This window comes from Cibotium barometz, chromosome 19 (assembly GCF_041138505.1).
Source record: "Cibotium barometz isolate CiBa-2024 chromosome 19, ASM4113850v1, whole genome shotgun sequence".
NCBI classification, from domain to species: domain Eukaryota; kingdom Viridiplantae; phylum Streptophyta; class Polypodiopsida; order Cyatheales; family Cibotiaceae; genus Cibotium; species Cibotium barometz.
In genome coordinates this window covers 34,772,724-34,916,902 of record NC_141064.1, presented here as the reverse complement: position 1 = coordinate 34,916,902, position 144,179 = coordinate 34,772,724, and the positions used below count along the sequence as shown (strand labels likewise).

General features: G+C 41.6%; 4 protein-coding genes across 9 annotated transcripts; 2 read left to right on the top strand and 2 right to left on the bottom strand.

Moving 5' to 3' along the window:
* Nucleotides 1-17,400: 17,400 nt before the first annotated feature.
* On the top strand, nucleotides 17,401-20,084 carry LOC147628516 (uncharacterized). Its single transcript, XM_086814182.1, has 2 exons — nucleotides 17,401-17,947; nucleotides 18,235-20,084. Exon 2 carries the CDS (start codon nucleotides 18,402-18,404, stop codon nucleotides 19,671-19,673), a length of 1,272 nt encoding a protein of 423 aa, XP_086670308.1. The 5' UTR covers nucleotides 17,401-17,947; nucleotides 18,235-18,401; the 3' UTR covers nucleotides 19,674-20,084.
* Nucleotides 20,085-52,643: 32,559 nt separating this feature from the next.
* Nucleotides 52,644-111,463, bottom strand: LOC147628513 (chromatin remodeling protein EBS-like). 6 transcript variants are annotated; one of them, XM_086813706.1, is made up of 6 exons: nucleotides 111,124-111,461; nucleotides 110,417-110,759; nucleotides 109,416-109,484; nucleotides 87,171-87,309; nucleotides 74,416-74,492; nucleotides 52,644-53,128 (listed from the first exon to the last, which is right to left on the bottom strand). In XM_086813706.1, exons 1-5 carry the CDS (start codon nucleotides 111,194-111,196, stop codon nucleotides 74,445-74,447), a joined length of 672 nt encoding a protein of 223 aa, XP_086669832.1. In that variant the 5' UTR covers nucleotides 111,197-111,461; the 3' UTR covers nucleotides 52,644-53,128; nucleotides 74,416-74,444. The 6 variants fall into 6 exon arrangements, with proteins under 6 accessions (XP_086669832.1, XP_086669831.1, XP_086669834.1 ...); XM_086813705.1 differs by having other exon boundaries at nucleotides 52,644-53,125; XM_086813708.1 differs by having other exon boundaries at nucleotides 74,416-74,489.
* LOC147628515 (uncharacterized) lies at nucleotides 96,593-97,252 on the bottom strand. Its single transcript, XM_086814066.1, has one exon. The coding sequence runs from the start codon at nucleotides 97,250-97,252 to the stop codon at nucleotides 96,593-96,595; it is 660 nt and encodes a 219-aa protein (XP_086670192.1).
* LOC147628514 (uncharacterized) lies at nucleotides 100,164-100,994 on the top strand. The gene is made up of 2 exons (XM_086814065.1): nucleotides 100,164-100,256; nucleotides 100,434-100,994. Exons 1-2 carry the CDS (start codon nucleotides 100,164-100,166, stop codon nucleotides 100,992-100,994), a joined length of 654 nt encoding a protein of 217 aa, XP_086670191.1.
* Nucleotides 111,464-144,179: the final 32,716 nt, after the last annotated feature.

The window sequence follows — 144,179 nt, the reverse complement described above, 5'->3', positions numbered from 1 at the left end:
TGATTTCTAAAAGTTGTAATCGTTAATCGTTTATGTAGGAGTTGGTCATGAATCGCCTACCAACAAGTAGGCGTGCGAGAAGAGAAGTACGCTCACAAATATGGCCTTGTGGCCTTATTTGAGATGCTTGAAGCAAAAGGAGAGACCATCAATTGGGAGGCATTACCATAATGTAAGTCCTCTAAACTATTAGTATATGATCAATATATTCATGAGTAATGTTTCTTTATCTGAAAAATACAAAAACGAGCATGGTTGTCTTTTGTGCTCTATTTTGGAAAGAATGGTGCTATCTGTTTACTGCTGTTGAGTCCTGTTGACTGCAGCATGTAGCAGGCAACACCATTCTGTCCAAAAAAATTTACTGCTATGGCCGTCGGTATGTGCATCGGTATGGGCGGCGATATGGGCGCCGGTATGGGCGTCCTTATGGGTGCCAGTATGGACATCGATATATATATCGGGTATTACCGACACAGATACTAGTGTTGTGGTTCCAACGTAGATACCGGAGTTTATACCGATGAGACGGGGCTTTTTTAGACCCCGTTTAATGACGTCGGTATAAGCGCCGGTATTAGGCTTTCATGTAGTAGTGAATTCTCTTAAATTCTATGTCTAGATTCTATGAGTATCTGATAAATGAATCATTAAATACTCTAAGAGAGAAATTTCTATCGTTTTATATTCACCCGGGTTGTAAAAAGAAAATTCAGGAGATCTATCGAGATCAAAATATTCAGATAAATGATTAATTTATTTCTCATTGAAATTCGTAATTAGTTTAGAAACCAATTAAGTGAATATTCAAACAAAGAAATTCAGTAAAATAGTAATTGAATTATCAAACCTTTTCGAGAAAGATAGTTCAGGAAAAATCTTATCCGTCTCGAACCTTGAATCAGACTATGTCCAAGACCAAACTCTTGTCAGTTTTGAGGGAAAGAATGGATGTGGATGTATGTGAAAGAATGGATGTGGATGTGTATGTGAAAGAATATATGTCGATGTGAATGTGATGCATGTGAATGAAGGAGATGTGATGTGTTGTGAATCGAGATGTGAATGAATGATATGGGATGTGAATGGACGAGATGTGATGTGATGTGTTGTGAATCGAGATGTGAATGAATGATATGGGTTGTGAATGGATGATATGCGATGTGAATGGATGATATGGGTTGTGAATGGATGATATGTGATGTGAATGAATGTGATGTGATGTGATGTGAAACGAGATAGATGTGAATGGATGAGATGTGATGTGAATGGATGAGATGTGAATGAATGGAAGTGATGAGATGTGGATATGGGTAGATGCGAGTGGATGAGATCTGATGAGGATAAATGAAGAAAGAAGTGATGAGATGAAAAATGATGTGATTGGATGAGAATAGGAATACATATGAAATGAATGCGGATTAAATAATGTGGATCGATGTGGAAAGACGAGAGTTTGTTATAGAAATTGTATTTATAAACTGTTTTTAAATGACTGTTTTATGTTAAGAATACTAGGGAAGCATTTTGACTCTTGTGAATGAGGTCGTGGAGACCTAATCTGATAAAGTTGCAGCAGCTGATGGAGAGTCAACGGAGGACATCTCGCATGGCAAGGTCGACCACAGCCTCGGTTCGATTTAAATGGTGAGCTTCTCCTCGCATGTTGGGTCTCACACTCTTTGCTTTTTTTGAGGAGGGATGTTGAGAAAATCATAGTCCAAGAGTGTGTATTTGTGAGTCTTTATGTGAGAGAGTGCCATGTGTCACTTTGGGAGTTATCCCATAAGCGTATGGTACTTGAGTGTGTGTGTTCACTCTATAACAGCAGTGATGTAATTTCTTGTGTGTCACATCAATCACGTCAAGCTATCTCAAGTGGTCTACATGTAGTACTTGTTCATTGCTTTCATTTCCTTTCATTTTGAGTTGGGGCTATAACTATGCCATAACTCTAGTACTCCAAAGTGGTTGTCACACAACCTTTCATCCACTGGTGGTGGCGGCAAATCAGCCATAATCTCACCAACCATGCCAATGGCATAAGTGTGGAAGCTATTACCCAGGTGGGTCATCAGTGTCCATCGTAGCACTAGTTGAGTTCGATATCTCAACACGTAGCACATACATATTTAAATCTCTCTCTCTCTCTCTCTCTCTCTCTCTCTCTCTCTCTCTCTCTCTCTCTCTCTCTCTCTCCCCACACACACACACACACACACATTTTTTCATGAGATCTCTTTCTATGTCTATCTCATAGCCTTCTACATTGTCCCCTACATGCACGGGTGCACACACCGCAAATCGTCCTTACACGGAGAGAGACAACATGAAAGATGGCATGTCCTTACACAGAGAGAGACAACATGAAAGATGGCATGTACCTTCTAAAAAATGTGGCCAAGCTACTTCTACTACTCTTAGAACACAAAGCGCACACATACACAAACATAAATCATCAAGAGAGAGAGAGACCTAGAGAGAGAGAGAGAGAGAGAGAGGTAATACCTTGCAAGTAGCAGACCCTGTCCTTCTTTGTCTCTTTTTCTCTCAACCAATTTGCTATTGCACAAAACCAAGATGGAAATTCATCCTTGAACAAAACCAGAGAGAGAGAGAGAGAACTTATCGTCAATTTTGTGTGTGTGTGTGTGTGTGTGTGTATGTGTGTGTGTGTGTGTGTGAGAGAGAGAGAGAGAGAGAGAGAGAGAGAGAGAGAAAATACCATGCCAAGCAATGCTCTAGGAACTAGGAATTCCTCCATAAGGTCTCTCTCTCTTATACACACACACACACACACACACACACACACACATACACATAAAATTGACGATAAATTCTCTCTCTCTCTCTCTCTCTCTCTCTCTCTCTCTCTCTCTCTCTCTCCCCCCTTTCAAAACACACACACATCACCATGTTTTCAAAAAAAAAACATAGAATGTGTTTGGGGAGAAATCTGCATGTAGCCCACATGTAGAGAGGAGCATTAATCACAAAATTACAAATTGAAGCCACCTTCATTGAACCTTAACAATGAAGTCATCATCTCAACCTTATAAAATCTAGTAAAATATAAAAAAGTTAAAAGTGCATTAATGTCACGTAGGCTGTAATGCCTGTGAGACCGACGGCAGACCGGATGGCCATGTCCGGGGTTCAGTGGGAGAGGACGCCCATGCGGAGTCATGGGCGGCCAGGCTAGTGTGGACGGCAGGCCACACACTATAATGTCACGTAGGCTGTAATGCCTGTGACCGACGCGGCAGACCGGATGGCCATGTCCGGGGTTCAGTGGGAGAGGATGCCCATGCGGAGTCATGGGCGGCCAGGCTAGTGTGGATGGCAGGCCACACACTATATAGCCTGGGGGATGAGGGGCAATCCTCATTCTTCCTCTATGGCTGGGTGGTGAGCCAGAGGCCGTCCCCTCTTGTGGTAACGCCCGTAGCGGCGTTACGGATATCTAACACTGGTATCAGAGCGTGGTTCGAGGGGATCGTGAGAGTCCGCGCGTGAACGGGGGACCGGAGCCCACTCGATGGTTTTCATCCACAATCTTCTCACCCTTATCTCCACAAGGGAGTGTGTGGAGGGAGGCGACCAAGCCATTTTTGAAGGGAAGAACTCTCTCTCTCTCTCTCACTCTCTCTTTCTCCCCGTCACACACAGCAAGCAGCATCGCAGGGAAGCAAAGCAATTTTTGTTTATTTTTTTTTTCTCTGCGTTGAATGGCTACGAAGGAATCGTTGAATCCTCTATGGAAGGGGGGGCGCAGACCCGAAAGCTTTGAAACACACGACTGTGTGTGGGGGTGGGGCGGCGAAAACCAACTCTAAATTAACTCTGCGTTGTGTGGGGGGGCGAAGACCAGCCCCACGAAACGCCACCAGCAACATGCCGATGTCCGTTGGAGAGCTCGCGTTGTTTGCTGGCCGCTGGACTTGCTGAAATCGATGTTGTGGGGCGAAGCTCTGTGGCGTCGTCGGCAAGCTCCTGTGCTCTGCGGTGAGGCTACTTGAAGGGACGACCTACCTACGCACTACGGTGTGGTCACGGTCGACGTCGAGGAAAAGGTGCACCCTGGACGGCGCACTACGATGGGGAAGTGCAACGCCGATTGCGGCACAAGACGGCAACAATGTAGCAGCTGCTGTGGCTTCGGGTGGCTGCAGCCCCTCCACAGCGTTGGCCTAGGCGGCCAGCCGGCGGCGGCCAGCCAGGCCAGCCGGCGAGCGGCCGCGGCGGCGGCGGCCAGCCGGCGGGCGGCTAGCCAGGCGGCGGCGCCGGCCAGCCAATGGAGACGGTGGCCAAAGCAGCCACCACGGCCAGCCAACCAACCAACAGGCGGCCACCAACGGCCAAAAAAAAAAGAAAAAACCCATTTATTTTGTTTAAAATATATTTTTATTATTCATTTTTATGAAATTAAAAATGAGAAAATTCAAACAAACGCTCTCTCTCGGCTGGGGAGGAAGGATAATCCCCTCAAGAAATAATCCCGGCAAGGCACAGCCTCTCGATCATTTTAATTTTTGTTATGAGTTGTAGGCATTTTTCTCGTGGATTGGAGCATCCCGGAAGCGTCCTTGTAGAGGCTCGCAACGCAACACAAATCGACAGGCAACCGTAAAGGGGGGTGACTATTCTCTCTCCACCGCACTGCTCATTTTTATTAGCATTTTTTTTAGTAATTTTTGAGTTCTCGCATTATTTTTTTGCAAGAATTAAAGATGTCTGCTAGGCGTAGTGTGTCCCCACCGCCTTCTACTTCTCTAGGTTTTTCCAGTCTCTTGTCCTCGGTCGCGGGTTTGACCCCGACCGAATTGTCAGGCCGTACACGCCCGACCGTTGTTCGGTCCGGAGTGCGCTCGTCGATCACGCGTGATCTGCCAGCGCCCTCCTCGTCTATTGACCCCGCCTTAGGACCCAGCGAGCCCGCAGCGACCGCATTGGCTGATGACCCCTTTCTGGTCGATGAGCCAGAGGACATGAACACTGACGTCGCCGAGGGGATCGAGGAGGACCTCTTGGATTATGACGACGACGACTATGACTTATTGGACCCTGCTAATGTCCTGACAGAGACAGAGCTCTCTAGTGGACTGTTTAAATTTCTTAATGCCAAATTGAACACTATGGGTAAAGTCCAGGCTGATTTAGTCACGATGCTACAGAGCATCTCCACACGGTTAGATGCACTGACAGCCGCCTCGGCTAGTACTCCGACTCCTCGAGGTAGCCGAGCTCCTACAGCACGGGTGAGCGTAGCCTCGCCAGTGGTTGCAGGAGTACAGGCCGATGCGCCTGCGGGGCCGTCCGTAGCGACAGCTTCGTTGTTATTAAAAGACTTAAAGCCGCCTAGTTTTGGTGGCGAGGAAAAGGAGAGAAACAAGGACTCAGTCAATATGTTTCTAGCGAAGTGGTCAGATTTACGCGCGCTGCGACAGCAGCCTAGCCGTATACAGCCCGTAGAGGCTAGCCTCTCATTAACCGGCAAAGCATACAAGTGGTGGATGAGTTTGACAACTCGCCCTGCCACTTGGACGAAATTTGAAACAATGTTTCGAAAAGAATTTTTGCCTGTTAATGAGGAGAGAAGCTGGGAGTTATGGGACAAGTGCTCGATGGAGAACAAATCCCTAACTCAGTACATCTCAAACTACAGGGAGATAGTACTACTCAAGCTAAAGGGAATCGATGCATTCCAGACATTGCGAGGCTTTAAGAGAGGCCTCAAAGATGATTACCTTGAGTACGTAGAACCCCTACAGCCTAAAGACTTAGCAGAGGCGATTCAATATGCACAGATATTCGATGACATCAAGCCCCGTAGTGCGCGTGGTGGTTCTAGCAAGGCCGAGGGTAGTGAAAAGAGGAGGTCAGGCCTCAAAAGAAAAGGGTTCCGCAGTGATAAACAAGGGGATAGGACAGACCAGGAAGGACAGGGTGGTCATTGGTCAAAAAAGCCGCGACCATCCAGGAAAAAAAGAGACACCGAAATCCAAAAGAAAGAGTAGTATATTAAAGCGCGAAAGGAAAATCGCTGCTTTAATTGCAATGAAGTAGGGCACACGAAGGCTGAGTGTCCAAAGCCTAAAGCCACCACGAGTGGCAACGAGCCCAAAAAAGATGGTAAATCTTCTAGGCAGTTGCATACAGTGCAGAGACTACCTCTCAGTTCCGCAGAGTTCAGAGAGGTGACAGTGTGTCATTGTGATGAGCATCACGCTTGTTCAGTGACACCAACGATGTGGCAACCTACTGTAGGTCCGCATGACATGGTGCGCATGTATGACACCATAGGTGGCCGTAGAGTCACAATTTTTATTGATGATGGAGCTACCACAACTTCTTGAACTACTCATTAGTCAAGAAGTTGGGGTTGACTGAGACCCGAAGTGATCATGATGCTAATTACTCCATTGACGACGGGTACTTACTCTACAAGGGTAGAATATGTGTACCAACTATTGGTGACTTTCAGGCCCAAATTCTTAAAGAAAGTCATGATAGTCCAAGTGCGGGTCATCCTGGGATTCAGAAGACCTATGCACTAGTAAAAAGACAGTTTTATTGGCCTAGTTTGTTTAAGGACGTCCAAACTTATGTGCTGAAATGCAATAAGTGCTAGGTCAATAAACATGAACGTCTTAAGGTTGGAGGACTACTCCATCCACTGGATATTCCTCAAAGGAAATGGGAAAGCATTTCCATGGATTTCATTACCGGTTTACCCAAGACGAGTCGAGGGAATGACTCGGTGTGGGTGGTAGTGGACAGGTTAACTAAAATGGCAAAGTTTATTGCCACGAAGAAAACTGTTAAAACGCCAGAGTTGGCAAAACTCTTTATTGAACATCTCTACAAGCTATATGGCCTGCCCGCAGATATAGTGTCGGATAGAGATAGAAAGTTCAACAGTCATTTTTGGAGGGAAGTCTTCAAAAAGCTGGACACTACTCTGAGTATGAGTACGGCAGATCATCCGGAGTCTGATGGTCAAACTGAAAGAGTTAACCAAATTCTAGAGGATATGTTGCGTTCTTATGTTAGTAAGAAGCAATCTAATTGGGAAGAGTACTTGCCCTTATTGGAGTTTGCCTATAACAGCTCCAAACACTCAGCGACGACTGGATTTACACCATTCATATTAATGTATGGATTCCAGCCGAGATCTCCAATGGCTGTAGGCCTAGAAAAGGAGAAGATTCAATCTGTCAAGGATTTCCTTGAAGATATGAATGATATGCTCAGAGCCGCACGTGAGAGCATTCGTAGCACTCAGGATCGCGCTAAAACTTATGCAGATAAAGGACGAAGAAAAGTGACCTTTGCAGAAGGTGACTTTGTATTCCTCAAGGTTCCTGCGCAGTCAGAAACCATGAAAACGGGAAAGTGTGATAAACTTTCTCCGAGATATTGTGGTCCTTTTAAAATCCTTAAGAAGATTGGGGACGTAGCATATAAACTTGAGTTACCGGAGAGTTCTCAAGTCCATCCTGTCTTCCATGTCAGTAAACTGAAGAAATCAGTTCACGGGTTAGAGAACGCAGTTTCTCCAGAGATTTTGGTGGACTTGATAGAGCCACCAAAGATACCACATGAACCTGAAAAGATTATACAGTATCGTGATAGACAAACCCGACATAAAGTGTACCAGGAGGTACTTGTTAAATGGACAAATAGGAGTGAGGAGGTAGCTACCTGGGAACGCCGTAGTGCAATTTCTAAAAGGTTTCCCCAGTTGTTTTCGAGGACGAAAACTCTTCTTAAGGGGGGGTAATGTCACGTAGGCTGTAATGCCTGTGACCGACGGCAGACCGGATGGCCATGTCCGGGGTTTAGTGTGGGAGAGGACGCCCATGGGCGGCCAGGCTAGTGTGGACGGCAGGCCACACACTATATAGCCTGGGGGATGAGGGGCAATCCTCATTCTTCCTCTATGGCTGGGTGGTGAGCCCAGAGGCCGTCCCCTCTTGTGGTAACGCCCGTAGCGACGTTACGGATATCTAACAATTAATATGCATTCGCCACGTGTTAAGGATGCATGGGTCATGCACTCTACAAGTTGTCCAAAGTCTCTCTTTCTTTCTCTCTCTCTCCATTAGTATTGAGCAATTTGAACCTCTCTATCTTTCTCCATGAATGAACCTACATTTGTCCTGCAAGTGTCCCTAGCGTCTCTCTCTCTCTCTCTCTCTCTCTCTCTCTCTCTCTCTCTCTCTCTCTCTCTCTCTATTCAAGAAGGAGATGCCTAAAAATTATGCCACATGGCACCTTGAAAAGTCAACCATGTTGTTGCTGTTATATAATATAGTAAGAAGGCATATGCATTGGTAGTTGGCCTTCGTGGGCAAGGTCATGGCTACCCTAGAGAGATCTCACAAGCACCATACCAAATAATGTAGCAGGGCTAACAACATAATCCAATGCCATTGTCCCACTAGTAGGCTGGGAAAGGGAAGCACTGCTCTTCCCTTTCCCTACTCTTCGGTGTTTACATAAAAATTGGGAGTATGACCACATAGATTAAGAGGGTTGCTACTAGCACTCGAAAAAAGGGAGACAAGAGAGAGCTCCCTCTTCTTAGTCTTCTTGGACCCAAAGCAGAAGCGAGCATTTGTGTAACCCAAGGGAGAAGGGTAGTCATAGCCACCACCATGAGAGAGCACAACTAGCCCATTAAAGCAACATAACTATATGTACATAGATTGAAAGCTTCAATTACTACAAATTGAAACTTTCAATATAGCTATACGTAAGTTCCAATTACTACAAATTTTGGCAAGTTATAGAAGAAAAATCTTCAAATTTTGACTAATTTTGATAAGTTATAGAAGAAAAACCTTCAAATTTGGAACTTTTCTTATATATATATATATATATATTTGTATGTATGTATGTATGTATGTATGTATGTATATGTATATACGCACACACATATACATATACGCATACACGTACACATGCATACGCGTGTACACACACAGACACACATATATCTATGCATGTATGCATATATGTATATATATATGTGTGTGTGTCATGTACAGTTCTTTGAGAGGAGTGTGGTTGCACCTATTGAGCTAAGGGCCATAGAGCGGTGTGCTCACTCTTTAGTCTATGTACACCACCTTTCCTATGGGAGGGAGTTGGCCACCCATTTTAGATCTTCCTAGTTTTTAGGAACCTTGTAGTAGTATGTGTGTGTGTGTGTGTATATATATATATATGTGAAATTACAATTTTACACTTTCATTGTTTATATATATTTTTAATCGACAGTGCCCTCACTAAGGAGCTGCTGGGCACGAACACGATGATGAGTATAGCAGCCAATTGAGGGTGGCCAATTGGCAAGGTCACGTGGTCAGGGGATCGCCTTTCCAATTTTGGCCCGGGCCCGTGACTTATTAGTAGCAGTCTGACACACAAATCTCGATCTGAAAGTCCAAGTCCGCCGTTTGCTTTGGAAAATGGGGGGGGGGGGGGGGACCATTTGATACATATGCATATGCCAATCATGTGGATGATTATGCATATACATATATATATATTATGCATATGCCAATCATGTGGATGATTGATGACCATCCCTATCAACGATCATCATGTACGCTGTAGATCATCCGCGTATAACTCATTTTTATCTCTTTCTTTAGCTTATCTCATGGGGCCTGCTGCTTGTCCTTATCCCAGATCAGGGCATCTGTACGTTGCTTTCCAGTGCCCGCTGGCCAGCAAGATCTATCAGCTTGCTCGACTCGCATATTATTAACACACATTTATAATATACTTCTAGATAGCCTTTGAAGTGGTGGTCCTGCCGCCTGCCTTGCTTTGTTCTTTCCTGATTTGGCCCCCCTCTTTCTTTGTTCTTTCCTGATTTGGCCCCCCTCTGTTGGAACTTGGGCACCACCCTTTGATTTGGCAGCTATTATGGTGGGCACCACCCCTTGTTCTTTCTTGATTTGGATAATGGCCAATTTGCATTGCACTATGTTGGGCACCACCACCCCTCACCATGCGCATGGCTCCACATTGCCTTCAAAATCATGCACCAAGGGCTCCACTCATAAGTTCCAACATCTAGGTTAGCTTATAGCTCTTGCTTGTTGTGTAGGTTTAATACCCCCAAGTTCCAACAAATAAAAATTCTCAGTAACCGTTGTGAACTTGAAGGAGTTGCAAATGAGTGACAACCACAAAAATCCCCTAGTCAATTTTTCGTTTTGTAATTATTAGACTAAAAATCTAAAATCAATTATCCGTTTATTCTTCGCATGCAACTAGGACTTAGACATTCACTTGATAGCAACCAAGCCTTAAACATTCACTTGACACTTGGATTTGGGATTGACTGAAAGTGCACTCCATTTTACTTGTAAATCTTATTTTCACAATTCCAAAAGTAAGGTATTTTAGTTATAAATTTTCTCCAATTTTGAAAAACATTATTGACATGTATAAATTTGAAGTTGTAAGTTTTATGATTTGTTATGTAAATTGCTTTCCATGAACACTAATTGAACTATTAATGCTATAGTTAAATGTTGACTTAGGGCGTGCTCATGTAGGAGGGTTGGAGCAACATTGGCCATGGGTTATGACATATTTATTGGAGCAGTTTGTAGCCCCCATCTTACAACGAGTCCATTTTCACTCCAACTCTCCGGAATAAATGGAGGGCCTCTAGTTTAGAAACTCCATGTGGGCGTAGCATTGATACTACAGAGTGTTGTCAGGAGTAGTCAGAGGTGCTCAGATACCTTAATTGCATGAAAGTTCTCTTAGTGTCATTGATGGACGTGCAACATTTCCCATTTAGACCTTTGGAATAGTCACCCATGATCATTCTTTTGACAACCTTAGGTTGAATTCTTGCCTTGTGAACCTTTTGATTTGAGACCCCACTAATAAAATAGGGAATGGACACATTGGTGGCCATGGGTTGTGACATATTTATTGGAGCATTTTGTAACCCCATGTTTATAACCAACCATTTTCACTCCAACTCTATGGGATAAATGGAGGGCCTCTAGTTTAAAAACTCATATGGGTGTAGCTTTGATGCAAAGTGTTGTCAGGAGTAGTCAGAGGTGCTCAGATACCTTAATTGCATAAATGTGCTCTTAATGTCTTTGATGGACATGCAACATTGCCCATCTACACATTTGGAATAGTCACCCAACCATGATCATTCGTTTCACAACCTTAGGTTGAATTCTTGCCTTATGAACCTTTTGATTTAAGACCCCACTAATAAAATGGGGAATGAAGTTTCTAGACACTTTCTAGGGAGTTCACAACAAAATTCAAAAGTCTCAACTCCAAGTATCAAGAAGTTACAGTGAAACAAACAATATAAACTCCGAAAAAGAATTGGTTGGAAAAGGTTGATTTTTTTGGAAATGATAAATTATCTACACAAATTTATAGCAATACATTGATTAAAGGGGCATGTTAGCATGATTCATCAACAAAGTAAATATATTACCTATGATCAAGGCTATTTTCTAGAAATTCATAACCTAAGACACCCTCTTCTATTTGAGCTTGTGCAACAAAAAAATGGAATATTTTGAGCAGACAATAATGGACTGATCACTTATAAAGTCTTGATTAAGTCAACCTTTTCTATAGAGCCTTTGTTGAGCATTATATGTGGCCATTGAAGCCTTTTAATTTTGAAAGAGTTCGCTCTAAAGTTTTTTAAAAGCCTCAATTTCAAGTATCATCAAACATGTTCTCATTATTTCTAGAGTTACAAACCTTACAAATTCCCAAAACAAAAACTTTCAAGAGACAAATAATTTAAAGAGGCACTTTTAAGTAAATTTGTAATGTGACATTGATTAATGGCATGCCAATTAGCAAATGAGTTGTTGCCTATGCTTGGGGTTGTTTATGACCTCCTTCACAAAATTTGTAATCTAAGCTACCATGCTGGGACTTAGCAGTTTTATAAGATGCCATGTGCATGCATGAGATCCCTTGAGAAATAGGTCCTTGTAATTTAACATATTTAAAGTTTCTATACTCTCTTATGTGCAGGAAAAACACATAATATGCCACCCCACATGTTATACATGCATTAGATAAGCGAATTCTCCTTAGTACTATCCAACCAAAAGATCCTTCTCCTCTATTTCTTGCATGTGTAACTCTACTACTTCTATCTTCCTATTCACTTTATGTATTCATATATTAGCTACTTGCTATTTGGATCTTGCTATTTGGATAGAGTAAGCTAACAATGTCATGCTTTCTCTATAAGACGTTCAAGAGAATTTATAATTTGATTAAACCAAGAAAAAATGTGATATATGATGCTCATAGAGCTCCTCTTGCCAATTCATGTGTTTGAATATTTTAGAAAGGAGACATGAAATTTATGCCCAACTATCATGAGCCCATCATGTAGGGTTGAAAATGTTCTTCATCTCACCATACTTATAGGAGGCATCCCTTGTGGAGGATCAAAGACTTGAGAGTACTAGGTTGTTACATTTTGCAATGAGACTTGCTACTCTTCTTAAGTATGGGACCTTAAACAAGAGCTTCTTAAAAGTATCAAAGTCTTGATGCGTTAATGGTGTTCCTAAAAAAACAAAGAATGGGATCTTTTGATGCTAAGGTTCCAATTTAAGATGTAGCAAAGGGATGTACAAATCTCTACACAAGTTGAAATGTGTGTGTGTGTGTGTGTGTGTGTGTGTGTGTGTGTGTGTGTGTGTGTGTGTGTGTGTGTGTGACTACGAGAAATAGTGGGTATAGCCACGTTTCTAGCCTTGTAGAAATGAAAGGATTTAGAGATTTAAAAAAACATGTTTTGCAATTTTAAATGCGGTTGGTAATGTAACTACAGGTTTGCGGTTGGGGCTATGTTTAAACCATGATTATAAGTGCATTTTAACTTCCAAATTTAAAAAATCACCAAAAATTAGGAAAATTAATCATCCATTCTGTCCCATTTTTTGTTAAAAAGTTTAAGCACATCATTAAGAGCAAGAGCACATTATGTAAATAAAGATCTCATAACATTTAAGAGCATGGAAAGACATTACATTTAAATCCAAAATACTAAAAGTACATTTATGATATATACGATATATACAATAAAAGGAATCATATCCTTAGTAGCCATGTGTTACACAACAATAAAACTATCCTAGATTACCTTATTTGTCTTAATCCTCGTCGTCATTATCATCATCATGCTCCTCATTACATTATCATCGTAAGAAAGAAATTACATAGAGAACTATATTGTTATTAGAAAATATAAAAGAGAATACTAAAGAATATTAAATTCACCTCAATAGAAGTTTCCTTTTCAAGAAGACATTTCCATGTTCCTTTCTCATTACGTCTTCGATGATTGGTGAGCAATTAATTTGTGCTTTCTAGGGAAAAAAATCATGTTAAGCAATTATATACATAATATGAAGAGATGAGGTGAAAACAATGTAATAATACTTACAAATTTTGCATAAAAGTTGGCTTTCCCACCCAAAATGTAGTGTGAGGGACCCACCATACCAATTTGCACTGAGCTGCTACCTTTTGTTGTGTGCATGGCCTTGTGGGTCCTCTCTCTAAATAACATCTTTGCAATTCTCTACTCCTTGCTTGCATAATGGATAGGATAGAGGCCACCGTGCTTTACTCGTCAGTGTATTGCAAACCTCCTACTCGAGAGGGGCCAGCGTGCTTTACTCGTCAGTGTATTGTAGACCTCCTACTAGAGAGATGCAAAATTTTTCAATGATCTTTGGCATAACCTTCATCAAAGCACTTTCCTGTGGGATTTGGAAACTAGGGACAAGAAGTACATCTATTATGTACTACTTGTCCCTAGTCTTTTGCTTGGTCCACTCTATGTATGCATAGAGAGCTATATACATGCATAGAGCGCTCTATGCATGCATAAGGACCCCTATACATGCATAGAGATCATAGAGCATACAGCACTCTATCCATGCATAAGGTAGAGCCTTATGTAAATGCATGGATCTCCACGCATAAGGTAGGAGCCAAATGCATAGAACTCATTTGCATGAGAGAGTTATCATGCATGTGAAAAAAAAACACTCCCATAGCACTTGGGTGTGCAACATTAAAAAAAGAGTTTTAGGTTTAGAGCTTACCATTAGAGAATGGAGAGATGGCAAATGAAGACCTAACCAAAGAGAGTAATGACCTACAAGAATAAAAGAACAACATGTAACAAGAAAATGTTATTTGCATAATCTTCAAAGTGAGGCATATGCATAAGATAGGGCCCTTATGCAAATGCATAGAGTTCTATGCATTGCCATAAGGGCTCTACCTTATGCATGATCTCCATGGATAAGGTAAGAGCCCTTATGCAAATACTAGAGTTCTGAAAAATGAGATTTCTAATGCATTTGAAAAAAAAAATCCCACATATAAGAGCTCTCATGCTCTATGCATAATCTCTCATTATGCATAGCTTATGAGAGCTCATACATGGCTCTCATATGCATAAGAGATCTTATAAGAGCTCTCTTTTATGCATAGCTCATAAGAGCTCTCTTTTATGCATAGCTCATGCATTAAAGAGTTCTCTTTATACTCTATGTATGCAATATACTCTATGTATAATGAAAATAATAGAGCATTATACTCTACGCATAGAGTATAGAGAAGAGAGATCTCATGTGCATAAAGTATTGTGCAAACATGTGTGCATACCTAAACCCTAAACATAGAATGAAAAATAAATAAAACCATAAAACATATGGATTGGGTTTAGGATTGGAGCTAACCTCAAGAGCTCGCGAGTTGCCTAAAGAGAGCATGCCCTAAAGAGTCTTTACATTAACACAAAACCATCCACACAAAAAAAGACTATACACATAGTAAAACAATCACATTGATAGGAAAATAGCCATGTGTATAGGAGGAAAATATCCATGTCACGATTGGTTGCACCTTTATCACTACTTACACCACTCTCTCACTACTTTCTCTCACTATTGCATGGATACCTTTCACGACTATGCCTCCATTCTCTTTTTGTGTGTGTGTGTGTGTGTTGTGTGTGTGTGTGTGTGTGTGTGTGTGTGTGTGAGAGAGAGAGAGAGAGAGAGTATTAAAGATAATGTGTATAGCTCATTAAATTCCTTTGAGAGTGAGGCTCTTTGAGCTGACTTTACATGTTTATGACTCTAATGATTTTCAAATTGAACATGCTTTCCTAAAGAAGTTTATGATATGTAAAATTGTGCATGCTCCATAATTCAATTGTTAACAATTCTTAGAATAATATAAATAATTACTTTGAGTTGATCCTCAATCTTGAGTTTTGTATAATAACCAATGGCTCAAGCTTGTCTAAAATACTTTTGAAGTCATTACCAATAGTCACGATGGTAGCTTTTTCAAACACATAGCTTACACAAAAAGTTATGAACTTTTAGGTCATTAAACATTTTAGCCTACTCATTTATGTGTGCAAATTAATTTTTTCTTAGTAATTTCTAGTATATTTGAAGTAACATTTGTCTTAGCTTATTGCCATCCTTTGTGTAAATCCCATTTTAAAGGTTTTTTTCAATGTATATCTTTATATACACACTCTAAAAGAAAGAATTGGACAATCTTTGACATATTTAGAGTGTTACAATTTGTAGTGGTTGTATATTTTATCTATTGTTTGTGTTATAAGAACACAATGACGAGGTATTATCTTGTCAAAATACAAGGGAGCATTATGCTACACTAGAAAGGTCTCGTGTTGCAATATGCACACAACACTCACACCCCCTTATTTGCATGATTCATGCCCAGCTCTCTCTCTCTCTCTCTCTCTCTCTCTCTCTCTCTCTCTCTCTCTCTCTCTCTCTCTCACATGCTTGCACATACATACATAGACACATGCACGCACGCACACACACACACACACACACACTTCATTGAGTTTATGGCATTTGAATGTGGAAGAGGATGTACCACTTTTCCAAATGTCCATGATGGCCTCCTAGGCTATAGCGTAGTGGTATAATGGCACGCGCCACTCCTCGTGGCATCTATAATTCAGTACCCTCTCTTGTAAATATCGACAATTAGAAATAGTGCCGTAAAGTATATCTATTGATTTTCACATCTCCACATTAAATTCAAGAGAGGTTTAAAGATTGGATTTGTTGATTATCAAAGCAATTAAGAAAAGCACCTATTACTAAAAACAATCAAATTGATTTTGCATGCATTTTAGTTTAACCATAATGTGTAAATACTTTTGCGCTCTTACGACAATAAATTTGCAAAAAGAGAATGGATGTAGAGGGGGGCAAAGGCTCAAAAAGAAATGTTGGGTGGGGGAATATATTCAAAACATGAACCAAGCGGAGCTTTCACACTTTGACAACCATTGTTTTGAAGATGGAGGTGATGATGACATGGGTGGAAATTAGTTTTCTTTTTGTCAAAAATGTCCCGGCCCAAAGTGTTTCCAATTGTTGGCCATGAACAAGTGGGTAAAGTCCTTGGGAGTAGGTCCTTTTCACCATGGACACCCATTTTTTAATGAGAGAATCCGGCAAGTGGAATGAGATTTCACACAGTAGTACTACGATCCTAGGAGGTGGTGGGAATAGTTAGAGAGAGAGAGAGAGTGTTCAAAGTAGAGATGGAGGGTAGCCAAGAAAAGCTCCCTCCACCGAGCTCCCTCGGTGACCATCCCCTTGCAAGTGTGTCTAGCGTCTCTCTCTCTCTCTCTCTCTCTCTCTCTCTCTCTCTCTCTCTCTCCATAATATTGAACCTCCAACACCTCTCTCTTTTTATTCACATACAATGCTTGGTCAAGTACTTAAAATAGAGATTTATCTCCAAAATTTGGCAAAGTTGTAGCAAAATGATGTAATCACCGATTGTAAGGAGAAAATCTAAATTGACAATGTACCGAGGTGGTAAAGAGGTTATTTTCAAGGCTTTGGAGTTTCTATCAGACCTTACTAGAGGCACGTGGTAGACTTCAGAGGGCACGTGAAGATCTAGGGTGGTGGACTCCACGTGGAGGAAATGTTGTCGAGTGCGAAAGTGAAAGCGTATTGAAATTGGGGGCGTCTCTATAAATAAGCACAGGAGAGTCCAATATAATATAGGGCAAAAGTTGAAAGGTGGTCACACCGTGACAGCTCCAGAGGCCATTAAGGTACAGAAGCACGGGACAAAATGCAAAACTTAGAAGGAAAAAACAACTAGGGTTTAGGGTAATTAAGGTAATTAGGATCTGACGGCGTTAGTGACGGTCCCGTCAGAATCGGACGGAGGTCAGCGTCATGGCCGTCTGTGCGAGGGGATAGGGTAGCACGTGGTGTACTGTCTCCTCGCACCCTTCCCTGTATAGCCTAGGTTTTCCTTTTGCCCACTAGCCCCTTTGAGCTCCTGTTTGCTTGTATGACCAGTTAACTGCCAACCCTCCACATCCATCCCTTGCTGCTGATGTCCTCTCTTCTGCTTTCTTCCTTACTTTCTCTGCAGTATATATATTGCTAGATAGCTTAAGAATTCCGCCAGAAATGGCAATAATCGTTAGTTTAGTGTTGTAGCGCCAATATAAAATATTGCAGCACCTTAATGTAGTAGTAAGTAGCAAATATATGTTGCAGTAATATATTATCTTAGTAAGACGTAATAGCAAGAGCATGCATGTGTGTAGCTTGCCCACGGCTCACATTTTTGCTCTCTCTCTCTCACTCTCTCACACTCTCTCTCTCTCTCTCTCTCTCTCCACACACACACACACACACACACACACACATCCAGTCAATCCCTTTTAAATTGCCCACCCCTTGGTCGCTTCTTTCACCTTCAGCTTCCCTTTATACTCCTCATCTAGCCCCTTCCCAATTCAAACACTATATTAAACTTTATTTTATGCTTCCTGGGTAATCGTCTTGTCAATTAGACCCCAAAGGTATAGGTCTCCTCAGTTTCTGCTGCAGGGTCTTCTAATTATATTTAACTAGCTTTTGTCTATTCTTGTGTACATACTACACTCTGATAAAGATATGCATTGTTGGAGTTTAGTCCACTGCAGTAATCAAATCATCTGAGAGACAACTAATATTTTGGGGCTAGGTCATAGAGTAGCTTGCTTGTTTAATTGAAAATTAGTCCAAAGTACGTAGTGCTAATACTGGGTTGAGCTAAGTTTTAATTTGTTCAGCTTGATTTGACGTGTGTTATGTGTGTGCACAACAGGTTTCCGAATGTAACAACTTTGTGGGAGGTGCCACATTTCTACAACAAAATGTGCCATATTCTTTTGTTAGCACCAAGCGACTTCTCTTTCAACACTTGACAGTTCTTGGCCCAAGATCAACGGTCTCAATTGTGGGCAGGATTGGCTCTCTAATTGTAATCTAACAATGGGGTCTGCAATCACAAATAGTGAGAATGATAACTTTGCCTTCTTCCATAATCCGATTGCCTCTTGGGTGTCGTCTGCCTTGCCATGCATGCAAGCCAAGGGAAATGGAGACAATTGTCAAGCTCGAGAGCTTGCCGAGGTGTTGAGAGGGATCTTGGATGTGCAAACTCATGAATCTTGCCATCTGCATGATCATTTCCATGCAGCTCCGAGCACAGGTGAGAGCAGTGTTTTCTCCCCTCTTTCAGTGCTTGAGCATGAGTATGTAAATCATCCATCTATGTTGGAAACCAACCATGATGAAGACATACTGTTACAAGACCCATTCATTGATGCAGAGGCTGCATCAATGACTGCCAGTGAAGGGAGCAATTCTGAGCATATTCCCTCACTTTTTGACAATTTTGGAGCAATGCCAGCTTTTGGGTCCATGCTTGATAGGAGTATGGATGAGATCAGGAGCTGCAGCTACTCTACATGCAGCATGCAGTGTGATGATCAGCAGTTGGAACCATTAATGAATGAAATTGATGCAGCTAAGGAAGGAAGCATAGATGATTTGAATATTAAGGTTAGAGGAGGGGAATTATCTGGGGGATTAACTGTAATGGGAAATCCATGCATACTGCAAGGGGTAGATATTGCAGGGGCTAATGCGGTATGCTGTAGTGGGAGGGGATCCACAAGTGTTAGCGATTCAAATGCAAATGACGGCAATAATAAACCCACAAGCAATGGTAATTATGTCGGGGCCAAAGTGGGCGATGGCAGCAGTACATGCAGTGGCGGTTTTGGGGTCAAAGTGGTGCATGGTAACACGACATGCAATGGAGATAATTGTGCAGGCAAGCTGCTGAATTACGGGAATAACGAAGAGATTGCTGATTCTTATCGGGCGAGCATGAGGGAGGTGGTGTATGCTGCGGCGGCGCTGCAGCCGCTGGACTGGGAGAGCATAATGGAGGCGACCGCCGGCAGCCGCCCAAAACGCCGCAACGTTCGAATCTCCAAGGACCCCCAGAGTGTAAGTGCCCGCCGCCGCCGAGAGCGTATTGGCGACCGCATACGTGTCCTCCAACGGTTGGTCCCTGGTGGCACTAAGATGGACACCGCCTCCATGCTTGACGAGGCCATCCACTACCTCAAATTCCTCAAATCCCAAGTCCAAGCTCTAGAGTGGCTCGAGAGATCATCATCACCATCATCGCCATACTACTACCCCTATTTCACCACCCTTCCTCCAATCAAGCTTGATTTACCAATTTTTTAGAGGTGGTGCAGGAATATACTAAGTGGTGAGATGTGTTTTTTTTGGGCATGGTCCCATCATTTTGAAGGAGCCACTCGACGCCCTCAAAAAACCAACCCTATTGAACTTACATTAAGTAGCTTTCCACACCATGTCTTCTTCCCCAATGCCCCTCCTAACATAGGGCAATCACTTGTCCTCCTTGACCAGGCTCATGGCCCTCTCGTTCACTGCAAATACAACGCCTAGGCTCATGGCCACCTCTTGCTATCCCACAAATCGAACTCCTAGGTCTTGATGGGCTAGATTCATGGCCCTCTCGCTCCCCCACCTGTGAAATGGGCTAGTCTCATGCCCCCACATCTCAATAAAAAGCACATCATCATGTAATAATGGGGATTCACAATATGTAATTGTACATATTTTCTTTATGTCTTATGTCTTTTATTTATATTTAGGAGTCCCCTTCATTAAGTAGATCATGATTGTTTCAGTTTAGTAATATGTTTGAATATGTGAGTATTCATAACTCAGGTAATCATTGCTGCTAGCATGTAATTGGTGGCATAGTGCCATTAGTTTTGTTCCTTAAGTGGTGTAGAAGTAGCTCGTACATCTTTTAACGACACTATCAAACAAAGCTATGTGCACCAAAGCAAAACGTCTTCACAATGCTACAAGACCAACAACTCGGGGGGAGGGAGGAGTTCACTTAAAAATATGTAAGATAGCACATGAGTTCAACAAAAGGGTTTTTTTCTCTTGTGGTGTTACATAAAAGCTACATACATATTGAGGGTTTTAATTGAAATGGTGAAAGTTTTGGTACATAAGGTCTTGACGAGCTAGGTTCATGACCCTCTCGCTCCCCCACCACTGAAATGGGCTAGTCTTATGCCCCCACATCTCAATAAAAAGCACATCATGTAATAATGGGGATTCACAATATGGAATTGTACATATTTTCTTTATGTATATGTCTTTTATTTATATTAGGGAACCCCCTTCATTAAGTAGATCATGATTGTTTCACTTTAGTAATATGTTTGAATATGTGAGTATTCATAACTCAGGTAATCATTGTTGCTAACATCTAATTGGTGGCATAGTGCCATTGAGTTTTGTTCCTTAAGTGGTGTAGAAGTAGCTCCTACATCTTTTAACGATACTATCAAACGTCCTAACAATGCTAAAGACCAACAACTCGGGAGGGGGGGTTACCTAAAAATACGTAAGATAGTACATGAGTTCGACAGAAGCAATTTTTCTCTTGTGGTGTTACATAAAAATTACATACATATGGGGATTTTAATTGAAATGGTGAAAATTTTGGTACATAAGGTCTTGATGGCCTAGATTCATGGCCCTCTCTCGCCCCACCAGTGAAATGGGCTAGTCTCATTCCCCTACATCTCAATAAAAAGCACATCATCATGTAATAATGGGGGTTCATATTATGTAATTGTACATATTTTCTTTATGTCTCTGTCTTTTATTTATATTAGAGAGACCCCTTCATTAAGTAGATCATGATTATTTCACTTTAGTAATATGTTTAAATATGTGAGTATTCATAACTTAGGTAGTCATTATTACTAGCATCTAATTGGTGGCATAGTGTCATTGAGTTTTGTTCCTTAAGTGGTAAAGAAGTAGCTCGTACATCTTTTAACAACACTATCAAACAAAGCTATGTGCACCAAAGTACAACTTCATCACAATGATATAAGACCAACAAAGCATAAGTTGCATCATAAAGTACCACTAACTCCTACTCTTTTTCTCCTAGAAGCAAACCAAACAAAAATAATAATAAGTATTTTTTACATGCTAAAATATAATCACATGCTACCTAGAACATTTAGATTCAAAAATGCAATTTAGAATGTCAAGATCTAATAAACATTGCCACTCAATCTCTATTATTAATACTATAAAAAATTAAACTAACTCCATGAATTTTTTGAGTTTCCTTTTTGTGGGAAATAATGTGACTTGTCTTTTGTAAGGTTGAGAATACTCATACATATGGCAACATGTACTCTTTTCTCTTTCTTGTGTATGTGTAAGCAAGTTGTGTGCATTTTAGTGATAATAAAGCTTTGTGTTTTTTTTTGTGGTAATCGCCTTATGTTTTCATTATCATTGTCATTTTAGTGGGTGATTAGTAAATACATAGTGGTTCTCTATGTGTGTGAGCTCTCACTCTTCATTCATGATAGGTAAAGAGCTAAATCCGTGTCTTCCTTTGGGTTGGTATCAAATATTCCTTCCATGGGTACTCTTGATCATTTGTTGAGTGAGGGTATCTTTAGGAGTGGGTAATGTGTAATTGTCATCTTTGTGAGAACTTCTCATAGTTAAGTGGCACATCTTTATGATGGGCACTACTTCTTGTGGTTGAGCGGCACATTTTTTTTCAAGGAATATTCATTGCTTTGTGAGAATCCTTATCACTAGGCTAACGTGTGATTTTGTTAGCACATGGGAGAGAAAGAAAGAGCTTTCTTGTGAGCTATGTGACTTGGAGTTTGAGAGTTCCCTTATTCTTCATTCATAAGTTGCTATTGAGTGGTACTGAGGGAGGGCTTCAAATCTTTGTGTTATCTCATAAATCACTTTGATTAGTGGCACATCATTAGATAGAAAATATGCTTGCACGCATCATTTTTGGTGTTGTTAAACATTTCTATGTGGGAGAAGAGAGAGAGAGAGAGAGAGAGAGAGAGAGAGAGAGAGAGAGAGAGAGAGAGAGAGAGAGAGAGAGAGAGAGGGGGGGGGGGAGGGAGATTGCATTATCATTTTATGTGAGTAGAGGGGGTGTGAAACTCTACATTTCTATGTGAATAAGAGAGGGAGATACTCCTCTCTATTCGATTCCATCTAGGCGAAGGGAGCTCTCCCCTCACCCTATTGGCAACAAGGACCATTCTGGTGTGATAATGGAGTGAGGATAAACATACAACAAATGAATGAGCTAATGCACACACATTAAGAAGTTACGACTGTAGCTCTAAGGCAAGGCCTAATGAAACATTCGAATAGGCTGCTAAGGTAAGTAAGCTCTTAACTTGAACAAGCTCAGAAGACAACATTGGGTGGTAAAACAACCATCTTCTTTACACAATTTGATGACCTCAAGCACTTTTTCTTGAAGAGGTTTTGGAGGGATAAGACCATCACATGAAAGTGATGGAGAAGATGCAAAGATTGTCCTAAAAGAAGAGGCCCACTGAAGACTATGCATCAAAGTTTAGATCACACTAAATGAGATTAGATCAAGCCAATAAACCATAGCTTTGAGCCAATGAGATTGGATCACTGAGCCGAAAGACCATAGCTTTGAGCCAATGGTTTGTTGGAGGATTATGGACAACACTTCAGATACCAGTGGCCTTGTCAGACCTGGAAAGCCTCACATTTGAGTAAGTGGTAAAAGCAGCAACGAGAGTAGAAAAGAATTCTATGAAAAAGCAAGAAAGAGCCTAAGAAGAAGAAGAAGTTCCAAGAATGAAAGGAGAAGGAACATGAGTCTTCAATGTCGAAGTCTAGTGAACGCACTTCTCACTCTGACTTTAGTTTGAATTTGGATGCCCATGAAGAGCGAAAGCCTCAAAAGAAGAACGGCACAAATCGAACACTAGACATTCAAGAAGAACTGAAGGCCTCCCTAGCCAAGACGTTCATAGACATGCAAGAAAGAATGCTTTCGGACTGAGACCTGAAGTCTAGTGTACACGAAGTATAAGAACCATGGTCACACTAAGAAGGAGGGCCAACTCCCTTATGCTGAGTTGTGTGCCACCTACAGCAAAACCTACTAAAATAATAGGAATAAGAATCCCAAAATATTAGAGAGACATCAACGTCAACTAAACAACCACATGCCATTAATCAAGTAGCCATCATACCTCTAATACCAAGTGACAAAGATGTCCCCATGCTATCACAGGAGCAAGAAGATCAAACACAATTGGAAAACTGACTGGATCACCATCACAGGAAGGCAAAAGGACAGTCAAAGTGTTAATGGCAACCAAGGATAAGTTAAACCCAACGAGTTGACCTCTTCATGCAGAAGGATTAAACTACTTATTGTGGTGGAAGAAGTAAAGGATGATGAGGAAGAGTAGAATCTCCTAAGGGAAAACTCAAACTTGCTCTCATTATTTGAAGTGGACGTGGAATGAATCGTCTTGAGATATGATCCAAAAATCCTGACAGTATGGAAAAAACAACCAAAGAGAAGAATAAAAGGCATTGCAGGATGGCATGAGGAGCTATCAAAGTAGTACAAAACCATTCTTGCATTCAAACAATAGGAAGAAAATGTGAAAATGCAATGTTAAAGTGCAAGAAGATGCACTGACATAAATCCATTTGGGTGATGTTTAGGAGCCATGCATAGTCAGAGTCAATCCCAAACTAAGTTGACTTTCAAGGAAATTCTATAAAATTTGTTGACTTCATGTAAGGATGTGTTTTCATGGAGTTACACACGCATGAAAGAAATTGACCCAAGCATTTATTAGCACAAGATCAATTTGGAAGAAGATGCATGTAGAAAGTTACAATTTCTATTATGCAAAGTAGATATGGGATGAATCCGGTCTATGTGAAGCAGGTCAAGGAAGAAATATACAAGTTTCTAAAACGTCGATTCATCTATCCTCCTATGGAAAAAGAAAAATGGCTATCACCAATAGTCTTTGTCCCAAAAAATGAGATCTCAGTCTACATTGACTACAGAAAATCAATGCAGCTACCATTTGTTAGATATCTGTAACGCCGCTCTACGGGCGTTACCACGAGAGGGGATGGCCTCTGGCTTACCACCCAGCCATAGAGGAAGAATGAGGATTGCCCCTCATCCCCCAGGCTATATAGTGTGTGGCCTGCCGTCCACACTAGCCTGGCCGCCCATGACTCCGCATGGGCGTCCTCTCCCACTGAACCCCGGATATGGCCATCCGGTCTGCCGTCGGTCACAGGCATTACAGCCTACATGACATTACCCCCCCTTAAGAAGAGTTTTCGTCCTCGAAAACAAACTGGGGAAACCTTTTGGAAACTGCACTACGGCGTTCCCAGGTTGCTACCTCCTCATCCCTATCTGTCCATTTAACAAGTACCTCTTGGTACACTTTATGTCGGGTTTGTCTATCACGATACTGTAGAATCTTTTCAGGTTCATGTGGTATCTTTGGTGGCTCTATCAAGTCCACCAAAATCTCTGGAGAAACTGCGTTCTCTAACCCATGAACTGATTTCTTCAGTTTACTGACATGGAAGACAGGATGGACTTGAGAACTCTCCGGTAACTCAAGTTTATATGCTACGTCCCCAATCTTCTTAAGGATTTTAAAAGGACCACAATATCTCGGAGAAAGTTTATCACACTTTCCCGTTTTCATGGTTTCTGACTGCGCAGGAACCTTGAGGAATACAAAGTCACCTTCTGCAAAGGTCACCTTTCTTCGTCCTTTATCCGCATAAGTTTTAGCGCGATCCCGAGCGCTACGAATGCTCTCACGTGCGGCTCTGAGCATATCATTCATATCTTCAAGGAAATCCTTGACAGATTGAATCTTCTCCTTTTCTAGGCCTACAGCCATCGGAGATCTCGGCTGGAATCCATACATTAACATGAATGGTGTAAATCCAGTCGCTGAGTGTTTGGAGCTGTTATAGGCAAACTCCAATAAGGGCAAGTACTCTTCCCAATTAGATTGCTTCTTACTAACATAAGAACGCAACATATCCTCTAGAATTTGGTTAACTCTTTCAGGTTGACCATCAGACTCCGGATGATCTGCCGTACTCATACTCAGAGTAGTATCCAACTTTTTGAAGACTTCCCTCCAAAAATGACTGTTGAACTTTCTATCTCTATCCGACACTATATCTGCGGCGGCGGGGAGGCCATATAGCTTGTAGAGATGTTCAATAAAGAGTTTTGCCAACTCTGGCGTTTTTACAGTTTTCTTCGTGGCAATAAACTTTGCCATTTTAGTTAACCTGTCCACTACCACCCACACCGAGTCATTCCCTCGACTCGTCTTGGGTAAACCAGTAATGAAATCCATGGAAATGCTTTCCCATTTCCCTTGAGGAATCTCCAGCGGATGGAGTAGTCCTCCAACCTTAAGACGTTCATGTTTATTGACTTGGCACTTACTGCATTTCAGCACATAAGCCTGGACGTCCCTAAACAAACTAGGCCAATAAAACTGTCTTTTTACTAGTGCATAGGTCTTCTGAATCCCAGGATGACCCGCACTTGGACTATCATGACTTTCTTTAAGAATTTAGGCCCGAAAGTCACCAATAGTTGGTACACATATTCTACCCTTGTAGAGTAAGTACCCGTCGTCAATGGAGTAATTAGCATATTTCTCCCCCGACGAAGTTTATCACTCCCCTTTGAAGCCGTGGCAGTTAAAGGTGATGAAGGGCCTACGTCAGAACTCTCCGGTTCCAAACTATACCCAGAAGACACGGCTAGTCTCTCCGGACTAACTCTCGCTTCCCTTCTCGTTGCACCTTCGGCCAGTCTCTCCGGACTAGCAATACGTGCCAACGAGGGAGGTGGTCGCGTCTGTGAAGAAGTGCGTACGCGTACAGCGCGCCAGACCTCTGTAAAAGATGGATCGTGCTCACATAAACCACGTAGGGACTCCAAGAAATCATTCTTGAAGACTGTGAAACTAAGTTCATTTATCTGTGGCATGCGACTAAGTGCATCTGCCACCACGTTATACTTACCTTTCTGGTAACGTATCTGAAGGTCAAACTCCTGTAGAATCTCCGCCCACCGAGCTTTCTACCCTTCAGTTCATTTTGACTTGAAAGCCATTTCAGACTTTCATGGTCCGTCCGGACCTCAAAAGTGGCACCATATAAATAGTGTCTCCACTTTTTCAGTGCATGAATTATCGCTAGTAACTCTCACTCGTAAGCCGAGTAGTTACGCTGCGCACGATCTAACTTTTTACTTTCAAATGCAATTGGGCATCCCCTTTGCATTAGTACGGCCCCAATGGCCTCATTACTAGCATCTGTTTCCAAAACAAACGGCTCATTTGGATCGACAATTGTCAAAACAGGTGCAGCTGCTACGGTCACCTTGAGCTTGTCAAAGCTCTTCTGTTGGGCATCCCCCCAACTAATGTTTTTTGTTTTTGACCGTAACTGGTCAGTCTCAACGGGACTGCGATCTTCGCGTAGTCCTTCACATACTGTCGGTAGAACCCCGACATGCCAAGAAAAATCTGCACTTCCTCGAGATTCTTCGGCGCTGGCCATTTAAGAAGAGCCTCTACTTTTTCTGGCTCCATCCGCATACCATCGGCGGATATAATATGGCCAAGATAGTGAATTTTTGTTTCAAAAAATTCACATTTGCTCTTCTTCGCAAATAATTTGTGCTCTCGCAGCAACTCGAACACTAGACGCAAATGCTCTATGTGTTCTTTCTATGTCTTACTGTACACAAGAATATCATCTAGGAAAACTACTACGAATTTTCCCAGATATGGACGTAAAATACTGTCCATCAGTGTAATAAACGTCGCTGGAGCATTGGTTAGCCCAAATGGCATAACCAAAAACTCAAAATGCCCGAAACGGGTCCTAAATGCTATCTTCGCAACATCTTCTGCTTTTATTCTAACCTGATGATACCCAGATCTCAGGTCTATTTTTGTGAAGTATCTCGATCCATAGAGTTGATCAAACAACTCATCCATGCGTGGCATCGGATACTTGTTCTTAATCGTTATCTGATTAAGAGCCCTATAGTCTATGCACATCCGCATAAATCCGTCTTTCTTCTTTACCAGAAGAATAGGCGATGCCCACGGACTTGAACTAGGCCGAATAAAGCCTTTGTTCAAATATTCCGTTAATTGTTTTTCCACCTCCTGTGCCTCGGAGTGGCTTAATCTATAAGCAGGTTTGCTTATAGGTTTTGATCCTGGCATAACTTCGATGCCATGGTCTACTTCTCTAGATGGTGGTAAACCATCTGGTAAATCATCAGGAAAAACATCCTGAAATTCCTCTAATAAATTCGTTAAAGTATCTACGTACTTTTTCTTTAATGTCTCATTCACCTTGGATTTTTTCTTGTTTGAATCACATGCATGCCAAACAGGGTTTTCAAACAATGGGTCTCATCCAAGGTTATTTTGTTTTTCTTGTTTGTCTACGCAAACATCATTTATCGTTTCATCTACGGAAACAGAATTTAAAAGAGGATAACAAGCATATACCTCTGCTATCTGGTCTCTGCGGACCGCTGTACACAGCTCCATGGAGGAAATAAGTGGTGTGGCAGGGACAGTACGGTCGCCCTGCAGGGTGATGACTCTACCTCCGTGCTCAAAACATAGCGTATTATGTAAGTAATTCCGAGCTAGACTAGGGCCCAAGCCATACAGCCACTCCCTGCCTAGATATACGTCTGCTCTGGCTAAGTGCATGACTTGAAAGTCAAGCGGAGCCTCATAGTCCTGCATAGATAATGGGACCCCCAATACTACGGTATTCCATACCGTTGTCATATTCGTTGGCTAGGCCAACAGTATACTCATGATCACTCCGGGTCTCAGTCAATCCCAACTTCTTGACCAACGAGTAGTTCAAGAAGTTGTGGCTAGCTCCATCATCAATAAAAACTGTGACTCTACGGCCACCTATGGTACCATACATGCGCACCATGTCATGCGGACCTACAGTAGGCTGCCACATCGCTGGTGTCACTGAACAAGCGTGATGCTCATCACAATGACACACTGTCACCTCTCTGAACTCTGCGGAACTGAGAGGGAGTCTCTGCACTGTATGCAACTACCTAGAAGATTTACCATCTTTTTTGGGCTCGTGCCACTCGTGCTGGCTTTAGGCTTTGGACACTCAGCCTTCGTGTGTCCTACTTCATTGCAATTAAAGCAGCGATTTTCCTTTCGCGCTTTAATATATTGCTCTTTCTTTTGGTTTTCGGTGTCTCTTTTCTTTCTGGATGGTCGCGGTTTCTTAGACCAATGACCACCCTGTCCTTCCTGGTCCGTCCTATCCCCTTGTTTCTCACTGCGGAACCCTTTTCTTTTGAGGCCTGACCTCCTCTTTTCACTACCGTCGGCCCTGCTAGAACCACCACGCGCACTACGGCGCTTGATGTCATCGAATATTTGTGCATATTGAATTGCCTCTGCTAAGTCTTTAGGCTGTAGGGGTTCTACGTACTCAAGGTAATCATCTTTGAGGCCTCTCTTAAAGCCTCGCAATGTCTGGAATGCATCGATTCCCTTTAGCTTGAGTACTATCTCCCTGTAGTTTGAGATGTACTGAGTTAGGGATTTGTTCTCCATCGAGCACTTGTCCCATAACTCCCAGCTTCTCTCTACCTCATTAACAGGCAAAAATTCTTTTTGAAACATTGTTTCAAATTCCGTCCAAGTGGCAGGGCGAGTTGTCAAACTCATCCACCACTTGTACGCTTTGCCGGTTAAAGAGAGGCTAGCCTCTACGGGCTGTATACGGCTAGGCTGCTGTCGCAGCCCGTGAAAATCTGACCACTTCGCTAGAAACATATTGACTGAGTCCTTGTTTCTCTCCTTTTCCTCGCCACCAAAACTAGGCGGCTTTAAGTCTTTTAACAACGACGAAGCTGTCGCTACGGACGGCCCCGCAGGCGCATCAGCCTGTACTCCTGCAACCACTAGCGAGGCTACACTCACCCGTGCTGTAGGAGCTCGGCTACCACGAGGAGTCGGAGTACTAGCCGAGGCGGCTGTCAGTGCATCTAACCGTGTGGAGATGCTCTGTAGCATCGTGACTAAATTAGCCTGGACTTTACCCATAGTGTTCAATTTGGCATTAAGATATTTAAACACTCCACTAGAGAGTTCCGTCTCTGTCAAAACATCAGCAGGGTCCAATAGGTCATAGTCGTCGTCGTCATAATCCAAGAGGTCTTCCTCGGTCCCCTCGACGACGTCAGTATTCATGTCCTCTGGCTCATCGGCCAGAAAGGGGTCATCAGCCAATGCGGTCGCTGCGGGCTCGCTGGGTCCTAAGACGGGGTCAATAGACGAGGAGGGCACTGGCGGATCACGAGTGATCGATAAGCGCGCTCCAGACCGAACAACAGTCGGGCGTGTACGGCCTGACAATTCGGTCGGGGTCAAACCCGCGACGACTGAGGACAAGAGACTGGAAAAACCTAGAGAAGTAGAAGGCGGTGGGGACACACTACGCCTAGCAGACATTTTTAATTCTTGCAAAAAATAATGCGAGAACTCAGAAATTACTAAAAAAAAACGCTAATAAAAATGAGCAGTGGTGGAGAAAGAATAATAGTCACCCCCCTTTACGGTCGCCTGTCGAATTGTTATGCGTTGCGGGCCTCTACAAGGATGCTTCCAGGATGCTCCGATCCACGAGAAAAATGCCTGCAACTCATAACAAGAATTTAAATGATCGAGAGGTGCCATGCCGGGATTATTTCTTGCGAGAGGTGCCTTGCCGAGAGAGAGGGTTTCCTTGAATTTTCTCATTTTTAATTTCATAAAAAGGAATAATGAAAATTAATTTATTTTTTTTAAAATAAATGATTCTCTTTTTTTTTTCTCTCTGGCCGTTTTTTGGTGGCCGCCTGCTGGTTGCTGGCCGTCTGTCCGCCGGCTGTTTAGTGGCCGACGCCGCCGCCTGCTGGCCGTTGGGCCGCCGCCGCCCCGCTGGCCGGCCTCGCTGGTGGCTGGCCGCCGCCGGCCTGGCTGGCTGGGTCACATAGGCACACGTCTGACGGATTGTCCCCGCAAGGTCAGGTTGAAGACGGCGCTGGCGAACGAGGCGCCGCTGTACCCGCGATAATGTGTGTACCCGTCGTCGCGGCTACGCAGGTAGCGTGGGGCTGGCTGGTCTTCGCCCCCCCACCCCTACGCACATTATTGCGTTTTAGCCATCATTTCAGCTACGTGTTTTCGCCGCCCCACCCCCACACACAGCGTGTGTTTCCCAGGCTTGCACCCCCCCCTTCCACACAAATTGAACAATTTGTTCGCAAGCCATTCAACGCAGAATTTTTCGCAGCCATTCAACGCAGAAAACAAAAAAAAAACAAACAAAAATTTTGCTTACGTGCGATGCTGCTTCCTGTGTGTGACGGGGAGAGAGAGTGAGAGAGAGAGAGAGAAAGAGTTCTTCCCTTCAAAACGTGTGTTTTTGCCTCCCTCCACACACTTCCTTGTGGAGATAAGGGTGAGAAGATTGTGGATGAAAACCATCGAGTGGGCTCCGGTCCCCCGTTCGCGTGCGGACTCTCACGATCCCCTCGAACCACGCTCTGATACCAGTGTTAGATATCCATAACGCCGCTACGGGCGTTACCACGAGGGGACGGCCTCTGGCTCACCACCCAGCCATAGAGGAAGAATGAGGATTGCCCCTCATCCCCCAGGCTATATAGTGTGTGGCCTGCCGTCCACACTAGCCTGGCCGTCCATGACTCCGCATGGGCGTCCTCTCCCACTGAACCCCGGATATGGCCATCCGGTCTGCCGTCGGTCATCACAGGCATTACAGCCTACATGACACCATTATTGGTCCATTGTCTATTCCTTATGAATTTCTTGCTATATGCAATGGTGGGAAGGAAATGAGATATACTCATTTCCACATGGATTCAGTGGGTATAATAGGTATAATCAAGTCTGGATAGCCACAAAGAGGACAAAGAAAAAATAGCCTTTTGATAGAGTGAGTAGAATTTGCTTCAAATGTGATGACATTTGGGCTAAACAATGCACCAACCACATTCCAAAGGATGGTTCATGAAATTTTCTACGAGTATTTGATCACCTTCATGAGGATCTTTGTGGATGATTTTAGTGCACTTGGAAAAAAGGAAGACCACCCTCATGAAGGAATACCACCTTCGTGAGGGTCTTTGTGGATGATTTTAGTGCACCTGAAAAAAAGGTAGACCACCTTCATCACCTAATGCTATGCCTAGAGAAATTCTTAGAGACTAGGCTCAGTTTGAATCCAGCTAAGTGTGCTTTTACAATCACTAGTGGATCTCTGCTGGGATCCTTTTGTTAACACATAGTGCCGGCAAAAGGATTGGCTGAGAATCCAGCCAAGATAGAAGTCATTAGAAAGCTGCAAGCACCCAAAAAATGCCACAAAATTAGCTAGATTTCCTAGAGTAGAGATCAAGTGGCATAGTAGATTCTTAAGGTTTTTGGGGCTAATGTGGCTAAACCCTTGTATTTTTTTATTGCAAAGGACACAGGGCATGTTTAGTCTCTGAAGGATGTTAGAAAGCGTTCTCAAATCTAAAGAAAATTTTGGTCTCTACACCCATCTTCGATAGCCCAAGTTTGATAATATTCCATGTCTTTTTAGATGCTTCAGATGTAGCGATAGGAAGTGCCCTAATGAAGGAGGCACAAGAAGGATGGTTCTGACCAATATACAATGCACAAGAAGGATGGTTCTGACCAATATACAATGCACAAGAAGAAGGCTATCCAAAGCAGAAGGAATTACTCTACCAAAGTAGAAGGCTATCTAAAGCAAAAGGAATTACTCTACCACAAAAAAATAATGATCTACTCCATTAAAAAATATAGGCATTATTGTTGGGGAATGTTTTTTATTTCTATGTGGATCACAGGCACTCCTATATTTTATAAATAAGCCAAACCTCAAAGAAAAGCTAGCAAGGTGAATTTTATTTCTACAAGAGTTTAACTTAACCTTCACCCCGTGTAACCATCATGCAATAGAAAATTTACTATCTAGAATGGAGTCGGAGAGAAGCTAAAATGGGGGTGGAATATGAGCTTTCAGATTCACGACTATTTGTAGTGGATGGTGAAAAACAAAACTGGTATGAAGAGATGTTGCCTGATCTATCCGTCCCAAATTACGTTTCAAGGGACCAAAAGAAAAAGTTGACCCTCCAAAGTCATGGTGATAGCTAGACAACTTTATAAGATGGGCATTGATTAAATACTAAGAAGATGTGTCCTAGAGCATGAGCGGCAAGTTGTGTTGGTAGAAGAAGGTAGATGAGATTTTCTAGGAGAAAGAACAAGTAGAAAAGTGTTCAACACAAGACTATGGTGGTGGCCAATAAAAATTAAGGATGCTCACACCTTTGCAAAAATATTAGGACATGTGTTAAAAGGATAGGACAACCAAATTCTTCAAACAAGATGCCATACAATTCGGTAATTCTCTTGAGCTATTCTAGAAATGAGAACTAGGTTTTTTGGGTCCAATCAAATGAGCAACCAAAAGGATAGGTACCACATATATCTTGGTGGAAAAAAAAACTATTACACCGAATGGGTAGATGCAAAGGTGATGAAAGAGTGCAAGGCATCATCTAGCTAAATTTATGTATGAAGAGTACATGACAATATTCGGATGTCTGATCAAACTTATAAGTGACCAAGAGACTCATTTTTCAAATGAGGTGATCAAGAAGATGACAGAACAACACATGGTAATACACAAGAAGTCAACAATGTACTACCCACAAGCCAATGGTCAAGCAAAGTCCACTAATTAGATCTTAAAGGAAATTTTGGTCCAGATTGTGAATGAAAATTAGATAGATTGGGACATGAAGTTACACTCTGCATTATTGGCATTCAGAACAACTTACAAGAACACCATAGGATTGACACCCTTCACTATAGTGTATGGGTTGGAGGCAGTAGGTGGTGCCAATGGAATTCTTAGTGCTGCCAAGTCTTAATATTTCTATAGTAGAGAGGCTGAATTTAGAAGAATCTGAGATTCAGCATAGAATCAAACATTTCCTGAAGTTGGATAAAGGGAGATTGTTTGGTGCATGGATAATCGAATTGGTTCAAAAGAGAACAAAGCTTTAGGTGGATAAAAACTCTAAGTTCAAGATCTTTAAAGCAGGTGATGTGGTCAACTCGAAGATGGGAACATAGCTGGAAAAGATTAAGATGAGATGGGCAGGTTCATAATTTTTTTAAAGAAGCTAGGAACAATAACATTTGAGTTAGCAAGTCTTGATGATAAAAGACCACTGAAACCAGTGGAATGGGTATCTGATGAAGCCAAATTACAATAAGATTTTATGTCATATAACTAGAAGCACACACTAGATTAGGAAGAAGAAAAAGTGGATCCAAAAGGAAATGAAGTGTGCTTGTGCATGGTGTCAACATACAAAGTAGAAGAAAAGACAGGTAGCAATTAAACCATAGTATACCAATAAAACAAAAATAATACCCCTAGCTAGGCCGCATGGAAAAAGGGTCACATCTTTCTACACCCGCACCCCATCATTATATCTTTCATTGTCTGTGCATTCAAACACTAAGGAGATGAGTCAATGTAGGACGTTGAGAAAACATGGAGGAGTCGAGCATTCATGGCCATACTATCTAGAAACATGCATCACGTGTGCCAATGGACTATTACACGCCCAAAACCCGAATTGTTATTACAGGTATATATTTATCATATTTTTAATGCATAATAATCGTAGGAAAATATGCTTTATTAACTGTGTGTTGAAACCAGCTTAATAAATGGTTGTACGAATGTGCACAAGGTTATTATATGTGAAAGTGTGCACAAGGTTATTTTATGAGTTATTTTTGTTGGCCACATGCCAAATGTTTGTATAAATTATTTATGCATACTTGTGCATGGCATTGCTATATTCCTAGCAAATATGTTAGAACAGTTTTGATTATTTACACTTAGTGTGTGAACAAGCTCTATTGATTGAGATATTTTTGTAAAAGTGAAAAAGCAAGCCCAATTTTTTATACACAACTATTAATAGTTCCTTGGGCTATATGTTGAATACAATTCTCAAAATACTCATGTCGTGGAAGTGGAGCTACACGCATGAGGGGGGAGACTGCACCCAATTTAGTGTCTTGATGGTAATGTTCTATTTCTCTTGTTTTATGCTAGATGCTATGCTCTATCATATCAATTTGGTTCAAGTCTATGTTTTAATCTTTGATGTATTTGTGAGTTTTTAATTATTTCTTCAAGAAGTACATGAGGTCCAATGAGAGAGTGGTATTAGAGCTATGGGTACTTGTACTTGAAGAAAAGAAAATGAGAATAAGATATTTACAAAAATCAAGGTTTAGAGAAAGGAGGTATGTTTTGAATTTTAATAAAGCTTTGAAATTTTTATATGTTACATGCACGAGAGGAAGGACACTTTGCAGCACTGCAAGAGAAGAGTACTAGTTTGATTTTAAAGCAAAGAGTTGAGTTTGATTTTTAAGGTAAAATTTTAAGTTTGGATACCTTAGTTTAAAGGAAAAAAATTAAGTTTGGATACGTGAGTTTAAAGAAAGACTTTTTTTTTTTCCAATGGACAAACTATTTACTCACCAACCTCTACAAAACCTTTTTTCAATTTTCAAAAACCACCTTTGTGGGAAAAACCATCTTCTCCTACTCTTCATCTTCTCCAAAGCAGGTTTCACAGATCTGAAGAGAAAGAGGAGGAAAGGCATCAAGAATTCCTTTTACTTTATCTCCACCTCTTAATCAGAGGGGCAAGTAGCGTTTGCGAGAGGGCGGCTTGTTTTCTCTTTTTGTTTTTTCTCACAGTTTTCACTTCGCAGCTCTAAAGAAACTTTTTTTTTTTTACACTAAGAATCCGGCTGTTAAACTTTGTATTTTCTTCTTTTTTTCCCCAATTACACCGCTGCCCTATTCACTTTATCTCTCCTCAATTTTCATGGCCTTCTCTTTTTCTCTCTCTATTACGACTGATCTCCACCCTGTGCACTGGTCGATTTTAAGGCCAAGCTATATAAATCTTATTAAGCTTTTCCCTTTTTCAAGCCTCAAAACCTTACTACAAAAGCATTAATAACAAAATCTTAAATGTTAAAAGTTTTATTATTATTATTATTATTATTATTCTCTCTCTCCCTCTTCAGCTTGCATATGGCAATTCTTCTTTATTATTGTTTTAATTCTTCTCTTTTCTTGAGCTGGCCACCGTGTTCCCCTTTTCCCTCTTTCCACAAAGATTTAAGATTTAATCACTAAAGCTTTGTAATAAAGCCTTATATTATAAGTACACTTATAATATAAGCCTATATAGTAAAGCTTATAAGTTTTATATAGTTTACTTTTTCTTAATAATTTGGGACAACTAAAGACTTTGGTAAAATCAAGCAAGTTTTCTTCATCCCCCCACCCTCTAACACTCTCATACTCCTAGATTTTGGGTCTTTAATAATTTATATTCTTGTGTCAATCATCACTGGCTTCAAAGATTACGTTTTCATCGACTTAAAGCGGCACGACAAGCTTCTTTCCAACAAACAACAATTAGATAAGTTTGTTACTTTTGTAATTTTTTAAAATTACCGTTCTCAAATTATTTTGCAAAACAGAGCTACTAAAATTCGATGACAAAGAAGAAGACTTCTACTACGACGAGTACTCCGACTCTTGAGGTAACATATTCGCTTCATTTCATTATTTTTACATTAAATTTTATTTAAGACTTTTTGTAAATTTCAAGGAGAGATTTTATGCATCAAAAGTAGAACTTCTTGGAGGAACTGGCCCTTTCGTCTTGAACTATATTTTATGAATTTTTCACTATGTATTAGTCTTGTGGTATGGGACACAAGATTAATTCTGTGTGAACGATTCCGATGCATACTTATTTCTAGATTTATGTGGGATAATTTTTGGTGGTAAGGAGCACTTTGAAAATGCCAATGATGACAATAAATTTGAAGATGAGAGGGAGCTTCCTTTTGATCCGCATGGGTGAAAGAAGGGAATTATTGATTATGATAATGGATTTCCCCTATGTATGTGTGCTCATGATGAAAAATACTATGTGGCTACTTTGTGCAATTTATCTAGCGATGCCTATGTTGGATGCAAAGATGCATGTACATTGAGGCTCAAGGCATGAATTAATAGAAGAGTAGCACATACTTTGGTTGATAGTGGGAGTACACATAGCTTGAGAGGGAGAGAGACGAGACAAGAGACACCACATACGCTCCACAAGAATGAATTCTTTGTCATCCCTATGAGTTCTCTTGCCAAAACGGATACCTGCACTAGTGGTAACATATGCGTATCCCCACTATGAGTGCATCCACATCAAATGAATAACAAGATCTACCACTAGCCTGACATGACCTCATGTGAGAGGGCCTATGCCGCAACCCATCTTCAGGACTAGACGACCTCTCGGAACACATAGCAAACTCAAAATCTAGTGTGCCCCTAGCACCTTGAAGTGGTGCACTCGTAGATGAGAGGCCATGAGTCCACTGCACCTCTAACATGTAGTGGGTCCACATGTCATCGCTACTCACACACGATGCATCTCAAATAGGGAAAGGCTCTCGGCCATGAATATGGGCGGTGTGGCTCCACTACTGTGACATGCAAACACCAACATAGAAGTATGAAGCTACACAAGAGTAGACACTTCATGTAGTAACACTAAAATCTATTCTAATAGAAACCATTTTCAATAATAGAATGAAGTGGATGTACGTACCGGCATGTCCTCCCCATAATGTTTAACAAAGCCATACTATTTCTTGTCAAACACCACCATTCTTCTCATCACGTGGAGGTCCTGGACTTTGATGTACCTCTCGATCCATGTCAAGCAAGGGCATGGCAACGTAGCATAGTATTTAAGATCATCATATAAACCAAGAAAAGAGGCATACACTTATCAATTAGCATATGAATATCCTCCATTACCTGCAATGGGAAAAAGCTATTAGAAGTCATCTCCTATCTTTATGTTAACACTAGGGACTTTGTTGTGGGTGTGCCCGCCCTTATTAGGTGTTTTCTCATTTTTCCCCACTCTCCATATTTTTTCCCACATTTTTTCCATTTTTTCTGTGGCTTGGGAGGCAGCCCTGAGATGGCAGGATGTCCTTGTCTATTAGCTGACTGTAGCTGTATGCATTAGTCTACTTGCTAGAGGTGGTCGACTATGTATGACAGGTTGTGGACCTCACAGCTGGCCAACTGGTGTTGTTGCTGATCGTGGAGATATACAAGTCCTGTCGGCTGCCCCATGAGCAGGTCGACTGCATGCTTGGGGCCATATAAAATGGCCCCATAGCCCCTTGCCAAGTATTGTATCATTTCGGGATTCTTCTTGTGTATATAGAGCAGAGTTACACGCCTCTATCTCTCTCTCTCTCTCTCTCTCTCTCTCTCTTGTGCTGTTATTTTTTGCATTGCGTTTTGCTCTTGTGCTCCCAAATCTGGTCATCATCTCCGCTGCGTATTCTGACATGGTATCAGAGCCTAGGCTCTAGATAGTTCTTGGGATTTGTGTAAGAGGGGTACTATTGTGTTGCTGATTGGTGGACTGTTTGGGAAGAGGAGAAGCAAGAGACGATGGGATGATTTGCTGGACAGCCACTTGCAAGTGTAAGTTCTTCTTTGTTCCCACCCACCCACCCTTTTTCAGAGTACATCCCTGCAATGGCAGATCTGTTAGAGATGGCCGAGAGGCATGTGAAGATCTCGACACTCCCTACGTTCCCGGTGGATCGTCAGTTGGATGGGAACAACTATGGCATATGGAAGGTTATGATGGAATCTGTTCTGGAGTCTTACGACCTCGTTAATTTCGTCGTTTGTTGGGGTTCCACGGTCGGAAGTAGAGGAAGGGGAGTTACCGTCGATCCGAAGGGACCGGGAGGCACAGGCACAAATGTGGGATCGTGTCAATGCCAGGGTCCATTCGTTTATCTTCCTCAACTACACACCGTAGGTAATCAATCATGTAAAGCATATGATGCTGGCTAGAGGTATATGGTAGCATTTGGCCTTAGCATTTGCTTTTTGCAAGAGTAAATATTTCCTTAGAATCTCAAAAACTTTTTGCACATGTCTAAAACTTTTTGCACATGTTTCTCACGATCGGCAACGTTTTTAGAATAGACTAAAATGTCTTCAAAGAATACTAGGACAAAACTATTAAGGTGCCCTTTAAAAATTCATGCATGAGCCGATTGAAAGTCGAAAGTCATAAGAGAATTTGTGAGACCAAAGGGCACTACGTAAACTCAAAATTTTTCATACCTTGTGTTGAATGGCAACTTTGGTAATCCTTCTCCTCAATACTAATTTGGTAATATCTTGATTTTCAATTTATGTTTGTGAACAATTATGTACCATTCAATCAGTCCAAAATTTCATCTATCCTGGGTATGGGGTACTTGTTCTTGATGGTCAACTAATTCAAGCCTCTATAATTGATGCACAATCTAAGGGTCTCATCGACCACCTTTGTCCCTCACTCCTATCATTCTTAGAGCATACCCAACATCCGACCAAAATGAGGTCTTGGATGACTATCTTTGTGGTGTGATTCACCACTCAGGTGACATCCCCATAGTGAATCTCTCACCTACGTGGATCCTTCATAGGTGTTCCATAAGAAAACAAGCAATGAATACAATGTTTAAATATGTAAGACAAGATCCACACAATCCATACATCATACGTGCAGAATTGAGACTAGGTAAATCATCGCAAGTTCAACGAGATGTTCTCTACTCTCATTGTCTTGAAAATTTGAATGATGATGTCTGTTTACTTAATCTCATTAAGTCCTTTGCTTGGATTTAGATTTCAAGCCCTTCCTTCTCTTAACTTAGTTGCACATAGCCATTAATTCTAGCTCTCTAAGGGGTCATATTCAACTTAGAATCTTTGTTAACTTTAATTTCTTCTCTAAGGCCATAAGTCGTCCAAGATTCTACTATTGGGATACTATAAACTCTATTTCTTAGCATTTTAAATTGATCCTAAAGTAGACACATTTCATTGGGTCTATACTAAAGTATTTAAATAATTCTTCTTTAAGATTAAGATTAATTAAGGTCATATCCTTAATCTTGTACCAAGGATCTAATTAAAGTCATGATGATTCTAGGGATGATAAATCTCGAATCAATTTCTTGACTCAAGGCAAGACCTGACATTCTTAAAGGTTCTTATTCAAGTTAAGATACAACTTGGAAGATAGTAAGAGAATGAGTATTCTTCTCCTTTCTCTCACTATGCTTACTCTTGATCGTCTTTAGACTTTGTCATTTTTTAATAATCCAATTCTTCTTGACATTACACAGAGTAAACACACCTCTTCTTGGAGTGATCCACTAATACTTTTACATGTGGTGCAACACACATTAATTTAATGTAGGCCCTAATTTAATCTGAGAGACTCTAACCCTATGATTTATGTGGGTCCTTTAGTCTACATTCATCTAAAGAACATGGGAAAAATTCCATGCCTCAAAATTGGTACATTTGCATCCCTTTATGGATCATAATTGTGTAAATCTAAGTGCATTTTTTAGGTGCACGTTTGGGTGCATCTCACATAGGTTAGCCTTACACTCATGGAAAACTAAGAGAATCTACTCAAAAACTCACCTCCACCTTCCTGTAATCTCTAGAATGGGCATTTTTTGCCTAAATTATGCTTTTTAACCTAAGGTCCAAAAGTTAATATTTTAATACTAGGGCGTAACCGTTTCTCTATGCCAAGTGGATAAAATTGAGGATTCTTTTATCAATCCTACTCTTCAAAAATTCACACTTTAGACTTTAAAAATTAATCTTGCCCACCACCACTAAGGTTTCTTGTAACATGGACACACATGCCTTATACATAATTGTATGGACCAAAAGCCATGGTCAAGTATAAATAGTCAGTAATAATGTAGTGTGAAAAGGGGCCCAAGTATATAGGCCCATGGACGTATTTTATTTACTAACTTTTGGAATATATAATCTTGTCTTAATGCTTATTGCTCAAGGATCCATGCCTTGTGTGTATTCCATGTGATGGGTGCTAAGATGTGTGTACTCCATCCCTATATTGAGGACATATTTAGTAACTTTTGGAATATACAATCTTCTCTTGAAGCTTATTGCTCAAGGATTCATGGTGGTTTGTCTACCCTTGTGTGTATTGCATGTGATGAGTGCTAGGATGTGTGTACTCCATCCCTATTGAATGCAATCCTCTTGTCTTTGATCCTAGTAATTTTAGCATCATTTTCATGTTCATGCAAAAGGTTCTTGATTTTTCCTCATATTTTCTTGAAAATCTTGATTCAAACATGGAAATACTTCAACCTGAGATGCTAGGGCCTATAGAAGCTTTGATTTAGGTAGCATTCATGTCCATAGGGATCTTGGAAACAAACCGAGCATCAAGTGGGCAAGATTTAAGCCAAATATCAGCAAAATTTTCATCATTTTGGGTACCTTGGACATGGAAAAATGGGTTTGGACTGGTTTTGATCAAAGTGAATTTGAAAAGGAATTCAAACAATGGTGAAAAATACATGAAACGATTAGATTGCTAGAGTTTTTGAAGTATTTTGGAGGCATTTACTAGTATTGAGGGCAAGGGAACTTGAAGCAAGAAGTGGGAGGCTTATTCTATAAGCTTTTTCTTCATGCAGGGAGTAAAAATGGTGCCTACTGATAGCTATCATTGATCATTTTTAAGGTCCCAATGCTCATCATTTCTTCGTTTAACTTGTTTCTTTCTTGCTTAATGCCTCATACAAGGAATGGATGATTCTTTTCTTCAACCTCCATGCATTTCTTGCTTCTTGGAACAAGATAAGTTGAACTTAGGTTAATGTTATTAATCCCATGCTAATATTCATAAATCTCTTCCAAGATTTCATCAAGAATCATCTAAATACATGAAAGGCAGCCTTTCCTTTGTTTTCCTCTTTAATTTTATGCCACCAAAAACAATAGAAGCTTTCTTAATCATAAATAGAAGCTTTCCTTCATAAATGGAAGCTTTCTTGATCATAAATAGAAGCTTTCCTTCATAAATGCATGACTAAATGATACATGAAAGATAGCCTTTCCTTTGTTTTTCCTTTCAATTTCATGCTATCAAGAACCATAGAAGCTTTACTTCATAAATAGAAGCTTTCCTTGATAAACACATGACTAAAAGATACTCTTTCAATAAATTGATGCTAATGACATCCTAATTGCATGATTAGTCTTCACTATTCGTGCCAATAAATGACCTAGAAGCTTCATTATGCACAAATTAAACCATGTAGTGAATCTTTTCACCAAGATTGGCATTTTTCTTAATCTTTTACATGGTATCTTGAAGCTTTTCATGTACAAATCTATCAAGAATTGCATGATTCTCTTTTCTTTGACCAATCAAGTGACATGCATTTGATACTTATGCATACCATGGGATCAAAGATTTGACTTAGGTGTAGGAACTTCATCCATGCATGCACATTTCTTGATCTTGGACATTTAAGGGATTCATTGTTGAGGGCCACAATCATTAGATGATCAACATAGAAGTACGTAGAGCCATGTGGAGGACCATTGAACCAAACTAACTTCATCATCAACATTAACTCTTGTTTTGGAATGGAATGTATTGGCATGCAATTATAAGTGCCGTGATTATAAGTGGTTTGACTCTCATCAAATTCTAGTATTCATCTATTTCTTGTACAAGTGTTGAAGCTAGATATGTAGTAAGATTACCTTGGCAAAAAGGAGAAGAGGCCAAGGAGAGAGTTTTCTTGAATCTATCTATCTGTATTGCCTTGGAAAAGTGGATCGATAGAGGATTAGGTACATGGAGGTAAAGAATTGGCCCCAAACTTTCCCTTAGATCTAAACTTGATAAAGGGGTGGAAAGACTTAGCTAAGAGATCGGCAAGCACAAAGCACTTCATTGACAACAATCAAATTTCCTTTACAAGCACTTAGGCTTGTTTCATTCGCTCTTTCTTTTACAAGCACTTAGGCTTGTTTCATTCGCTCTTTCCCCAACATAGGGTTGGGGTAATCTTTGAGTTTCTTTGAAAGGTTTGCACAGTGAATGGGTTTCTTCTCTTTGGGAAGAGCTGGTTTAGCGGAAGATCACCCATTGTCTCTCGAGAGGGAGATAGCTTTGGAGCCACCATCTGAACCACTTTCAATGTTCATGACCTCGTTGTATCCCCTTGATAATTGATAATGAATTATGTTTTCGCATGCTCTTTAAGGGTTTTCTTCTTTTGGACCTTTGGTTCCAGTCCTTTGATCTTTTCAAGGGCTCTTGCATACTTTGGGGCTTGTACCTCAAGCTCTTTGGTGTGGCTGCCTTCGAGGTTGAGTTTCTTGCTTCTTAACTACCTTGGATGGTTCCTTGGAAACTACCCTCGACTTGGATTGGATCCTTCTAATATCATAAAGAGGGACTATAGGAATAAGCCCACCTTCCACCTTTGTAAACTTAACAAGTTAAGGCTCGTCCAAGTGGTTGATGTTCGGCCACCACTAAGGTGACTAACTAAGTCCACCTTCAACCTTATACACTTAATAAGTTAACGATCATCCAAGTGGCTGATGCTCTATCCACTGGGTGAAAATAGAGTAGAGAAAAACACAAGAGACACACCTAATGATTTATTGCTCACATTCCATCGACACACATCAAGTAGAGAAGCTCCATGGATTTCCTTCATTGTACTCCACAAAAAACAGCACACTACATAATGATAAGTTTACACTAAAATAAACCTAATGCTAATGTCCACACACTTGGCGAGTTGACACAACCATTATTTTCCACACACGCACTGCTAGGCTAGTGTCCATACGCTAATGCTATCCACCAATTTTCCTGATGAGCTTACATTCTCAACACTACCCCTCAAGCAGCTCACCATGCCTATCTCATGTACTCTAAGTCTGTCTCTGAAGTACTCATGCTTCTCTTTACCAAGCGGTTTGGTAAAGATATCTACAACCTGCCCTTCAGTATTCAGTACTCATACTTCTCTTTACCAAGTGGTTTGGTTAAAGATATCTACAACCTTCCCTTTAGTCTTCACATATGTCAAATCTATTTGACCATCCACCACTTTCTCCCCCGAATGAAATGATAGTAGACCTCTATGTGTTTGGTTCTCGCATGATAAACCGGATTACTAGCCGACTGAATATTGCTTATGTTGTCATAGTGTATGACAACAGCTCCATCATGATGATGTCCAAAATACCAAATAACTTTTTCAACTATACCACCTCACATGCAGTCATAGTTTCTCCTCTATACTTTGCCTCTGTGCTAGATAAAGCAACTATAGGTTACTAGTTTCTGCTCCAACTCATTACATCACTTCCCATGCTAAATGCATACCCACTAGTAGACCTCCTATCTCATAAACACTGTATTAAAAATCTACATCTATGTAGCCATACACCATCACATTCTTTCCATGCTCATAGAATAAACCATGAAGTGGTCTTCACATATCTCATGATCTTCTTGATAGCATCCAAATGTAGCTTCTTAGGACTCTACACTAACTGGCTAACTAGTCCCATTGTATAACATAAATCCGGTTTGGTAATGGTCAAGTAAATCAAGCTTTCGACCATTTTCCTATACATAGTAACATCATCCAACTCATCACCAAGATTATCCCTTAGCTTTATGTTATTCTCCCATGGTGTTGCCATAGGCTTGCATCCAGTCATGCCATACTTTGCCAACATATCCAAGGCATATTGCCTTTGCACCAACCAAATACCATCATGTGCTATTCTGATAACCTCAATTCCAAGAAAGAATCTCCTCTCCCAAATCTTTCATGTTGAATTGACTGTTGAATGCTACCTTCACATTGGCAATGTCATTCCCATAATCACCTATGACTATCAAGTCATCCACATAAATGACAATCACAACCATACCATTCTTTATCTTCTTTACATATAGTGAAGAATCTGAATTTTCCACACAAAATCTAGTGCTCAAATGATACCTACTAATCTAGTGCTCAAATGATACCTACTAATCCTATCACTCCATGCCTATGGTGCTTGCTTCAGCCCATATAATGTTTTCTTCAATCTACATACATATGTGGGAAACTTTGGGTGTACATAATGCTCTAGCCATTCCATAAACACTTCCTCTTGCAACTCTCCATTTAAGAATGCATTCTTAATATTCATTTGATGCAATTCCCAATCTTTAGATGAAGTCAATGAAATCATAGTTCTTACTATAGCCATTTTAGCCACTAGGCTAAATGTCTCATCATAATCAAGGCCATGTGTTTGTGCATAAGCTTTAGCAACCAACCTTTCCTTATTCCTTTCCACGGATTCTTCTGGCATGCATTTGACTTTGTAAATCCATTTATATCCAATCACATTCTTTTCTTTTGGTAACTCAACCAAATCCCATGTATCATTACGTGCCAAAGCATTCATCTCCTCATCCATAGCTTTTCCCCATGCTTCTTTACCAATAGCCTCATCAAAACAAGAAGGCTCCACATGCTTAACCATAGATGTCATATATGCATAATGCATAGTACATACGTGTCATTCCTTAAACCTAAAGTTCTTACCATTGGCTTATCATCAAGACTCTCTAAACAAGATGAGTCATAAACTGCATTCCCAATACCAATGCCTTCAAGTTTGTTTCTATCCTTGTCCAATTGACTACTCTCAGTGCTCACCTCATGTCTCAATCTTCATGACCATGGACTTACATTGTCACTACTAGATGTCTCATGTGGGCCAGACATGCTAGTAAACTCCTCCAAAGGTAAATGTATATCCTCATTTGCATCAATGTTATCAATTCACGACACTCTCACTTTGCTTATACCAACTAGCCATCTCTCAAATATCACATCTCTATTAATGAATCTGTTTTGTCTTGGTTGTGGCATTTGTATGCTTTTCGATCTTCTGCACTTCTGCATACCCAATGAACATACATTTTTCAGCTTTTGGATCTAACTTCCTCCTCTTCTCATCTAGAACATGAACATAAGCAATGCCTCCAAAAAAATTCAAATGTCCAATGTCAAGCCTAAAACATGTCATCCTTATGTGCATATCATACACTTTCACAATAAGCTTATTCACATGTAGATACATGCATACATCATATGTGCATACCATACACTTCACTTGACATTGCATCACATACATCCCATTCTCAAAATTATCCAAGAGTAATACTCTCTATTTTGGTGTTTACTGATTTGCAACACCTCCAAGCTTTCAATCATCAAATACAATCTCCACACATGTCACCTATCATCATACAATATGCCCACCACTTGAAGTGATCACAAACAGTCAAAAAACACCTCATTATGCTACATTGGTAGGTTTAGAGTCACAACTTGGGTTGTTTTGCACACCTACAGCTCCTAGCTACTTGGTCATGCTAATTATCTTGAGTTTTAGCTAATTAGTAGGTGTACATAGCTCAAATTAATTTTACTCTGCACTGGAGCTCCCCTACAATTCTTTGCTAACCTATAATGCTCCAATTCTAGCTCATTTTTGCATGTTTTAGCTTCCACAATCTTGCCACAACTCAATGGGCACTTTAGCTATAGTATTTGACCTCTACTGATGATGTTTAGTAGGTCAATCATCTTTTATAAGCTCTGTTGAACATTGTCTTCTAAAGAGATTTGCCCTAACTTCTAGGCTCCCAGATGTTGCTATTTTGTTGATATTGGGGTCACACTTGCTTAATAGCTTCAAGGTGTATTGCTTAGAACTTCCAAATGTTGTCAACAATGGCCGAATGCAATGCATTCCACACATTTCATGCATACATATCCATGGTGATATTACCCTCTTGTTAAGCTCTAACTTTTTGATTTTTTCTTCCCACAAATGATTAGAATGATTAGTTTATTGCTAGAGTCATAGATTTGAGCTCTCAATCAGTTGCTAATAAGATATGCTTCCCAATATCGAGCTCACACTGCCATACAATCACATTCGCATCTTCATAACTTCCATGAAGAGCTTCAAATTATTTATTTTTTCTTACATGGGGCAGCCACCTCTTGGGTTCAATCTTCTTAAAATCATTTGAAATCTACAAAAGAAGAGATAGTACCACTCACCAGTAGGGCTAGGCTCTCAAATCTGATTGATTTAGTGTGCTCCACAGCATCTAGCTTCTCTCGACTTAGCTTCTTGCTCCTTTGTAGCTACTTCTACCCTCTTTCTTACAAACCCTAATGAGAGTAACCTAAGCTCTGATACCATGAAAAGAGAGTAGAGGGAAACACAAGAGACACACCTAATGATTCATTTCTCTCATTCCATCAACACACACCAAGTAGAGAAGCTCCATAGCTTTCCTTCATTGTATTCAACAAAACACAACACACTACATAATGATAAGTTCATAGTGAAATAAACCTAATGCTAATGTCCACACACTTGGCCAATTAGACGTGACCATTATTGTCCACGCACTTATTGCCTAGGCTAGTGTCCACACACTAATGTTATCCACACCAATTCTCGATGAGCTTGCATTCTCAACGCTAGTGTGACTATCAATCTATGTAAACAAGCCCATCTTTGTATACTGAACAAGTTAAGGCTCATCCAAGTGGTTGATGCTCTAGCCACACTATAAATGATTGTCACTCTATTGAGGAAAATCCTTGAAAGCATGTTCAAATCCACACTTGTAACAAGCACCTCCGTATGGAATGACATTGGGATTTAGCACTCGATTTGGGGATGGAGTTGGGGTACTTGGTGTGCAGCTCTATGAGGACACTCATCAACAATATGGTGTGGGTCCTTTACAATGGAAACATTGAAGAGCTGGCCCTTAGAATAGAAACAGTGAAGAGGTGGTAACATGTCATTAAAGTCTCTTGCCCTTTGTTACACCCCATAGCTTTGAGAACAAGGAGACATAATCAATGGCTGGGTTTGTTGTAGATATCCATATGAATTGTATTTGCTCATATAGCTCATAAGTCTCCTATTCTGGGACTCTTGGAGTGTCTACTAGCAACATTATCGAGTACTGTTGTACTCATGCAGTTCCAGGAGAAGCTGATTGAGGTTGTAATATCAAAGAAGGGTATGACAATGGTGGTAGTATATACATACCTTTTAGCATAGGGTTCCAAGATAATGGTGGTAGTATACATACCTTTTAGCTGATTGAGGTTGTAATATCAGAGAAGGGTATGACAATGGTGGTAGTATATACATACCTTTTAGCATAGGGTTCCAAGATAATGCTCCAGTTGAGAAGCATTTGGTATGGGCGGTAGGGCTAGTGGTAGCTTTGGCCTTAGGAGCATGGGTTGTGGTGCCAGGTTTCCCTAGTACCAATAATGGGTTGTATTGTCATGATGGTAGTTTTGGAATTGAGAGTTACGGTGTTGGGTTTCCCTACTAGTACCAACAATGGGTTGTATCTTCATGGTTCCCATGGCACAAGTGTTGGGCACAATACTCTTGTTGTCTAGACATTAGCAGTGGACAATCCATGCTTGCATGGTTTTGGCAGCAATTGCACACCAAACCATATGTCTTCATGGAAGTAAATGTGGGTAACCTACTCGAGAAACTAGTTTGGGACTAGCTTTGGGGTTGCCTTTGGGCCAGGCCCTACTACTGCTACTCTCTAAACAATTGAGAATATTTTTTGCCAACTCGTCCATGCTCATGTCCTTGACTAGGACTCTAACTAGTGTTATTTGGGAACCCTTGGCCATTAAGGCTTTAGATGATACGTCTCCTATCTTTTGGTTCGGGAGGGATGATTTCTATATCCCTAGCTTGTAGATTTTTGACTTAGGTCTATTGCCTCGTGGGACAACCCCCCCGTTTGCAAATGTAGTATCTAGAAATATAGAGATGGTCATGAAGCCTCTTACTCTTGAGATCGATCATAAATCAATCAATGAGCGATAAATCATCTAGTCTCTCACACGGGGGCTACATCTCCTGTGGAGATACTTGGTTCTAGTAATATAGTCCTACATTTTTTCACTACCCCCTTGCTTGAGGTTATAAATATGTGTGACAGGTCTCCATCTAGCTCCGCTAGTGGTGAGAATCCCACAATGAATGTGTGTCTCAAGATCTCCTAGCAGGCCTTTTCATTTGGTTTTACAGACCTAAATCACTTACTTGCTTTTCCTCAACAAAGCTTGAACGAAAAGCAAGCGAGTGGTTTAGGTTTGTAAAACCACTCGCTTGCTTTTCCTTCCCATGGCCTCACAAAATTGATTGGACTTCTCTAGATACTAAATGGGATCTCCAATTTCATCAAATTTGGTCATTATCCTTAAGATGTGGATTGGCTTTGTTTTACCCAACTCTAAGTCTCTAGATATTATGGTTGTGGCGACCTCCCTTCCCATTTTAAATGCCATCCTAAGTATATCTTCTACATATTCATGTGGTAGTGTAAGGTTAAGGGAGTAGTTAAAACCCTTTATTTCACGGTTAGGGATTTCATATCCCATGAGGTTGGTATGTGTGGTTTCCAATGACACTTGTCTTATAATGTCTCGTGGCTTAGCTTTGAGGCAACAGGCATGCTGCCTCTAAGGACACATTATGTGAATGCTATCATGGATCCCTTTGTGTTGAGGTAGCCCCAAACATTGGCTCTTTACCCTTCCCCATGTTTCTTGGTCCTCATTCGAACAAAGAAGAACTAGAGCTTTGTTACGTGGTGAAGAAGCTTCGATAATAAGCTCCTCCAGAAAGTGGAACTCTTGCTCGTATTGTGTGTACTTGCTATTATGTGAGTTTTGAGGAACACTCATCCCTAAACAAAGGCGACATGTCCCGACAATTGACGTCACTTTGATTGTTGGAATCCTTGTTGTTAGTCATGGGTCAGCTGGTGGGGATAGAGCCAGTTGGTGAATCAGCAACTCAAATTATGATGGCGTCTCCTATTTCTAGGTGTTCCGATTTTCCTTAGCTCACTTCCACGTTTCATTGGCTCATTTCTTCCCTAAGCTCCTCTTTGGAGGTGGATCGAAAGCAGTTTTGCTTCTTCAAAAGAAAGCGCTCTGTTGAGTGTTGGTTTGGTGGGACCGAAGGTTGGTGGCTTTGAGGAAGTGTCGTTTGATGCACTATAGTTGACTGTATTATCATTTCTAATAATTAGTCCAGATTAGGTTCGTATCAAAGGCTTCAATCTGGTGAAACAAGTCTCTAGTGCAACCTTGAAACATGTATGTATTTCTCAAACTACAAAAAAAAAGTCACATTTTAAATAAAAAAACTAAGTTTTTTTGGTTTTTTGACCTTTTTCTAATGGGATCGCGTCTCTAGGTTCACGCTACTACACTCACGTGTCCAAGCAAACGTCTACAGGTTCACATGCCAGGCTCACGTCTTCAAGGTCATACCTACAAACTCACATATGTAGGCTCACATGAACTAGGCTCACGTACTTTATTTTTATGAAGTAAGACTAGTTGGGATACATACATTTGTGTAATAGGCCTATGACAGAGTAGGTGTGTAATTATTGGGCAATAATTATACTTTAATGTCCCAATAATTACAAAGTACAAGAATTTTCATTGAAAATTATAGCTAATACATATTGTATAACAAGAAAATCCTTAAAGGACATGAGTAAGTATGTCCTTACAAGTCTTTAAGGTAGTAAAACTTGATTGGTATAATATTAGATATACCTATCTCTAGATTCACGTCTCGTTGACACATTTGTTTACTCACAATTCCAGGATCACGGTTCACTTCTCTAAGCGCATGGCTTACATTTCCAGCCTCACATGTATTGACTCGTTTTTTTTTACAAGACTTGGTTTGTGTGTGTGTGTGTGTAGCCAGGTGAAATTCCCCCGTGTGACTAGAAATGGAATAAGACCTCATGGGAAAAAAAACATTATTTGGAAAAAGGCATTTCAAGCATCCACTAACAAGAATTTATTATAGTGCTAAGCCAAATCTATACTTCAACTTTTAATAGAGAAGTTTGGAGCTTAGGTGATCACTAACACAAGCATACTTCGTGTGGACATGCTAGATTGGTACTCGATTCAAACTCATAAAGCTTAATATTGAGATGAATATGATACACTACCTAACATAGTAACACCACACCTTGCAGGCAAGTAGAAAAGAAAAAAAAAAGACAGAACACCTAAAAATTTAGGGATATAATCTATTACAAGTGAAAATTTGAATGGAAACTCATAATGTCCTACAAGCTAACGATCTAGATTCCAAGTCTTCAATGAATGTGGATGAGGATGATTTCTTCCCCAGCAAAATTCCCATAAATAATGAGAAGCTCTTGATGCAAATAATAGCAATCAAAGAAGATGAGGAGAACCTAGAGCTCCTTTAAGACAAAGCTAAGCGTACCGTGGCATGCGAGGAGCTAGATCACATCATGCTTTATGGGAGCTCTTGATGCAAATTATAGCAATCAAAGAAGATAAGGAGAAACTAGAGCTTCAATATGACAAAGCTAAGCATACCGTGGCTTGAGAGGATCTAGATCACATCATGCCTAAGAACCTAGAAGACTAGAAGGCAACATAAGAGTCTAGTTAAGAAGCTGATTGACCACAAGCCAGAGTCTTGGCATCATCTTCATTAAAGTCATCAACGTCAAGCTTGGACATGTTCCCAAGCTTCTTCTTTTTTGAAGGTTATGTTACAACAACTCTTCCACAAGGGGTCTTTGTAGGATGACCTTCTGAAGACAAAGGAAAATAACCTTGTTGGCATGGGCCCAAACTTGTGCACTTAAAACGCCTTACTCATGGGATTTGGGGATTGTTTTACCTTAAGATACAATAACATAAAGGGAGGCCCACCAAACATGTGCACTTAAAGGCCTTACTCATGGGATTTAGGGATTGTTTTACCTTGAGTTACAAGGACATAAAGGGAGCCCCACCAAACATGTGCACTTAAAGACCTTACTCATGGGGTTTAGGGATTGTTTTACTTTGAGTTACAAGAACCTAAAGGGAGCCCCACCAAATACCTTGATGCATACAATACCTTTCCGAATGCTAGTAGCATGTGGACAAGTTCTCTACACAATCCACCATTAACTTTCTTTCATGATAATTTTCTTAATGGCTTTCTCATCTTCCTCATAATGACCCCCTATCTTGGTGGGCGATTATGGACTTTGGTCCACTTCAAGGGCTTACTCGATGCTTCTTAACTTCTCAATGGGCCATTAGTTCCAATAGATCCACCAATGCGATGATACACTTGTGCTCGAAAAGAAGCCAAGTGTGCCACCAAAGCCACTAGTGATACCAGTCCATGAAGAGCATCTTTTGCATGGATTGAAGAACATGAAAAATTCTTTCAAAATTAAAGGAACCTTCATTTGTGTAAACCTCACAAGTTACCCAATGCATCTACAACTATGTAATCTTTGGATGGTATATTTCTTTGCAACTTGTAATCCAAAACTACACTTGTGCATATATATGTGAGAAAAGATCGTGTGTAAATGAAAAAGGTCAGATTTTTTTGTTGTGTGTTCCTTTTCATCAATATAACGAAATAAGACTCGAACACGCAGTTGGAGGAGCTTCCAAAATCTAGAAATACAACGCAAAACCATAAAACATACACAATCTACACAACAATGGATTGACTAAGCATACTTGGGAAATAACACGTGTTGATATTAGCAATGATATCTGTGTCTTAAAAACTAGTAGCTAATCTATTTGTAGAGGTTTGGCCTCTTGGGTTAGTTCCAATTGTTCCGTTGTTGAATGGTGTGTCAAGCTAACACACACACACACACACACACACACACATATATATACATACATATATATATAGAAAAAACAGACCACGCACTTTGAAGGCAAGTTCAAGCACAAGCTCGCAGATGCAACATCTGACTTAGAGCCCACGAACAGCCCAGCAGAATACCATTGGTCTTTTTGTTCCTAGAGCAAACTGACGCATGAAACATACCCCTTATGAGACTCCACATGCCACTGCTTGTAAGAGCATAAGTGCACAGTGTATCACAATTCACAAACCATTTTGCATTACCATCAGCGCAGCACTTCCAGATAATATGAAGAGAACACCAGACAGTTACTCCTTAAGCTTGCTGGCTTCCCTTTTGAATATATTACAGTCATTCATGCTACGAAAGCTATACATCATTCAGCTTGGATTGCCCCAACATGGAGGGTTTAAAAACTATGGCACAACTTTTTTGACCTACTTCTAGATTTCTGAAGTACACCTCCCTAAAAACTCTACACAGATCCATGATGTGATGTTTCCTCAATAGAACAACCAACTGAAGTTCACACAAAGGAAAGCTCCCCTACAGTTTTGACCTCGATAAATAAAAATTCTGTACGCATAGTACACTTATAATTCCATGGTAGGAGTAACACTCACAAAGCGCAGCTTCAATTCTTTGAATTCATTTGAGGGAACCAACACACTTGCTTTTCTTACATCAGGCGCACACTGAAGTATTATGTATTCTTTCCGCAAAAATGTAGCCATCAACTTCAAAACTGGTCTGCACTTGATCACCTCCGACGCCGCTTTGCCTCTGGCTGCTGCTGGATATATAACGAAGTAACATTAAGAACTTATGGCCAAGCATGACATAGAGAACCTAGACATCCATACAGCCTTTCTTTTTCTAACATCAGCACAGTGCATGAACTCTCCTATCCATTGCTTGCATTGATAGAAAGGCCACACAAGCTCCATCTTCATCCTAAGGATCAGGGATTGTGTCCTTCTAGTCACAAAGTATTCCAGCTAATAACAGTTCATCTTCTACCTTTAATCAATCCTCTCTCTCTCTCTCTCTCTCTCTCTCTCTCTCTCCTTAATGAACCGCATAATGCAAGATAGAAAGGATGCAAGATTTATCAACTGTATGTGTGCTGTGAGTGCATGCACCAAACACCACACTTGGGACTGAATATGGGATAGCAATGTCACATGTGGAAGAACTGCCTGTCTTAAGAACTGTGCAAAAAGGTAAAAATGAACAGAGAGAAGAGAGATTGCTATAACAGCACTCTCAATATGCACGTATATCCTAACCAACATGGCCTCCAAAAGGAAAACACATATGCCTAAGACCTGTCCCACTTATCAGGGATCAGATAGTTGCAAAAGGGAATGAACTTGCCTATTTATAGGCTCTTCAATACAACTATGCTGCAGTTGGCCAGATGGACTGTTCTCTGGATATATAAATGCCAAACTGCCAAGTTCTGTCCTCCAGCAGCTTCTGACTGCCTTGGGTAAAATACATACCTTTAATCCTGGCTGTTTACTGCCCCAAAAAGGTGCCTAACAACAGCCTAAAACTGGGGATTAACCATGTCCACATGTTGTGCATGTGACAATGTCATCTGCAAAGTTGCAAAATCTCAGCCAAGAAGCTCCTTTTGGAACCTGATGGGGAGACGAAGGCCCCGAAGTACAGTGCCTTGTGCGGACAAGAAGTTGCTCATCGCCTCAACCATTAGCAGGAAGACGAAGAGGAAAGGCGCGAGAGAGCATCCCTGACGTACTGATCTCAAGATCGGAAACCTATCCCCTCTAGGCCCCTGGATGAGGACCTTGGCTGTGGGCCACGGAGTACAATGCGGAAACACCTCTAATCTAGCGAGCAGGGAACCCCATCCGAACCATAGTGCCCTCCAAGAAAGTCTAGTCAACTCTGTCACAAACTTTCTCGAAATCCAGGAGAAAAGCTGCCATGTCCTCCCACCAGCGAACTGTGGCGGTTGCCGCTTCCCAAAATGTAATATACAGCGGAAGTCTTGTATTGGAAGGATCCTGTCACACAAATACTCACACCGTCTGCTATATCCTAAGTTTCGTGAGTTTAGCAATCCACTTTAATACTTCAAACTTTAAAGAGATACGAGAGAGATATAAGAGAACTGTACACCATATTGGGTCCCGAATTACCCACTGAAGGGCCCCCTATCCCGATAACGAAATAGTATTTGCTTTATTACTTTAGAGAGAGTGACTGTGGACTGTAGATAGGCCAAACGCAAGATTTCGGAGGATCGGAAGCCTAGCTGAACTGTACACAGCGGTAGAAACACCTCAATGAACTGATCTCGAGCCAATGCACTCTTCCCAAGGGCATGACGAAGGGCTGCAAGAAGACACCAACTACCAAGGAGCAGGAGTTCAATCTAGGCTAAAGGCAAGGGTACTCCTAGGGCTGAGGAAAGCTCTTAGCCATCTTGTCACCATGCACTGAGTGCAAAGTGCATGTGACATTCCCTCCTGCTTAGCTTGGCGGCAGGTTCATGGCTTCCAAGTAGTCCGCCAACAACTGGAGGTACTCCTGGAAGAACTCCTCGTCTAGCCATACGGCTTCGTGGGTACCTCAATCTCGGAATTTCGTATAGAACTGACGTATCCGTCGACCGGAACCATGCTTCCATCGATGAAGAAGGATCTGCTCGGCCTCAATAACTTCTGCTTCATCTACCACGTCTCGCTGCTGTTCATCTGAAACATCAAACACTTCTGGACCAACATATGGTTTTAGCCAAGAAACATGGAAAACATCATGCATTATCCAACTGGTAGGCAATTTTAACTTCATGGAGACATTACTTAACTTCTTAACTATTGGAAAAGGATCAAAACTACGGAATGAAAGCTTGGGACAATGTTTGCCCACTTGTTTCAATCTTTGTTTCATGATGCACTGAGAGACCCAATCCCCTTCCTTGAAGTGGATGTCTCGTCTAAACTTACATGCCTGTCTATGAAATGAATAATGGCCAGGCTCAAAATTGAGGACCAAACTGAGTTGAGTACCAAACTCTGCGAAATCGACATGCTAATCTTCTATGCTTGCTAAGTCTTTTCCAGTGATGTTGAGAATGGTAGACTCCTAACTGGTCTGGATGCTGGTCTTTCTACTAAGAACATCTGCTATTGGGTTATGCTGACCAGGGATGTACTTAATCATTCCTCCAACTTGTTGGAAGAGCTGACCCTGTCTAGTGTGCTGAGCACTCCACTGGGCACTTGGCATCATCGGGAACCACTTAAGTGCTTGGGCTGTGGTGACTGTGAAAATGTGTCCATAAGGAACATGTTTCAAATGTTTGAGAATTGACTGCTATTCTAGCTTGCCCTTGAAAGTCTTTGAAAGACAATTGGCAATAGGTTCATACTAACGAAACCACTGGATTTCTAAGATCATGTCACATCCCAAAAGAGGAGAGACAATGAAATCTCGTCGGAGAGACCCAATCCCCTTCCTTGAAGTGGATGTCTCGTCTAAACTTACATGCCTGTCTATGAAATGAATAATGGCCAGGCTCAAAATTGAGGACCAAACTGAGTTGAGTACCAAACTCTGCGGAATCGACATACTGATCTTCTATGCTTGCTAAGTCTTTTCCAGTGATGTCGAGAATGGTAGACTCCTAACTGGTCTGGATGCTGGTCTTTCTACTAAGAACATCTGCTATTGGGTTATGCTGACCAGGGATGTACTTAATCATTCCTCCAACTTGTTGGAAGAGCTGACCCTGTCTAGTGTGCTGAGCACTCCACTGGGCACTTGGCATCATCGGGAGCCACTTAAGTGCTTGGGCTGTGGTGACTGTGAAAATGTGTCCATAAGGAACATGTTTCAAATGTTTGAGAATTGACTGCTATTCTAGCTTGCCCTTGAAAGTCTTGGAAAGACAATTGGCAATAGGTTCATACTAACGAAACCACTGGATTTCTAAGATCATGTCACATCCCAAAAGAGGAGAGACAATGAAATCTCGCCGGAATGAGGCCTTTTGAACTTGAAAAGAAATCTGCTATGCCTGTTGAGATATGTGGGTGCGGAGACAAGGTGTAAACCCGTCTACCTCCAAATGATAGGGCACTAAGGTACAGCTCATGTTGGTAGCCATCTGGGGAGAGATGGCGTCCTGAGAACTGCCCATGTCAAAAAGGATTATGAACTGTCGGCCCTTGGCAGAGCCATAAGCTCGGCTCAGGCTTTTCTTTGTGGTTGTTGCCTCACCCTCCTGCTTAGCATCAAGAACCACGGATGGCATGGAATGCATAGAAGGTAAGATCTGAACCGCATTGGTGGTAGCAAGCAGGTCTGGAGGAGCGAAGGATACTGCGGCAACTGTGGCAGAAGGCTCTTTGAAGGCTTGCTCCGCTTGCCTTTTTGGACAATCCTTCTTACTATGACCAATGGTATGACAGAAAAAATATCGGTTTTGTGACTGATATTGTCTTTGCTCCTCTGGAGGAAGATAGCCTCCAGTGATGCGTGCTTGAGCCTTTTTCTCAAGGGTCTTCTTAGGCTTAGATTCCTAGGACTGGTGTCTGTCTTAGTGCTTTAGAAGACGAATTACCCTTCCCCTGTTGGGGTTTGGTACTCGACTGTGATGACTACTTGTGCTTGCCTCCGTTCATCTTCATTTCTTCATTTTGAGCGAGAGTCAAAGCCCGGTCATATGTACTAGGTTTGAAGTTACGAACTGTGAACCGAATGTTATGATCCAATCCACGAATGAATTGCTCTATCTTGGCCTGCGCAAATAGCCCTAACTGATGTGCTAAAGTAATAACCTTTCCGAAAAACTGAAGCACTGGGGATCCGTTCTGTCTGAGTCCATAGAACTCATCTTTCAAACCAGTCATGTACTGGGACGAGAGAAATCCGGTCTTCAGGTCATGGACAAAGATGTCCCAGTTAAAGGCTGTGACACTTGTGACCTGGTCTGTATGAATACTAGACCAATGCTGCCACACCAAGTGACTGCCTCACCAGTGAGATGGGGAGCCACTAAGTGGACTTTATCTTGTGGGTCTCTGATCCTGGCTAGTGGAAAATGAGCATTAAACTGATGAATAAATAGATTAACTGATAAATGATCGCACTTACCATCATACTTACTGAAGTTTGGTTGACTGCGAATGACGGTGGTTAATGCTGCTACGGACTGCGGGCTGGTGACACCTATGACTGGGGAGACTGAGGAGAGCTACTGATACCTCAAGTGTATGGCCTCCTTTTCCCGTTGGTGCTCGAGTCACATACGTTCTCGATCAAGCTCACGTTGGTGGTCTCGAGCGGCCAGTTCAGCCTCACGCCGGTCTTCGTTGATCCTGCGTTGGGCTTTCTCTCAGTCCCGTCTTTCTGCTTTTTCTTCTTTCCTTCGCGCCTCATCCTCTCTCCTTTGTTGTTCCATCTGAAAGAAGAGGGAGATGTAGTCGGGTGCTGTTGGAGGCGGAGAAGGACGTGCTGCTGCTGCCACCAAGAGTTGGAGACGCTCCATGAGCAGCTGGTTTTGAGCTCTCAGAACAGCTATGGTGTGTCTGCTGTAGGCGGAAGAACATGGTCTCCTTTGGGGGAGACGTCTTCCGGCGGCTGATGAGTACTCTCTTCTGTAGACATGATGCTGAAGTCGGTGGTCATGCCGGAACGCAATCTAACCATCCAAGGATGCCCCCACGCTAGGATACGGTGTGTGTGGACAAGCTCAATCTGATACCAATGTGATATGCAGCGGAAGTCCTGTATTGGAAGGATCACTTTAATACTTCAAACTTTAAAGAGAGATGAGAGAGAGATATGAGAACTGTACACCAAATTGGGTCCCGAATTACCCATTGAAGTGTCCCCTATACCGATAACGAGATAGTATTTGCTTTATTACTTTAGAGAGAATGACTGTGGACTGTAGATAAGCCAAACGCAAGATTTCGGAGGATCGGAAGCCTGGCTGAACTGTACACTGCTGTAAAAACACCTCAATGAACTGATCTCGAGCCTATGCACTCTTCCCAAGGGCATGAAGAAGGGCTACAAGAAGACACCAACTACCAAGGAGCAGGAAATCAATCTAGGCTGAAGGCAAGGGTACTCCTAGGGCTGAGGAGGAAAGCTCTTAGCACACTGAAGACTGAATGTTGAAATAAGCCGTATGCAAGCCTATTTATACTAACTAGGGCTGGTCAAGTTGGCTGGTCATTTATTTAATAAAGCTTATATTTATAAATGACATTAAATGCTAAATAAATACCATAACATATGGAAAAAATACCAGATAAATCCTAGTAAATTCCCTAAGGCCTTAAGGATGTTCTAAATGATGCACAAGCGTATGAATGCATATTATGCAGGATGCAAAGTGCTTTCTAATGCAAACCCTAAGGCTTCTACTGACTCTAGCCTGTCATCTCCAAGAACTCTCTAGTGACCATGTTCCTGCCCGTGTCTAGAAAGGCTCAAGCATGGTACCTAAAATCCACCCTTCTCTCCTCAATCGATTAGTTCTGTGCGGGCCGTCTCCATGTGGGACTCCACCCATGGGCTCTCGGGATCTGTTCCTAGAGGCGCTGAAGGGAAGCAAGACTCCTACGAAGACTCCGGTCCTACTCCCAGGCCGAGAGGACCTGGTCCGCCCTCTACAAGAAAGAGCTAATCTCTCGAAAGGCTAAGGTCGAGGTCTGAGCCCTCCCTAAAAGTGAGAGCTCCCCATATCTCCTAAATCTACTAGCCAATCTCGAGATCCTGGATCAGGCTCTTTGGGATAAAGACACTCTGCAACCTCTCTGATCGCCATAAATCCGCTTAAGTACAGGAGAACTCGGGCATGGTTTCAGAGAGTGGTGCCTGCAAGACTACCAATCTTGGAGGCACTAAAGGGAAGCAAGACTGCTCCGCTCCTACTCTCGGACGGAGATGAGCCGGTCTTGGGCTGCCCCCTACAAGAAAGAGATAATCTCTCGTAGGCCAAGGTCAAGGTCTGAGCCTCGCCTGAAAGTGAGAAGCTCCCCATATCTCCTAAATCTGCTATCCAATCTCAGGATCTAGGATCAAGCTCTGTGGGATACGGACTCTCCAACCTCTCTGATCACCATAGACCCTCAAGTATAGGAGAATTGGGGCATGATTTGAGAGAGTGGTGCCAATCATGCCCCTGCGCGACTGCCAGCCCACTCATCCACATAGAAGCTATCAATGTGGGAAACGTTCAGTCCCTACATCCTCATGTCGGATCTAGAAAAATGGAGGCTCCCGGGTGTGTGACCAAGCTAAGGGAGGTGCAAAAGGTCTTGCCCTCTCATGGTGAGAATAAACTCCTCCCTTGAACTCAAGAATGAATCGGGGGTAGACCGACAGATAGCCGAAGCTATCACCTATAGATCTTCTATCGGGACTTGCTAGAAAAAGTTTGCAAATCGCGCACACTCATGAGAAATGACAATAGTATTCTCTCTCTCTCTCTCTCTCTCTCTCTCTCTCTCTCTCTCTCTCTCTCTCTCTCATACTCATCAGCCCCATGCTTGACATTTTGGAGAGTGGTATACTATCTACTCGGAGCTGATGTTGCTCCCATGTTTTTTACGTCTTAGTATTCCATGATGAGTTTCCATGGACAGTTTTGTATCACCCCAGTGAGATAGCTATGTTTATGTTTTCTTTCTATTTTTATTTTCCATTCCATGATGAGATATGCCATGGACATTATTGAATCACTTTGGTCTCATAGGCCCATTGGGTCTTTAGTAGACGCTTAATCTTTGAGACTGGCAGAGCAGCACGGATCCCCCGAGAGGAGAGGGTATGCAGATTGTGCAGAGAGGAGGTGGAGAGTGAGGAGCATTATGTATGCAGATGCAGAGCATATACAGCCATCAGAGAGAGATATCCCATTTTATTCAGAGAGCCACATTCCCTACGCCAGATCTTTGAGACGGCAGACCAGCGCATACTGGGGAGATACATTCTAGACATACAGCGCCACAGAGAGACATTATTACAGGCTCAGACAGCTCCAGAGGGGGGGCGACAGACACAGATTACTACATTTTTTCAGAGATCCATACCCCTCCCAGCCCCTACACGGCAGGGAATTACTCTCCAGAGAGCAGAGACACTTAGAGCCCGCAGGAGACAGAGGACACCTGGCTTTCGGACACCACGCCTATACCAGAGAGAGATGACAGAGATCAGAGCTCAGTTTCACAGAGAGGGTGCAGAGCGACTGGCTCGCTTCAGAGCACACCCAGGCATGTTCTTCAGGGAGCTGTGGACACCCCCTTCACTGATGTATACCATTTTATACCCCCAGTATGGTACAGGATGGAGCTAGCTAGGTTGCATATCATGATTGTATACTCCATGCATATAGCTTTGCATTCTCCTAGTAATACAGCTCCATCCCCTGCACACCCAGATTCAGCTTTTTTATTCAGTACTTTTTCATTTTGTTGGGATGACAGAGGATACCCCATACAGGTACTCCGATTTGTCTCATAGGCCGAGTTCGGTCTTTTGGAAGACGTTAATAAAATCTTTCTTTCTTTCTTTCTTTCTTTCTCCCTCCACATGTGCGCCCTCTACTCGCTTCACGCCTGTGCCCGCCCAATGTTGCTTCGTTGCCCGTGAGGTTTCACGTCACACTGGAGAGATGTATACACATTGCAGTATGTTACTTTTAACCTCGGAAGTCTCCATATGCTATTCTGGGGAGGGATAGCAGTTTTATCCCCTCCATGCAGAAATCATTGAGTTCTCACGCTTGGGTGAAGTTCTCCTTTTAGGAGACTTTAACGCCAGGACTCGGAGTGCGCAGGCATCTGTATATGTTCAAGAGGAGCCACCCATGCATGAGATAGAGTGAGAGGAGGTTGGCATTCAATGAGCATCATAGGACAGAGGAGACAGTACAGCATCAAGGAGAGAGTTCGTCATGCTAGGGGCATCTTCAACGGGATGTCCCGTTGGCCTTCTTACAGACCTATCACATGCTTCCCAAATGGTGGAGGCTCGAATACAGTGGATTACCTAATGGAATCTCCGGCACTAGCCACATCCATATATAACTTCGCCATTCCCACCCGCCCACTTGGAGCCAACCATGCCTCTCTCTCCTACAACCTCAGCTGTTCCCGACCATCCTCACTGTCACCATTTGGCCACCCAATCAGTCCACCCGTGCTTTCTCATCATGTATATACATTGGACTAGTAACCATGGCAGTTGTATATCCCAGCAATTGATGCCACTCATGTGATACTGTGGAATTGGCTTTCCGTTGGGAATCGTGCCTCTATGTACTTGCCCGGAAATGCCTAGTGGATTGATGTTCCATTGGGTCTGGTACCCTAGTACTTTGTATGTGGTCCAATGCGGACACCATCCATAGGGGGCATCTTTATTTCGTCACATTCATTGATGACTACTCCGGGTTTACCCCTTGAAAGCGAAAGCAGAGGTGTTTACATGCTTTCGACACTTTGTAGCAATGGCTGAAAATATGTGTGGATGTAAAGTCCAAACACTCCGCTCATATAGAGGTGGAGAATACATGTCAAATGCATTTAAGGATTATATGCTTTAAAAGGGCATCAAACACCAATGTATTGTGCGCTATACACCGCAGAAAAATGGTGTAGCAGAAAGAAAGAAAAAATAGATCTCTCGTGGAGATGGCAAGATGCATGGTGAAAGCACAAAAGTTGCCTCACAATTTTTGGATGGAAGCTATAATGTGTGCAACTCATGTGTTGAACAAGTGTCCAACAAAAGCTTTGAAAACCATAACACCATTTGAGGCTTGGTATAGCCGAAAGCCAACAGTGGATTATATGCGTACATTTGGGTGTTTGGCATATGCACATGTGCCAGAACAACTCCGAAAAAAGCTAGATGACAAAGCAATGAAATGCATTTTTGTGGGCTACAGCAATGAGAACAAAGAATAACGTCTTAATAATCCAACAACACGCAGGATTTTTGTCAGTAGAGATGTGGTATTTGCTGAAAATTCAGAACAGCCCATGTACAGCTTGTATAAAAGTAATGATACAGGCATACACAACATGTTTGATGGGCTATTACCCATTGCAATTAGGGGGGATTCAGATCAACCAGCCCCTACACAAGAAAATCCTCATGTAGAACATGTGGAACAGCCAGCCATTCAGCCCCCTTCTATGGAAGAAGCGCAAGATCTTGTCAGGGAAGAGCAAACAGCCATAGACACAGCCAAGTCCGTGCCAAGATGGTTGCTGAAAACTTTGCAAGAAAGCAAACTTGCAGCTCCACTCCCAGGTAGAACACGGGCTAGTTCCAGCCATGCTTTGAATATGCATCATGGGGAGTCTGCATTAGCCATGGGTGGTCTCTTTGATTCAGAAGAGCCTTCTTCTTATGAAGAAGCACATGAGAATGAGCATTGGGTGCAAGCTATGCAAGATGAAATCTCTTCTATCATGAAGAACGATAATTGGGATCTTGTGGAATTGCCGAAAGGCAAGCATGTCATTGGAACAAAGTGGGTGTACAAAGTCAAAAGGAAGTTTGATGGTACTATTGATAGGTACAAAGCAGGACTTGTGGCTAAAGGCTACTCCCAGAAAAAGGGAATAGATTATGAGGAGACTTTTGCTCCCACTTCCAGGATGACTACAATAAGATCAGTGATTGCATTGCCTGCACATAAAAGGATGGAAAGTGCATCAATTGGACATCAAAACTACATTCTTAAATGGGGATTTACAAGAGGAAGTATATGTAAATCAGCCCATTAATTTTGTAGTTCCTAGTGAGGAACATAAAGTATGCAGGTTACACAAAGCATTGTATGGGTTAAAGCAAGCTCCAAGAGCTTGGTATGATAAAATACATGCTCATCTAACCAGCCAAGGTTATGTGAATAGTCCAGCTGAAAGCACATTGTATGTGAAGAAAACCGGTGCCGATATTCTCAGTCATCTTGTATGTAGATGACATGCTCATTACAGATACTAGCAAAGCACAAAGTTCAGATTTCAAAGCTAATCTCAAAGCTGAATTTGATATGTCAGATTTGGGGCCCTTACACTACTATCTTGGCATACAGTTTATGCATACAGATGATGGCATTGTTATGCAGCAAACTAAGTACATAAAAAGTTTGCTAAAAAGGTTTCACATGGATGAATGTAAGCCCATTTCTACTCCAGTAGAACCAGGTGTACGGCTTACTATGCATGATATTGGAGAGCCTTTTGAGGCCGGCATTTACAACCAGGCAGTGGGATGCCTCATTTACTTGTGTAACACGAGGCTTGACATATCTTTTGGGGTGTCTTTGTTGAGCAAATTCATGCACAGCCCAGGCACAAAGCATTGGCAAGCAATCAAACGCATTTTTCGTTATCATCAAGGTACCCTGGATCTTGGTTTGTTCTATCCCGGGGGGGCAGCTTGCAGCTTTATGCATACAGTGATTCAGATTGGACTGGTGATTATGATACCAAGCAATCCACCAGTGGGAATTGTTTTTTTCTTGGCAGTTCATGCATATCTTGGTTAAGCAAAAAGCAACCCACTGTTGCCACACATCTACTTGCGAGGCTTAGTACAGGGCAGCTCTCCTAGCTACAGTAGATTGTGTATGGTTGAGGAGATTATTGGCTGATCTTCGTCAGTGTCAACGGACACCCACCACCATTCTCACTGATAGCCAGAGTGCTATGGCCGTGGCACGTCAATTTATCTTACTGCCCTACACAGGATAATGTTGTAGATCTATTCACAAAGGCTTTACCTTGAGAAAAGCTTGAAGCTTTCCACAAAGCTTTGGGCTTACTCTCATACAGAGAGTGATCTGCTACCTTGTACAGGTTCACACCTTCACTACAGGGGGGATTTGTAGGCATATGTTCACTTATGGTAGTGCTATCGCCATCACCTATGTATCACATATTACACCCCCATTATGGTACTGGTTGGAGCTAGACAGATCTGCATTGTATTCTTGTGTACCCTACGCATATAGGTTGCATACGGAGCCTCTAGCAGTAGTGCTCCATCCATCACACCCCCCCACTAGCTCAGTACTTTCATACTTTATTTCATGTTCATTTTGTCCTTTTTTTTTTCTGGACATCCAGAAGACATTGACAGTTGTACATTGATTTGTCTCATAGGTCGAGTTCGGTCTCTAGTAGATGTTAATACAGCTTTCTTTCTTTCTCACTCATTTCTATGTGAGCTTCTTCTTCCTGCACCTAACCCTAATGTGCAGGTTTCTCTGTGTGCGAGTGTGTGAGTCCAACACCAACAATTTAAGCCCTTCTTTGGTCCTATTCTCTATTTCTTCTCCAACAAAGAAATTCTTCGTCTTTTACAGGTCGTCTGAACTGCTGAAAGTCATGGTACTCTTCTGATGTCATGGACTTGGTTTCATGATAAATAGATTGACAGTCTTAGGTCGCATTTTGAGGTCCTGTATTGGCCTCATAGTTTTTCCTTTCATTAGGCCCTTGGTCTCCCTCTCCTCTCGACATGGCTCTGTCACCCCAAGAAAGTTTCTTCTAGAGAAATCCTACTCTAATACCACTGTAAGCCCAGCAGAGCGTGCTATGACACACTCAACCACGTGTCCAAGAGATAGATATATATATATAGAGAGAGAGAGAGGGGCGAGAGAGAAGGGAACAGGGATCTTAGACAGTAAACCACATTGAGCGGGGAATAGGGTGATACAGTAAGGATCATAGGTGCTTGGGCATGTACTTGATGAAGCTTGGACGACAAAGGGATGTAGAGCTCAGGTAGCATGCTGAGAGACAGCCCCGGCTCCAACAGGACACCTCACGAAGAGCCACAAAAGATTTCTTTGTGGTAGACATCCACATCGGAATCCACTGCACACGACAATTCCTCTACTATCACATGAGAGCCCACCACTCGTACCCATGCTCCAGCTCCACGCCCCAAATGAGTTATTAGCGAGAGAACTCAATCCATCCTACGAGCCAGGGGTCCCTGACCCAGAGCATCAAGTCCCTCCACCACACAAAGAAAGATTCGTGAGGTTCTCCACCGACATGACACGCTCCCATCACAGAGGCCTGACATTCACTTCACCATCAGATCAGTTCTCGCCGAGGCGGGTATCGTCATTAGTTGATCACAACATATCTCACTTTACACTGAATCATCTGTTGATCCCAATGCACATGTAATGTGAGATGTTTTTATTTTACTTTTTCTTTCTGTTTTCCATGGCTCAGTATATCCATGGTACCATTGTATTACTTTTGGTCTCATAGTTCTATCTATCTATCAGATGTTTTTATTTTATTTTTTGTTTCAATTTTCCATGGCTCAGTATATCCATGGTACCATTGTATTACTATTGGTCTCATAGGCCCTTGGAGTCTTCCGTAGACGTTAATATAACTTTCTTTCTTTCTTTCTACACAATTTGCACTCAGGTAATCCGCTCAAAAAGACTTGATATTATTTCAATGAAAGAAGTTATAGTACATCCGATTAACAAACTCTTAACAATTGTGATACCACAACCAACCAACCAACCAACAAACTTACAAAGTTTACAAGGTTTATATACTTTTCTAAGATCGTCACAACCCACTGCATGCCTAACACTTGTCACCCTATGGTTGTTTACAATTATTAAGCAAAGGATCTCATCCCCGATCACTCCTACTACTTCCATCCCAGTTTGTGCTTCTTTTGTGTTTCTCGGTGTGTTTGTTGTGTTAGTTGAATGTGCTTCCTCTTGATCTTCACCCGACTTCCTGGCCTTTACATTCTCAAGTCCACTTCAGTCTGCAAATTATGCGAGTAGACTTGGCTTGGTGGTCTTGATCTCCTCGCCACCATGACCTCTTGCAAACACATTTTGGTCATCCCCATCCACCCTACTCGCTCTGCCGACTCTTGAGTCTTTATTCTAAACTCGAGCTTGAAACAACGCTTCATTTTCCCAAGTCAGGCTTACACACAATATCTTCCCCAACCCTTATGAGCCGGTCTCTACCCTGCACAATGGTACAAAAGTCCAATATTGATGGAAGCAATTGCTTGCTGATTGAGATGCACATGCCCCCCTAGTTCCCTTCAAGGGCCAAAAGCCGGTGTGACTCCGTCTCGTCAAGACTTTCCCACATCAACGAGTATGTCCTACTAAGAGATGACGTCCTTGAAGGAAAAGAATATCCACGAAGCCTCTAGTGTAACTTCTCGGGGGAGGGGGGAGGGAGGGGGGTGGTTCACAAAGAACACTTGACCATTAATGCAATTAAACACTGACATTGGCCACAACCTTAATAATAAGCCACTTAATCCACGAAACTGGAAAATAGAGACTTGCACAACTGACACGGCATAGAGGCCGAAATGGGCCACCCCCTCCCAGCCCCCACCCGCTTGGAGTATTTTATTTCCCAAGGAGAAAAACATCATGTACAAGCTTTCAAGGCCTTACTCTCCCCGCAAGAGATGCCGGATTATCCAAATACAAATGCCATAGCACAACCCAAAACGAGGCAACCATAAAATTCAGCTAGTACACAAGTTGTAGAAATGCCAAGCCAACAATATAATCCATATACCTCCGTGTGGGTACTGATTCTTTCCCAAAAACCACGGGTCTTCATGCAATAGAGCTGGTACAACAAGTTCAGCTCTTCATTCGGCCACTAGAGCAAGTACAATAGCTGGTACAGTAAGTACAGTGGCCGGTACAACAAATAGAGTGGCTGAAAATCATAATAAAATGATTAAAAATCCGTGCCTTCAGTATTTCTTCGCAATGGAAGCCTCCAAAACAGTCCCCAACAGTCGGTATACTTCATGGGAAGCCTTCAACAGAGAGAAAGAGGGTGTCATCATTAGGGTAGCCTATAACAATGGTAGAGGGTAGTGTGTAGTAAGAGAGCCCTCCCAAATGAAGAGAAAGCACTCCAATTTAAAGATTTGGGCCTCCCATGAGCTAAAATGGCAAGAGAAGCCTATATTGACAAGTGGAGAGCCACACAATAGCTAAAGTAACAAATGTGAGGCCAATTGTCTCACTTTGATCCACTTTCTAACAAGTGTAAAGCCGCTTGTCTTACTTTGGTCTACTTTCTTGCCACATGTCCCAATCTAAGAGATGGATCCTTCCATAAACTTTGTCTCTAAAAATATCCCAACTAGTAGCCCATTTGTCATAGGTACTCTGGCAACTCTTGGTATTTGCTCAATTCCAGACGTAATGACGCGAACAAAATTTCCATCAGAGTTGGGCCAAAAATAGTAACTCTCCTAAATTTTAGGAGTGTAATTCTTTGTATTCGAGGATAATCTCCCATTCCCAAAGCTTGTACTTTCCGAATATTTAGACATCCTATAGTCCACCAAACCCCTTTCATACTGGGAAATGTCCAAGCTGTAAGTTGTCCGCAACTTTAAGCTTCAAGCCATATATCCAAGAAATAATCATGTCCCATCAAGGGAGCAAGACGAGACAGTCTCAAAAATCCAACATAACTAAGAAAACCCAAGTCCCAAGTAAATGGGCGAGAATAAGTAAGTCTTCATAATACCAATATCAAAATCATGTCCCAAAATAAATGGGCGAGACAAAAGTCCAAATCATAATCATGTCCCAAGTAAATGGACGAGACAAAACAGTCCCATAAGTAATCATGACCCAAAATAAACGGGTGATACAAAACAGTCCCATAAGTCCAGATATCATAATCATGACCCAAAATAAATGGCCGAGACAAAACAGTCCCATAAGTCCAGATATCATAATCATCACCCAAAATAAATGGACGAGACAAAACAGTTCTATAAGTCCAGATATCGTAATCATGACCCAAAATTAATGGGCAAGACTAAACAGTCCCATAAGTCCAAATATCATAATCATGTCCCAAAACAAATCGGCAGGACAAAGCAAGTCTCCTGGCAACAAGGCATCAGTCCACATGACCTTTGCCGTAGACAGAAGTCCCATGCCAACCAAGTGTCATGTACACTCTTACCACTTGCACTCCGTGTTGGTACTCTGGCCACACACCTTGGATGAGAGATGGGCTCCAGTAATAAGAAAAAACAATAACTCACAGTCTACAGGCATAGATAGCCTACTGTTCCATATGCATTTCGACTACACATAGTTTATAGGCATTTCCGCCACCAACTCACACTACTCTCTCAAGTGCCCATGTTTCCTTCCATCTCCTCTATATTGTTCCACCCACACATTGTAGAAACACTCTTCAGGAGAGCACGTAGGACAAGAGAACACTCTTCAGGAGAGCACGTAGGACAAAGAGCACGTAGGACAAGAGAACACTCTTCAAGAGAGCACGCAGGACAAGAGAACACTACACACGATATGTTGAATCTTCAAGAGAGCACGGAAGACAAGAGAACACTACACAAGGTATGTGAACCATGAGTTCCGAAAATCCAATGCATCCCAAATAAAGGAAGCCATAAACAATGTTTCCATGCAACCATCTCAAGGCGAACAACAACACCTTTCTCCTTGCATGAAAATACAAGGGTTAGTGAACATCAAAAACACTTCAAAGTAAATAGCAAAAGCACCAACTTTGCAAACTCAAAGTATACTTAGCTTTTCTTTGCCACGTTGGTCATGAGGCCAAAAGAAATATCTCCTCACCACTTCCTTAAGATATCCCAAGATATATCTCCATATAGCTTGTATGTAAGCTTGATAATAACATCCACAATATCCACAGGACCACATGAAAAGAGTACTAAACACGTACACATACTGCCAACTCTATACTTCAAACATAAATTTTGTGAATTTATAGATCCTTAGACCAAGTTGTCTACTACCCATGCTCTTGCTTCAAAGGCTATGAAGCGCTTAATAGCAATGATGGTAACTGTGGTCCCCACTTGAGATCTTTTCTCTTCCTCGTTGATAGAGAGAAGCCTCCGCTTACCAATGTAACTACCGGAGAGGGCCCAAGGTGTCGCAAAACACATGACCATTAATGCAATTTAACACTGAAATTAGCCACAACCTTAAATATATGTCACTTAATCTACATGATATTTTTTTCCTTGGGTAATAAAATACTCCAAGAGGGGGATCGGCCCATTCTGGTCTCTATGCGGTGTCAGCTATGCACATATCTCTTTTCCAGTTTTGTGGCAAGCTTTGAGGGCCTTACTCTCCCCATGGAGATGCCATTGCCATAACACAACCCAACACAAGGCAATCATAAAGTTCAACCGGTACACAGGCTGTAGAAATGCCAAGCCAGCAATATAAGCCATATACCTCCATGTGGATACTGATTGTTCCCCAAAAACCACGAGTCTTCATGCAATAGAACTCGCACAACACGTTCAGCTCTCCATTCAGCCGGTCAAGCAAGTACAATGGCTAGTACAGTGGGTACAATGGCTGGTACAGTAAGTACAATGGTTGGTTCAATAAGTACAGTGATTGGTCCAGTAAGTACAATGGCCAGAAATCATAATAAAACTTGCCTGGTATTTCTTCGCAATGGAAGCCTCCAAAACAATCCCCAACAGGTGGTATACTTCATGGGAAGCCTTCAAGAGAGAGAGAAAGAGAGTAGCCATCATTAGGGCAGCCTCTAACGGTGGTAGAGGCTAGTGTGTAGCAAGAGAGCCTCCCCAAATGAAGAGAGAGGGCTCCAATTTATAGATTTGGACCTCCTATGAGCTAAACTGGCAAGTGAAGCCTACATTGACAAGTGGACAGCCACACAATAGCCAAAGTGAGTGGAGAACCACACAATAGATGAAGTGACAAGTGTGAGGTCACTTGTCTTACTTTGATCCACGAGTGCCAAGCCACTTGTCTCACTTTGGTCTACTTTCTTGCCACATGTCCCAATCCAAGAGATGGATCCTTCTATAAACTTTATCTCTAAAAATATCCCAACAACTGGTAGGTAACTCTTGGTATTTTCTCAATTCTAGACGTAATGACGCGAACAAAATTTCCATCAGAGTTGGGCCAATAATAGTAACTCTCCTAAATTTTAGGAGTGTAATCCTTTGTATTCGAGGATAATCCCCCATTCCCAAAGCTTGTACTTTCCAAATATTTAGATGTCCTAGAGTCCACCAGGCCCCTTTCATACTCGGAAATGTCCACGCTGGTGACATCTAGTCACGGCTCTCTATAGCTCCTGACGAAGGGTCCCCCTTCGAATATGAAAGCAAGGGCCACCCACCCGTGACTGTTCCAAGAGATGATATGCATGGTTGGGGCTAGGCTGAGTGAGGTATGCTCAGTGCACCCTCAACTCCAAGGGTTTTTGGGAACGGTTTGCAGGTGGAGTAATCGCACTCTTTCTGGGGCCTCAGTCAAGCTCCTTGTTCCTCCTAGCTCCATGCGAGCCAGCTATGAAAAGTGAGACAGTATCAACAAGGTGCCCGTCTCCAATGTGGTGTGGGGTCTACTCGGTGCACCCTCAACTCCAAGGGTTTTTGGGGACAGTTTGGAGGTGGAGTAATCACACTCTGTCCGGGGCCTAAGGCGAGCTCCATGATCCTCCTAGCTCCATGTGAGCCAGCGATGAAAACTAAGCCAGTATCAACAAGGTGCCGTCTCCAATGTGGTGTGAGAGAGTAACTGCCTGAGAATGCACAACAGAGGACACTGACTCACAATCCCACTTCAGTGCCAAAGGTGACACTGAGGGGGGGCGAGAAGACCACTGCACCGCCATCAAGGATGGCGGAACAAGCATAGAAAGTCACATAGACTCAGAGTGGGACCACAGTTTCTGAGAACTTGCTCGCATCCACTGCCAAACACCTAAAGAAACCATAATCCACTGGCTCCCCCATGACAAGGGGCTGGCTGCTAAGCGATTCTAGGGGTAGGGCCACTAAAAAAAACAGCGATCATCGCCACAAGGACAGAGAATCGAGGAATCAAGTTGTGCATTGGACCGGACTGCTGGCGTTGGGGGGCAGCGGGCATGAGGCAGAGTGGCAAGAAGGGAGAGAAGGGAAGCAGGGGAGAGGCGACTGACAGGGTGGGGGAGGGAGGGAGAAGGGGAAGGCTTGGGGCGGGGATGGAGATGGGGATGGGGATGGGGGCAAGGAGTAGAATAAAAAAATACCGGAGGGGGAGCAAGCTCCAAAACCAGAGGGAAGATGGAAGGGGGGGGGGGGGGGGGGGGGGGGGGCGCGCGCTCACCCACTCAAGATCCTCGACAATCAGAATATGAGCAGAGGAAATTGGGACCTCTTGCAAGATGCGAGGGGCAGCCATGCCAATAGGATCATGGTCCTCTATTAAATGCTCATAATAGTTACCAGTAGGTGCGTTGCTTCTAGGGGCCCAACTACTTGGCTCTCTGTCTGACAGCGCCCTTGTGAAGATGGCACCAATGACACAGCCGCTCGACTGGTTGCTCTAGTGGCCAACGTCTCATCATGCTGAGCCTATTGTTGTGGCGACGGATGGTGGGTTGCATGGTCAAGTCGACCAATCACTCGCACACCATGCTAGGGAGAGGGATAGAGCCGACCGCTCTCCTCTCGAGGAGAATCTCAAGGCTGATCTAGGCAGGGCTGGAGGGTGTCCTTTGTGGGCTTGACGTCAAGGACAACCTCTAGCCAAGTGTCCCATCTGTCTACACATGAAGCATTGTCCACGGAGATGGAGGCCTCAATACTCAACCCGTTGCATAATAGGGTCTCCCTCACGGCTAAGGAGCACAATGAATTGGTGCAAAGCCCAGAGAGACAATGCAAAACCCGAATTGAGGGGATCCCTATTGCACTGGCTATCAAGGAAACGGCAGCCTCGGGGGTCTCCAGCACATGTCCAATCGATTCGCCAATGGATCAAATGAGGGGGAGATACTTGCGGATGAGGTAAGAAAGAGCCAATTCTCTTGGCATGATACCAATCCCCTTTGACATGGTTTCAAATAGTGTCAACCATAGATTCGGCCTTCTTGGTCTCCACATACCTCGATCCACATCCAAAGCATGTGCCCCTTTGAAATTGGGCACTTCCTCATCCCTTGCTCAGATGTCCATAGTGTAAAGTGCACTATTTATGGAATGTCCAAGCCCACAAGATCCTTTTCCCCTAAGGAGAGGGAAACAATCATGCTCAAATACCATGTACTTCACCCAGACGGTGTGAACACTCTTGGGCACATTTGGTAAATAGTATAACATTTAATCACCGCACTTTAATGGAGCAACACAAGTACAAAGCATGAAAATGAAATTACACAAGGCACTTGGCTCGCTCAACCAACAATGAGATCGGAAAGCGCTGGTAGCGAGCCAACGATGAGATCGGAAAGCACTGGTTCTCCGTGGTACTAGCACCGGAGTCCACTTCAGAGCACAAAAAAAGCTCTCGGCTAATTTGCAACCAACCAAGATGTTGATATGAATTGAACTATGATCAGATTTTGCAGTTCAACAGGTGCAGCCAGCACAGATGATGAAATCAGCAATGCACAACTGAAGTACAGTCACCTGTGAAGATTACCATCAGCAAGAACAGCTTGGGGAACAATTTGCACACCAGTCCCATAGTACACAGTAAGTATAACAGTTCATAAAGATGGGTATGACAAGTCACACATGTGAAGGAGTAGTTGATGTACGGCAATTTCAAATATTCAGTATTAAATCTCGAATTATGTTTAATAATGCTTAATTAAGCTAGAAGCTTAACAATGGTATCATAGCAAACAAGCTCCAACCTATAGTATGTCTACTACAACAAAACCCTAACCGTAAAATCAGAAAACACTAACCCTAAAAAATCAACCAGCCCTAACCCTAAAATCAGCTTTAGTAGGGTTTGTATGGAAGAAAGCGAGAGAATGCCGCTGCCAATTTCTACCGCTTTGCCCAATTTTTTATGATTTGTCCATTTCCCCCAAAAGTTAGAGAGCTTTGATGTTCCCAGCATTATGGAGACCACCATAAGCATGTCTCCACCTCTCTTGGGCATTGTGCTGAGCAAATCATGTCCTTTATGGGCTGAATCATCGTCTTCTCCAATCGTCATCCTTAACAATGAAACGCCACGATTTTGATGTTTTTATTACATGTCTTAAAAATATTAAGGCTTACACCACCTTAGCCTTATAATATCTCCAAGGCTTTAATGCTTTAAGCCATGAGGTAGCTCCACCCACAAAGAAAGAAAACGGTGAAGGGCAAGCAACCTATGTCGAAACCACAAGCGGATGGCCAGAGCAAGCCTCTACACATTTTTTTTTTAACGACCAGCTATGCAACAGCCAACAGTGCGCACACAAACAAACAAAAAAGGAAGGTGACGATCTACACAATAACTCCCTTCTCCTCGAACAAGTAAACCGTCATCCTCTCTGCGGCACGTCATCCCCATGCCCCTCTCCTCTAACACAGATGGCAAGTTGCAACAAGTGTGATTTTTTCCATAAGCTCTTTAATGGTTCAAATGTTAAAAAGGTGAACTGTTTATACAGGAGAAACCCGCAACTCTGGATGTGACCAACCTCACAATCCTTGTTCTACAATAGCGATGTCTTCTTGTGAACAACAAAAAACCAAATTGTGCACAATTTATCATGGCAAACATACCCAATGCTACAAATAATTCAACTTCAGAAGACTGCTAAGATAATTCAAAAGGAAAACATGCAGTAGCTCATGCACTTTATGTTAGTACTAGCCTTGCTTCAATAATTCTTCAAAGAACACATACTGACAAGGAACAGGTTTGTGGGACTAAAACTCACTCTCCTAACTTTGACACATCTATGCCAAACTTTATTTAGTCACTTGATGACAACACTGAGGATTCTTCCGGCATGACTTCTGAACAACAACATGATTTTGAAAAGCCCATGGATTCTTTATCTCAAAATGATGAGTCATCAATGGTAAACTCTTTTGAAGATGCCGAGACTACCAAAGTGGATATAACGCTTGTTTCAACTTTATGCACATAGGATGAAAAAGTTGACACCAAGCAAGAGGATAATGTTTTCAACATTGCAGAGAATTTCACACATTCTTCTAACAACTTGGATGAGTACTCACTACTTTCAAGCCGAAGACTTCAGCAAATCCTATCCAGGTGTCATCAAGAGAAATCTTGCTTGAACCTCCAAATTCTTCTACATCGCAACATAACCAAGTCAACTTCAAGCCCAACAGTTGGAAGCCGACAAAGATGAAGACATAAAAGAATGATTCCACAACTTGGGATTTAGCATTCAAACCATGGAACAAGACAATAGAGGAAACAATATTTCTGAGTGTGAGCTTCATCACAAGCATAAAAGACCTAATGATAAAACTCGACTCTGACATGGTGAAACCACGAAGATCTTCAACATCTACCAATATTTCTAGAACTCTTTCAACATCAAGATTCAAAAGTCTCTTATTTAGCCGGAGTCCTATTTTAAGTAGAAGGGAATGTCACATTTGTGAGTAACTCTCTTAATTTCTCAATAACCCCTCATTAACTAATAGGACACCATGGGTTCAAAACACCCCTTGGTGCTTCCTCGACGGCATCGCCTATGGGTGGATAAATAAGCACCTACAGGTGGTTGTCTACGGACGGTGAAATTTGGTAACTATGGGAGGATCTTGGACCAAAGGCCAGTTGAAAAAAAAAAAAACTACTAGGACACCAATATATACCCTATCACATGGGTCACCTATGAAGAGACATGACTTTTTCAAAAGACATAACGATTCATTCAAGAGTCACACCCTTTCATCAGAGATGTGCCTCTTCCATTTCAAGCTCTATTTAAGAAGGCCTTGTGGCTTAATTTAAACAACACAGCTTTCTAGAGTCTTATTTTAGGTGGGAAGGAATGTCAAGTGTGTAAGTAACTCTCTTAATCTCCCAATAATCCCTCATTAAGTGTAAGGACACCACTGAAGGGTCATACCCTGTCAAATTAAGAGACATGCCTTATTCAAAAAACATAACTATTCATTCAAGAGTCACATGCTTTCGTCAGGGATGTGCCTCTTCACTTTCCAAGCTCTATTTAAGAAGGCCTTGTGTCTTAATGTAAACAACATAGTTTTTCGCTCTTTGCCTCGTTTACTCAAGTATTTAAGTATAAAGATTTTAACTATGTTTAATTAAGAAAAATGCTTACCAGTGGTATCCGAGCGAACAAGTTCCAACATGTAGTATGCCCCAACAAAACCCTAACTCTAAAATCAAAAAACCTTTACCCTAAAAAATCCGCCAGCCCTAACCTTCAAATCAGCTTCAGCATTGGTTTATATGGAAGAAAGGGAGAGAATGCCCCTGCAAATTTTTACCCATTTGCCCAATTTTGCCTGTTTTTCAATTTTCCTCAAATACACAATAGGCTATTCTACACAAATGAAAAAAATGTTGGAGAGCTTTGATGCTACGTGTTGGGGTAAAGGCACTATGCCCACCCTTATAGTGTGTACAAGCCCATAAGTTATAGTACATAGTACACTTAGTACTTTTAATGTACTAAGTGCACTATGTGTACTAGTGCAATATACATGTGTGATAGGGGAGTCACACACTCATGCCTCATGAGTTGACTTATCCCCACAACTCTCTCTCTCTCTCTCTCTCTCTTGTTCTTCTCTGTGTATGTCTCCCACATGACCTAACCCTAATTCCTAATACTCCCACATCAACTGGTATCAGAGCCATAACCAGCTGCACTTATTGAAGGCGGTGCTATTCATCTCTTTCTCTGCTCGAATAGGGTTTCTTGCATTGATGGCTTTTACGGGCAGCCAGTCTTTGCATTTGGGAATCCAGCAGGAGTAGCTGTGGTGCATGAGCAAAGCACTCAAGCGACCAGCTAGTCAGGCAGCGCAGCAGGTAGCAAACCACGAACCAGAACCAGGCGTGAGCGATTACGCGTAGTGAAAGGTGAAGTCGTCGGCTGGCGCTAGGCGAAACTGAAGCGAAAGCAGCGCCAGGCGTAAGTGGTATGCGAAGGCGGGCGTTGAATCACACGCATGCGGATAGGCGAAGGCGTAAACGCTGGCCGCTATCGCTTGACGTAGGCAAGTGAACGCAAGGCGAAGGCGATTTGGTCGACGGCCAGCTACGTGAGCGAGTACGTGTAGCGCTGGATCCGACGGAGCTGTCCCGAGCAAGTCCAACGGAGCAAAGATTCTTAGCACGAGCACCTGTAGCGCGAAGGGGAGGCGGAGGCAAGCGAGCAAGAAGGAAGAGCAGTGGCGCCTCTCCACCCTCTTCGTCCATATCCGTTGCGCAGGCATTTGGCAAGCAGTCCATCGACGGAGCCTTTTGATGCTGCTGGGGACCTGGTTCGCCCTCTGCAACTAGCAGCAAGGAGCTCCCGCCTGAGGAACAGCTGCCTGCATTATTACAGCTGCTCTTTCAATATCTGCACATAAATTCAGAAGCAGCATCAGCAAACCCCTCTTTCCTGCAACAAAATTCAGCCTGCAAATTGAAGAAAAAATCAAAAAATTACAAGGTATTTTCCTCAATTTTTTTTTTGGGATTTGCAATTGAGCAAGTACAATCAACAATTGAGCAGATACAGGTGTCGAATTGCTCAATTTTGAGCAAAATTGGCAAAATTGGGTGACATTGGTCACAATCAGGATCAATTTGCAGGACATTGGTCACAATCAGGATCAATTTGCAGGAAATTGGATGTCGAAATTTGGGGATTTTGATGTAATTGTGCAATTAAGCACTCATACATGCTGTATGATGTGAAAAATCGCACATTTGGGCAAAATTGCAACAAATTGCAGCAAATTGCAGTGCAAATCAAGGGGCTTTTGTGCCGATTTGGTTGATTTGCATGCAGGCAATCGCATTTGATGCTGTGGATAATGTGTTGATGCCTTACAAGCACTCAATGTGCCTGTAAATCAAGGGGCTTTCATGTATTTGATGTATATGTGGCCAGGGGGAAGCATCGTGAACACTCTGGATGCCTTCATGTGCGTCAATGTACCATGTATGATCAGAAATCGATCTTAAATCAAGGGGCTTTTCAAGTTCATATGCTTGTTGAGCTTGGCAAAGCAGCAGGCAAGACATTTATGCCTTGAATCCTCAAAAGTTAGCTTGCAGTCAAGGGGCTTTTGCCCAATTTCTGTTCGGGACTGTTGTATGCAGTGTACAGGACTGTAAAAGTCTGATTTTCACTCATTTGGACAGCCAGGAGAGCATTTATTGCTATTGTACCTGTTGGTACAGATTTGGCACAGCTTTGTGCAAGTTTTGGCATGGCTGTACACTGTTTTGAGTGACCAAAAGGTTCAATTTCAGCTGCTGTACTTGCCGGTACAGGTTTGGTACATCATTGGTGAGCACTTGGTACTGCTGTACAGTACTTTGGAAGGGCAACAGAGCACATTTAAGGTGCTGTCCAAAATCTGCAGCAACCAGATTTTGGTGATTTCATCACATAAAGTGGGAGAAAAGCTGCATTTGTGCTTCCGCAGTGGGAGATAAAGCTTGGGAGAACAATTGTGAGCACTTTGTGTGCTTTTGGTGCAGTGTTTGCACACTTGCAGGGAGTCAGGCATTGACAGGTTGCATATTGCTATGGCAACCACAGGTGAGAGCTCTTCATTGCTTCACATCAAGAAGCTTGAAGGCTCGCATAATTATGATATTTGGCAAACCCAGTGCTACAATGTGTTGCTCCAGAAAAAGCAGCACAAGCCTATCAAAGAAAGGGGTGTAATGCCCGCTTCTCTTACTGCTGAAGAGTGGGAAGATATGGATGAGCTGGCAAGATCTACTATCATGTTGTCTGTGTTAGACTCATTACTTTTCAGCATTCGTGAAGAGAAGACAGCTTGGGGAATGTGGCAAAGATTGCAGGACTTGTATGCCCAGCAAAGTGCCTCAAGCAAAGTGTATTGGTTGAAGAAACTCATAGGCCTTCAGATGAAGGAAGGGGCGTCTATGACAGCCCATCTAAATGAGTTTAATGGTATTGTCAGCCAAGTTATAAATCAAAAGTTGGCGATGGACGATGAGTTCAAAGCCACTTTTCTGTTATGCACTTTGCCAGAGAGTTGGGACACATTCAGGACAGCCACTAGCAATTCGCATGCTATGCTGTCATATGCAGATGTTGAGGGTGCTCTTCTTCAAGAAGAGATGAACAGGAAAAACAACTCTGTTGGAAAGTCCAATGCAATGAATGCACGTGGGAGATCCCAGCAAAGGGGGAAAAGCCAAGAAAGGGGAAGGAGCAAGTCTCGCTCCAAAAAGGATTTGGAATGCCATTATTGTGGCAAGAAGGGACACATTAAAAAGCAATGCTACAAATGGAAAAATGATCAAAAAGAAAAGGGAAAAGGCAAAGACCAAGACAAGGATGAAGCCAAAGATGTAAAGCCAAAGGGCAAAAAGCGTTAATGGAAAGGTACCATATCAATCACAAGAAGTCTTCAACCTATTACCCACAATGCAACAGCCAAGTGAAATCTACCAACAAGGTTCTGACCAAAATTTTAAAGAAGATCATAAATGCCAACAAAAATGATTGGGACCAGAAGCTAGATGCTTCCCTATGGGCATTCCGCACATCTTACAAAGACTCAACGGAGCAAACACCATTCAAACTAGTTTATGGCCTGGAGGCAATAATGCCCACGAAATTTGTGGTGCCCAATTTGAGAGTGGTCATCCAAGAGAAGCTACCAATGGAGGAATCTCAAGAACACAGAATACAGGAGCTCCTAGCTTTAGAAGAAGAAAGACAACTCAGCTCTCTACAGGTAGAGATAGTGCAGCGAAACGTACGTGCACATACGCAGGGAAATGCGCACCAAACTTGATCCTAAGTCTCACAAATGCGTATTCCTAGGATATGGTGACAGAGGTGAAATGGGGTATAGACTTTGGGATCCCATGAATAGAAAGATCATACGCAGCAATGATGTCATTTTTGATGAAACATGCATGTATAAGGAGCCTGCAAGGCAACAGGAGCCTGGCAGAGTCATCTTTGATGATGATGGACATCATGGACAACAACAAAGGGCTGTAAATCAGCCATTACAGCAGGAAAACCAGCCCTTAAATGGTGCTGAAAATGGTCCAAATGGACAGCCAGAGATGGCAGAAGATATCCCTATGGATATACCACAGTTAGAGGAGATACCGGGCATGATTTTTCAGCCTTATGGCATGGAACAGGAGCCACCAATGGGTGATATGCAGGCTGGACAGCAACCTGCAAATGATGGTCATTGGGTACGGAGGTCCACAAGACCCTCCAGAGCCCCTGACAGGTTTGTTCCAGGGGTTGACTACTTGATGCTCACTGACTGTGGGGAGCCCTCATGTTATAAAGAGGCTTTACAGAGGGCAGACAAGGCTCTATGGGAGCGTGCCATGAAGTCAGAGATGGATTCTCTGCATAAAAATGGAACTTGGAAGTTGGTGCTGCTTTCCCTAATCCCAGTGCTCACTTATATAGTGATTATAACCCATCCAAGCTTGCTTTCCCTAATAACACAAGACTCACTTATATAGTGTTTATTCTTGCTATAAATAACAATGCACATCATAAATAGAAATCAACCATGGATTTATTAATATTAAACCTTAGCCACCCATCCAAGCCTGCTTTCCCTAGTCCCATGACTCCCCTAACCCTGCTCGATTAGTCCCTAACCCCTAGGGTTATTACGAGGTACATAAGATTCCTCCCCACGACTTAGGACATTTCCACACATGGAAATAAATGAAGGAGAATCTAGCTACCTCCATCAACCTTCTCAAGTCCTTGAAGAACATAACCCATCCTTCAATCCTCCAAGTCCTCATGGAATTGGAAACCTAAAATCGCCAAGACAAATATCTGCTAGCTGTAACATAAAACCCATCCTCTCCAAGATCTAGTAAATCCTCGTACCTATAGGATATCATACCTCCCTCTCAGAGACTTCTAACTATCAGGCACCACAACTGTGTATCCTTCAAGCTATCAAAGTCGGAGAGAAACTGGGTTTTAGTCCAACTCTTACCAAATATATTCTAGCTATTGCGAGAACCATATGCTCAGTAGTACCGTAGGCAAACTCGACCATAGGGATGTATCTCTCCTGACCAAATGGTCCCCTGGAGTCGTACGCACAAAGCATAACCTCCACAACCTGATCCCACCCCCTCTATCTGCCCATCAGACTAAGGATGATCAAAAAAACACGTCTGTCAAATCTCCAGATGACCTTCTATAGGAGAGTCATCACAATCATAAGAGATTCTCCCCTAACCTCAACACAATCCAGCACACAGACTCTACCATCTTGGAACAACAACTCGTTCCGAATATAGTACTGACTACCTTCCACTCTAACAGGTGGAATGATCCCTAAGTCCAGGTCTAAATCAATGGAGCTCCCCGCCCTAGACCTACTACCATACCCAATGAAATGCCCATCGGCCCGACATAGCCCTCTCAGGGAATCAAGTCAGCACAAAATTGGGTAAAAGATTCAACCACCCAATCCTAGGATAGGACATAGCAAGGTAAGAAAATATAGACACGCCTAGAAATTCTACATGCTACAGATCCTAGCGTCGCATACCACTTATAAAATTTCCTTGAGACTTATAAAGCCAGATCACAGTGATCAAATCCTTTCCCAACTAAGTCTTGGTGCACTACACGTCCACCCCATGTCGTGGTCCATCCTAGCAGTAAAACTCTTGGAATCAATGGTGAAATAAATCACCCAAGTTCACACATCCCACAGTTCTCGTCCTAATCAAGTTCCTCCACGAGAATAACTTGTAATCTGTCACAAACTTGAGATATTAAATCTCATCCTCGCCCAACTAGCTCATCCTGTAGGGTGTAACACTCACAAGCTGAGACCCTGGTATCCAAACAATCCTATGATCAACCAACCGTCCAACTGGAAGACCACATCCTAGCTCAACAGAGAAAACATCTACGAAACCTCGCACCAATGCTTTCTAGTCTTGTGTCTCCGAACATCTAGCTTAATCGTTATTACCCACAATCATTATCAAATGAAAGAAAAAACACATTAAAACACTTCATAACAAAATATTATATTACGAAGTCCTGCTGAATTTACAAAATAGAGGGTGGGACCGCAAAATCACCCTCCAAACATACTAGAGCATCTTCCATTACAAAGAACACAATATGACCCTTCCAATCTACATGGACATGGTTATAAAACCATTCTTTTCCTAGTATAACGTCGACCCTATCTAGATTCATAAATCAAAAAATCTAGAGACTTTGTATAACTTTGAATAGATATCAGTAATTGAGACACGCGCCTATCCCAGATCTGTCCATGTCCCGTTGATACACGTGATCACTCAGTCACATCTTCACTCCAAGCTTCAGCACAAGTTTAGCATTAATGAAGTCATGAGTGCCATGAGGGTCAAAAAGGATGTGCACAGTCTCCCCTAACACCGATCCGTACATACGTATTAGGTTGTTAGGCCGAAAACTACCATATTAAAAGCACATTCGATGCAAGCATTCTGACATAAAATACTAGTATCAACAGAAGCAATTTGAGGGCTACCTGTTACTTCAATCAAATGATCTCCCTTGCTCTTGGCCTTCGGGCAATTTGCCTTCAAATGGCCTTTCTGACAGCATGAGAAACACCTTCGCTCCCTAATGTTCTGAAGGGTTTGTTGGTGCTTCAGTTCCTTCTTCAGATTGGGTTCACCCGAAATCAGGGTTTGGTGTAGTACCCCCTTGCAAAGAAGAGTTCAATTCTCACTTCATTGGTGATTCTAGCTCTAACTCTTTTAGGGGGAGCCACTCAAGGGTGACCCTCTCCATCACCTCAGTTCATCACATCTGCTTGCGCATCAGATGAAAACAAGGTTGCAGACGGTGACTACTGTTTTGGGGAAAACAATGATTTCTGCTCATCCCCTTCAAATTAGAATGCAAGGAGACAACCCTGAGGTTTTTCAAGGGTGCTGAACACGCTCATAACGCTAGTTTTATCGAAATCGTCTCTGTGACCGCAGTGCACTGTTATTTGAGGATATTAGCTGCTAAAATGTGTTTTCCCTCATATCAGTGCTTGGGGCAATCAACCCTACCAAGGGGAAGAGCTATATGCAGTTTGCTTCATTCATTTTGCCTCTTAAATCTTGACATTGTATTTTTCCCAAATCAGCAAGTTTTTGCTAATCCCTGATTATCTAGTGATTAACATCACTAATCTCAGCGATTGACTGCTAAAAGCTGTGTTACTTACTGCTAGTCAATGTTAAAAACTCTTTGTAAGCTAATTATAAGCTTGCTTGAAGCATTTGATGCTACAAGAAAGGCAATTTATATACAAAGGAAAAGAAGGAGAAATAAGAGTTTGCCTCTACAATGTCTTCCTCATGTAAGTCAACCAACAAAAATTATATCCAAGAAGAAAATCAAGAAACAATATCCAAAGCAATCTTTAGACCCTATTATTTTGCATATGCTATGCGATTTCGATTATCAGGATTTTTTTTCTTAACATGCATATGTTTAGTGAGGGTAACTCTGAGTTTAAGTAAAATCACTTTGTAAAGGGATTAGACGCTACCTTTTCAAAGTTAAGACCTTCCCTCATGGTTACTCATATCAAGATAGATAAATTCGAAGGAAATAACTTTCATACATGGCAAGCAAAGATAAAGTTCTCACTAATGAAGAAAGGTTTGTGGAACACTGCCAATGGCAAGGAAAAGCAACCCTCAACCAAAGATGTTGAGCCTATATGGTTACCAAAAGATGAGAAGGCACTTGCCCCATCATAGCATTGGGGTTAAGTGACAATTATATCCATCACATTGATGAGAAAGAGACCTCATTTAAAGCTTGGGAAGAGTAAGCCAAACTTTTAGGTGCCCAAGCAAAGAGCTCTAAGATTAGTCTCCTCATCAAGTGCTTTGAACTAAAAATGAACCAAGGAGACTCTCTTCCTACACATTTAAATTATATGAAAAGCTTAACTACCTAACTTGCAGGTATTAAAGTGGATATTGAAGAAGACATTAACATTGCAGTTCTACTAAAGAGTCTTCCACAAGAAGATTATGGCACTGTGGTTACAACTCTCACCAATTTGCCTTTACCAAAGCTTGTGGACATTGAAGCTTCTCTTCTACAGAAAGAGAGAAAGATCAAGCAAAGACATGGAGACTACATCATGGATGGAGCCCTCTACACCAAAGACATTCAAGGGATCATCATCAAAGGTCAACTTCAAGCATAGTTACCACGGAACGGGAACGTTCCGGGAACGTCGGATGCTGGAACAGGAGCGGGAACGGGAACGGGAGCGGATCGGGAACGTCGCGGAACGCCACGTCATATGACATGTCAGCATTTAGGACTAAAATGACAAAACATTTAAAATATCCAAGATTAAACTTTAAAGTCTTAAACATTAAAAATTTGAAGAGTCCAGACTCCAAATAGAAACTGAAAAGAAAGTACATCGCATGTGGATATATAGAAACTGAAAAAGAAAGTACATCGCATGACAAGTACAAAACTAGCCTCAAGGGCCAAGGTAACTGGTGAGTCAAAGACTAGTCATCAGCAAGTGGGATCTCATCCTCCTGTCCAGGCTGTCCCTCAATCTGCTCATCCTCATGCTGCTCCACATCATCCTCTCCCTCTGGCTGATCCTCACCATCATTGTCATCAAGATCAAGGCAAAATCCAATAAATGGCTCTGGAGTACACTCAGCCCTGAACTTGTTAAGCAAACGCAAGTTTGCATTAACAAATACAAGGTCATTTGCCTTCTGGACACCAAGCCTATTCCTCTTCTTGCTTGCAATGTTCCCAAAACTGCTCCATAAGCGCTCACATGGCGAGGAGCTAGCACCCTGGCTAAGCACTCGAATGGCCAATCTTTGCAGCAATGGTGTATCTGCCCCATAATCCTCCCACCACCGTGCACTGGATATCTTGAACCTATCATTCTGTGCATCCTGCAAAGCGAAGAGACCTCTCTTTTGTCGATAGAAGGAAAGGTCTTCACGAACCCCCCTCCTATCATCTGCACTGGGTACAAGCTTCCTCAAGATATCCTCCCAACCCTGCACAACCTCTGCATCTGTCTCTTGTCCTTTGCCTTGAAATTCTGGATCCACCACAAATGCAGCAGCCTCTAATGCAGAGTGATACTCTGTCCACCTGCCTGTCGCAAGACGAGATAGCTCCTGTCTCCTACCCCCATCCAAAGTCTGTAGAGATAGGATTCTCTCAATCATCCTGTCCATCCCCTCATACACCTTGCCAATGCAAGGCTCATCTCCATCAAGAAGCCTCAACATAAGAATGATTGGCCACACAACCTACAACAATACCTCAACAGTGTCCCAAAAAGTGTCATCAAGAACAATGGACTTGCATCGAATACCTGCCACTGAGGTGCGCTCTCGCCATGCATCCCACTCCTCACAAACTACAAGCTGCCTCGAATGATTCTTCACTTCAAAAAGACGCTTTAGCATAAGGAAATTATATGCAAAGCGTGTATCTGAATACTTTAAGAGATCCTTTGGGGATCTCTGTCGATATACAGCCAAAATGTAGTGGTGGCGAGTGATAAATGAAACAATGTGATTGCCCATTTCAATAGAAGGCTCCACCCACTGCATCTTACCAATATCTTTGAGGAGATTGTTGAGCCCATGTGACATGCAAGGAGTGAAGCAAATATGTGGATACCTATCCTCAATGATCCTCCCTGCTGCCCTGTTTGAGTTCTCTCCATCAGAAACAAACTGGATGACATTATTGGGACCCACGTACTCAATGGCTTCACTCCAAATATTTGCCAATCTCTCTGCAGTTTTGCCCGCCTCTGAATTGTCAACAGCTTTAATAAAAAAGCTACATCCTCTGGAGTAGGCAAGGATACCCTGAATGGAGCGGCTCCTGGTGTCACTCCAACCATCACCCATAATAGTGACGCCACATCTACGCCATACATCCTGAATGGGTCCCAAGGCATCCTCTATGGCCGTCCTCTCTGTGGCTAGAAGTGTAGTGCGCAATGCCTCGGATGAAGGTGGAGCATAGCCAGGTCCGAAAGAAGCAATCTCCTTCACCATATCTGCAAAGTATGGGTTGCGGGCCTTTACCAAAGGAACATCTGCAGCATAAAAAAACCGTGCACTGATGCATCTACTTGTGCCCTCCTCCCAGGGTGCCATGATGCCACAAGACTAGCCTGCACTGGACCTCGTGAAGCCTGGGTCTGGGAAGCATTTGTTCCATGTGCGGATGGCTGTGGAGTAGCCCCAAATAATGCGGTAGATGCACTCGCTGAAGATGCCACGCCTGCAGGTGTAGCTGATGATGATGTACCTCGAGGATCAAGAACAGAGGGCCGACTCCCTGCTGCATCAAGTCTATCTGCAAGTGCCTGCAATCGTATGATATCTGCTCCTGACACTGTAGGGCAAACAGAAATGCCTTTGCCTCTAACCCCCAACAAATGGGCTCGCACACGATCCGTGCCTCCAGTCTTAATGCATCCACAAAAGTGGCACTTCCACTTGCGTGACCCTCCTCCTCTTGCACTATCATATCTGGACACAAGATCCACCTCATTCCACCAAGGGGATCTGTTTTCTGCATCTATGCCACGAGGAGGTGCCATTGAAATTGATAAATGGCTGAAAATTAAAAAAACATGCAAAATGCCCTTGCATGAGACATAAGTAAAGTGTCCACAAAGTGGAAAAAAACGCAGCAAACTAGAATCTCCAAAATCCAATGTTCATTGCGTAAATTTTAAATCTTACCTGCTGAGTGCTCGAGACTCGAGTCACGAGTGCCACCCGAGCAAAAGAAGGGGCCAACTTGCCAAGGCCCAAGAGCCTAGAGGAGGGGCCAAGAGGAGGTAGGGAGAGTGTGCACTGTGGGGCAGCCAAGGCTCAAGGTAGGGAGAGTGTGGGGAAGCCAAGAGGAAGGGTGGGATAGTAGGTGGAATGGAGAGTGTGGGGCAGCCAAGGGGGCAGCGTGGAGTGGTAGGGAGAGCACACAAGCAGCAGGCGCAGCCAACGAAGCAGGCGCAGAAGCGAAAAAGAGCCGTACGCTGGAAAAAAACGGCCGCCAGCGACTTAGCGAAAGTACACTTTTCCGGAACGCCCGGAACGTGCGTTTCGCCCTAGCGTTCCGGCGTTCCGACACGCGTTCCGCCACGTTCCCCGGCAAGTGCCCCGTTCCGGCTCCCGTTTCCACGTTCCGGGCACGCCTTGCGCTTCGGAGCGGCGTTCCGGCGTTCCAGGAAGGCGGAACGCCGTTCCGCGGTAACTATGACTTCAAGGCCAAGGACAACAGCAAATGCTGTAACCGATAAGACCCAGACTACAAGAGGGGGTTAGGCACTCCTTCACTATCTACAAAGTTCAACATCAAGCTTTCACCTCTTGACTGAATCTTTTTTTTTTTTTTTTGAGATTTGGTTCTGATCGGCTCTTTATTACGCACACACAAGGCAGGCCCTCCTCCCACCTCCTTAACAAGGGCAACACACAGCTGTAGCCAGGCAGGGTTTGAACCTGTGCCTTTGCATTAAGACCCGAAAGCCCTAGCCACCCGCCTACATGCTGATTCCCAATCTTAAAAGGTACTAAACATAACATATGCCTATCATAAGACTGTATCATACAGGGAGGTTAAGCAGGAGTACAGAATCTACTGTGGTTTAAAGCTAAACAACCCCTTACTCCTCAAAAACCTTTTAACGTTTTGATTGATGGACACAAAGATTGTACAATGGTCGTGTGAAGAAACAATCCTGCAAACCTTTGATTCAACAGCCATATCTCGTCCATTACTTAAAATTCTTTTGTCTCCGTCTGCTTCATTCGTACAATCGGAGCAAAAGAAATGCTCCAACTTCTTCACTTGCTCTGGAGTAAGATTCATGCATGAAGGATGGAACCTGCATTTTAAAACATATTTAATAAGCAAATCCATGTACTCAAATTCTCTCATTACTGGAAAAGAAAATATAATAATATCAACAAGGCAGCTTGAGTGAGATCCTGACAGCATATTATCTTAGAATCCTAGTTATTCAAAGCTCAACGACTTTCATTTGTAAGCAATGACTTGTATTCTAAAACATATGAGATAGGAGAAGAGGGGCCTGATAGAGGGGGGGGAGGGATTTCAGTGGCACAGGCTCACGAGTCATATTTGGCCTTAGTGCAGAGATATGTGATTACAACATTGCATACATGTGGTGCATAGCATGCACTGTACTTTCATTTGTAAGCAATGACTTGTATTCTAAAACATATGAAATAGGAGAAGAGGGGCCTGAGAGAGAGAGAGAGGGGGGGGGGGGGGGGGGAGGGATTTCAGTGGCACAGGCTCAAGAGTCATATTTGCATACATGTGGTGCATAGCATGCATTGTACTTGCTATTTCATGTAATATGTGGGTGTGCACAGGGTGTTGTATTTTTATGATCTTCGAATATTAAATGGTTTAATTTCTTGATATTAATTGGTTTGATGTGAACCCTTCTACTAGCATAAAGCACCCTGGAGACCCTGCTTTACTTGGAAAGCAGAAATGGTAATCCCTTTCTAGATGACTTCAAAAGGCAAGATTCCTTTGGAGTTGATAGTGTTAGCACATTCATCCCCAGTTTCTGCCCATATTAGGTGTCCCTTTTGGTCCCTTTCCATGGCCCTTGATTGTGGGCTGGCCACCCCTTTTATTGTATATTTTTCTGGGATTTTTCCCAGCCTGGATGTATTTTACCCAGTCGGCCAGCTGGCTGCTGCACTGTACCTAGTCGGCCAGCTGGCTGCTGCACTGTACCTAGTGGGCCAGTTCACCATGTCCAGTCAGCCAGCCCCTCTTTACCTATAGCATAGGTGGGCTGGCCTCTCACTTTTTCATCTTGCCTAGTCTTTCTTTTGCTCCCTCACTTATGAGACACTTTCTGTCTCTTGCTTGGGACTCTTATCATTTCAGTATATTCAGCATCGTTGCTCCATATCTCTCTCTCTTGCACTCTCTGCTCAGCACACTCTAGTACTTATTTGCTTCCGCTCTGTGCAATCATTCATGGTATCATCGCTCCCCGTTCAGGGATTCTCTCTGCTACCCCAGATTGTGCCCTATCTACAGCCCCTTCACCTCTGCGTTTTTTTCAGATTTGCAGCCCTCTGGATGCTGCATTTTCTGGACAGTTGCTGCTGATTGCTTTCCCTTCACTTTGGCTTCATCACTTACAGCCTGAAGGTACTTTCTCATCAGCGTTTTCTCCCTTCTTGGAGTTTGGAACTAGGCAGCCTGTTTTTTCAGGACTCCAGCCCCTCTTTGGCTGCATTTTCCTCTCCACTGGACATTCCCTTTTGCAGAGGGGGTCTTGTGGTGGTTCTGGCAAACCTTGGTACCTGTGGTGGACACTCCTTCCGAGATTGTGCATATTTCTCAGATTGAGCCCAAGCTTTTGTGATGGTTGCCCCAACTACACTTCATATGTTCTCTGAGTCTGAGTCTGCAAAGTAGGATGGTTCCAACTACACTTTGTGGAAGGTGAAGCTGAAATAAGCCTTGCCTGGCGTGGATCTCTGGGATTGGCTTGTTACACCTACCAATGCCACCCCTCCCACCCTCGCTTCCAGTGGTGTGACTCAAGCACAGATTGATATTTGGCAAGCAAATAATCGTCGTGTTTTCTCCTTTCTGATGTTGAATTGTCAGGATTCTGTTCTCTCTCATGTGCGTACAGCATATGCTGTACATGAAGTTTGGAAGGCATTTGCAAATCTCTACGAGATTAAGTCTCTGGGTCAGATTTTGGCGTTGGAAAAGCAACTTATGAACTTGTGAGTTTCTGCCTTTCAATCTTTATCTGCTTTCATCTCGAAGATAAAAGATCTCCGGAACGAGCTTGCTGTTTGTGGCAAGGAAATCTCTACAAAGGATATGGCTATTCGGCTTCTCTCCAAGCTTCCAGAGAGGTTTGATGCTTATTTTCAGTCTCTTGTTTCTTCTCCTCGTCCTGTTCTAGTTACTTGGGAGGAAGCTCTCTCCTTCATTATGCAGATTGAGTCTCGCTTTGAGGCGCGGACTGGCACCTCTGGTGGTTCTGATGGAGCTTTGGCTACATGAGATAAAGGAAAGAATCAACAGAAGAAAGGGAAAGGGGGTTCTGACAAGAACTCCAAGGATAACGACAAGGATAAAGACAAAGCCAAAAGCAGATCTTCTCAAAACAAGGACATTGAGTGTCATTATTGTGGCAAGAAGGGTCATAAATTGCCCCAATGTCACAAGAAGAGGCGGGATGAAGAAGCAAAGACCTCTTCCTCTACAGCGGTGTCTCGGACCAAGAAGGATGATGGTATTCTTCTATCAGCAGGTACTCGTCGTATACTTGCTCTTGTGACTTCTTAGTCGTGGTCGTGGATTGTGGATAGCGGTGCTACTGCTCACATGACACCCCACAAAGATTGGTTCGAGGACTTCACTACCAGGACAGGCTTTGGGTGATTCTTCTTCCGTGCCAGTGCATGGACATGGCACAATCCCCATCCTCCGCTCCTCCGAGGACAAGAGGTACTTCTCTAACGTTCTATACATTCCAGATTTGGCATTTAACCTTTTTGTCAGTGAGTGCCCTTACAGCTCAGGGTGCGGAGGTGATCTTCTCTCGTTATGCGATTACCTTTCGTGATAAGGAGACTAGTAGCATCTTGGCTTAAGGAGTCCAAGATAGTGGTCTGTACAAGTTGACCGCTTTGCTTTCTTCTGGTTCTTCTTCTGCTCTTTGGCATGCTTGATTTGGCCATTTGAGCTATCAACTTCTACAGCGAGCTTTGAAGGATGGGATGATTGAGGGTTTACCGACCATCAAGGTTCCATCTTCTGTTTGTTCCTCTTGTTTACAAGGGAAGCAACACAGAGCCACCTTTCCAAAGGAGGCGATACACAGATCTTCGACATCACTTGCTCTTGTTCATGCAAACTTATGTGGTCCTATGCCTACCGCGTCTTTGAGTAAGGCGTTGTACATGCTCGTGATGGTGGATGACTTCTCCACAGATACTTGGGTCTTCTTTCTCAAGTCCAAGGATGAGGCTTTTCAACACTTTTGTGATTGGAGAGTTCAGGTGGAAAAAGAGACCGGTTCCTCGGTCAAGGCTCTCAGGACTGACAGAGGGGGTGAGTTTACATCCTGGAATATTGCAAGAATCATGGCATTCAGAGACAGCTTACTACAGCATATACTCCATCACAGAATGGAGTTGCAGAGGAAGAATAGGTCCATTATGGAGATGGCGTGTGCTATGCTTGAGCAGTCTTTATTACCTCGATGTTTGTGGGCCGAGGCGGCTTCTACTGCTGTCTACATTCAGAACAGGTCTCCTACTGCTGCTCTTCTAAATAAAACTCCATATGAGGCTTTCCATGGTGAAGCCCTCTATTGTTCATTTCCGGATATTTGGTTGTTCGGCATAAGTACATGTGCCTAAGGAGCAGTAACATATGGATGTGCTTGGACTAGCAATCCGCAGTTGAGGCCAATTGCAATATAAGAGGGAGGGAATGTAACTGTTTGGCCCTCCTAGCTCTTCTTCACATGATGAAACCCATGCCCGGACACCAGACAGGTGGAAGAAGACATGGGGACAGGGTCCATAAGGTTTGATTAAGAAAAAGCACCATTCTTGGTCAAAAGTAAAAAGTCAAACAGGGTTGACCGCGAGCCAAGGGCACCATTGGAAAGAAGAGACTGAGTCGGACCAAAAAGCTAAAAGGCGCTTTCTCAAAAAGCAGCTCTAAGGCCAAAAAAGCAAGGCCTTAAAGCCAAAAAAGCAAAGCACCAAAAGTTGAGTAATATTTTATTAATAAAAGTAAAAAAAGCAAAAGCAAAGGCAAAAAGGGAAAAGCAAAGCATAATAAGACAAAGCAAGGCTTTTTGGCAAAAAGCAAAGCCCTCCCTAAGTATAAAAGAAGCTAGAGCCCTCTTGTTTTGGACATTAAGCTTGTGGAGAGCAAAGAGACCCTTATCTTCTTCCACCTGCCGCCGCCTCCGCCTGGCTGTCGCTCAGCTCAGCTATCTAAGAGCTGCTGCCACCCAGCTCAGCCACTCCAGAGCCGCCACCGCCCAGCTTTGGAAGCTTGAACTTGGGTATATAGCTTAAGCATGAAGCACGGAACTTGGATATATAGCTTGGGCATGAAGCATGAAACTTGGATATATAGCTTGGGCATGAAGTTTGGGAATGAAACATGGAACTCAAACATGAAACTTGACATTGGACTGGAATCTGGACCTGGACCTGGACCTCGATTTGGATTCATTGGACTTAGATTCATTGGATTTGGATTTGGATATTAGATTTGGTACTAGCCTGGTGAGAGATACTTGCGGGTCATCCCCGTGGTGTGCTGGGTATCACAGATCTCATGCCTCGACATCGACATCGACATCGACTTGGATATCTATTTGTTTGTTTTGTATTCAACAATGAGCATGTAGTAGAGAGACCCATTCAAGGAGGGGGTTGGGGATTGCCCACTCAAGTCGAAGTGAATCAACTTGAGGATACCCCGAGCATGATGAGTAGCATGATGTGGAAACGGTAAACGATGCGGCTTTCCCATTTGACATGGTTGGTAGACATCGTTTGTCAGTTTGAGGCTGGGTATGCCTTCAACCAACTGGTCTCGAGACAACTCATAGTTTGTGTCATAGGACCGATGACCATACCAAAAGTGCCATTGTCATTCAGTGTCCGAAGGGGGCACTGAAAGATCATCAAGTAACTAACAAATCTGAACGAGTGCAGACCATAGTCACAGGGAATGGTTATTTTTAGACTTGGGAATGTTGGAAATGGCAGCATCTTCCCATTCCCATTCCCGTCCCATGTCACTCTATAGTCACATGGAATGGCCATTCTCAATCTTTTCCGTCCCCGTTTCCCCATTCCCATTTCGCGTCCCATGTGACTATGGGGCAGACACTTTCACTGTAAGCCCAGCGGGGCGTGCAATGACAGACTCAACCATGTGTCCAAGAGATAAAGATATAGAGCGAGAGAGAGAGGAGAGAGAGAAGGGAATAGGGATCTTGCACAGTACACCACATTGAGTGGGGAACAGGCCCCGCCCCCTTTCAAGAATTTATTCAGGAACAATCCACGGGCATGTTGGCCACGATCAATACAATCAATGAGATTATTCGAGGTACATGTGGATGTCTTTCCTAAAGCATAAATCAGATGCCTTCCAATACTTTTCCACATGGGTTTGGTTAGTCACTAATCAAATGGGCGTCTCGATTGGGATTGCTCGTAGTGACAATGGTGGTGAGTTATCTCCCATCAATTTACTAAGTTCTTGCAAGAACGGGGCATACTCACCTCCACCAACTCCCCATCACAAAATGGAGTGGTCGAGCGCAAGAACCGAACTGTGATAGATATGGCACGCTGCTTGATCGCCTTTGGTCAGAATCAATCAACACTGTAGTGTACCTTCTGATCCGTTGTCCCATGGTCGTCGTTCCTCATAGGATCCCGTTTGAGGCATTTTATGGCGAAAAACCGACTGTTTCCATTTCCGTGTCTTTGGGTGTGTCATGCGTACACTCACCCTTCGAATGACACGAGGGGCAACCTTGAGCCAAGGAGTGAGTTGCTCATTTTTGTGGGCTACTCTTCTGAATCAAAGGCTTACAAAGTTTTTGATCCAAGATCAAACAAAGTCTTCGTTCGTCGAGACATTGTCTTCGTTGAACGAGATTTACTTCGCCTTCCGCTGCCCATACCATCCGAACAAGAATCTCCGACTGTGCCACACAAACCCAATCAGTCAACTATTACTCCACCTCTTGAGGAGCCATCCTGTTCCCAACAGCCACCTAGGGACCCGCTGGTACCAACAGACCATGCATGATTTTGGCATGCTTCCCCATGATACCCCTTTGGACGGTCCTCATCGGTCCACTAGGCTCACTCCTCGTGCCTCATTTACCTCTGTTTCCTCCACGGACTATGTGGTGCATGATGAGCCAACATCGTGGAAAGATACTATCCAACAGCCAGCCTGGAAACGGGCTATGGAACAAGAACTCCAAAGCATTGATCGTAATGGCACCTGGTCCCTTGTGGATCACCCTCGTCATAAGGTCATCGGAACCAAATGGATCTTTCGCACCAAATTTAAAGCCAATGGTACCTTGGACAAATACAAAGCCCGGCTTGTCGTGCAAGGTTTTCGCCAAAAAGAAGGCATTGACTTCAACGAGACCTTCTCACCTACCGCTCGAATGACGACAATCCGTCTTACTCAATCTAGCCACCCACCATACATGGCCAGTCTATCAGATGGATGTCAAGAGTGGCTTTCTAAATGGCATTCTCGAGGTAGAGGTCTATGTTGACCAACCTCCGGGTTTCCCACTCCATGGGTATGAAGACAAAGTCTTCCACCTACATAAAGCTCTTTATGGGTTTAAGCAAGGGTATCATCGCATCGACAAACTTTTATGCAGCCAAGGTTTTCAACCATCTCACTGTGATCCCAATATCTATATCCACACAGATCAGGGGATGATTTGCTACCTAGTGTTGTATGTTGATAACCTCATCATTTCTGGTTCAAATCAAGCCGAAGTGGCTGATATCATGGCACAGTTGAGACGAACTTTTGAGATGATTGATCTCGGTCTTCTCAAATATTTCCTTGCCATGGAGGTGGTCCAACATCCCGATGGTATTTTTGTGTCACAATAAAAGTATTGTCTTCAACTCATTCCTTCCTACTTTCCTAATGGTGTTATGCATGTGGCTACCCCATTGGATCCAGCCATCAAACTATCAAAGGAAGAGGACTCACCTCCACATGAAGAGCGAGCCTACCGCCAAGTGGTTGGGAAACTCATATTGCTCACAAATTCTCAACCTGCCATTTCCTATTGCACATCCATTCTAAGTCAGTATTTCAATGCTCGTAAGGGTCCACATTGGAGTTCAGCGATGAAGGTTGTTTGCTATCTGGCAAGAACCTTTATGTTATTGGTGTTTCATTGGGTCTGGTACCTTGTGTACTTACTTGGAGCACATCTATTTTGGTATAGTCTCATGAAAGGGGATTGTCCATACAAATGTTGCATTGCATAGCATCTTTATGTGCTTGCATTGGTGTTCCATTGGGTCTGGTATCTCGTGTACTTACCTCGAGCATGTCTATTTTGGTATAGTCTCATGAACGAGGATTGTCCATACCAATGCTACATTGCATAGCATCTTTATGTGCTTGCTTGCAATTGAAATTGCATGCTGTTTTCATCCTTGCTTGATCAATGTGTAGTTCCGGGTAAGGGGACACCCACCCGCAAACCGTGCATATGAAATTGTCTTTTGATATCGTCATGTGGCATGTGACAGGTGGTAAGTAGTGGTCATAAACCTAGCCTTAGGAGTTGGCACTAATTTATAAGTGTGTGTGTACACACTTCATTAAGTTTTGGGCGACTAACAAAACTCAATGTCTACCGCCTAGACCTTATCCCCTTTGTACAAAGGGAGTAACCAGTCATGTGTCTTTTCTAGCTTGCTCAACAAAGCACCCGCCTGCCACCTAGGATGGACAACTCACCACCTCACTCTTCCCTCTCTCTCTAGAAGTAGGCACCTCCATGAGAGCTTTTGGGTTGTATTTTCTGCACTTTCTCCTTCCCAACTCCATATCCAAGCTTGCTAAGGTGTTTCCCAAGCTTCCAACAGTGTTTCCGGGTGCTATTCACTCTCCTACACACTCCGATGACTGAAATTCAGCAAAACAACTCTCTTTCTTGCTGTAATTTTTAGTCTTTTTGCTGAAAGCCCTAATTTCAACCTTCCTTTCTCAAGTTGAACCATAGGAAAAGCTTTCCCAAGACTCCCTTCATCGTTTTGAAGACTTTTGTCACGAAGGATTGCGACAAAACGAAGATTTCAACACTCCAAGCACTTCCATCGCAAAGACTTCCGCTGTCATCGACTCTACTTACAATTGGTAAGCTTTTCTACTTAAATATGGAAGCAAGTAGCAGGAGGGAGGAACCGGATTACAAGATCACATACCCTATGCAGTGTTCTCTTGTCCTACATGCTCTCTTGTAGATTGTTGCTACCATGTGTTGGTGGAACAATAGAGAGCAGATAGTAAGGAACATGGGCACTCGAGAGGGTAGTGTGAGTTGCAAGTCTACACCGACAACCACTTTGTTTGCAATACTGTATTCATATGCATTGGTATGGAAATCTGGTTAGAAATGTCCATGACACTATGTACTTGATTCTCCCAAGATCAATATACTTTATTTGAGGGAGGGACAGGCCGTTTCGGCTCATTGTGCGTCTATTGTCAAATCAGCAAATTACTTCTTGTATTGAGCATATTGTCCATTACACATATATACCTTCGTAAGGTTAGAAAAATTTGAACTTACGAATTGAGAGATTTGAGAAAGAAATAATAGTAAAGAAGTACAAAGACAAAAACAAAGCATTTGAAAGATCAAAAATAAATCAACTAACAAACCTAGCTACTAAGGAGAGGAAATCAAAAGATAATATCAAACGAAGACTTTTAGTCAAGACATTAGCCAAAAAAAACAAAAAACAAAAAACAAACAAACAAAAAACAAACAAACAAACAAACAAAACAAAAAAAAAACAAAATAACAAAAAACAAAAAACAAAATAGCAAAACAGAGAACTGTAAACTCTAGACCTAAAGCACTAAGAGCTAGAACCAAACATTAAGCTAAACTTTAAAAAAGACTTCGACTCAAAAGTGCAACCATTAACTCCGATGTCTGTCCGAACATGTAGTGTAGGTTCATCAACTCTATCATGCATAGCGTCGACAATAAGCTATGACATCCCTATTCACGTCTTCAATGCCCAAGAGTAGGTGCAGGTTTGTATATGGTTAGTCCAAAAGCACATGCTTTATAAAACTAGCGAACTGAGTTTCTATCACTCTCCGGAGGTGATGAGCATACTCAGCCATGATAGAGACTAGCACTCAAAGTCTGCTCTAAGGTATAACAACAAAGAATCACAAAACATAAGAAAGGACCAAACTAAGTCTATATTAAGCTAGAGCGAGAAAGAAAAGACTAAACAAGGTCTACTCTAAGTTAAAACAAAAAACCCTACTCTAAGCTAGAACAAGCCACTTTTACAAAAAAGAGTATTGAATTATGAATTAAGTGGGCTTTTCAGCTCCCCACTTCTATAAAACTTACTCCTTATCATTTTAAACATTCCAAAAGCTGAAATACCAAAGACAAACTTACTACGATTCATGAAAGAACGAACCTTTCTGAAAATCTTATTGAAACTATAACCTTTTTCGATAAGCAACAAAATAAGATGGCATGATTGAGAGATAAAGGCAAATTTAGTAGAGCAAAGATGAGAGAATCTAAAAAGGTGAGAGCAGATAACACTATACTTAGTTGTATCAGAAATATTGAAAGAAAAGTGTGGCATCCGAATGATCTTTAAGTTAGCATATTCAGGTTGTAAGCATTTGTCATAAATATCTACTATGAAGCCTGAAGATGATTGAGTGATCTTAAGGTCTAAAAAAGCATAACTATCGCTATTTGAGGTGCAGTTAAGTTCGCAAAATTCCTTGGGATAGATCCCTCCACCTAAGGAATTTGGACTGATATACAAAAACTCTTGAAAGGAAGGAATGTCGAGAACAAAGTGATCATCTACAAAACGTCTCACATTACAAAGTTTGTTAAGAAAGACTAGACAAGTATTAGCAGAAATAAGGTGTTCCATAAAATCAAACTCATAAGTAAAAAGATAAAAATTAGCAAGAAAGATGGCACAATTGGTACCCATGGGAATACCAATTGCTTGCTTAAATAAAGAGTCGCCTACGGACATATAAAGGTTATCTAGGAGAAAATCTAACCAAGTACAAATGTCATCTTTGTCTACAATTTTGGTGAATCTTTTCTTTCTCTTATCTACATCTTGGTTTTTACTTTTTAACCAAGAAAAATCAAAATGCAAAGCTGACTTTTCTACTAATAAAGCCTTGCATCTATCCTTTTCTAATCTATAGGTAAAAACTTTCGTCATAAGGGATCTAATCCTTACACGTAAGTCTTCTAAGTCTAGTTTGGTATATAAGGTCGTGAAGTCAAAGGTTTGAAGGCATAAAGGAGACGACTTTTCAGCCAGGGTCCGAGAGGAGTTTAAGAATTTCAAGGCAAGTACTACTCCTATAAAGTCTTTTAAGACCCAACTCGTGTCTGTAGGCACGTCAGCATCTTTAAGAAGATTTTTCCAAAGGTCATGGACACTAGGTAAAATGGCTTTAAAGTAATGACTAAGCCATTTAGAAACATTCGTCAAAGATGTATTGCAAGAAGCAACTATGAACCTGGGCCTTATAGGATTCTTATGAAACTTCCAAACTGTATACAAAAAAGGCAAAGTAGGGTTGCACTTGAAACCAAACGATTTACAAAAATCTTGGTGTTTCAAGATAACGTCTTGAGAAGAAAGTGAACAGCTAGAATAAGTCTGAGAGGAAGAATTCACTTCACTTAACAAACATTCTAAGTAAAACTTTTTACCATAGTGACATGGGACGGGGGGAACGGACCCTAGGGACGGGGAGCGCGTGGGACGGGGACGGGACGTCCGCGGGACGGCAGAACGGGGACGGAAACCTGACGACGAAGTGGAGACACCGGGAACGCGTTTCGGGAACGTTCCAGGAACGCCATTCCCTGTCCGTACGGAGACGGTCAAACAGACTGTTGGCGCCATTTTTGACCGTTGGCGGGGCGCCAACGGCTATCTGTCTTGACCATTTGGCCCTTGCGCCACTCCTCCAAAGCTTCTCTCTCGAGTCTCTCTCTCCCACATGGCTCCCCTCTTCTTCTATATAAGAGACCTCTACCTCCATGCTCTCCTCAAGCCCTCTCCTCTCCAAGCTCTCCCTCTCCAAGACCCAAGGCTCAAGCTCTCCCTCTCCAAGCTCTCCTTCTCCAAGCTCACCCTCTCCAACCTCTCCAAGCTCACCCTCTCCAAGCTCTCCTTCTCCAACATCCAAGCTCTCCCTCTCCAAGCTCACCCTCTTCAAGCTCTCCTTCTCCAACATCCAAGCTCTCCCTCTCCAAGCTCACCCTCTCCATTGTCCAAGCTCTCCTTCTCCAACATCTCCATCCGGATTCTCCGTCTTGACTCTTTCTCAAGCTCTACCATCCATCTCAAGCTCTACTCTATCACTATGACATCCTCTTCTCAAACCCCTTCCTCTCCTCAACCCGGATCCGCCGCCGCCGCCTCCACTTCAACACCCGCTCCATCACAAAGAAGGAGGCCCGCTGTACATCGATGGAGTTGGTGGGATGAGGTAGAGTGCTCGCAATACGGTCAAGGGGGTGGTTCAAGACCATGGGTATGTAAGCTTTGCGGCTACAAGCGAACCGGCGGTGCCCACAAAGTGCGTGCTCACTTCTTGCATGAGCCTGGCAACAAAGTGCAATTTTGCAAGGAGGTTTCGGCCGAGAAGAAGAAGGAGCTCCTTGAAAAGCTTGTGGTTTATGAGGCGGCCGAGTTGGCAAAACGCAATCCTCAAGTGGCCGTCGACCCCACATCCTTTGTGAGGACATCAACGCCGCATGTACCTTGTTCATCAAGAGAGGCATCCGCTTCCCGGGGACGCCAAAGTACTCTTGATGAGAATTGGAACCCTCAATTGAAAGAGGAGGTGGACATGGCGGTGGCACGATTCTTCTTTCATGACCACATAGCATTTCGGGCGGCACGGTAAGTCCTTGGCACTATGCATATGTATTATTATTTAATATTTATACTATTATGTATTAGGCGTTTATACTTTAGGCCGTAGGGTTGCTCATGTACTATTCAAATATCATGCTCTAAAGACTAAAAGACTAAATGATAGTAAAAATCTGAATTTTGTTTGTGTTTTGCATATGGTGTTTTGGATAGATCTCCATACTTTCGGGCCATGTGCAAATTGATAGCGGAGTATGGACCCTCTTATGTTCCCCCCTCTTCGGAGACCATCCGCACCTCTCTCCTTGAGAAGGAGAAGGCAAGCGTGGAGGTGGCGGCCAACCACATGAAAGAGCAATGGGCTGAAAATGGTGTCATCCTCGTCGTTGATGGGTGGAGTGACACTAGAAAGCGCTCCATCCATGGAGTTGTTGCCTACTCACGAGAGGAGACATACTTTGTCGACTCCCATGATGCTTCCGGGACGGGGAAGAGTGCCGAGATACTTGCTGCGGAGTGGGCAACAACACTAGAGACGGTGGGGGCGGAGAATGTCATTGCCATATGTGCAGATGGAGAACCGGCAAATAGGGCGGCGGGGACAATTCTCCAAGCAACTTATCCTCGCATCACCGTGTGCTTTTGCATGGCCCATTGCCTCAACAACCTTATCAAAGACATAGGGGCCTTGGATTGGGTTGCACCTGTCATTGAGGGTGCCAACAAAATAGTGACCTGTGTTCTCAACCATCAAAGGGTGCAGCACAAGTTTTCCAAGAAGTCAAGCCTCTCTCTTCTTAAGTATTCCGAGACGAGATTTGCATTCAACTTTCTCATGCTAGGCCGCTTGTGTACATGTAGCGGGGCATTGAGGGGACTCTTCCTCAGTGATGAGTTTGCACGCACTTCAGAGGCTTCCACGACGGTCGGCAAATTTTGTAGGGAAAGGGCGAACGATGCGGCATGGTGGGAGGAGGCCAAGGCGCGTGTGGAGATGGTGCAACCGATTATTGATCTCCTTAGGGTAGTGGATTCCACTCAACCATGCATTGGCAAAGTGTACGAGGCAATGGATCGCATGACAAAGAAGCTAAAAGCAATGTTCAAAGTCAAGCCTCACTATAAACAGGTCAAATCCCTATGTTTGAAAAGGTGGCAAGCCTACCACTCTCCCCTCCATGCTGCTGCCTACATTGTTGATCCTAAGTTTCAAGGCAAAGGACAACACAAGGACAAAGAGGTGAGCAAAGGCCTTTGACAAACCTTGGATCGCCTTTACACTAGTGAGGAGGATCGCCGCACAATCAAGGACCAATTGCAGATTTATAGAGAGAAGCGGGGGGCTTTGGGTTTGGCAGATGCACACGCGGACCGCTTCAAGATAGGGTCTGCACTTTGGTGGGAGGATTATGGTGCGGAAACTCCAAAGTTGCAGGAATTTGCTGTGCGCGTACTCTCGCAGGCTTGCAGTAGCAGTTGCCTAGAGCAACTCTGGTCAGTTTATAGCCACATTGCCTCTAAGAAGAGGAACCGCCTTGGTGTACAGCGTGCAAATGATTTGGTATTTGTCAGTGCCAACTTGCGAATGCTTTGCAAGGGCTTGACAAAGAAGGCAGATCCTTTCACCGAATGGGAGCAGGCACAGCATGACCCACATCTCTCTGATCAGCAGAGGGCCGAGATTTTAGAGGAGCTTGAGGTTGTGCCCGAGGCATTGTCCCCCCCACCTCCCCCTCCCCCTCCCCCTCCACTTGAGGACCAGCCTATGGAGGACTTCACTGAGGAGGTCACGATTGATCTTCACCCTTTTCAGCCTCTTGCCTAGTCTCTTGAGTCTAGAGTCTCGAGTCTCGGCTCTTGCCCCACTTTTTTGCTAGCAATCTTGTATCTTGGCACTTAGTCATTTTGCCTTGAGTGTACACCCTCCTTGGGCCTTTCATTATGCCATTTGGCATTTTTGTTTAGATTGTACACTCACTTTTGTTTATCACGCCATCGGCGCCCCATTATAGTTTTTTGCTAATACGACTATGCATTTCTCCTCTTTTTGGTGCAATTTTGTGCTTAATGTCTTGGTTTCTAAGTGTAAATCAAGTGTGTTAAAAAAATTTGCAAAAAAACAATCGTTTTCAAATTGCCGTTTTTTTCACCGTCCCCGGGACGGCCTTTTGCCCCGTCCCCGTCCCCGTCCCGTTCCCCGTTCCATGTTTCTATGCTTTTTACAAGTAAAAACTAAATTGTTAGAACACTTGTCTACGTAGGAAATAACAAAATCTCGATGAAATTTCTTGAGAGCAACTCAATCGCTAGAAGATAAAGAATTGCTAACAGAGGGAGTACTCTTTGAATAGGATTTCGTGAGTTTCTCAAATGCCTTTCTCAAAATAGTAGCTTTCCAATGAGAAAAATGCCTTGAACTCCTGAAGATTCTTCTAGCTTGACTACAAAACTAGATATGCCCTTTTCTATGGCTTTAAGAAGACAAGAGTCAACTGAAGAAGAAAGTCTAAATTTAGTCCCTTTAGAAAAGAGCTCTTTGAGCGAATGAGAAGGAAGAATGGAGCAATTTGCAATGACATGATGTCCTAAAGATTCCTCCACAAACGAAGAGAAGACAGCCTTCCTACAAGGGCATTCAGTTCTAAGAATGGCTGATTTATTGTGCACTTCAAGTTTCTCGACCTAAGGTTTTTACATATTTGAAAGCTACTAAAGGATGATTCCAAACTTTTCTAACACAAGGGGTAAGAGCTTCCATAACCTCAGGGGATTGTAAAATAAAGCTCAATTCTATTTTATCTAGATCAAGAGAGGTAAAGATAGTAATCAACAAATCTTTTCTCAAAACTAAGGAATGGTTGGGGGTAGAGCATTTAGACTTCAAAAACTTGCCTAACAGTAATCTTAATTGGTTACTATGAGAACTACTAATATCCGGATCAATAAAAGAAAAGTTTTCGAGGGTATAAAGGAGTTTAAAAAGAATTTTGACATTATACATGTCAAAAACTCGCAAACAGAACTTAGCCAAACTCATGAGCTTAGCTAAGAACACCAATCTTCATTTATAGTCTCTATAGGCAAAAATTCTATTGTTAGATGAACTAACCTCGTCTATCCTAGAGTTAGAAGTGTTTGCTATTTCTATGCTAGGAGTATTGACTTGTTGTAAGGTTGAAATGCTAGGAAATGTCAAGGAAGGAAAGGGATGAGAAGGTTGCTTAGGATGCCTTTTCCACAACATAGGGGCTTTATGAGAGGCTTTCTTATTTTTTCGTAAAGAAGACTTGCCGTCCAAATTATACCCTTTCGGAAAGAAGGTATGCAAAGTTCTCATCCAAAAAAGCTCTCGAGGCCAAGCTACTTTGTAGAACTCTCTAGAGTTTCTAAAAGAGCCTTCAATAGGCTCAATAGAAAAGCAACGGAAAGATTCAAACCCAAATTTAGCAATGGCTGCATAAAGAGGTTTGACACTCTCAAGTGAAGTGCTTCTATTATGAACTCTTCTACCTTCCCTAACATGTTCTTGAAATCTTGTAAAAGCTGTTCTAAGGTTTGGCCGACATACATTAAGGAACTATCATGGATGTTATAAATAACATATATAACCTGAGAGGTGTAAACAGGGCTTAAAGGACGGTCTGTTGAAAGATGTTTCTTTCTTAAATGTCTTAAACGTTTAAGAGCCTTAGAGGTATTATTAGTAAAGTGTTGAATTTCGCCCAACGAATAGGACCCTCTCCAAAATCATGTTGTCCATTAAATCTTGGTGTATTTAAGTGTATTGATTAGCATTGTGTTCAACCAAGTTACATGTATCTTCGTCACCTTCTTGCAGAGATGCGCATTACCATTGACACCGCTCTTCATCCACAGTCAGAGTGCAATTGCCCTTGCTAGCAAGCCTATTTTTTCTAACGTGGATGGAGCAACCTGAACCTAACCGAATGATACCATGTTGGAGAATGCACAGGCGGAAGCATAAACAAAACTAGAGAGAGTAGAGAGAGCGTAGAGAGAGCGTATGGACAAGATCACCTTTTATAATAGCTTGAAGCTTTACAATGGCAATAGCCAGTAAGAGAATGTTGAACTTGTGCAAGGGAATGGATGAAATACAAGTGAATATGAGAGGCCCTTATATAGTGAGGACAGAAGCTTACTGACTGGCCCAAGACAAATAATCCATGTGAAAACAAATAAAATGCCCAATAAATAAGCAAAGTCCCATAACACTGAGATGCACAATTCTAACACTAGGAACCAACTCTATGCGATGGTTCTCAGGTCTATTGGGTGGGAGATTGGGTGGGAGGTCGTCTCGTAGCATGATGTTGCTGCATTGAGACAAAAGACCAGCCATCTGTTGCGTCATTGTAGGTGCTATTTGAACTACATTAGACTGAGAGCTGACATATAGTAACACACACACTGCTCCTTTTTTGATGGCTCGTTGGGCCTGAACATAGTTGCATTCCGTACCCGTCCTCTCCCAATCAGTACCTTCAGTACTTTCTGTACCACTCCATACGTACCGTACCTCGTACGGATAAGGTCTTTGTACCAAATATGAGGTTCAATGTACAACACTTATTTGGCTCATTTTTTAATTATTTTTGTTAGTGGTCATTGCTCAGTAGTTAATAGATTAGTTTTCATTTCAGTATCACCATTGTCTTTCATGCTATTTTTGTATGGATGCTAGATATTTTTTATTTTATATACATACACACACACACACACACACACACATATATATATATACACACACACACACACACACACACACATACATATATATATATATACACACACACACACACACACACACACACACACACACACACACACATACATATATACACACACACACACACACACACACACACACACACATATATATATATATATATATATATATAGTAAAAAACATGAACGTACTTATCTTGATGCATACTTTACGTACTCGTACCGCACCGCACCGCACTGTACCTAAAGTACTCAACCACTATGGGCCTGAATGTGGGAAATAAGTGGAATTCCAAGAATGCTCTGATCCTTGCGAATCATGATGGACTTAGGAAAACCTTCAACGATAGTGAAAGTGTCCTGCCTCCAATTAGGAATGGGTGCATACTGTCTAAACCACTGGATCCAGAGGATCATGTCACACCCTAAAAGATGCAAACTGCTCCCCGTCTTCTATTCTGCTGTGTGTTTTGCTTCCATAGCTTCTCCGGCTACAGATCAGCATATTCAGTTGCTGCGTTTTACTGCCTTGCTGCGTTTTCTGGTGCAGCCAGCCCTCTTGCTGCTGCCGGCCAACCCAAGAGGCTGTGTTTTGCTCTTCAAAAGCAAGCGTTGGAGTTATTGGCTGCGTTTTCTGTTTTCAGCATTAGTTGTGGTGAGCTTCTTGCGTGTGGAGCTGCCATACAAGTGGCTGTACATCTTCTTCTTCCTCCACGAGTCCCTACCCTTCTGGTAGGAGGTTCCCGGTGGTCTCTTGGATTGTTTTGCTGCTGTCCAGCCTCTGTCTCTTTTAGGTTGGAGAGGGGGCTGATTGGTTCTGGAGCTTTGCTTCGTTGGAAAGCACTTGAGAGGAGTCTTTGAGAGCTGAGATTTGTGTTTCCTGTTGCTGTGGATATGGCTCCCCCCTGTACGAACAATGATGACAAGTTGAAAGGACCCAACTATGCCCATTGGAAGCTTCAAATGCAGATCTAGTTCATCCACAAGGGTTTGTGGGATATTGTTCAGGGCACTGAGAGGAAGCCCAAGCGTCCTCAGAACTCTAGGAGGTAGACTAAACATCAAGAGAATGAATTGGGAGAATCGGGATTCGAAGGCGCATTCAGTGCTTGTGCGGACCATCACAAAGGAGGTCTCACCGGCCATGCAAACTCTCACTAGTGCTCATCAGGTATGGTCTAAATTGGAGGATCTCTTTGCTCGAGATTCATCGATGGAGGCAGTTACCTTGCAAGGGCAGCTCTACGGTTTGTTATTCCCTGAAGGCAGTTCCATGCAGTCATTTCTCATGAAGGCCAAGGTTATCCATGACCAGTTATTACTGGCTATGGGTGCTACTTTGTCCTCTGCTCAACGGACTGCACTTATCCTCACCAAGCTTCCCCCGGACTATGATGTGATTTCTCAATCTTTGTGGTGCTAGGTCACATCCACTCAAACACAGAGTGTATAGCAATTGTGGACAGATTTAGTAAGTTTTGCATGCTCATTCCATGCACGCAAGCAACCACAGACGAGGACAAAGCTCGCTTGTTCCTTCAGTTTCGGTACCCCATTGGTGGTTTGCCACGGACAATCACATCAGATAGAGATCCTAAGGTCACCTCCCATTTTTGGAGAGCATTTTTTTTTGACAATTTTGGGACTAAGTTGCAACTATCCAGTGCATTCCATCTACAAATAGATGGCCAAACAAAAATATCCAAGCAATTGGCCTTTGAAGTTCTTGAATCATACTGCCCTGACAAGCAGTCGAAATGGGAACAATACCTTCCATTGGTTCTGGCAATCCTAAATGATACTCACTCATCGAGAATTGGCCAGACACCGTATGAGGCAGCATTTGGTTGCCAGTTCTCATCTCTTTTGACGACACAGATATCACCATCTCTAGAGGCCAATAAGACAACCGGGACATTCTCGCAAATCATTGAGTCAATTAAAGAACGCCTAACTAAAGCTCAGGAAACATATACCCGGCAAGCCAACAAATCTAGGCAAGATGTCAACTTTAAGGAAGGGGATTGGGTATATCTCCGCATCATGAAACAACGGCTTAAGCAAGTGGGCAAGCGTTGTCCCGAGCTTTCCCGTCATTCAAAAGTTAAGTGATGTCTCTTTAAAGTTAAAGTTGCCGGAAAGTTGGACTATGCACAATGTCTTTCATGTTTCTTGGTTGAAGCCATATGTCTAGCATTGCAGGATATATTAAAAGAGCAACAGCCAGATATGATCGACGAAGCTAGTCAGAGAAAATTCTCCTCCGCAAATGGAAGTATGGTTCCAGTCAAAGAATACGACAGTTTTACACGAAGTTTAAAGACCAAGGAACTCATGAAGCAATATGGCTAGATAAAGAGTTCTTTTAGGACTACCAGCACTTGTTGGCGAAGTACTTGGAAGCCTTGAACTTGTCGCCAAGTTAAGCAGGAAGGAATGTCACGTGCACCCTGCACAAGGGTACACAATGACACTCTCGCATGATTATCAGCGCAACAGTTTGAACAGAAGTAGTACCTTTTATAGGAATATTTGTCATACACTTTGATTCCATTGTGGGCCCTCAGTCCAAGGACAGTCAGGCACAAGCTACGTAGGTCAGTTGAGAATCAATCCTCTTAACCCACTTGGAGAATTCATCAGATAAGTGCATGTAGAGTCAACCTTAGTAGTTGGTATGCATCAGTAAGCATCGCACTGCCTATGGGCTAGCCAATGGGCCAGCCCATGGCTTCAAGAGCCTGTCCAAGGGCTGTTCACAGCCCTAGACAGCATATAGGGCCAGCCGACAGACATTAGAGCATTCATACACCAGTCTGCCAGCATTTACAGCAGGCCGACAGCCTTATGATAGTTAGTTTCTAGTTAGCCAGGTTTGGAGCAATCGGGCAGCATAGAAAAGGCAATCAATTTCATGCACAGCATTTTTATAGCATTTAATGCTATTTTGTCCAAACATGCTACTGGCCGACAGCTTCCTCTGGCAGACCAGCACCTTAGAGGCATATAAAAGCATGCGCAGCAGTTCCCATAATTCATTCATCATTCAGCAAAGTTCAGCAACAGAATCAAGCAGCAACTAGTCATCCTATTCTCTCCAGGCTTACAATGAAGATCCTCTTCAGCATTCAGCCAGCAAATGTGCAGTCCTACAGCTATCTGGACTTGCATCAGTGGCCTGAAGAGTCTTCAGTAAAGCCTTGGATTGGTGGATACTAAGCCGACGTACGGTCTTCCTCATGCTTGCGTTGGGCATTCATATCGCTTGTTTCTCAAGCATTGTTCAGCATTCTCCAAAGAAAAATACAAGCAAATACTCCTACTTGCAAGGAGGAGGGGGGGAGCCTTCAATGGGTATTTGGGACCAATAAGGTGTCGTCTACTTCACTCTCTCATTCTCTTCTCTCTCTGATCTGTGAATTTCTATGCTAAAGAATTCTCACCACATAAAGGTATAAAGAACGCCCTGTTGTGTGTTACCACAATCAACCTCAGTGCATGTAAGAGACTCCAATCCATACCAACATAACCTCGCCCTGGATGACGTTTTCGCCATGCAAAGGGCTCATCTCTCAGCATGCCCTATATTTTGATGATCCAATGAAAAACATCAACTATAGCATGTGCTTTTTCTTACCAACAAAAAGGACAAACATTGCTCTATTTTGGATCCTCTTCTACACACAAAATTAAGAGGGATGAGCTCCTGCACATGTGATCCAATTGAGCTCTACAGACAAGCGTGGTTGACAGCTGTACAGGTGGGACCCTCAGGTGTCTCAAGCTGCAACCACCACCTTGACAGCCAATTGGTGTGGCTCAGAAGGGCTGAGTGAAAAAAAGCACTGTAAAGGCATTTTGTGGCTAAGAATTATGGTCTGTGTCATCACTCAAGAGCCGCTGTTGAGAGCAGCTTTGTCCTGCAGAAGCGTTTATTGGAGAACTTCTGACGGCAAGGACACAAAGCGACATCAATGATTATAAATAAGGCGGCCTCCTTTTCAAATGTCTCAAAACTCTCACCTTCTCTTTTCTGGACAAAGAATACCAAAACATTATTTGGGCAGCTGCCCACACTGTCGGTCTAGCCTCAGGTTCCGGAGTGCTCACTAAAAGAGCTGTGGCTGGGAGGTAAGCTAGCTCTCGTGACAAGGTCCTAAGTTCGAACTTGAGTGGGATTTGCAGGCCGAAGCTGGGTGGGAGATCCTTGTAGAGCACTCTACATACGTCGTACATGTATGTAGCTCCAAACCTCTGTGTGCCAATTTCACCTCCAATAAAATGTGAAGTTTGGGCAAAGATTTAATGGTTCTAAGCTTCTATCAATGCATCCATTTCCCAATGAAAGCACTCTAGGTACATGTATGTAGCCCCAACCCTTTGTGTGCCAATTTCACCTCCAATAATATGTGAAGTTTGGGTAAAGATTCAGTGGTTCTAAGTTATATCAATCCATCCATTTCCCAATCTCGGGAACTACATTCCAAGTCTATCACCAAGAACTCCCTTTTCTTCTCACTAATGTGGAGCTTGGTTCTAGTAGGCCAATCACAGCAATGCTCCATTGCAGACTTCAATTACACCAGATCATCATTGAAAAAAGTGCTCAAGTTACGGCTTTCAAAGTCCTTTAACATTTGTCCACATTTTGATAGAGATGAGCAGAACTTTTTGATTCAATCAAAACCACCTATAACCTGTAAGACTGGAGTTATTCCACAGTGCAAGATGTTTCAAAATAGCGTTAGATAAAAAGACTAGTGTTGGAAATTTAGATGCAAATGTGACCATATGTCAGTGCTTTTAGAGAAAGTTAGATATGCTTACTAAACAAGAAAAGAGACTAAACTCTGTCTTGATGGATGTACTAACTGAATTGAAATGCATAGTGTGAATTAACAGGTTAAACCATGTTTTTTTTTACATATGATGTAAAATATATTGATATTACAATTTCTAATACTCAATACATATATAACACAATAGGCTCATTGTCCATGGGAACAACCAGACACCCGATATGCATGGGGCCCAATGCAAGCCTGAAGATGCCTAACATGCAGAGGGCTGCTTCACAAAAAGCACCCAGTGATGCTGGTTGCATCAAACAATGGCCCAATACTTGGGAAGCAGCACCCCAATGGGGGTCACCGGTGTGGGAATTGTCCACCAGCACCCCATTTGACACTCAGCACCCAATCTAGAGGTGCCACATTACCCTGGCTCTGTGGGTGGCGTTTGTGAAGCACTCCTAAATAAGAGAGAAAAAAAGCAACAAAGTGAGGTCCATCATAGAAAACGTCATCGCCACTTTTGGAATATTCATCAAGTAACTGAAAACAAAAGAGAGAAATTCTACTTCTGCAACTAATAAGCTGCTCATCATGTTAGAACACCAATATTTAAAGAACTTCTCTGTACACAGTACATCTGCATTTCGTGTTAAATGCAGCTACTATGTTGATACTTTTGCTTTTAACCCTGGCTAGAGCCTTACCAGTCCTTGCATTCCTCACACTGAACCATTAAATCATCCGGATTGTACGGCATCTCGCATTTACAGTACCTGCACCCCATCCCAACGATCATTTCAAATGTCACCCATGAAATTAATTTGTATTGTACGGCAACTCACATGCACAAACAATCACTTGAAAAGGCAAACAAATTCTGTCTTCCCAACACCAGTACTCAAATATCGAATCAATATAGACACAAGGACGTGTGTGTTGTACAGCATCACTTTTATCGAAGATTATGCAGCATCCCTAGATTGCAAGTTTACTCGACAGTTGTGCATCAACCACTCAAAAAATACCTACATTTTGAAACACCCCTGTGTAGATATGTGGCACTAACCTGCATCCACAGCACCAACACACAGAGACATAAAGAACCCAAGGAACACAGTTGACTGGACTCACCAACCCCACCTTATACCAGACTCTCCAGACCACCCCCACATGTCGCAGAGCTAGACAATAAATACACCTGAGTGCAAGGCCTCAGGATCATAGACAACCTTGCCACAGCAGATGACTACCAACTGTGTCCCATACCACGTCTGACACCCTGAGGGGGTTCGCAGGCCCTATTAACAAGCCTGCTTTATGGGATTATCAATTGACTCTCCAATAGCCAACTGCTAAACCATACTACACCTTGCATGACCCATGGAGTATTGACCCAATCCCTTAGCAGGCCCATGCCAAGATGAAAACCATCCCAAACTAAAAATCACTTAAATTCAACATGCACAAGATCAAATATGAATTCTGTAGCATCTGCCATCTGTACCCCATCCGGAACATGTACTTAACCATGGACAGGATGTGAATATTACGGCAGTCGTGTGTACTTAATCCAACACGACATTCACGAAAACAGGGTGCATGATGTGATTACCACTGCATCTAGCATATCTTGCAATTTGCTGAAATTCAACATACAAGACTACATGTAGCAGTGAGGACTATACAAAAACCCTATTTTGCTTACACGGCAACTCTGTCCGGGGTAAATGCTCCAGTGGCTGCCTTGTATTCAAATCGACAGAAATAGTCATCCGAGTCCACGTTCTCAAGTTTGGTGTAGCTTTTAAAGGTATGCACAATGCATTTGCCTTCGATGGTATCAGCACTCTGTGTGTCTGTGTGGTCGGACAGGAAAACCTCTTTTGCACCATGAAACTGCCTGCGGCCCCCTATAGATTCCTCTGGTCTGTAGTACCAACGGACCTCCACTTTCACATTGTTCCGGACGTCTGCCCACATTTTCTCTAGCCTGGCCACATAGGGGGGCTTGTCTGGCTCTTGGTTACGCATCAGAACAGTGTCCCCAACTGCACGGAGCTCAAAATTTGTCAAAAACTTAGGGCAAAAAGGAGGTTCAAAGGAGCTCAGATCTTATCAAACACAGCAAGTTAGGGCACAAAGGAGCCCCTATATACTGAAAATTAGGGAACATGGCAGCTTCATGAGCTCAAATGCAGCAAACTAGGGCAAAAGGAGACTTCAACGGAGATCACATGCAGAAGATTAGGCCAACAGGCAGCTTCCACGGAGCTAAAACTATATCAAATGCAGCAGATAAGGGGAAACAGAAAAGCTCTGCGAATCGGAGGCTTCGGCGGAATTCAATCTGTCTAACGCAGAAAATTAGGGTCTCTGAAAAGAAATCTGCTAAATATAGCAACAGAGACTTACCTTTCACAACTTTGCTGGTGCCTTTGATGGTGTAGGTCTCGACGTTCTTCTTGGGAATTTTCGTCTTGGCCATAGCGACGACGATGCGGAGGGAGGAAAGCGGATGTTTTCTAACTAAGGCGGGCGGAAAAGCTACACGGTGAAACAGAGGGAGGAGTAGAGAGAGAGCTTCATCGAAAGAACTATGGTGCAATAGAAGCTGATGAGAAGAAGGGTAAATTCATGGCTATCAAGCTTGGGGTCACCTGGCTATGCAGGTCGAGAAAACCTGGCAATGACGCTTCGCACAAAACCCTCAAATATGCCCTTTTTCGAAAGATTGTTTGGCTCTGTGTTGCATTCGAAGACAACCCTTAATCCTGATTATATCCTTCTGCTTGCTAATTGATAGATTAATTATCCAAAATACTTCCAATTGTAAATGCACAAATTAATTAGCATTCCTCAACCCTTAATCTTGATTATTATATCCTCTTAATTGCTAATTGATGGATTATCCAAAATACTTCCAATTGTAAGTGCACAAATTAATTCACATTCCTCAACCCTTAATACTTATATTATTACAAATGCTTGTGAGAAACGATCACCTCAATTTTACCTACTTCAATTTCAAGGGGAATAATAAGAAAGGAGATAAAGATATAGACAAAACACTCACTCACACATATAATTGCACATGTGTGTGCGTGTGCATCGTGTGTGTGTGTGTGTGTGTGTGTGTGTGTGAGAGAGAGAGAGAGAGAGAGAAGTTTAATATCTAGGAAATGCATGTGAGACCAAAAAAGTGCATTGTGTACATAGTTTCTAATGGGGAGATGCCTACCCTAAAGGCTATTGCGTCAAAGAAAGTAACTTGGTAGATATTTTCTCGTAGCTTGGTAAATATTTAGAAAATATAAGAAAGTACTCGTGGATTTTGACGAAATGCTCATTTGCTAAGGCTTTAAAGCTCGCTCCTTATTATAAATATTGTATTACAAAGCTAGTGAAGAATCTCATCTAATGAGAATTGGTGAACCCACCATCATATCACAACCCCTGTGTGCCCTGGCTTGTTGCATGGTTGGTGCCTCCATGAGAGAGAGAGAGGATAGTGACACATTTTTCTCAATTTTTATAGTTTACTATAAAGTGCTAAATCCTTCTTTTTTCAAAGGCAAGCCACAAAACAACCACTTTTACACACTAACATTATCAGGTGTCACAAAAAAAACATTTGTTTTGTTTATTAGAAAGTCAAAGAAACTGTCATCATGTTACTATTTTTTAAGCCATCATGGTTTGACTTGTGTGTTGCACAAACGAAGTTATAAAACAATGAACCTTTGGGTCTTTTTTTCCATTGGAACTTTTCGTTTGATTAAGGAAGATATACCCCTCAAAGAGAGCTTGATTGATTAAGATATACCCCCCCCCCCCCCCCGCAAAGAGAGCTTGATTGATTATACCCTTCAAATAGAACTTGCAACATTTCAACTAAAGAACTTAAACCTTAAACGATATAGAACATTAAACACACTAGATCTGAAACTAGAATACATATTAAATATCTCTTCGTTGTGCCAATTGCCAAGAAAATGCTTACATCAATACAAAAACATGGAAAGCCATCTCGATTCTAAGTAAGAATCAATAGTGAGATTTCAAATTGTTAACCTTGCTTTTTAGTGAGATTTCAAATTGTTATCCTTGCTTGTTGGTGTTTTTTCCCCCCAAAAAAGATACTTTTAACTCATTTCTTGATGTGTTTATGCACTAGCTTGTAAGAAGTATCAACTAAAAAGTTTGACTTCACACTGCTTTATAAGCTCAAAGCGATATTCTTATCAACTTTCCACTTTTAAACTTATATTCATTCATCTCCTTTTATCCTAAAAGTCATTTAGATAGATAACTAGAAACTCTAAGTTCGTTGGTTTTATATGCAAATTATGGAAATAAAGACCAAGCATGCTAGTAACCCATCCACAAAAAAATGTGTTAAGAAATCTATTGAATGCATCTAGGTTCTCTCCCAATTGTGTATAATTCTTCAAAAATGAGTTCTACATGTTATCTGCTTTCATTTAATTCTATATGTTATCTACTTTCATTTAATTCTACATGTTATCTACTTTCATTTAATTCTACATGTTATCTACTTTCATTTAATTCTACATGCTACCTACTTTCGTTTAATTCTATATGTTATCTACTTTCATTTGATGATATATGTTATCTACTTTCATTTGATGCTTAACTTACATGAGTATTATGACTCCATGTTTATGTTAAACTTCAACAACTTTTCTTATTTAGCATATGCATCTCAAATCCTTTTGTTTGGATGCAAACATGAATTATACAGTGGATTACATTATTAAAAGCATGGTTCATTAACGTTTCTAATTGTGTGCATCTCTTTCCCTGCATGTAAAATAAAGGTATGATCATATTCATAATTGCAACTTAGATAACCTAATCATAACTACCCATATATAAGACATAAGTATTCTACAATAGTTGTTGTGATGATGTACTATTGTTGTGAATTCAACTTGTAATAATGGATATAAAAAGTCAAGAAAAAGTTATGCTATACGAAGGCCATGCTAGCCTTTTTTTTATGATATAGCTACATTTTTAATATGGTGTGCTATTCGCTTTTATATGTCTAGAGTCGTTGGAGTGCCACATTGATACCTTAATATTCTTTCAAAATCCAATGGAGACAAAGGGGAAAATCCGATTGGGAAAAAGAGAGTGTTGAAAACTACTTGTGTTACAGTAATAAATTTATTATTGGATGATCCAATAAGTGAAAAGAATATCTTGGGTGACCCAAGTGTGATTAATTTGGTTGTGAGTGAATCCAATCAACTCTTTTGAATTAATTCTTGATGAGCGTGACTCTAGTTGGTTGTCGGTGAATCCAACCAGCTATGACACGTATGAAACGTGTGGTCTACTTTGTGAATACGTATGAAACGTGTGGTCTACTTTGTGAATACGTGTGACGCGTATGAAAACATTGTGAGTGAATCCAATGTACGAGTTTGATTGTAAGTGACTCTGATCAACTCAAGACACGTGTGACGCGTGTAAAGGTTCTGTGAGTTTGATCGTGAGTGAATCCAATCAACTTTAAGACACGTGTTGATGCGTGTGAGGACATTAGGAGTGAATCTAATATGGGAACGATTAATGTGTTTAATCACTCATGTGTGCTGATAGTTACAACCGAGGACGGTTGTCTTCACAAATGGGAGGACTATCATGGTGGGAGCGAGATTTTCAGAATATTTTATCATGGGAGTAAATCCAAATAATTATGTGTGATGCATGGTTCATGTGTGACGCATGGTAGTGAATGATTTTCGTTTGTTAAAATTATTTTTGTGAGTGATTCCAAAGTAATTGTGATCTAGCATTGTGGACTATGTTGAGTATAGATCATGAGTTTGGAACAACCAAGGTGGACATTGGATGAGATTATCTAGCCAAGCACATATGTGTTAAATATTTGATTTTGTATGGTTTGGCCCATTGTACATATGTCGGGCAAGGTTTATTTTTTATGAGATGCTTTAAAAACATTAGACTCTGGTTCAATTTTGTAAAAGCCCAATTTTGGAAAAGCTATGCTATTTATGGCTCCAAGGGCTAAATTTATGAATATGATTTAAATACTGCGTGTGGAAGTGTGTACCATGGTCCTGTAACAACTTGCAACTTAAAACTCTTAATATTCTTTAAACACTTGTCAACACAAATTACGTGTATGTGCAAGCACGCTTACACACATACGCATGCACACAAACATGTTTATGTGTATGTTATGTCATATGTTAACTCTTATATGCTACTAAATATTTTTACGCATGTTTCTTGAATTATTTTTAATCTCTTCATTTTATTGCAAAATAATCTGAGAACTACGTGACTCATTTTCATATTATGTGGTACTAGACTTATGAGAACATGAGACCTTTGTTTATATCAACTGCACCTAGTATAGGAAACTAGTTAAGTAATAGTTGCCAAAGCATGAGACTCAACGATGTTGTTGGAAACACATTGTCCAAGATTAGTTCCATGTGCCCTCCTCCCATGCTTCTATATTAACCATGCATGGCATTGACATGTCTTACCACACAATCCCACCCACCTTCATGAGTCGATATGATTATTGCACTCCTGTTCTAGTTTAATAATGTTAGTGGCTCCATGGATGTTGAGAAAATTATCTTCATGGATAATCCTTCCCACATATGCTTTATTGATGCGCACTTCAACCATGCTAAAGATATTAATGAAGGTTTGGAAGATCGTGAGACAATGGCAAGTTTAGTTCTAGAAGTAACCCCATAAACATATCTAATGATGAGGACATTCCTATAAATGAAGACCGCTTTGGAACATTTGTTTTTCTATAGCAAAAGATAACAAATACCTGTAATGCTATTTTGAATGGTGTGTAAGAAAATACAACTTGCACAAAATGTTCACAAGACAAAGAACTTGATGCAAGAGAAATGGAGAATCGTACTAAACAACCAAAGCTATAAACTGCCCATTTGTGCACTCTAACAAGGAGCTTTAATGGTGATCTAATTAGCCTTTGGGACAGAGGAGGATGTACTATCAAGGGTGCACACAATGCAATGGAGATAGATCTTTGATGATCATGATATGACTAAGGAGGTTGCCCAGACTATCTATATATAGTAACAAGGGTGTTGCTCAACCTGTCTATATATAATACTAAGGGTTGGTCATATCGTAGGTTGGTCCATGTCAGCCACCATGGTCTAGAAGGACCAAGCTTACCACATCACTCAACTAGACCCATATTAGACTCAATAGGAGGAAAGGGGGGAAACTTCTGGTGCAGCTTTTCCAAGCCATCTGCTGAGGTCATCTAGTTGTTCGCTTGTTGGGCCATTCAACTCAAGGACTAGGTGTCCCAAGAAGATCTCCTTTTACACAAGGGCACGGTTAATCAACCTACACTTATATGCATCGTACTTGGCATGGGGCCAAGTCTACATAAGTCGTTTCCTAACCATCCGGTCACGTATGGTTAACCAACATCTAAATTAGGGACTGTCATGTACGGTTAGCCGGTGGGCACTCGAGTGCTTAACATAATAGCTACTCCTCATATAGGGGACTTTACAAAACGGAGCAATCCATCACTTGTACAATGATAAGGATGAGTGTGGAGCATTGATTTCCAGCACCCCTCTCAATATCCACCCATAGGTGAACTATCTATTTGGTCTAATGTCAAGTTGATGAAGCAAATCTTTCCCCAAAAGCCTTTACGAAGATATTTGCACAATTCTTAGTTGTCGAGTCGTAGACAATAGACCAGCTCAACCTCTCCATCCATGATCAAATCATATTTGATAATGTATCTCAATGTGCTTCATGCAATTGTGGAACACCGGGTTCTAATTGCCATGAAACTTTGATTGTCACACAACTCCTCAGTCAGTTGCCCTTTAGCAAAGGTTTATGAATACCCATTGTATTATCTCCATCTTGACCTTCATACATATCCATGCATTTAGTAAACAATGGTTTGCACTGTGAATTCCTTCATGAGCTTGACTTGGTGCTTGCACAAGTTTCCTTTTTGTGCCCATTCACATGTACCACATGCCCAATCACAATCTACATTGAAGACTGTATATGTAAAAGAAAAGTTTGACATACTTCTAACCTTTGCAATTTCACAACCATTATTGACTTCAAAATGCACACTCTCATCCGACCGAAATCCCGTGTGCTCTCTCCAAGGAATTTTGAGTAGTGTCTCAATGATGTGGTTTCTCTTAAAACCACTCTTTTTTATCTCAGCTTGATACCAATAGTATGTTAAGTCATTGGAGATAAGTCGATATATGAGCCAATCCACTCTTCGACCCACCAACCTTTTTCTTCCATATAAGAACTTGGATTTTAATATGGCATGATAAGACTCAATAGAACCATTGATTTCTTGGTTGGCATGTGGTAAATTCCTCAATGCTCGCACCCATGTTTCTTTAAAAGCATATATTAAGATGGAGATCAGGTATTAGCATATTTACAATTGACTTATAATATCTTATCAATTAATGAAGAATATCAATACGTGCTTCTCAAAAGGTAGAAAAATAATCCATGAATTTGTCTTCATGTGAAAAGTCAGACTTAAAGTCAATGACCATTTGTTGACATTCTCCCGTTGTTTTGGTATATGATGTACCACCAATGCTTCGCATGTTCATGATGATAACACCAAGGTGTCATAACATGGAAGCTCTTTGGACTAATCCTTAACCTTTTTAATGAGATGCTTGAGCTAGTTTCATCTAGCGTGCCAAATAAAAAGGTAAATTAGCACATAAAATACTTCTCTACAAAAGAAACGAAGGAGTCATGTTTACATGAATTCATATACTATCCAAGGGGTAAAAATAAATAAGCATTTTATTTTTTGGTTCTAGTATAAACCTAATGGCTTGATGCTTGGTTGATGCATCATCAACTAGGAATGCATTGGACTCCTAGTAGGAGAGCGATTATAATCAAGAATGCGATTATGGATTGCTTTCAACCATTGCGTACTTGTTTGGATATCAGTTGTTGATGTGATAACTAATGCGATAGGAACTTCATTGCGATGTGTATCGAAGACAATCAATATAAATAAATGATACTAAAATAACATGTCATGAATACAAGCTTGCATCAAGAAAATTAATGTCCCCCAACTAGATAGCTTCACATGAAGAATAACAAGCTACCTTGTATTCAGCCTTTGTAGACTACAAGCTACTAATCTAGGAGGTAACTCCAATCCCAAGTGAAAAGCAAAAAACCAAAAATTGATTTTTTGCTATCATAATCTCCTACCAAATCTAAGTCACAATATCCAATCAAGATCTGTACGTGATATCTCAATACTCCAATGTACCTTGATGGATGTATGTCAACACATGCATCCCTACCTTCTAGGGCTAATTTGAGAACCTACTCACAATACGTGTCTTCTCTAGACAACTTTGCATCAACTTCATATAAGGGTCCCAATTGACTGCAACTTGGTCATACCAAATGCCTTGAGTATTTATCATGCATACTTATATTGAGAAATGCAAAATAAAACTACATAAGCTCGAGGTCTATTAATTATGAACTCAGTATCTCCTTCATCTATTGGATGTTCTCCTAATTGTTCCACATCAAAGGTATTCCACATAAAGGACTATAATCATGCGCATGCCGCTCTACTTGAATAAAATATATAAATTTGTATATGAAGGCTTTTAGAAAGACCAATACTCATAATGCATGTTTTTATCTACTCGTACCAAGCTCAAGGAGGCCATTTTTTAGCCCGCATAATGCCTTCTAAAGTTTGTCCATATAAAGGACTATAATCATGTACATGTCACCCTATTTAAAGAAAATATATGAATTTATATATGAAGGCTTTTAGAAAGACCCTCATAGTATACGTTTTGATCTACTTGTACACCAAGCTCAAGGGGGCTATTTTTTAGCCCGCATAATGGCTTCCAAAGTTTGTCCATACCTTGCCTTCTGAACCAGGAATCACAAAACTTGGTGCTTGCTCTACATACACCTCCTTCTTGAGATGTCAATTTAGAAAGGCGAACTTCATGTCCATCTGCATCGCTAGCCACTTCTCATCGAGAAGCTTAGGTGGTCAATCTCACTATAGGGGTAAATGTCTTCTAATAGACATATGCAAAGCGCTTTTACACAAGTAGTTCCTTATTCTTCTCCCTAATGTACCATCAGATATGTACTTGGCCTTGCCAATGACTTTACATTTCTTTGGACGATTCACAAGATCCTAAGTTGGGTTTCTCATAATGTTGGTTCCTACATCTGTGTTATCTCAACCATCAAAGCCCTATTGACAATGTGTGCATGTGCTCTCTTCTGCTCCTCTATTCTTTTTTATTGATAAACAATTGTTGGCTCGTCATCAAGAGCCGAGGAGAGTTTTCTCATCGAAAAGTTGCTTCAACCACTTTGATATGGCTATCTCATTAGGCTTGCCATCTTTATCTTTAGATTCCACCTTATGGGTGGTAGGGCCTCTCCTTAAAGCGGGAACCTATGGTACTACATTTGGTGGACAATGTCTACTAGGCTACATATTTGTTAATTAATAAAGTGGACAGAACCTCATCCTCCACCTCATGGAGTAGTTCCATAAAAATCATATCTCATGACTAATAATAATCTTCCTTGCCTCAGAGTTGTATAGAAATTTGACATTATAAAAGGTACACTTTCTACTTTTGAATTCCACTTGTGAATTTAAAAGCAAAAATATAACACTAAAGGCTTTTTACCAAAGTAAGTCTGCTAAGAGATTTGGCATCATTCTCAAATTCTATCATAATGGACTCCCCTTGGCTATGGGGAACTATACTAATCCTTTGACTATTCATATGTTGCAATGCTCCACAATTGATGCATCATCCACAAACCATCGATTGTTGTAAAATGCTATGTCTCTTTATATAACTATTTAGTTGTATAAAGAGCTCCAATTCCACTTTGCCGATCAAGAAGAAAAAGAAGAATACGATCAAATACTTCTAATGCGAGGAGCCACATGTAAGCAAAATGTAGGTATCATAGTCCTCCTTCCCCTTACCTTTCTTTGTGCTTGCAAAAAACCAAAATCACCATCATCTTTACTCTTCTCATGCATCTCCGACTCCATGAGCATACCGCTAAACTCTTGAAAAGATAAAGAATAATTCCTCACACCTAAGTATTCAATGAGGTGATTAAGCCATCACACTTTTGGGGCAAGATCCTGATGCCCCCATGTGCCAGATCTTCCCTTGACTTGTTGTTCTCTCAATTGCCACCATCTAATCTCATAGATCCTTGATTCATGTAATGATCTACTCCAGTGGCTTCTCCATTAGCAAAAAGCCTCTTTGAGGCTAGCTAATTTTCAAGTTTCTAGATCCTTATTTGATTCATCGTTTCTAGATCCTTATTTAATTCATAGTTTTATACTAGTTCTAACCCATACATCTATTGTGGTAAAGGTATGCTGAATTAGAGTCATCGCATAACGAGTCATCCCATAACGAGTCATCCCATAACAAGTGATGCTGGTGATGATTTCATAGAGAGCATCTACATTTTTCCTCCTCTAAGCCAAAACAAGAGGTAGATTTGGTAGATTTTTTTATGTTGGTGGATTTGCGGATCCGGAATTAGACCCGACCTCACATCAAGCCTATTGGTGATCTCCCACAACTCATAAGACTCCAAAATCGACCCCAACTTGAATTCTAGAGTGTATAGTTGGTTCCATCCAACTTCGCATTACCGAATGAGCCATTTCTCTAAATCTACTACAAAAGAGCCACTTGCCATACTAGAGCTCGAGCTTTGATACCATGTAAGAAAATATAACTTGCAAAGAACATTTAAGACAAAAGAACCACCATCATAGTATCAAGACATCAAATTGAAAAAATATTGGAGCAAAGAGGGAGGTTGAAAGATTCAACCTATTTGGTACATAGAAAATGGAGGTGCCATGCATATCACTTCTAGACGTAATATGTTCAGCTTCATACAGGTTGTAGATAATGGGAGGAGTGTTTCATGTGCAGATCACTCTTCATATTGTATAAAAGGCATAGGCAAGGTGCTTTTGTCCTTGCTAATGTGGCAGGCAAAATCAAATGAAACATATGCTTCATATGCCAGGCATAAAGAAGAACTTGGTGTCAATGTCTTCTATTACTATGTAAGGTTTGCATGTGGAGTTCAAGGGCGAGAAGTGTCTCATCTCTTCTAATGGGTTTTAGATTATCTCTACTGGTACATTATGCAAAGGATTATATAGGTTGGTGGATACCTATGATTTGTAGGCACATAAAGTATGTTTAGTTGTTGCAAGTGATACTTCCTCTATGCGGGTAGCTCTGAATTGTGGCATGCACGCTCTGGCCATGTTAAATTTGGAAGTTTAATGCTTCTATAGAAGTATAATATGGTTGAATACCTATGATTTGTAGGCACATAAAGTATGTTTAGTTGTTGCAAGTGATACTTCCTCTATGCAGGTAGCTCTGAATCGTGGCATGCACGCTCTGGCCATGTTAAATTTGGAAGTTTAATGCTTCTATAGAAGTATAATATGGTTGAATGTATGCCTCATGTTGAGAGATTCTTGTAGATCATGTATGTGAGGGTTGCATTATGGGCAAAATGCATCAAAATCCGTCCCTCGAGGACATCTGAGGAAGAAGGTCCAACATAGTGCTTTAGCCGAGAGACATGAAACACCTTCATGGGACACCTCGTTAATCTTCTTCATAATGGGAAAAGATTCAAAAACGATAACTTTACCTCCTATCAAGAATTTCACATCCCTTGTGTCTTTGTTGGCTTGCCAAGTATAGGTCTCCTGGTGCTTTGGCCAAGTTGTCCTTCATAAACTCTAAGATCTCTTGGTAAAGCTCTTTCACAATGGGTTAGGGTCAAGAATTGAAGACTTTATCCAAGAAACAAGAAACCACTTTAACTAATGCAAATAACTTCATGACCGCCATGCTTGATAAGGACAAGCACAAGTAGGGTAAAGTGCTAAATGTGTAGGTCACAGTTTTGCGACAGAAACTTCCCCTAAAAGTAGATGTTGAGCAAGCATGCAGACATATAAGTGTGGATGGCAACCCATTCACGAGCCCATTCATTGGTGTGTGTTGTACAAAAAATATGTTGAAAAACAAGTAATCAAGAATGCAACCATTTGGGTATAAAGAGGTAGCATGTAACCTTATAAATCAGAGTTATGGGCAAAATAAAGCAGCCAATCCATATCTCAAGGATTATGACCGAACTTGATGGAATTGGAGATACCATTTAATATTTAGAGAAGTTCAATCTAGTTTTGCGAGGCCATGGGAAGAATTTTACGATCCCACCAAGATCTATTCATTTAGACTTTGCCTTGAAGGCAAAGCAAGCCAATGATTTAGGTCCCTAAAACCACTTGAAAAGACCAACTATGAGGTCTTGGGACACACATTCATTGTATCAAGTGCAACCCCTTGTAATTTACACAAAAATGCATACTATTGTCTTTCTTCTTTGAAAAAAGAATAAGTGTGTCCCATGGAGCCAGATGGAGCGCCATTGCACAAATCCATAACTATTATGCCATAAACCCAAATCCCCAAAACACACTAGAATGCTTTGTACTCACATGGACAATTTGTTAATGGAGATTAGAGTAGAAAGTCTTACCTGTGGGGATGCTCAGTCCATTTAGAGCTTTCCAAGGGAGGCTCTCCAACCATGTAATGCAACTAACAAATGTAGGCCTCTCTACCACCATCACCCAATGTTTTAATAGGCTTGCATTGGACACTATCCCCTTGCAACATAGTTGCCATGGGGTAGAGATAGATAACCCAAAGCCTATGTCACTCATTCACACACTCTCAACCACACAAGAGCAAGAGGATAACAAGAGAATGCAAGAGCTCTCTTGTTGGATGAATGCTTCGCGCGCGCGCGCGTGCGCGCACACACACACGTGGTGACAGACAAGCTTAGAGAGCGAAAGAGACGATGCTCGATGCTAGAAAGTACTCGATGATAATGATATGAAATGAGTGGAGTGAAAGAGAACAAATAGAAGCCCTAGCCCTAGGGCTGATGTGGATAACACATAAGAGTGTGTTCACACGAGGAAAAAACCCTGCTAGCAATAAGGTAAAAGTGCATGTGTGTAGGGATGTTCACACAGGAGGGACTTCCATGCTAACAAACCCCTCTGAAGTGAATGGTGTGAACGTGTACATGGTGCAGAAGACTACCCTAGAAAGAGTTTTGGTGCACCCATCTACTACATTGGCTTATGTAGGCACATAGGTCAAGGCAATCTCTCCTGCATGGAGCCTTTCTTGACATAACGATAATGCACTTGAATGTGCAATGTCCATGCGACTGCATATGCGATTTAACTATTAGTTTCAAAAAAATTTGGTGGCAGAAGACAAATGTCCATTACCAAGATCTGCCAATAGACAGTGAGGCCATACACATTTCACAATAGTTGTGAATGTTGCGCTGTACTTAGCAAAATAGTTACCATTGTTGGACACCTTAGTGTCAAAACATCATGCCCACTAGTTGTCAATGGAGGTAGCACGCATAAAGAAAACACTTTTCTACTTCATTGCATGCTAATTCCAAAGCTGGGGTAAGGCTAAAATCTGCTCAACTATGACACTGCAATCTGCTCAACTATGACACTGCAATCTGAACATAAGACGGGTAGTGCATAGTTAATAAGACATCCAATAGCTCGTTGATAAGGGGCAGCATCAAATGCTTCATTGGAGGTAGCAAGATGCCCCCCTTTGATTGCTATGAACTGGATACTTAAATTATGTAAAAGCCCAATGTGTGAACATCAAATGCATGTTGTAACATCACAAGCAAATCATCAAGGCCAATTTCTATTGAATCTGTTGAATGTCAGCAAGAGCAAAAGGCTGAATGTATGACTGTAACCCAATGATTAGCTTCCAATGTAGTAAGTAGAGAAGGTGGCTCCTCTTGTAACACGGAAGTAATAAGGGTGGAATCAGTAAAAGAAGATGTATGACTAGAGGTAGCGCATGTTCGACTACTGTCGATAGGAGGTCACAATGGTTACATACTCTTCAATGAACACATATCCCATGGCATTAGAGAAATATGGGAAAGTTTGGCTGCTTAATCTAATTAAATGGCCAGCAGAGGACTGATTTAGAGCCAAATCAGGCTCAGTTGAGTCAGCAAGAAACAGATAATGTGAGCACTGCGATCAATAAGAAGAGATAAACTGTCAAGGTCCACTGAATGCCAACTGAAAAAAAGCCTTTGTTAATGGACAAGCCGACAAGGTGGAATCATCAATGGAGTGGGATGATATAACAAATTTGACAAGTGGGGGCGGGGCATACATCCAACTAGACCATGAGAGTGTAAGGCATACATCCAACTAGACCATGAGAGTGTAAGGCATCCTCTCAGCATGGCAATGTAAAAAGGATACGTAATCCCACACAGATTGATGTAAAGAAACCCTGAATTATGCATAGTGACAAGGTAACCAAGCTGAATACAATGTAACAGTATGACTCCATTAGCATCCATGTCAATGAGCTACAAAGCTGAGGTAACTCAAACAAGGAGCTAGTTCAGCATAAGTAAAACATCTTAGCAAGGATTTGGTTTAGCATAAGTAATATATCTCAGCGAGTAAAACATCACTACATACAAGTATGTCTCCAAAGACATAGCACAACTGAGGGACAAATGCACAAGTGACCACAGACATCACCATGAGCAATACACATCATGTGTCCCCCCTTAAATGCAAAAGCCATATAGATAATTCTATTGACAACTACTATAAAGCATGAGAACATATCATCACCATGATCAATGTCAGGCATAATAGCATCATGCAATTCTACATCAGATGAACTAACAACTGAAAATCCTGCATGTGGTGAGTATTCCCACCTTTGATCAGAGTCTGCAATGTCAAGAGCTTGTGCCAGACCTACATAGGTGGCAACTCCTGAATCATAAATTGATGTTGTAACCACATAAGAAAGGTGAAGTTAGGGTGACCAACACGAGCGACGCATAACCAAATCAACAATCTGTAGATTGAAAGCTACAAGCGGAATCGATGGTTGTAGAATCTTCAGGTTAGAATCTACTAACATGTCATCAGGTCGAAAGCTAACGTGGCATCAGCAGGTCAAAAGCTGGTGTGGCATCAGTAGGTTTGTAAGTCGAAAGTTGACATGGCATCAATAGGTCAAAAGTTGACTTGGAATCAGTAGGTCCAAAGCTGAAAGCGGAGTCATCAGGTTAGAATCAACTGATTGACGGATGTGGAACCATTTGATGGGACATATATTGAAGTAGCTAATGGACGAAATCTAAATCAGATCTAACGAACAAATGCTAAATTGACTAATTGAATCAGCTGATGGAAGTGGAAAGTCAAATGCCGCGATGAATCGATTGACTGAATTGGCTCTAACGGAAGCTCAAAGTCAAATGCCGAATATCGAAGGCAGACATCTGAATTTCAGATGCTGAAAGCAAAGTACTAAAGTAAAAGGTGACTATTGTGATGGGTAAACCCAGCCAAGAGAGTAAACCTAGCCAATGGAGTAAACTCGGCCGATTGTTGAATGCCGACAACTTTAGGACTGAAAGCTGTCTATTGACGTAGAAACTACAATCAAATGTTGAACACTGATGGTTGAAAACTAAATGCTGAACATGCCAGTCCCACCACCATTGAGTTATGGCATACTTACCTTGCCACCTCACTCACTTACCGTGTTCACATTATGGACCACATGTACATAGTACTTTAGTACTTATGTTGGATTTTCCCTCTCTCTTTTTCTAGACCTCTATTTGTTGAGAAGAAGAAGAATAAATTTTTAGCCTTTCATCTTGTGTGTTCTAGGGTTTGTGTGAGTGTATGTGTGCTTGCAATAGCCCAATTTCTCTTCCTCCCTGCATCTTTGCAGGGTATTAGAGCCTGGTTCATGCTACGGAGCTGAGCGACAAGCAGGAGAAGGATAGGAAGCAATACGAGGGTAAGATTTTCACCTACTCTCCCCCCTTTGTGTTGGCTACTACACCCTTGTCGGGAGCTCTTTGGCAGGGGGGCACCAACAACGAACTCCGATTGAGGAGCTATTTTTGTGGGAGCGGAGTTGCAGGGCAAATGCTGAGTTCTTTAGATAGAATTTTAGAGATCAAAATCATGTTTTGGGTGTATCTCGACCTCTTTTTTGACTTAGCGGGTGTTTGCGTGCACTACAAGTAACTTTTGATATTCTGCATAACTCTATTTTTTGATCTGCAGGAAGGGAATTTGGTCGTGAAAACATTATGTACTACAAAGAGGTCTTATAGGTGTTATTGGGTGTATGTATATAAATTGAGGTCTTATATGTGTTATTGGGTGTATGTATGTAAATTGAGGTCACTGGTTGTAACAATTTGTGTCAAAATTATGGGGAGTATGCACAATGGAAGCAATAGTTGATGGCAAGATAGAGCAACATATATGAGAGAGAGCAAGAACACAAAATGTATAGAAAGATTTTATATTACCTTTTATTTCAGCCACTCCAAAGTTGGCTTGACCATGAATAGTACTTGAAGACATACAACACTATAACTCTATCTCTTTTGTAAAAGCCTACATTTATAAAGGCTACCTAATCCCATTGAAGGAGGGTCTATTGTTTTGATCTTGTATTGTATCCAATGCTCTGCCATGCTCAATGAGGCATAGTCCCATGGTAGTTATTGAAGGGGGGTGTTGAGAATGAAGCAATACGTGTATGTGGGGTGGAGAGAAGGTGTGTGTGTGTGAACAAGCACTAAGGCTTGCATGTTATAAGGAAACCCTAACTAGGGTTGTTGTGATACCTTAGCCACTGTAAAGGGGAGGTAACCCTAACACACCATTGTGTGGGGTAAGGCATTTCTTTGGCTGAAATCTAAGATCATTATTCTTGGATCCAAACTTGAGTTCTCTCTCTTTCTCCACCTTCTCTACTTGCTCTTTCATGGTATTATTACTCTCACACACTAGCACAATGGTAGTAATCATCTTCCTCATCTATGGTGATGATCATGTGTTGGTCGTGTGCTCAACATCTCCTTGCTACCATAGCTTCTGCTGCTAGCTTTCTCTTTGTTTGGTTGCCATTGTCAATCCTTTCATAGTTTGGGTGCAGTATAGTACCACTGTGCAAAGAATACAGCAGTCTGTGCAGGTCAACAGGAGTGTTGTTTTTGGTGAATTTGTGTTATAGACAAGATGTTAAATGATGGAATTAACCAAATTCTTGTAGAGAAGCTTGACAAGAATAGCTTCCATGCTTGGAGGTTTAGATTAACAAACCTTTTGATGGAAAAAGGCGTTTGGGACTACATTGAAGGTGAACATGAGGAGGCACCAGAGATACCTTAGATTAATCCAACTGCTACTGCAGATGTAAAAGAATATAAAGATTGGAATCAAGGAGCAAGTAAAGTCATGTATTTTTATTAGTATACAAGACATCATGATTGAGCATATATAGGATGCCAAGTCACCCAAGGAGGCATGGGACACCTTGGTGAAGTTATATGAAACTAACACCAAGGCACGAAAGATTCAGTTGAAGAATGAGCTTCATACTGTGGAGAAGAAAAACATGTCTGTGAATGATTATTCCTTGAAGATCAAGGGCATTGTGGAATCCCTTTTGTATTTGATGTGATGATGATAAGGCGAAAGTATGTCTACGTGGTCTCGGACCATAATACAGGGCATCTAAGACATCTGTTCAGACTAAGGAGAACATTCCCAACTTTAAAGATTTTTGTTGTCAATGTTGATCATTGAAGAAAAGAGTCTGGGTGAAGACGAGCCTTCACAAAACAAAGGTGATTCGGAGCAACAGGCCTTGTACGTAAGTGCAGGTAGAGGATGAGGTAGAGGTCGAGGCCATGGACAAAATAGGTAATCAAAATTATGGTCAACAACAACAGTCCCATGAATCACAACAACAACACACAGATAGAAGAGGCCAATTGAGAGGTAGGGTCAAAGAGGTCATAGAAATTAGCAAAGGCAACAAAATGATACATGAGGTTATTTTTATTGTGAAAAAGTTAGGCATTTGCAAGCACATTGCTATAAGAAGCAAATGACACGAGAAATGAAAAAGTGTAGCAAAATAACTATGTGTCCTCTAGGTGAGGACAATGAAAGGTTGTTTGTTATGTAGCATGTGCTTAATGATGTGTCAGGAAATGATCTATCCGCATGCAATGATGATGTATGGTATGTGGATTCAGGTGCTTTTTGAACCACATGACCAGTCATGTGGTGAGTGGTTCAAGGATATGAAAAATCATGAAAAGCCGGGTTTTGTTGAAACAGGGATGATGGTGCTTATCCAATTGCCCATGTTGGAAATGTGCCATTGTCTATGTAGGATGGTAAGGTGAAGAAGTACCTTGTAGATGTACTTCATGTTCCAAATATTACAAAAAATCTGGTTTCTGTTGTCTAGATGATTGAGCAAGGTTTGCAGGTGCGCTTTAACCCTGATGGTTGTTATGCCGAAGACTTTAATAATAAGTGCAGGTTAGTTACAAAAGGCAATAGAGTGGGCGGAATGTTTACACTAGATGTAAATATGCAGGAAGTGAAAGCTGCAATGTTTGAAAAAGGATCAGAAGTTGTTGCAGATACATTGGATGCAAATGAGACTTGGGACTTGATGTCATTACATGAGGATAAGAAGGCTATTGGATGCAAGTGGATGTACAAAATAAAGTGCAACTCAAATGGAAGTATTAAGAGGTATAAAGCAAGCTTGGTTGTCAAAGGTTATGCTCAAACTTATGGCATTGATTATGAGGAGATGTTCATCCTTTGTTGCCAAGATGTCAACCGTGGAGGGCTGTTATTACGGTGGCTACATCAAAAGGATTGATTTTACATTAAATGGATGTTAAGAATGCATTCTGAAAATCACCATGCATTCTTGCATGGTGATTTTCAAGAAGAAGTGTATATGGATCAGCCACCAGGTTATGAAGATGTGGGTCACCCTGATTTTGTATGCAAGTTGCATAAAGCCTTATATGGCTTGAAATAGACACCGAGAGCATGGTATGATAAGATAGCACAATGTCTTATACTCATTGGCTTTCATGTGACAAATGATAATCATTTACTCTATGTGTGGAAGAGTGATAAGGGCTTTGTTGTGATCACAATCTATGTGGATGACTTGATTGCTGGGGGGGGTGACAGTGGAGAGGAAGTTGAGATGTGAAATGTCTCCTCAAGTAGCAATTTGACATGAAGGCTTTGGGTGGGCTGAGATACTTTCTTGGCATTGAGGTTATTAGGACAGCCAAGGACATATGGCTGTCTCACAGAGGTAGTATGCATTGGACATGCTGTCCAAATATGGTATGGATGATTTTAAGCCGATTTCTATGCCATTAGATTCAAATAGCAAGTTGAGTGTAGTTATGGGTGAGATCTTGGAGAACCCCATGTATAGGGCAGATTTGAACTATACAGTTAGATTGGAGAGTCAGTTTATGCAGGTTCCTCAGAAGCCACATTTGGATGGTGTGAGGTGAACATTGCGCTATGTGAAGTCCACATTAGACTATGGTCTCTTTTACGAGGCTAGTACAAAGTTGCAGATGTTTGGATACACCGATATGCAGATTGGGCTGGTAGTATCGCCAGATAGGAGATTTATCAGTGGATTTATGTTCTCCTTTGGGAGTAGTGTTGTGACATGAAATAGCAATAAGCAGACAGTTGCCTTATTAAGTACTATGGAGGCAAAGGATAGGGGTGCTGCAATGGCAGCATGTAAAGGAGCTTGGTTGCACAAGCTACTTGGTGGTTTGGGGCTTTAGGTTAATAGGTAGGTTGTCATCTATTGTGCGAGCAGTATACAGTAAGTAAAGAACCCAATTTTTCATGTGCGTACCAAACACATAGAGGTCCACTATCACTTCATTAGAGAGAGGGTCTTAGCAGGAGACATTGATCTCATGTATGTTAGCACAGAGGAGCACGTAGTTGACATTTTCATGAAAGCCCTAGGACCAGAGAAGCTTTGCAGATTTTAAACTATTCTTGGAGTCCTAGAGATGGAGTTGAGATGGAGGGGGAGTGTTGAGATGTCAAGCTCAACACGAGTTGAGACTTATGATATACCTAGGTGACCGTTTTTGCCACTTATATCACTGGCATGTTTGGTAGGATGTTGACATGATGGATATTTACCAGTGATTATATAGCTGGACTATACCATCTACTAGTCCACCACTGAGTTATGGCATACTTATCTTGCCAGCTCACTCACTTAGCATGTTCACATTATGGACCGCATGTACATAGCACTTTAGTACTTATGTTTTATTTTCCTTTTCTCTTTTTGTAGACCTCTTTTAGTTGAGAAGAAAAAGAATAAATTTTCAACCTCTCACCTTGTGTGTTATCTTCTAGGGTTTGTGTGAGTGTGTGTGCTTGCAAGAGCCCTCTTATGTTGTATTTTCCTTATCTCTTTTTGTAGACCTCTTTTTTGTTCAGAAGAAGAAGAATAAATTTTTAGCCTCTCATCTTGTGTGTTCTCTTCTAGGGTTTGTGTGAGTGTGTGTGTGCTTGTATGAGCTCAACCCCTCTTCCTCCTTGTATCTTTTCAAATATAAAATCACACTTCGGGTCTATCTACCCAAAATACGTTTGGGTTTTCTAGATATGGACTTGAGCTCATTCCCTGGTTGGGAATATAGAGACTTTCCCATGAAAGTTATGTAAAACCTTTCCAATTTTACTTTTGCCATAGATTTTCTTTTCAGCCTCTAGGTGAAAGTTCACTTGGAGTTTGTCTTACAAGTTCTCACTCACTTCCAGTTTAATAAATGGTTTGGTGTTACTACTATATATTTTTTTATTTGGAAACTAAAGTCTTAGTTTCTAGCACAATATCTTGGAACCAAGAGTCTTTGCTCAAAATGGATAAGTGATCAGACTCACTACTTGACATATGTTGTGGCTAGGTTCTACGCCCATAGTTGTGGGAGCGTGAGAGGCTGTGTCTAATCCACCCAATTAAGAACTACCTATGACTCTTCCACTATGCAAGTGCATAAAAACACTACCCTAATGAGTCTAAACTCAAAAAAGGGTCTTTGATCAACAAAGTTTCTTAACAATAGATGGGTATGTTTACTCTTCTTCTACTTTGTTCGTAGTTTCTTGTTCAAAATAACCTAGGTCTTCTTCAAGATTCAATCACACCTTTGTGAGTCTCATCAAAAGAGAAAGGCAATCGGTTAATCAAAGTCATGAATGGGCAGAAGTTTTGTTCAAAGTAACCTAGGTCGCCACTTCTTTAAGATTTAATCACAACTAAGATTCAAAAGTGAAAGGTAATTGATTAATCAAATTTAGGAATGAACACAAGTATTGGAAAGAAGTTGCCCATAAATGGCAAAGTATTCACATGTATACTAGTCTTAAGAATATCAAAAGGTGCTAGTGACAAATTCAATGTGCTCTGCGATTCCAAGGCAACACAGTTAAATGTACATAATATTCTCATTCCAGCCTTGATCCTAATTAGTTGTTGATAGTAAAATAAAATATCAAGGTGGTCCCTCTAAGATCTACTGCGTGTTACAGTAAGATTGAGGAATTAGTTGTAAAATCTAAACTGGATACTCTCGATGAGCAAGCACTGTCCCTAGATCTTGAGAATCTTTATTGTGGTAGTCGTATATTGAATTAGAGTCATTATAGAAGCAGTGATGCTCGTGAGACAATGGCACCACAGAGTATTTGCAATCCTTCTTCTCCAGTCCAAAGCAAGGCTAGAATAGGGTAGTATTATTTGTTGCAATGGATTTGCCGGATCCAAAGTTGGATCTGGCTTCACATAAACCCTAGTACCTATATAGTTTGCAATGAATCTTCCAAATCCAAAGCTGGACCTAGTTTCACATAAACTCCGGTAGCTCTCTTCCACAGCTCATAAGAATCTGGAGTGGACCTTAACTTGAACTTCCAAAGTGTATAGTTAGTTCCATCCAACTTCTCACTGTCGAACTATGGTGGCCTCTAGTTACATGCCATTTGCTCCAAAAGAAACACTTGTGTGTCTATGCTTGTCTAGAGCCTAAGCTTTGATACCACGTAAGAAAATACACTAAGCGAAACTTGATCACAAAAGATAAAGAACTCGAAGCAAGAAGTACGGAGAATAATGCTGAATTACTTTTGCAAACCAAATTTACAAATTGATGTGGCAACTGCCCACTCGTGCGCCACCCGTACACTTTGACAAGGAGATTTGATGGCGATCTAGGTAAACTATGGATAAAGGATGTTATGTATATACAAGGGTTCACTATTTTGCAGAGAAGATACATCAAAACTAAATGATCTTGATATGAAATGAGAATTGCAAAACTAGTCTCTATATAATATCTAGGGTTAGTTGCATTTGAAATGAGGATTATAGAACTATTCTATATATAGTATCGATGGTTAGCTGCATTATAGGTTGGTCATGCCACCCTAAAATTGGTCGAATGGATCAAATAGACCACATACCTAAACTAGAACTATATTAGACACCCACATTCTATGCATATCTTCTAGACACTTCTAAGGCCATCTAGGTGCCTAAATGAGCCTTGCAACACTTGAAGGACAAGGTGTCCTGGGAAAACTTCTACCCAAGAGTGTGGCTAATCGGCCCACACTAGCATGCATCCTACTTGGCTAATCGGCCCACACTAGCATGTATCCTACTTGGCATGGTGCCAAGTCTAGATAAGCTATCTCCTAACCATTTGGCCATGCATGGCCAACATAATTATCTAAACTCAGAATTGGCAAATAGACACGTGTGTGCTCACAACATAACGGCTACTCCTCATTTGGGGGGGCCTACAAAATAGACCAAGCCATGTCAATGTCACTCTATAGTGATAGTGACAAGGATGGAGCATTGATTTCTAACATTTTTTCTCAATGAAAGGACGATTGATATCCTTTCTCAGCTATTAAGGAGGGGAGAATACATGAGAGATGTGAGTGCAATGCTCTGGCGTTGACACATGATCATTCTACTTGTAATAGAGACAACGAAGAGCATATGGACCTAACAACTTAGGATAACTTAAAATGGATGGGTTGGCACATTAATATCTAAAAAAGGTGACGGTGAAGTTATTCACAGATTGGCATGTCAGTAATATCATAATTGCTCAATTTTCTTTATTATAATCGAGGCCAATCAAACGACTCAAATTTAGTTTCCTAGTCCCACACGTATTCTACATGAAATAATAACTCCACATGCTTAAACTGATTCACTCTAACCCAGGGGGTCTAAACACTTATGGCATGAATCCTAATACTCCTTTGTAAAAATAAGGTGGTTGTCTCCACGAGCATGGATGGAGTAGATAGATACTCCCCAACTTTAGGACTTCCATGTACTTTTTCCCTTAAAAACTTGTTCCACTAGAGAGGTGCAACAACCACCCTTTAAAAATGTACATATACAGATAGTCTCTTGTTGCAAACCACCATATGTCAAGCTTGCTACATGATTTGCATCTAAGGGTTCAAGTTATAACATTTACGTCAAATGTAATCATGTCCCAACTAAAGCTCTCAGCATAACTTGCTATAGCTATCAACTTTGATCAACTGTTTGCTGCGGTTATTTACTACCATGTTATGTGTTATGGTTTACCCTAACCCCCCTTGAAACACATTTACCCTAACCCCCCTTGAAACACATCCAAGAAGAGATTACCTTGGTAAACTGTAACTATCGTGAGGATCTTTCCAATGGCCGAGCTTGTAACCCTAGAGGTCTCCAAGCTCTACAACTCCTTGAGAAACAATTCTACGACGTCTCTCTCGTGAGCATTGTCACACCGTCGCGTTGTACTATGTGTACTCGTCCCTCCTCTCACTTCACATCACTCACACACACTCACTAGCATGCATTAGAGAGAGATTAGCAAGAGCAAGACTCTTTTGCGTACGAGAGTCCTTTGTATTATGAGAGATATTCAGTTGTATACATGGCCATAAGTGTTCACACTTACTTAAATTGTGGTAGGTCAAGCACTTTAGGCTCATAAGAGATCTAATACTATTACAATGATTACTCTCATAATATATCCATGAAGTACATCACTTGGGACTTCATCCTAACTTACTACCACACGCTCTTGAAGTGGAAATCACCATAAGTATTTCATAGGACCATTACAGGCGCCTGTCCAAGTTGTAGATTTAGACACCATTGCTTCATATCTTGTATGTATGACCTTTTGGTGTATCTACCTTGACTCTTAGATATAAGATAATGGTAGTAGCTTTTGTTAACCCTAAGAATGGGTTAAGATTATGATAGAGTTGCATTGTGAAGGCCATCTAATAGTATTACCTACCTCAATGTGTAGGTTCATTGTGGCCTAATAGTGATTTTTGGGCATCCATAGCTAAGGAAGCAAGCTCTTTTACCTCTAGTCATGTGCACCCCACTAGTCAATGAAGATTTCTTATCGCCACCACAAGAGTGTATCGGCACAAAGAATGCTTCTCTCTCTCTCTCTCTCTCCCCCAAATATAGGTGGTCTCTTGTGAAAGAAGGGTGATTATCACACACACACACACATAACTATATATATACAATGTAGATATATATATAGATGTATGTATGTATATATGTATATATACGTACTGTCTGCACTAAGCCATGCCATTTCATGGGTACATATGAAGATTACCTTGCAATTCCCTCGATATATATAGATGTATGTATGTATATATGTATATATACGTACTGTCTGCACTAAGCCATGCCATTTCATGGGTACATATGAAGATTACCATTTCATGGGTACATATGAAGATATATATAGATGTATGTATGTATATATGTATATATACATACTGTCTGCACTAAGCTGAAGATTACCTTGTAGATATATATATAGATGTATGTATGTATATATGTATATATACGTACTGTCTGCACTAAGCCATGCCATTTCATGGGTACATATGAAGATTACCTTGCAATTCCCTCGATGCACTACCTTTACATTGTTGGCTCAATTGATTCACTCACTTGCCATTGTTGGCTCAACTGATTCAGTAGATAGAGTGAAGTACTCAACTACACCATCATGTTTTGAATTGAGGTCCCTTCTTTCTTCATATTTGTAAATGCTAAACATCGACTTCTTGTGATTCTATCCATCATGTTGTTATGAAATCTGATTGCCTTGTTGGCAACACTTATAAAAAATAATAAAGTCTTTGGATGATCATTTTGAGTCATTGAGTCCAACAAGAAATCTCCATATCATTTGTTCATTGGTATATGTTTCTCTAGAGTTTAGTTATTTCACGGATTGACTCCCCTTGCTCTATGTTGTATTACACCCAATTTTGCACCAACTAGCACAAAACCAATAATGAATGTAATCCTGAGAGTTGGATAATCAATATTTTCTTTTGGTTTGAGAGATCTAAAACATTGGCTAGCTTATTCATCCAAACTTAACCCTAGAGTTGCACTTTGGGAACATTACCAATATGTCTAGAAGCTTCACACACTTGTTCAAAGGTGTTGAATAAGGTCTTTAAATCCATCAAAGTTGGTTTATAGCTTTGCGATGTGAGTGGGTTTAGGTTTGTTTGAATCTGGTCTTCCTAGTTGTATAATTACCTGTTACATGTATATATTTTATCGTATTTTTGATGAATTCATAATCGTAAAAAAATATGCTTAATTTAATTTGTGCAGAACTCGCTTTATGGAATGTGCAAATGTGCACAAGATTATTATATGTGCAAATGTGCACAAAGTTATTTTATGTAACAAAGCCCATTAGTATATTTGGATAAAGGTTTTTATATATACAAACCTTAGGATACTTCATATGGTTAAAAATGTGTAAAGCAATATCCCTAAAAAGTGGGAAAACCAAGTCCAATTTGTACGCACATCTATTCTTAGCTCCTTGGGCTATTTTTATGAATAAAATTCTCTAAATACTCATGTCGTGGAAGTGGAGCTACATGGCATGGGGGAGATTGCACCCAATCTTGTCTCTTGATATGGTGATGTTATTCTATTTCCCTTGCCTTATGTTATGCTATGTTATTTGATTTCAATGTAATTCAAGTCTTTGTTTTAAATTTTGATATATTTTATGAGTTTAAAATTATTTCTTCAAGAAGTACAAAAAGGGTCCCGTGACAGTGGTATCAGAGCTTGGGTTTAATTTAATATTCTTGAAGCCAGTCAAAGACTTATGGACAAAGAGGTGAAAGAGACAAAGGCACAGGTGATTTTGATAATTTATCAATTTAATTTGAAGCATAATGCATTTATGTTTATGAATGGTTGAAAGAAGATTTGATTTTAACCATTGAATAACAAATCCCCATCAATCTATTGCCGAAAGGGTAAAGCAAGGTGGAAAACCACCTTTAATCTCACCAATCCTCTTCATAATCTGTCCGTACGAATTAAATCAACAAAGAGGGAAGGAGAATGGAAAACCATAGCCAGATTGCTAAACGGCTGCAACAATAAGAAATCCATCATGGAGGGATGAGAATTGTGCAGAGATCTTTTTTTTCAAAAATTACTTTTTGGCTTTTCTTTTCTTCTCCTTATATATATATATATATATATATATATATATTTCCCTCCACCATTCCTTGGGCGCACGACGACGGCACTAGCTTCAATTCGACAGAATTACTTTTCTCCTCCCCACCACGGCAAGCCGCACTATACACCAATTACCTTCTCCTGGGATTGGATGCATTTGTTCTAGGCGACATGCCCAAATCACGACTGTTCGCCATTCCAATCCACGCATGGGTGAAAACCTCCTTCACTTCCGAGCACGTATATTGTGAGCACATGTATCGTGTGTCTAGGTCTGCACTCCGGGCAGCAATGGACAGAAGCTCTAGTGCTTCTTCAAATGAGTTATCTTCCTTTACAGGCAGAAGAAGCCCCTGCTAGCCTTAGGATTTGACCAGATGAATTCAATAGAACTTAATAATGGCTTTTTCCATGCTCTATCAAATGGAGGTTCAAATGTGTTTTATTCTCAACTAATCACACCTTGAGGTAATTTTTCTTATCTGTGATTATTAATTGCATCAGTCATATCTACATTTGTTTATCTAACACTTTACCATGTAGATGTGCTTCCGTAATATCATATGAGTACGTATTCAACCCATTCATTAATTGCATTATGCCTTTAAAATTGACAGTAATTAATTCAAGATATATGAATCCTCGAACTCCTTTTAAATTGTTTGGTACCATGTAGCATGTACAATAATATTTCTTTTTTAGAATGATTCCAGCACTCATAAGTAAGTTTCTCCTTTTCATCTTTACAATAATGATCATGCTTAAATAATTACGCATAGAATTTCAATTCATACTACTCTAAGTTCTATTTCTTATAAAATTGTAATTTAATACAACCCTAAGTACGTTTGGAAGAATAATTATATTTCAATCCGTTCGCATTGTTTCTTATTTTTCTCAATGTAGAACATCATTGCAATCGGATATATAAAAGGTACGACTCTCTTATGCTTCAGTTTCATGTTGATTATTTAAGTATTTCAACTACACATGTAAATTAATCTTTCATCATCTAGACTTGTTCACTTAATCAAGATGGTTAGAATCATTACTAGTCATTTGTGTTTTATCAAATTTATCCATTACTCAAACAACTTTTCAACTCAAGGTTAGTATTTCCTATCCTTATATCCATAACCAATTTAACTTTTATTCTTATGATGTTAAGCTTTTCATCATGAGATTCTGTTTAATAACTTAATAGACCCTATCCATAAAAGTAATAACAAGTCACGTCTCTTTGAGTGTCAAAATTATTTGACAGATAATTTCAATGACACCAACGATGGAGGTATGTCTATATATACACTTCTTTTTACTTTTTTATAAATATTTCTATAATATTTTTCCAATCTAAGCACTTAATTAATAAACCATATAATTAACATTAAAATTAGTTCAAGTCCAATAACTTAAATAAAATTTCTAGATAGAGAAAATTTATGTTGGAATCTAAGTTTCAGGAGAGAACTGGCCACTCCGCAAACTTCTATTATGAAGGAAGTGATGTATGGAATTAATCTGGTGGTATGGGACATCAGATTGGTTTCATATACTTACTTTAGACACATTTATGTCTTCTATCTTTTACCATCCTATGTGTGTATGTGCAACACATCTATGTGGTATGGGACACTTAGCGATTGAGGTATCACACTATACAAGGGTACCGATTGAGGTGTCGTATGGCTAGTGAATTGAGCGGTGGTGTGAAGATGATGATTTGTGAATCATGTATTAGACTTTTTGTGCATATTATTTTTGATTTGATAATCAGTGTGACGATCACCAATTTTGGTGTCGCATGAGTTTTCTTGTTAGTATTCCATGTCCATAAGAACCTCTGAGCCATGCCTTTGTGCCTCTGAGCCATGTTCGGACCTCTGAGTTCACCTTGCAGGTTATGACATCAATACCTATGAGCATAATCTTGTTCTCTCGACATTTTTCTTACACAACTGAGGACATTTGCTTCCTCAAACGGGAGAACTGTTATACATGTATATATTTTATCATATTTTTGATAAATTACTAATCGTAAAAAATATGCTTAATTTAATTTGTATAGGATTAAGCTTAATGGAATGTGCAAATGTGCACAAAATTATTATATGTGCAAATGTGCACAAAGTTATTTTATGTAAACAAGGCCCATTAGCAATTATATTTGGGCAAAGGTTTTTATATATACAAACCTTAGGAGACTTCATATGGTTAAAAATGTATAAAGCAATATCCCTAAAGTGGAAAAAGCAAGCCCAATTTGTACGCACATCTATTCTTAGCTCCTTGGGCTATTTTTATCAATAAAATTCTCTAAATACTTATGTCGTGGTAGTGGAGCTACACGGCATGCTCTATGGATAGCCTTTTGAGAGCTATGCTTCTCTCAAGAGGTGGCCATATGCCTTAGCCTCATGCATGAGGCTAGGACACAAAGCTTATGCATGAGGCTAGTGCATGCATGAGACTTATGCATTAGCCGTATACATAAGGCCATATGCATAAGCCTCATGCATGAGGGTTATACCTATGCTTTATGCATGAGGCTTATGAGAATAAGCCACATACATGAGACTTGCGCACAAAGCCTCATGCATAAGAGTCATGTATAAAGCTTATGCATGAGGCTTAGGCATTAGCCATAAGCCTCTATGCATAGTCTTTAGAGAACTATGCATCTCTCAAGTGGTGGCCATGTGTATTAGCCATATGCATAAGCCTCATGCATAAGGCCTATACATTAGCATTTTGGGTAGCTTCTACGGGTGCTACTTAGGCATGCTGGTAGCTTCCAATGCATGGCGGTAGCTACCTAGGCATGCTGGTGTTAACCCATTCCTAGGGTTAACAAGGGCTCCTACCATTATCTTATATCAAGGAGTCAAGGTAGATACACCAAAAGGTAATACATTCAAGATATGAAGCAATGGTGTCCAAATCTACACCTTGGATGGGTGCCTGTAGTAATGGTCAGATGGAATACTTATGGCGATTCCCGCTTCAAGAGTGTGTGGTAGCAAGTTAGGATGAAGTACCAAGTGATGTACTTCATGGATATATTATGAGAGTAGTTATTGTAATAGCATTAGGCCTCTTATGAGCCTAAAGTGCCCGGTCCGCCACAGTTTAAGTGAGTGTGAACACTTATGGCCATGTATATAAGTGAAAATCTTTCATAATACAAATAACTCTCCCATTGTGCAATAGAGTCTTGATCTTGCTAGTTCTCTTACTAATCTCTCTCTCTAATGCATGCTAGTGAGTGTGTGTGAGTGAAGTGACGTGAGGAGGGACGAGTACACGTGGTGTAATGCGATGGTGTGACAATACTCGCGCAGAAGGCGCGGTGGAATTGCTTCTCAAGGAGTTGTAGAGCTTGGAGACCTCAAGGGTTATAAGCTCGACCATTGGAAATATGCTCATGACAGTTGTGGTTCACTAGGTAATCTCGTGTTAAATGTGTTTCAAGGGGGGTTTGGGTGAGCCATAACATTTTTTGGCGCCACTCCAGGGAGCCATTCCTTGGCTTTTTCCACTGTTTTCTCTTTAATCTATGCATACCCATTGCCCATTGTCTTGATTAGTGGTTTTACATAAAAAAGATGTGGTTTTGATGGAGATTTATGTGTAATTTGGTGAAGAATAGCTCTCTTTTTGTTTTATAAAGAATGTTTTTTTTGCTTAGTTTTTATCTTCAATCATTGTTTTTATTATTATTAGTTCAGGAATTAGCGGTTCACCGATTAGACAGTTCACACCCAAAAAAATAATTAACTAAATCCGTGAAGTCCATTTCACATCTCTATTTCACGGATGTGAAAAAAGTACGTGGGCAAAAAAAAATAAAATCCGTGAAACTTCATTTCATGGCATGAAACGCACATGTTTTACGCCGTGTAACAGACCCCCCTGTGGGAAAAAAATATCCATGAAACCCTAGTTCTTGAATTAGTGGTTCATGCCAAAAAATAAATAAATAAATTAAATCCATGAAGTCCATTTCACGTGCGTGAAGCCCTCTGTTTCATGGATGTGAAACAAGTCTGTGGGCAAAAAAGAAAAAATCTGTGAAACCAGTTCACGAATTAGCGGTTCACTGATTAGCGGTTCATGGATTAGCGGTTCAGGGATTAGCCGGTTCACGCCCAAAAATAAATCAAGTAAATCTGTGAAGTCCGTTTCACGTTTGTGAAGCCCTCTGTTTCACGGACGTGAAACTAGTCTGTGAAACCCTCTGTTTCACGTTTGTGAAGCCCTTTGTTTCACGGACGTGAAACTAGTCTGTGGGGAAATTTGTTTTTTCGTGAAACTCCATTTAAGGGCATGAAACGCACCTAGTTCATGGCGTGAAATAGATCTCTGCCGGAAAAAAAATAAATCCGTGAAACCCCAGTTCTTGAATTAGCGGTTCATGCCCAAAAAAAATAATTAAATTCGTGAAGGTCATCACGTTCGTGAAGCCCTCTGTTTCACGGATGTGAAACAGGTCCATGGGAAAAAAATAATAATTGTGAAACTCCATTTCATGGCGTGAAATGCACCTGTTTCACGGTGTAAAACAAACCCAAGTTGTGACAAAAAAATTTAAGAATTTGTGAAACCCGAGTTCATGAATTAGCGGTTCATGGGTCAGCCGGTTCACACAAAAAAAAAAAATAAAAAATCCGTGAAGTCCTTTGTTTCACGGACATGAAACAGGTTAGTGGGAAAATTTTTTTTCGTGAAACTCCATTTCACGGGGTGAAATAGACCCCCATGGTAAAAAAATAAATAAATTCGTGAAACCCTAGTTCACGAACTAGTAGTTCACGGAGTAGCTGGTTCACGCCAAAAACAAATTAATTTAATTAAATATGGGAAGTCCATTTCACGTTTGTGAAGCCGTCTGTTTCACAGACGTTAGAAAAAAACAAAATAAAATTCACAAAATTCCATTTCACGGTTTGAAATGCACTTGTTTCACGATGTGAAATAGTCCCCTGTGGCAAAAAGAAAAAAACTCCGTGAAATCCCAGTTCTTGAATTAGCGGTTCACAGATTAGCCAGTTCATGCCAAAAAAAATTCCATGAAGTCTTTTTCACGTTCGTAAAACCGTGTGTTTCATGGGCGTGAGATAAATTGGTGGGAAAATTATTTTTTTTGAAACTCTATTTCACAGCGTGAAACGCACCTGTTTCACGATTTGAATAGACCCCGTGGTAAACAAATATTAAAAAATCCATGAAACCCCAGTTCACGAATTAGTGGTTCACGCCAAATTTTTTTTAAATTAAATCCGTGAAGTCCATTTTGTGTTCGTGAAGCCCTCTGTTTCATAGAAGTGAAACAGGTGCGTGGGCAAAAAAATAATAATCCATGAAACGACATGAAATACACTTGTTTCATAGCGTGAAACAAACCCCTACCATAAAAAAAATCGTGAAACCCTAGTTCTTGAATTAGTGGTTTAGGGATTAGTTAGTTCACGCCAAGAAAAAGATAATTAAATCCGTAAAGTCCATTTCACATTCGTGAAGCCCTCTGTTTCACGGACGTGAAAGGGCTTCAAAGACGTGAAATCGATCCGTGGGGGGGGGGAAAAAGTTTTGTTAAACTCCACTTCGCAGCGTGAAACCCACTTGTTTCACGGTGTGAAACAGACCCCCATGACCCAAAAAAAAATGTGAAACCCTAGTTCATGAATTAGCGGTTCACGGATTAGCCAGTTCACACCTAAAAGAAAATTAATTAATTAAATCCGTGAAGTCCATTTCACGTTCATGAAGCCCTCTGTTTCATAGATGTGAAAAAGGTCCAAGGATAAAAAATGAATAAATTATGTGAAACTCCATTTCACGACGTGAAACACACCTACTTCACGGCGTGGAACAGACCTCCGCCTGCGATAAAAAAAATAAATCCATGAGGGTTCACGAATTTTTGGTTCATGTGTAAAAAGAAAATAAATTTAATTAAATTTGTGAAGTCCATTTCACGCTCGTGAAGTTCTCTATTTCACGAAAACAGGTCCATGGGAAAAAAAATATATCTGTGAAACTCCATTTCACAGCATGAAATGCGGTGTGAAACAGACCCCCGCGCGGCGAAAAAAAATAAATCCGTGAAACCCTAGTTCTTGAATTAGCGGTCCACGAATTAGAAGTCCACGGATTAACGGTTCATGGATTAGCGGGTTCATGTCCAAAAATCTTTCTTTAATTAAATCCATAAATTTCATTTCTTGCTCATGAAGCCCTCTATTTCACGGACATGAAACAGGTTCGTGGGGCAAAAAAATAATAAAATCCGTGAAACCCCAATTCATGAATTAGCAGTTCACGGATTAGTCAGTTCACGGATTAGCAGTTCACGGATTAGTCAGTTCACGCCCAAAAAAAGTAAATAAATTTATCTAAATTTGTGAAGTCCATTTCACGTTCATGAAGCCCTTAGTTTCACGAACAAAAATCAACCTACAATTAACTCAAAACCTCCGTCTCACGTGCCCCAAGCAAAAATAGTCCAAAGGGTAGAAACTGCTTAGGAAGTAGTTAAGTAAACACTTTAGTGTTTCTATTGTCGTGGACCACACAAAGTGGTAGAATGCACAGTTTGGAATACTTCCATGTCTAAAGTCACTAACACCTTGCAACCCATATGTGAATGATGTAGCATTTGATCACGTATTCCAAGATTTTCCAAGGCGAGTTGCTTCACTGCAACTTGTCTCATAGAATACAACTCTTAATATCTTGAGTGTGCAAAACGGGCAATTATCCACGGTACCCTTGAATGTGCTTACACGCTTATTATACAGGCTAAGGCACGAGAAAGAGTAAAAAATAATGCAAAAGAAAACACTTTGAAATGAGTAGAAGAGCATGTTTTAAAGCAGAAACCAAAAGAGGAAGCAAAACTTCGAAACCTAAGAAAAACAAGGGGCAACAAATTGTCGACACCAAAGTTGAAATGAAGGACAGGGAAAAGGAGCTTGTGGAGGACCTAACCCCAAAAGAGCCAAAAGTTACGCATGATTTAAAAGCATCCATCTCAAAGGCTACCCCTTTTAAGAGGAAGACGTACTCTCTACAGAAGAGTCATAAGAGGCAGATTGCACGAATGATGCGTTTGAAAAAGCACGTGAGGAATTCAATGAATCCCAAACCGACACGAGATTTGAAGCTGAAACAAAAACTGAAACATCCATGGTTCCACTTGAAGATTCTATCATGGTATGGTTAGATTTTTCTATGAGCAATGATGTTAAGCGCAAATGCTTATTGATCCTCAAGCTAGTCATAACATTATGACTATAGACACTTGGGTGTTATTGGGACTATAGACACTTGGGTAGTCCCAATAACACTTGGGTGTTATTGGGACTACCTAAAATCATTCCTAAAGAAAATGGTCTTGCGATAGAGGCATAAGTCTCACGATGTTAGACGTGAAGGAGGAGTAGATATCCCAACAATCTTTGTAAGTATATAGCCTCAAACTGTATCTTATCTTTTAAGAAAAGAAGGTTACCTTAAATACAACATAAGATCAATGTTCATTTATTTGTATGTCTATAGCTTGAAGCAGTGTACCACCTCCCTACACAAGATGAATATGATTTTGGATTACAGTGGGGTTTGGAAGCTCTCTTTGAAAGGGTGCAAGACGAAGGATGGATTGTTACTTCTAGTGGATATACTTGGCAAGCATGGCAAGTAAGTACATTCCTAAAACCATAA

Coding starts and splice junctions, on each gene's coding strand:
- LOC147628516 (XM_086814182.1), top strand. CDS start 18,402: ATGGGGTCTGCAATCACAAATAGTGAGAATGATAACTTTGCCTTCTTC.
- LOC147628515 (XM_086814066.1), bottom strand. CDS start 97,252: ATGGGTACCAATTGTGCCATCTTTCTTGCTAATTTTTATCTTTTTACT.
- LOC147628514 (XM_086814065.1), top strand. CDS start 100,164: ATGGTGCAACCGATTATTGATCTCCTTAGGGTAGTGGATTCCACTCAA. Junction 100,257..100,433: donor CAATGGATCGCATGACAAAG/AAGCTAAAAGCA, acceptor CTTTGACAAACC/TTGGATCGCCTTTACACTAG.
- LOC147628513 (XM_086813706.1), bottom strand. CDS start 111,196: ATGGCCAAGACGAAAATTCCCAAGAAGAACGTCGAGACCTACACCATC. Junction 109,485..110,416: donor ACCCCGGACAGAGTTGCCGT/GTAAGCAAAATA, acceptor GATGGGGTGCAG/GTACTGTAAATGCGAGATGC. Junction 87,310..109,415: donor TGTGAGGAATGCAAGGACTG/GTAAGGCTCTAG, acceptor TTTAAAATGCAG/GTTCCATCCTTCATGCATGA.